The 144179-nt window shown below is 34.7% G+C and overlaps 15 protein-coding genes and 1 long non-coding RNA gene across 20 annotated transcripts; 4 read left to right on the top strand and 12 right to left on the bottom strand.

The window, feature by feature from the left end:
- Positions 1-15636: 15636 nt before the first annotated feature.
- On the bottom strand, positions 15637-17367 carry LOC123322219 (protein TRACHEARY ELEMENT DIFFERENTIATION-RELATED 7A-like). Of its 2 annotated transcripts, none has more exons than XM_044910116.1 (2): positions 17311-17367; positions 15637-16350 (listed from the first exon to the last, which is right to left on the bottom strand). In XM_044910116.1, the coding sequence occupies exon 2, from the start codon at positions 16345-16347 to the stop codon at positions 15745-15747; it is 603 nt and encodes a 200-aa protein (XP_044766051.1). In that variant the 5' UTR covers positions 16348-16350; positions 17311-17367; the 3' UTR covers positions 15637-15744. The 2 variants fall into 2 exon arrangements, with proteins under 2 accessions (XP_044766051.1, XP_044766043.1); XM_044910108.1 differs by lacking the exon at positions 17311-17367 and adding an exon at positions 16875-17148.
- A 10-nt stretch (positions 17368-17377) lies between these two features.
- Positions 17378-18926, top strand: LOC123322326. Its single transcript, XR_006539112.1, has 2 exons — positions 17378-17779; positions 18573-18926. It is a non-coding gene; the product is annotated as an uncharacterized LOC123322326 (long non-coding RNA).
- Positions 18927-22123: 3197 nt separating this feature from the next.
- LOC123307281 (cuticle protein 63-like) lies at positions 22124-24457 on the bottom strand. Its single transcript, XM_044889526.1, has 2 exons — positions 24446-24457; positions 22124-22449 (listed from the first exon to the last, which is right to left on the bottom strand). Exons 1-2 carry the CDS (start codon positions 24455-24457, stop codon positions 22189-22191), a joined length of 273 nt encoding a protein of 90 aa, XP_044745461.1. The 3' UTR covers positions 22124-22188.
- Positions 24458-39631: 15174 nt separating this feature from the next.
- LOC123307272 lies at positions 39632-41971 on the bottom strand. Its single transcript, XM_044889514.1, has one exon. The coding sequence runs from the start codon at positions 41969-41971 to the stop codon at positions 39632-39634; it is 2340 nt and encodes a 779-aa protein (XP_044745449.1).
- A 3097-nt stretch (positions 41972-45068) lies between these two features.
- LOC123322260 (glycine-rich protein-like) lies at positions 45069-45767 on the top strand. Its single transcript, XM_044910198.1, has one exon. It carries the CDS (start codon positions 45297-45299, stop codon positions 45672-45674), a length of 378 nt encoding a protein of 125 aa, XP_044766133.1. The 5' UTR covers positions 45069-45296; the 3' UTR covers positions 45675-45767.
- A 16058-nt stretch (positions 45768-61825) lies between these two features.
- On the bottom strand, positions 61826-73806 carry LOC123322102. Its single transcript, XM_044909952.1, has 6 exons — positions 73668-73806; positions 66273-66631; positions 64696-66102; positions 63478-64431; positions 62901-63196; positions 61826-62629 (listed from the first exon to the last, which is right to left on the bottom strand). The coding sequence occupies exons 2-6, from the start codon at positions 66627-66629 to the stop codon at positions 62029-62031; spliced, it is 3615 nt and encodes a 1204-aa protein (XP_044765887.1). The 5' UTR covers positions 66630-66631; positions 73668-73806; the 3' UTR covers positions 61826-62028.
- A 2864-nt stretch (positions 73807-76670) lies between these two features.
- LOC123307262 lies at positions 76671-79063 on the bottom strand. Its single transcript, XM_044889502.1, has 3 exons — positions 78512-79063; positions 78164-78452; positions 76671-78085 (listed from the first exon to the last, which is right to left on the bottom strand). Exons 1-3 carry the CDS (start codon positions 79061-79063, stop codon positions 76671-76673), a joined length of 2256 nt encoding a protein of 751 aa, XP_044745437.1.
- Positions 79064-88725: 9662 nt separating this feature from the next.
- Positions 88726-97081, bottom strand: LOC123322113 (WASH complex subunit 5). The gene is made up of 13 exons (XM_044909958.1): positions 96905-97081; positions 96678-96780; positions 96331-96522; positions 96049-96257; positions 94756-95851; positions 92927-93248; positions 92499-92716; positions 92220-92449; positions 89892-90064; positions 89550-89823; positions 89267-89475; positions 89058-89211; positions 88726-88984 (listed from the first exon to the last, which is right to left on the bottom strand). Exons 1-13 carry the CDS (start codon positions 97024-97026, stop codon positions 88828-88830), a joined length of 3459 nt encoding a protein of 1152 aa, XP_044765893.1. The 5' UTR covers positions 97027-97081; the 3' UTR covers positions 88726-88827.
- Positions 97082-97835: 754 nt separating this feature from the next.
- On the bottom strand, positions 97836-100705 carry LOC123322131 (probable leucine--tRNA ligase, mitochondrial). Its single transcript, XM_044909979.1, has one exon. The coding sequence runs from the start codon at positions 100524-100526 to the stop codon at positions 97905-97907; it is 2622 nt and encodes an 873-aa protein (XP_044765914.1). The 5' UTR covers positions 100527-100705; the 3' UTR covers positions 97836-97904.
- Positions 100706-103900: 3195 nt separating this feature from the next.
- Positions 103901-104598, top strand: LOC123322242. The gene is made up of 2 exons (XM_044910157.1): positions 103901-104442; positions 104515-104598. The coding sequence occupies exons 1-2, from the start codon at positions 103965-103967 to the stop codon at positions 104523-104525; spliced, it is 489 nt and encodes a 162-aa protein (XP_044766092.1). The 5' UTR covers positions 103901-103964; the 3' UTR covers positions 104526-104598.
- Positions 104599-107201: 2603 nt separating this feature from the next.
- On the bottom strand, positions 107202-109622 carry LOC123322139 (WD repeat-containing protein 75). Its single transcript, XM_044909990.1, has one exon. It carries the CDS (start codon positions 109514-109516, stop codon positions 107285-107287), a length of 2232 nt encoding a protein of 743 aa, XP_044765925.1. The 5' UTR covers positions 109517-109622; the 3' UTR covers positions 107202-107284.
- A 285-nt stretch (positions 109623-109907) lies between these two features.
- On the top strand, positions 109908-126700 carry LOC123322082 (pre-mRNA-splicing factor ATP-dependent RNA helicase PRP16). Of its 3 annotated transcripts, XM_044909926.1 has the most exons (13): positions 109908-110581; positions 110751-111133; positions 111369-111675; positions 111770-111894; positions 111950-112189; positions 112401-112747; positions 118567-118830; positions 119026-119274; positions 120130-120357; positions 122276-122447; positions 123519-123660; positions 123718-123878; positions 126211-126700. In XM_044909926.1, the coding sequence occupies exons 1-13, from the start codon at positions 110028-110030 to the stop codon at positions 126642-126644; spliced, it is 3606 nt and encodes a 1201-aa protein (XP_044765861.1). In that variant the 5' UTR covers positions 109908-110027; the 3' UTR covers positions 126645-126700. The 3 variants fall into 3 exon arrangements, with proteins under 3 accessions (XP_044765861.1, XP_044765869.1, XP_044765877.1); XM_044909934.1 differs by lacking the exons at positions 109908-110581; positions 110751-111133; positions 111369-111675; ... (1 more) ...; positions 111950-112189; positions 112401-112747 and adding an exon at positions 116211-116327; XM_044909942.1 differs by lacking the exons at positions 109908-110581; positions 110751-111133; positions 111369-111675; ... (1 more) ...; positions 111950-112189; positions 112401-112747 and adding an exon at positions 116394-116527.
- LOC123322313 (DNA-directed RNA polymerases I, II, and III subunit RPABC5) lies at positions 112773-113313 on the bottom strand. Its single transcript, XM_044910259.1, has 2 exons — positions 113153-113313; positions 112773-113090 (listed from the first exon to the last, which is right to left on the bottom strand). The coding sequence occupies exon 2, from the start codon at positions 113085-113087 to the stop codon at positions 112884-112886; it is 204 nt and encodes a 67-aa protein (XP_044766194.1). The 5' UTR covers positions 113088-113090; positions 113153-113313; the 3' UTR covers positions 112773-112883.
- LOC123322226 lies at positions 114203-116075 on the bottom strand. Of its 2 annotated transcripts, none has more exons than XM_044910136.1 (4): positions 115928-116075; positions 115574-115879; positions 114949-115190; positions 114203-114494 (listed from the first exon to the last, which is right to left on the bottom strand). In XM_044910136.1, the coding sequence occupies exons 2-4, from the start codon at positions 115857-115859 to the stop codon at positions 114426-114428; spliced, it is 597 nt and encodes a 198-aa protein (XP_044766071.1). In that variant the 5' UTR covers positions 115860-115879; positions 115928-116075; the 3' UTR covers positions 114203-114425. The 2 variants fall into 2 exon arrangements, with proteins under 2 accessions (XP_044766071.1, XP_044766065.1); XM_044910130.1 differs by having other exon boundaries at positions 115574-115859.
- Positions 126701-129575: 2875 nt separating the features above from the next.
- LOC123322122 (importin-4-like) lies at positions 129576-142116 on the bottom strand. The gene is made up of 15 exons (XM_044909969.1): positions 142012-142116; positions 141777-141949; positions 141549-141723; positions 141147-141332; positions 140602-140859; positions 140012-140425; positions 139573-139954; positions 136512-136744; positions 136251-136453; positions 133130-133475; positions 132516-132707; positions 132245-132453; positions 130182-130314; positions 129952-130129; positions 129576-129893 (listed from the first exon to the last, which is right to left on the bottom strand). Exons 1-15 carry the CDS (start codon positions 142063-142065, stop codon positions 129769-129771), a joined length of 3261 nt encoding a protein of 1086 aa, XP_044765904.1. The 5' UTR covers positions 142066-142116; the 3' UTR covers positions 129576-129768.
- A 576-nt stretch (positions 142117-142692) lies between these two features.
- On the bottom strand, positions 142693-143694 carry LOC123322266 (glycine-rich selenoprotein-like). Its single transcript, XM_044910210.1, has 4 exons — positions 143537-143694; positions 143397-143481; positions 143084-143206; positions 142693-142945 (listed from the first exon to the last, which is right to left on the bottom strand). The coding sequence occupies exons 1-4, from the start codon at positions 143553-143555 to the stop codon at positions 142846-142848; spliced, it is 327 nt and encodes a 108-aa protein (XP_044766145.1). The 5' UTR covers positions 143556-143694; the 3' UTR covers positions 142693-142845.
- Between the last annotated feature and the right edge of the window lie 485 nt (positions 143695-144179).

Here is a 144179-nt window from a genome sequence, read left to right as displayed (position 1 = left end):
GCTTTTGGTCAACATTCAAACATCCATTTTGCAGCAATGTTTCTCATGTCCAAATTGACGTGAACTATAATGATGAACGCGTTCCTATGAAATATTCAGTGCTTCAGATATCCGTTTCAGCCCAATTCGACGGTCTGATAAAATCATGTTATGAACTGCATCGATATTTTCGGGGACTGACACAGAAACTGGCCTTCCCGATCGGTCATCATCTTCAATGGAAAATTCACCTCTTTTGAAACTTGCAGTCCAATTTTTTACAGTCGCATACGAAGGACATTGATCACCAAGGGTATTTAGCATATCTTCGTAAATCTGCTTACCCCTTAACCCTTTTAAATACAGGTACTTGATGATGGCTCGATACTCCAATTTTTCGATTTTCAAAATTTCGGTGGACATCTTCTTTCTTTTAATTTATTGCGTAACTCTGGTTTACTTTTTTGACCTCAAACTTCACACTGACACTTCTAATAAGTTATTGTTCGTTGCTATGGTAACGCAATATCTTTTTTATGCATGGAACTGGTCTAGGCTAACTAGATATCAATCATAGAACTAATAACTTCCAATGGAAGCGGTAAAGGAAAGAGAAACGTGTTGCCTAGAGAAAGATAGAGCTAGTAGTGGCAAAAAGCTCGCTAAAAGCGTTGTTTACAAGTGTTTATGTTTTTGTTGTTGTGATTTTTGTGCAATTTTCGGAGTATTTTCAAATAAAAGTGTTTAAATAGGACCAATACATAATGGTGAAATCTTGTGCAGCCATTAACTGTACTAAAAGATTCAAGAAGGGCGAGAATATTGAATTCCACAAGTAAGTTTCCCTATATATCTTTCTTATCTGAGTTTTTATTTATTTCAATTAACTTAAGTTTCTGGTCTAGAATCAGGAATTGGTAATTTCAAAGAACAACCATTTAATGCAAAACTAACATTTATTTTATAATTCATGAGTGCATAAGATTTAAATAAATATCATTTAAATAACTTTCTGACCAGGCCGGTTTGTCATTCTATTCTTTTCTATATGTACTAATAAATATGTTTTTTAATACTTGTTGAATCTAAGAAATTGTTTTCATTTTCAATTTTGATTGTGTAGTAAATATTATTTCAGGATGATAATTTTTAAATAGAAATAAAAGTATATCTTCATTTACTTGAAGATGCTGCTGTGTTGGTGAATGTCATGTAATTCAGTTTCTAATGCAAATATTATAAAAGTTATTTATATTCAAAATGTTGCATTTTCATTATTATACAATGCGTTTGAAAATTCAATTCCGGGGTTATATTTCCTGTACAAACTTTCTGTTTTTTGTCTTGATAATAGCAGCAGAAGTAAAGTGGAGGGTTCAAAAAGTTTGCAAATGAAACGGTGAATTCATTTTTAATTCGTAGTATATCATTAGCTAAAGTCAAAAAAACTGGAAAAGATAAATGGTGAACGACCTCTGAAAAAATATCACCCTGTAGATTTTCATTAATTTTTGACAAGTCCGATTATGTAAAACCTTCAGCTTGAGGCATATTCCAAATTTCAGCCAAGCATTTAAAAAATGGCAGGGATTATACAAAACAAACAGAAAAATAACTTTCAAAACCGAACAGCTCGCGTTTGAGGTCCTATGTGTATGACCATTTTTCCTAAAAATTCCCAAGAGAATAAACCCCTAAACTTATTGTATTAAATTTTGAAACACTCTGTATTCAGTCAAATTCATTAAATAAACCATTAGTGCGATCGCAATAGGATTTATATTTTTCTTCCTGCTAAGTTCCTTGAATTTTCATATGAAAAGTGCGCTTTCAATCATGAATTTTTACAGCTATAAAAACAAATAATCATTTAGGCAATGCATACGCTCAGAAATGTTCATGTTTGCTCTTAGAATTCTCATGAAAAACGCAGAAATAACAGATTTCCATACGAATTGAATGCATTTTGAATGGAATTTGCGTGCTTTTTGCCACTACTAGCTCTATCTCTCTCTTAGTTGCGCTGGCAACACATTCTTCCATAGCTCCAATATGGGAGGGCTCATCCATGTTAGGTTAGTATATCTATGATATCAATACATCCTCGTAAATGGTACCTTTAATTGAGTTGAAATGCGCCTCCCAATGAATTAGATTTTATGATGATTTATAATAGGGCACAATGCTCTAACTCATATACCTCCTATCAGAAGGATGCTGCGGTTATGTCACCAAAATAGTTGGACTGCTGACATTTCTTAGCAGATTCGATAAGACTTTCTCAAATTTTATGATAACATCTATCAGATAAATGTATCTACACTAACAGATATTGATGCCTAAACAAATTTTACCAAGAGGAGAAAGAAAACAAAAATAAAAATACAAAATACGGAATATTGTGCCAAAGGCCATTCTTTGTCGACAAACAATATTTCGTAGACGTTGTTATTCCAGAAAAAGAATTATTCATATTTTGAGAAGATATGTAAAAAATTTTAGTCTCGGAAAAATGCCTCGTATTTTGAGGCAATCCAAGTTGAGAGCCAATTCTCGATTTCTGCAAAAGAAATGAGGCACTTTTCAATGATTTCCATGAATTTCATTTGTATTGTAACTGGTTATTGAGTCAGGCCATATGACTATGCAAGGGCGCCTTGTGTTTGACTCAGATCTTCTTCCAGTAGAGCCTCCTTTGAGTTTTTTTGGCTATCCAGAGACAAGCTGAAATCACCATTCTTGAAATGTCGAAAGCATTCCTTATGAGTGGGAGTGTTGTCTCCTTAAACTTCCACTAGCATTCGATGGATTTCAGCTACACTTTTCTTCCAACTGAAGCAGACAACTAAAACCTCCTGCAAATGCTCTTTAGTTCACCCAAAATCAGACATATTCAACACAGTAAAAAACTGAGTTTTTGCATAACATTCAAAGTGATATGAATTTATTTAATATTATGGTCTGATTTCAAACCTCTCTGAAACCACCAAAATAGATAACGCAAAAAGACTAAAAGAAATTTCCATCGAACTCACATTAATAAATGAGAAGGTAAGGTGGAAAACACATAATAAAATATCTCGCTAAAAATTTTTTTTCATTCTGGTGAAGAAAATATAATAATACTTAAATAGAGCTAAATAACAAGTACAGGTTCAGAATAGGCCACATAAGGAGAATATGCAGTGTAGGCAGCAGCATAAGGAACGACATACTCATATGCCGTGCTGTAAGTCAAAGGCGTAGCATAAGCAGCGGTATAACCAACAGATGGAACAACCACAGGTACTGAAATGCTTGGTTTTGCTTCAGCTTCAGGTTTAGCATCTGGCTTAGGCTCCGGAATAGGAGTTGCTAGAGCACATCCAAGGATTGCAAGAAGAACAATCTGCAAAAAAATTATTCGAATAATGTTCATGTCAAGAAAGAATATTGTCTTCCAGTACTCACATATTTGAACATGATTAGTGGATGTGTGTTATCAGTCGAAGATAGGTACCAAATTTATGTTTAGAGACTATCAAATTATGTTTATATACCTACTGATATCAATAACACAGATCAGAAGAGAAATGGTAGGTACAGTATATCTAAGTTCAATTATTTTTTAATTTAGTTATTCAAAGCACAGAAAGGATGTTGGTGTACAAAAAGGGAATATGATACAATTGCATGACCTGTTTATTATGCATTATCCTTGGTATTCGTGTAATCATTCATGATGGTGATTGACCCTTGTTGCTGTCATTGAGCTCTCTTCATAATTATGAAACCAAATATTGAGGAGTCAAATTGTTTCCAAAATTCGATTCCACTTTTAGAATTTTATTGGAAATTCTGAAATTTCTATATTTTCAAATTGAAATAATAAACATAGAAACTACGACTTCCATTAAATTAATGAATTTTTTGGCTTATATGTTGGTTGTGGTTTCATAATTATAACAATTATCAACTAAAATAAGAGTTTGACAACATGTATCGCTGTATTTCAAGTACCTATCAACATTTTTATTAGGCTGGTACACCTAAATTTTCATATAATGTACCATATCTAGTTTATGGATTTTCCCTCCATTTTGAATCATCCTGTATACGATGTCTTAACTGAGACAGAGAATACAATTGAGTTTTCCGAAATATTTTGCACCCCTCTATATTGATATGGATATTAAAATAGTATGATGAGAATATCGCTATTTTGATAGCGAAACAGGTGTCGTTATATACAAATTAATTTTGTGAAAATTGTATAATTTGTTTTAAGTTTAATAATTATGAATTTTCATAAAATATCACACATTAATTCAATAGTTAGTATCAGACATGTGATCCAATAATTAAGCTAAGAACAAGCCTGCAAAAAGTGTACTGAAATATACCATTTTCTATATATTTTTTCTTACTCAGTTATTGTATGCGCTCTCCTTGAAATAATCCCTGCAAACACTTGATATTTGATGAACAAAAAATGTAATGTTCATATCAATAAATGCGTTGGCGTTATTTCAGAGTGTCTACCTACCTACCTTTGAGTGCTTTTCCTAGATAAAAACTGAAAGCCCTAAGTATGGAGTAGATATTTAATCGAATTTAATCGGAATCAATTTGCAATCAACTGGGTCCAGCTAATATACTTTTATGCAATTCGTCGTATTAGGGATTCTTGATATTGGATGAGCAAATGTAGTTTTCATATCTAGAACTGCGTTGGCGTTATGTTAATGTCTACCCACCTATACTGTATCTTTGAAAGCTTTTCCTGGTAGGTCAAAACTGAAAGCCCTAAGTATGGAGTAGATATTTAATCGAATTCAATCGAAATCAATTTGGAATCAACTGAGCCTAGCTAATATACTTCGTAAACTTCCTGTCTCGGAACTTGTTTAAACTTCCTCGCCTACCCACATAATACACAATGGTTTGTCTGGATTTTCTAGCAAGCAGAATGGAAATGATTTACCAAAAGAAACAACGACCTCATGAAATATTTTCTGGGGAAAAATTCGAAGTAGGTGATTATTGAAAACCGGTGTAAATGGATAGTTGCGAAAAAATTTTGAAATGGTTTTGGTCTATATAAAACTTTTCTTGAGCAGCCCCTGTTTATATAGATGCAGCCCCCCAAATATGTCACATTAGAAGCACTTTTACGTCCAGTTTCATAATCAAATTTCTCTTCTTCTTCTTCTTCCACATATCATAGGCCTTAGGCCTGTGTTTTCCAACTCTCAGTTCTCTTGAGACATTGATGACCACGAATCCATCCATCTCTTTGGGGGTCTTCCTAAGGGGCGTCGTGTCCGTGGTGTACCATCCCTAGCGATTTTTGCTAGTCTTCCCGTAGTCATCCTGTCCACGTGATCATTCCAAGCTCTTCTACGCTTACGTCCCCACCTGACAATGTCTTCTACTTGACATTCGTGTCTTATGTCAGTGTTTCTTTTCCTATCTCTTAGTGTGTAGCCTGAGATGTTTCTTAGTATTTTCATTTCAGTTGTTCGAATGATATTTTTAGTTTTTTTGTTGTCAGCTCTTGTTTCTATAGCGTATGTTAATACCGGTCTAACACAAGTTTTGTATATCCTTACTTTAGCCTTTTTATTCATAAACGTATTATTCCAGATGATGTCCCGTAGTGCACCTGATATTCGGCTGGCTTTAGTCGCTTGTCCATTCACTTCATTTGTTCTATTTTGGCTTGAAGTAATTTGTATGCCTAGGTAGTCGAATGACATAACTTGTTCAATGATTTTATTTTCCAGAGAAAGTTTGCATCTCACTGGTTCTTTGGAAACGACGAGGGTTTTGGTTTTTGTGATGGATATTTGCATGTTGAGATTTTTAGCTTTTACATAGAATGCGTTCAGGAGCCGTTGCAAATCGTCTTCGTTCTCTGCTATAATCAGGGCGTCATCGGCAAAACAGATAATCTTGATTATGCCCGTTGTAAGCGCATATCCTCCTTTTGTACTTTTAACTTGATTTATTATTTCGTCCATTATTTGATTAAAAAGCTGGGGGCTCAAAGAATCTCCTTGTCGAATTCCTGTTGGCGTTTTTATTTCCTTTGTTAGGTTTTGATTAACTAATATGTGGGTAGATGTATTGTGATTAAGTTGTCTTATGGTATCTATTATTGTTTTCGGTACCTGTTTCTTTCCAAGGATATCCACTACGTCACTTAATCTTACCCTATCGAACGCTTTGGTGAGATCTATAAAGCACATGTATGCGGGCTTTCCGTATTCTATAGCCTTTTCCACTACTTGCCTAACTATGAAAATAGCATCTATAGTCGACCGATTTTTCCTGAACCCTTGCTGTTCCTCTGATATGTTCACATGCTCGCTTATTATTGCTTCTATGATCTTTGTGAAAAGTTTCATTACTGAGCTTAGTAGGGTTATGCCTCTATAGTTTTCTGGTGATTTCTTGTCCCCTTTTTTGAATATAGGAATGGTTATGCTCTTTTTCCATTCTTTAGGGACTTTTTTGGATGTTAATATCTTGTTGAAGAGTTTTGTAAGTTCCACGATCAATTTTTGACCTCCGTATTTCAACAGCTCATTCGGTATATTATCTAGCCCTGGCGATTTTCTGTTCTTAATCTTTTTTGCCATTTCTGTAGTAATTTCTTCGGTTATTACGGGACATTCTTCGTTTTCTCCACTTCCTTCTTCACTGTGTTTCTTATCTTTCTCCTCGGGGTTATCTGTGTACAGTTGTTCAAAATAGGTTTTCCAGCGGGACTCATCAATTTGTTGTGTCTGTGCATATTCCACGATGTCCAGTTTCCTTCTCTTCAACATTCCCCACACCTTCCTTTGAGCTCCATACAAGTCATGCTCCATGTCGCAGGTAAATTTTTCCCAGTAGTTACGTTTTATGTTTCTGATTTCTGCGTTAACCCAGTTTCTTGTTTGAATGTATTGGTATTTTTCTTCTGGTATTTGGTTGTTTCTATATCTCAAGTATGCTTCGCGTTTTTCTCTAGCCAGAGCTTTTACTTCTGGTGTATACCATTGCTTGTTTTTATAATTTTTATTAGCTCCAACCTTTCTCACACCCAGAGCCTCAAAAGCTGCGTCGGTAATGTTTGTTTTTATCTTTTCCCAGCACCTCTCTGTGTCGTCCTGTTCCGTGATGGTGTTTGATTCTATTTTTTGAGATAGTCGGGCTTGGTATAGTGCCTTAGTTGTTGGGTCTCTGATGGACTCTATGTTTATTCTCTCCTTTTTTGTTGAATCTGGTACCTTCTTCTTCTGAATGGTAATCCTCAGCTTACAAATGACCAAAAAGTGGTCGGATCCTATATTAGCTGATGTCAGGCTTTTTGTGTCCAATATTTGGGTTGGATGTATGGCTCTGTTCGATATTATATAGTCTATGGTTGAGTTTTGGCCTCTGGTGTTCTGCCATGTAATTTTGTGTTGGGGCTTGTGTTTAAAAAAGGTGTTGTTAATTCTCATATTATAACGTGCACACAGATCTATTAACGCTTCCCCGTTCTCGTTGATGTAGTCCTCGTTAAATTTGTATTTTACTCCAGGTAGTACACTATTCCCGATTCTGGCATTTAGATCACCCATAATCAGTAGTTTTTCATTTGTTGGTATGTTTCTTAGCTCGGTTTCTAGATTTTCGTAAAATGTCTCTGTTTCTTCTTTGCTCTTACCAATGTCTGGGGCATACACACTGATAAGGTTGAGATTTTCTGTTCCTATCATCGGTGATACTCTAAGGATTCTTTCATTTACGTAGTGTATGTCTTGTATTAGGTGTTCGTATTTTTCGGCTATAAGTAGCCCCACTCCGCCTGTGGCTCTTTTGTGTTTATCGACACCGCTATATATCAACACGTAGTTTGGTGTTCTAATGGTTCCCTTACCTTTGCGCTTGGTTTCTGACAACGCACATATATCTATTTTGTGCTGTTCCATCTCTAAAAGTATTTCGCTCCCTTTGGTATTCCACGACATTATGTTCCAGCAAGCTGTTCGAATTATGTTTTTCCTCCATTTCTGCTTCTTGTTCAGTTTGTTTTCAGTTTTCGTATTCCAGTTTCTAGCAGGGTTCGTCATCGTTGCATCCGTCCTGTTCCGAGGCTCATTGTTGGATCTGTGAGCATGTATTAGTTTTTTACGTCCGGCAGGTTGCTAGCCTCACCTGACAACCCTCCTCCTTTATCCGGGCTTGGGACCGGCAACAGTATTTATAATCAAATTTAAAGTCACTTTAAGCTTAAAGCTTCCTTTACTGTCATTTTTAGTAGGGTTAAAGGAGGCTTTAAAATTAAAGAGACTTTAGGTTTGATTATGAAACCGTCCGTTAATTTTTTTTCTTAGTATAGCCAGAAAACTGACAGAAACGAAATCGAGAGGACATTCTATGCAAGCTTAAGCTTTCAAAAACTAACAATAGCTAATAGAAGCAGAGGTTTATTTACAGATTCGAACAATACATTCTAAACATAAACTAAAGGTGCAGAATAAGCACTGTAGGGTGAGTATGCGGTGGGGAAGCAGCGTATGGAGAATAGTATGAGCTGTAAATTGGTAGAGCAGTGTAGCCGGCAGTATAAAGCCACTGCAGGAGCTATATAACTGGAGCAAAGTAGTTATAGGCTAAGCAACAGCTTTAGCCTCTGGAACTGGCTTGACATCTGGTACTGTTGTGGCAAGACCACATCCCATTGATATTGAGAACTGCAGGGATAACGACCTAAAAAAAAATTAATATTGAAAAAGAATTACTTCAGTATTATCATTATCATTTGACTATTCGATAAAATTTGGTAATTTCATAATATTTTTTTCAATGTTTTGTTAATCGGTAACTAGTTAATAAATTTGGCGAAAATTTCCTCTGGGGAGGAAGGCTAAAGTTAGAATAAGATTCAATTTTACTAACATTGTTTATTAATTTTGACACAACAGACAAAATCATAAATTGATGATGATCATAGAATAATTACATCTAGAGATTTTTGCCATCTATCTAGGTAATGAACTAGACCAATACTGTTCATAATTTTAGTTGTTTCTAATTTGTAAACGTCAGTTTCCAAAAACACAATATTAATCAAGAAAGTTTATGTTATCAAGTCACTAACTTGTAAAACTGACAGTTAACTTGCAAAATTTCTACAAGTTATAGTAGTATTATTTACATTAGAAAATTTTGTTTTATCGTCATATATGTTGAAAATCATGGTACAATTGTCATTTCCAGTAACACAGATTTTTGATGATGAAAGAGTTGATACTGATGATGATGAACCATCTGTTGACTGAGAAACTGCTGAACTCGAGGACTGCAGAACATTTGTACTCTCCTTACTACCAAATAATTTGCTAGACATTTCGATTTTTTTGTTGACCGAATCATCGACATAACTCATCGCAATTTCGGTGCTCTTCCACCCTCCTGCACGCTTTAGTGCTAAAATATCTCCACCCGAATCCGCAACCATAGTGGCTCCAGTTCTGCGAAAAGAGTGGCCGGTGTATAACTCTGGGTCTTTTAAACCTAAATATTTCGCTATTTGCTTTGGGACACCACCAATAGTGTGCTGGCCAGCATTAAGGGAAATGCACTTTCCATGTCGGTATGTCAAAAAAATCTTAGGCTTTCTGTTCCAGGAGGCCGAAGATTTACATATTTTCTGTATAACATGCAGGACTTGAAGCTGCAGCCATCATCGGTTATGGTGAATCTTCTTGTTGTTGAATTTTTTGTTTGCCGCAATGTCACAATATCGTATTTTTCCATATCTTCTACATCATTCATGTTTAAGGAGAGAATTTCGTCACATCGACAACATCCAAAAATCCCAAATATTGTTACAATTTTCGCCAGCAACCACTGGTCATCAGGAGCATGTAAAAGAAATTGTTCAGCCTCTTCTTTACTTAATACCTTGGCCTTTTTTGGCGTATAACGCTCATTTTTTCGTTTCAGAAACGCTATTACCTTTTCAAATCTGCAAATGCCAACTAAACGTCATATTTTTCAATAAATTTTTTAAGGAAAACAAACCTGCGAACGGGGGCATTTTCTTTCATTTCCAAGTAGCTTTTCAGCATAGACCATTTTGCCCATAAAGTATTAGGGCTGAATCTAGCTGATAGTTGATTCAAGTAGACCAAGAAAACATCTTCAGTTACCCCAATCACACTATTTTTGTTTTGCCACTTTTTGAAGTCGTCGTATTCTCGCTCGTACCTTGAAGCTGATTTTGTAGGTAATAAACTTGAAGCTACACTACTGGCTGCCTCAATAATTTTTTTTTTGTACATTCATTTTCGCTTTCGAACGTTTCTGCGAAATATGTCGAAAAATTTCTCGAATGCAGATTTTGTTAACTTTGAGTATAATACTGCACACAAGAAATTTCGTACAAATCTTCTGAAAGTATCGAGCACGTCAACCTTAACCTACCCTAAAAATTACAAGTGCTAGCTTTTTCTTCGGATATTACAGTGTTCATAGGTGGCCAGACGAACACGAATTTTCCTGCAATAAGTCCAGCCCAATCATCTGAGGCCACTTTCGACCTACAATAAAATAAATTCAGACATGTGGCAGAAAAATATGCTCCCTTTGCTAAGACCAAGCACGCAAAAAGTATACTGTACGATTTCCTATATAATATTTCTTACTCGGTTATTGGATGCGCTCTCCTTGAAAGAATCCCTACAAACACTTGATATTGGATGAGCATTGAGCAAATGTAATTTTCATATCTAGAACTGCGTTGGCGTTATGTTAGTGTCTACCCACCTATACTGTATCTTTGAGAGCATTTCCTGGTAGGTCAAAACTGAAAGCCCTAAGTATGGAGTAGACATTTAATCGAATTCAATAGAAATCAATTTGGAATCAACTGAGCCCAGCTAATATACTTCGTAAACTTCGTGTCTTGGAACTTGTTGAAACTTCCTCTTCTACCCACATACCTAATACATAATGGTTTGTCTGGATTTTCTAGCAAACAGATTGAAAGGATTTGCCAGAAGAAACAACGTCCTCATAAAATGTTTTCTGGGGAAAAATTCGAAGTAGGTGATTATTGAAAATCGGTGTTACTGGATAGCGTAAAAATTTTGAAATAGTTTCGTTCTATATAAATCTTTTCTTTTCAGACCCTGTCTATATAGATACAGCCCCCTAAATATGGCACCTTAAAAGCACTTTTTATTTTTTTCTTAGAAGCCAGTACACTGAAACGAAATTAAGAGGACATTCTATGGAAATTTAAATTTTCAAAAACTAACAGCAGTTGATAGAAGCAGAGGTTTATTTACAGATCCGAAAAATACATTCTAAACATAAACTACAGGTGCAGAATAAGCACTATACGGTGAGTATGCGGTGTAGGAAGCAGCGTATGGAGAATAGTATGAGCTGTAAGTTAGTGGAGCTGTGTAGCCGGCAGTATAAGCCACTGCAGGAGCTACTGCTGGTGCTACAACTGGAGCAAAGTAGTTAGGCTTAGCAACAGCTTTAGCCTCTGGAACTGGCTTGGCTTCTGGTACTGGCGTGGCAAGACCACATCCCATGATAACTGCAAGGATCACAACCTATAAAAAAATCAATATTGAAAAAGAATTACTTCGATATTATTATCATTTGACTATTCGATCAAAATTGGTAATTTGATAATATTTTCTTCGATGTTTGGTGAACAGGTAACTAGTAAATAAATTTGGCGAAATATCGGATTGTGTCGGTAATTTCGAAGGTAATTCAATATAAAGAAGCTTTCAAAAAATATTTTTGCAAAGTGGAGATGAACAGATAATGTAATTTTGGCACATATGGATTAAAATGAAACATATACTACAGAATGATATGGGAGGGGATACGAAGCTATTGACATAAAGGGTGAAAATAAATAATTGCAAAAAAAAATATTTGGCAGCCCCCTAAAGATTGCACCTGAAAATAAAATGTGAAGTTTTATCTTGAAAACAAAATTAAATTGAAAAGACGTTCTATGAAAGCGAGAGGGCAATAAAAAAAATTGTGTTGTTCCCCTTTAATGTTAACATGATAACCGCCTACTAGGTAAATTCCAGTTCGAAGATTCTAGAGAGAAGGAGTCTACAAGAAAATCCTCAAAAGTTATAAAGTATCAGAATGCATTAAGGTTACGAATAAAATCTATAGGAGTTTCTCCTTATAAACATTGAAATTCTATACAGAATGTCTCTTTTATGAAATCTGCATTTTGACTGAGATTTTCTTATAACATGCGGTTAAAAAAAAATTTGGGAACTTTTCAATAGGTACATTTATAAGCAAATGAAACGTTCGCTAATCCTAAGGAATATATTGATGTAAATCAATATATTATACGAACAAAAATACCCAAAGTAACGTTTAATTTGATGGATATCAAGAAATGCTAGACTTACGTGTTTGAACATGGTGTAGATTTGTTTTGGTTGACGGGTAATGTCTATCTACATCCATCTGAAAAAATTCGGACTTATATAACTCCGAGCCGTCTGAATAAAATAATGGAGAGCCTAAAGTAAGGCCATCTCTATATTTTAGTATTCACAGGCTGTCTGAGTATGCAATGGCCCGAATTTTACGTGAAGATCGATGATGAAGATTGTACTTTGGTGATCATTTGCAATCAAGTCTGAATTGGGGAATATCGAATTGGTAGTTTTCCTAAGAGAACCTGATTGAAATATTCATCTGCGAATATCTGCTATTTGAATACCTGGACAAAGAGATAATTTGAGAATTGAGTCATCTGTTCAAAATTTACGAATGCCCTTACATCAGCAATGCTGATGAACTTCGGCATGAATACATGGAGGGAAAAATATTCGGTATTGGAAGATTCATGGTACAAAAATGTACGTATTTCCACTTGATTATCTTGAATCTTATAATAATAAATATTTATTAATAATTATATACAATACTTACTAATTTTTTTGATTCCAATAGATATAGCAAGGTTATAGGATAATGTGAAAAAAATCATATTTAAACCAGCAGATAAATTGAAAACAACAGTGAGATTATCTTCTAGATAGTCTCGAACAAAATAATATGGCTACTTTTGAAGAAAGGACTTAGTTCATGGTACATAGCAATGTGCTTATCTTGCTGTTCACTATCAACATTTAGATATTTTTACATAAATATTTGAAAATGTTTTTTATTAGACCTTGAATGGTAGTGACATCATTTTTTCCGAATTGGCTAGTTGAAAAACCATAAAAAAATGTCACACACTTTTTTTTCGAATCTCACAAACTGTCGAATAAAATGAATTTCGGAATATAGTTTTTTCTTTATTCGGTGAATCTTCGTCGAACACACGTTTTCTCATTATGACCATAAAAATGCCAAAAATTCAAAGAACCCAACTCTTGAAATTATCTAATAAATATTTGAACGTTTTGTAAAATAAAAGTATTCTTCATATTTTTTCATATCATGCGCCGTTTGTAATTTGTAATTCGATTTTCAGAAAATTTAAAAGTTTGATGTTCAAAAATAAAAAATATGTGTGAAATTTGAAAGATTGGGTACTTTGGCTGAATACAACTCTGTTTAAAGATCCACAGATGTGTAGTGTCACAGATTTATCTAGTTATTCTGAAGGGGTGGCACCATTGAACTCTAAAAGAACTGAAAGTTCTTTTAGAGTTGAACTTTAAAAGAACTAAAAATTTTTTTAGAGTTCAATGGGTGACACAGCTCATTATGAAAATTTAAAATAGCTACCTATATATTTTTATCAGGGCCGAATCGGAAAAAATGGTATAGGAAAAAAGTGTTTCTTTCGACCTCAAGAATCTACTATTAAAATATTAGTACGAGTCAAAGATTCATCCTATTCAACAAATATTAATTCATCCAAAAATGAATGTGTTGAACTAAATGGAATTCAGGCATTTTAAGAATGGAATTTCAACAGTTAGGTACCTATACATATATCATTGATCTCAAAAAGGAATCCATTGACATTTATATGTGTTTATAATTTTTGTCAAACAAAAAAGGTTAAATGAAAATGAATAGAGAGAGTAGTATCGTATCGAACAAAGATTATCGAGGATATTTATTATGTTTGTAAGAAACAACGTTTGTTGAAAATGGGACAAACTGAAATCCACGCAAAATGGAAATCAAAATGTTTATTATAGTTTATTTTATTATATAAAAATTTTAATATTTCTAAAAATTCCACAATATATTTAGAGAAGAAACCACTCCTTTAGATGTGCGAAATTGATAGATTACGTTATTCTGCAACAACCTCTCGTTATTATACAATTGTTAGTGATATGGTAATGAGAGGTAGATAAATGAAGGCAAAAAAATCACTATACGCGCTGCTATTAGATTATAGTACCTAATAACTGTCACATAAAATAAGATGGGAGATTTTCAAAAATTTGTTTTGGCACTCTGGATTAGCAATTTGTTTATGGAAAGTGACTCACGTTATGTCATATTTTTTATCGATAAAAATATGAGGCTGGTTTGAATTTATAAATTTCTGTATTGCAGGCGACATCTATGTATTAATATTCAAAATTCAAGCGAGGTAAAACAAAATGATATAGAGAACATTTGTTCAGTGTCATGTGAGATTGGACTATTACTATAGATGACTTTCTATTTCTATATATCGAATAAAAGAACCGCGTTTAAAACAAGAAAATATAGCTATATCATTTGAAGACTTTGTCTTTACACAATGTCTACATCTTCTTAGTTTAGAATATGGAGGTAAACCCCCACCAATATCACAAAAAATCAGTGGCAGCAATAATACCAGATACCATGGAACACCTTGAGGGAATTCCATTTGTTGGTAAACCCAGTATGTTTTGATTAAATAAGCCTCACGACATTCACCAGAATTTACAACACTAGAGAGAGGTCCTACTCCCAATCGACTTTGAGCATTGCCAAATTGAAAGCGTTACTTTTCTGCAAAAATCTTTTTTGAATTTCAACAACCAATGAGATGTTACATGTTTCATTTCTCATATAATTTTTATACTTCTTTGGTGATTTGAAAATTTCTGCAATACTTTAAGAATGAAGATAATATGAAGAATATACAGTCCCTGGCCAGTTTATTAGACGCACTGAGGATTTTTTTTATATTTACGGGTTTTGCCCGAGGAAAAAGCAGAATATTTGAATTTCATTTCCACAGAATGTCAGTTTTATCTACGACTCTCATTAAATTGTTCTATTTGGCATTTATTTTTGATGCTGTAGTGTTAGTACTTAAGTATGATTCAGTACTATGTCTTCCAGTGGACTTCTTGCATTCTGCAGGTTCGGACGTTATTTCGATAATCCACATATGAAATCATTATCTTCGAATGCAGCAAACCGAAAAATTCTGCATTGATAGTATGAAACTCTCATAGCTACACAGGGTGGCTCAGCAAAATATTAGAATTTCATGTTCAATCATCAATAAATCAATATTTTTTATTGAATATGATATATTATATGTGAAAACCATTTACAGATGAAGTATATGTAACATATACATTCAATTTAATAATTCAATATTGAAATTTTGCATCGAATCAATGCGTCTAATAATATGGCCAGGGACTGTATATAGGTAGGTATATCTTAATTGAAAGCACCGAGTACATATTAACAATTTATCGAAAGTCAATCCAAATACATCTGGTTAAATAATTCCTACACTAAAATTCAAAATCGAAAAATAAAATCTACAAGACATAAAATTATCAATTAATAAATATATCTCTCATCAATATGCTCGTGGATGTTGATCTTGTGGTGATCTTTTCCAAATGGAACCAGTGGTTTTGTAACTACCGCTAATGGTGCCACTGGTACATGGTGATTCACAGCAGGAACCGCTAGAGCCTTCAAAATTGGAGGAGGAATCAGCTTTGGCACTTCATGATGATGCTTGTGGATACCTTTAGCTGCTTGGATTACAGGAAGAAGAGGGGGTGGGAGAGGCTTATTTAAGGTGACATGATGAACAGGAGATGGGACAAGTGATACATGGTGTTTCACAGCAGGAACTGGTACCGGTAGAGCTTTAACAAACGGAGGTGGAAGCAAGTTGGGGATTTTATGATGATGCTTGTGGATGGTTTTGGCTTTGAGGGGAGGAATTACTGGAGGAAAAGGGAATGGGAGAGTCTTATCTAGAGTTACATGGGAATGATGAACTGGGGGTGGTATGATGGGCAGAATCGGTTTGGGCAGAGATATGACTTCTCTAACGTGTGTTTCATGGTGTGGTGCATAATGGTGTTCCTCCTTTATGGTCTTGTGATGATGGTGTGTAGAAGAAGCGTAGGATAACAACGCAAAAAACATCACCTGCGAAAACAAAGATTAAAATTCAAGATTATCGTAAAAAAATTCCATTTCTACTTCATGGTGTATTTTAATGCTTCATGTGTTCAGATTCCTAGGAGATGGTTGTCATGCATCTTCAGGACTATGTGGTCAACAGTCAAACTAGGTGTTCGACTATTTGTTTAGCGTGAATGAAATGAACAACAACTTGTAAGATAACTGTACTGAATAAAACTTCAAAACGTACTGGAATGGAAACATACACACAAAAATAGGGGAATTTTAATTATTTTAAAAATCTTTGGGGGTTGAAGTGCATTCTTCGACATAATCGAATTCTGATATTTGACTACTGAAGATTAGGTTAGGGAGCCTACTGAAGTTGTTGATTATGTCCAATTGAGTTGAAAATTCATCAACTGCATATTTGAAAAGGAAAATTGTTCACAAGAAATCTGTCTCGATATAGATTTGAAAAATTTGATGTTGTATTGGAAGACTCAACTGAATAACCCAATGAAAACAATGTTAACAAATATACTTACAAGGTGGGACTTCATTGTGGATTGCTGATATATATTAACTGTATGAAATACGATCAGGAACTATGTTTGAGAATTTCGACTAGTCATTTTTATATCAAGTTTCCATTCTCTCTTTGTTAGTGAAAAACCACTAGTCATCGATTATAAATTCCACCAGAGGTGTATAAATGTTCGTGAAAGGGTTTCAATTTTAAATTATCGACTTTTTAAACCACAAACTACAGGGAAAACCATACAGTAGCAACATATCTGAAAATACAATTTGGAATAAAAGGGAATTTTGGTGATTCCTCGAAATGTCTAATGATATTCTGAAGAATGAATATAGATCTTATTTTCTCACTAAAACTCTCATCTAATGAAGTGAAATGGTGAAATTCTAGTCTATATTTCCATCAAATGATTTTGAGATCCCCAATATCGAAACAATCCTTACCTTTGTTGTTTACACGTTCGAAATTCATTGATGATCAACATAACTATAAGTACCTACATGTATTCGATGTTTGATATGAATACATACAATATATCAATACACAATATGAAAGACATATGTGTCATCTGAAGAATAGTCAAACAAAGAACGGTTTCGTTTGGTTTCGAAAGAAAAAATTTTTGAATTGATTTTGATATACACAGTTACATGTCATAGTTGAATTCATTGAGATTTGGTTTCATGACCCCCACATACATGTTGTTTTCCACAAAAATCACCTATTTTGAATTATAACTCTCTTTAAATCCAAAGGCATTTCAATCGATCAAAAATCTACAGATCAATACAATTCTTCTCGTGAAAAATATAACAAATCCATCAATAATATAAAACTTTCCATTTTGTTCCGAGAGAATTGATGCAGAGCACCTTGAGTTTATGGCAGTAAAGGAAAACCCCATAGCAAAACGTAATATAATTTTGTTTTCACTAGTGATATTGATAATTAGAAACCTTTCATTATAATGTACCATAATTGAGTTTTTTTGATTTCGACGCATTGAATTCATGTTTATTTATACCATTTCTTCATTGCACTTGTTCACAACGAGATCAAAATGTTGATAAAGACAATGTGCCTCCTGGTGAGTATTTCATTTGAACAGTGGTTATAGGTCACTTCCCTCATTAGATTAGAAGCTTTGTTCTATTCAACAATAGTTGATTCCTTAAAGTGTCGTATACAATACCGACATAACCTTCATCTCACATTCACCCTGCCAAAATTTGAATAAAAAAGACAATTCAAAACTTGACGATGAGCCAAGTTCTTGGGAAATATTCAAAATAAATCCGGTGTTATCATAGCCGAATCATATGTTTTTACCAACATAAGTTCTCGTCCCTTCCTCCCATTTGAAATTTTTTGACTATAATAGGGACCACCAAAAACATTCACATGTAAAATTTTGACAATACGAGACAGGCTTGAAGGTACTCTAGAAAAGTTATCAGATATTATGTAGGGTCAAGCTTCTAGACGCCCTGATGCTTCACCTGAGACATGTTTTCCAAATAAATTACCTCGATATTTTCGAAATGTCTGAAAAAACTGGGATTTCAAATATTTCAGAGATGAGCTTGACAATTATTTCAACTAACGATGTGTTAATCATCAAACTAGCACACAGTCGGTGAAACGTCTGTTATTTAGTTTACTTGGATTTTCATCGGTCAAATTCCAAATTCCTTATTTCTTCCAGGCCACCATAGTCATCGCTATGGTAATTCTTCCGACGATTTCATCACCTCTTCCTTTCTACTTTGGACTTGATGGTGTTTACGGTCCAATTGTCAGAGTTGGTACTTATCCGTATCTGTATGAGACACCAGGTGTACATGTTCGTGTTCACTATCCTTATAGATATTATTATTGGTGAAATTAAGAGATTGAACCCTTCTGTACTTTAAGCCCTTGTTAACATTGTACCTGTATTCGTTTAATGCCTAGTTTAGAAAGTTTAAATTGTTAATTTCAGTTTCAGTGCATAACTATACTGTTGGCTTGAAAAGAAACAATCTGTTTTTTGTCTTGGAAATAAGAATAGACGAAATGACTTTATATGTGTAAAATTTTCATCTTTTCCACCTTTTATCTTCATATTTTGTTTGATTAAATCTATCAATAGTTCTCGAAGTCTAGTCTATACAAGTCACTGTAATAATCAATAACGAAGATACCTAACAAAAATAAAAAATCCAAAATCTATTTAGTAAGCACGTTAAATTGAGGCTTCCAATAGCTTCACAATTGAATAAAAGGAGATTTAGGAAAATACTTTTTCCAAGCAACTCTGATAATGAATTTTTCAGATACCATACATGACTGATAAATTTATTTTGAAAGAGAATGAAAATCTAAAAACGAAATAAGTACAAAATCAAGTACCTGTATTTAAAAGGGTTAAGAGAGGTAAGCATATTCACGAAAAATTGGACTGCAAGCTTCAAAAGAGGTAAATTTTCCATTGAAGATGATGACCGATCGGGAAGGCCAGTTTCTGTGTCAGTCCCCGAAAATATCGATGCAGTTCATGACATGATTTCATCAGACCGTCGAATTGGGCTGAAACGGATATCTGAAGCACTGAATATTTCATACGAACGCGTTCATCATATAGTTCACGTCAATTTGGACATGAGAAAAATTGCTGCAAAATGGATCCCCAAATGTTTGAATGTTGACCAAAAGCGTGCAAGGGTAGAAGCATCGCGTTCGATCTGTGCTCGATTTGAAAACGATGTAGGCTTCTTAAACCGAATTGTTAGTATGGATGAGACTTGGGTACATTTCTACGATCCAGAAACAAAGCAACAATCGAAGGAATGAAGACACTCTGGTTCTCCAAGACCTAAGAACTTTTGGTGTCCAAAAATCTGCAGGAAAAGTTCTTGCTTCAGTTTTCTGAGATTGCCATGGAGTAATCATGATTGGATCTTGGATAAGGGTAGAACAATAACTGCAGATTACTATTCTACATTACTGACCACTCTACGGAAAAAAATTAAAGAGAAAAGACGCGGAAAGCTATCAAAAGGTGTTTTGTTTTTGCAGGACAACGCCCCTGCACACAAATCTCATGTTGCCATGCAAAAAATTTGCGATTTAGGGTTTGAATTACTAGAACACCCCCCTTATTTTTTAATAATTTTTTTAAAGGTTCAGAGACGTTCCAGGTTCGCTGAGAAAAAGTATCCAATTAAGAGGGGAATATGTTGAGTAGTAAAATATTTTAATAATAATAATAATAATAACTTTATTGTTCGTATCACCCAAAATTTATACAATTATATCTGTAGCATAAAAAGCATATCCCATACAGAGTGTACAACAAAAGGCCCAATATCAGAATTCCATATAGGATTCTGTTCCGGCCTCAATTTCTTCTCTTTCTTCTTTATTATCATCACAATACAAAACTCCTGAATTGTACACAATATCATGATATATTTATGCTATATAAACTAAAAATCACATTTCGAATATAAGGCAAAACAAAATGAAACAAATGAGAGACAGAAGGCAGCGAAAATTGGACCACATACGCATACATACATACACACATACCCACACACATACATACACGCATACATTACATACATCCATACATACATTCCCCTTTTTGTCAACTAGACGTGTTGACACTGACTGAGATATATCATTGACCTTATTCTCGCTTTGAAAGAAGAAACGGACCAATCCAATTCCAGTCTATCCAGAGCATTGATGCACTCAACAATATTGTACGAAAATGATCTCTTGAATATTTCCTTGTTGTGTCTAGGAATAGTCAATCGGGTCCTTCTTCTTAAATTCAACGTGTGAACATCAGTCCGAAACCTGATCCTGTTGTACAAGTAGGGAGGTGTCTTAAACTTCAAGATTTTGAAATAAAAACAGTTGATATACAATTTTGCTCTATTCAGCATGCTAAGCCAGCCTGACCTATTTAAATAAGGGGATATATGATCTCTCCTCCTCACGCCATAAAGAAGTCGAAGGCAAGAATTCTGGACCTTTTGTATTCGGTGAAGACTGTTGAGATCCAAACAAGGTGCATACACTGAACAACAGAAATTGAAATGAGAGAGCACCAGGGCGTCAAGAAGAACTTTTTTAGTTTTTACAGGTAGATAATGCCTATGTGCATAAATACTCTTTAACCCACCATATGCCAATCTGATCTTTGATGTAACATGCTCTCTGAATCGCAATTTCGAATCCAATATGAGACCCAAACTTTTACCAGTGTCAGAAAATGAGAGTGAGACTCCACCTAGGCTTATTGATGCCGTATTCTTCACTTTATCTATTTGTGAATCATTTCCAAAAATCAAGACAGTTGACTTGTCCGGGTTCAACATAAGAGAATGATCACAAACCCACCTACAAAATGACTCCAACTCACGATTGAGAATCTCCATAGCAGACCCTATTTCGTTCTCAGGGAAAGAATAATAAATCTGCGTATCGTCAGCGTAGCAGTGGTACCGACATCGACTCAATGAATTAGGAGATCTCGATGTATATATCGTGTACAATATTGGCCCCAAAATACTCCCCTGAACAACCCCAGCATGCAAATCCAACCAATCAGATGTCTCTTCCCCATAAACCACTCGCTGAACACGATTACTCAAAAAAGACTTAATCATTGTACATGCCTCAGCACTGAATCCACTGTAATGCAAAACGGACAATAGAATTTGGTGGTTTATTAGGTCGAAGGCCTTACTGAAGTCAAGTAGCACTAATACTGAAATTTCATTACGATCCCGAGCAGCAAGAAGATCATCCACAACATTTGCTAAAGCAGTTTCACAACTATACCCCTTTCTAAAACCTGACTGGTTCTGCGGTAATATATTATTCGCCCTAAGATACTCTTTTATTTGTGTTGCCATTATTCGTTCCAAGATCTTTGAAAAAGTGGGAAGTATATTGATCGATCGCAGCTGGTTCATGTTCGTCAGATTGGAAACTTTAGGAAGAGGCGTAACGTGAGCCCTCTTCCAAAGATCCGGAAAGCAAGATGTGAGCAGGCATTCATTTATTATATGAGTAATGTGAGGAATAATCTGAGGGCAGCATAACTGAATCATGGTTGAATTGATCTGATCTACATGACATTGATGACATTGAAATTTTGTTTGGTCCTATAGTAGGCTAAGAATTTTTCAATAATCCTCGTATATGAATAATTCACTCGAGAATAAACACCGAAAAACTTTTTTCAGCTTTATTTAAGGAAATTTAAATATGTATATACAACATTCAAGATGAATTCGCACCAGCTAACTCATTCCATTGTATAAAACTCAATGGAGTCCAAGCCCATGACCACCGTAGCTGAGACCATGAGAAGCATAAAGAACTGGGGCAGCAGCAACTTTGGTGATCACTGGTGCAGCGTGAGATACGATGATTGGAGTTGGATGAAGGGAAATTTGGTTACTGTTTTGGTAGGACTCTGCAACGTGGACAGCTGGGGCAGCTGCTATGACAGCACCATGGCCGATTCCATAACCTCCGATGATGCCTGCGTTAACAGCGCAAATGGCGACGGCAATGAGTACGAACTGAAAAAAAAATAACCTCAATCATTTTGATTACCTATACTGGGTGAGTCTTTGACTCGTACAAATATTTCAACAGTAGTTTCTTGAGGTCGAAAGAAACACTTTCTTCCTATACCCTTTCTTCCGAGTCGGCTCGGTTTGAAAGATACAGGCTGTTGAAAAACCTTAAAAAAAATTATTTTCAGTTCTATCCCACAAACGGTTTTATCGAATGAAAGTTATTTCGAAATATATTATTCTGAGTCCAAGAATAGAGTAGTTAATATGTCAACTTATACAACCTTCATAAGCCATTTCTTCAGTGTCAACTGGACACTGCGTTCCGGTCATAGACATAGAGACATGTACTGAGCAATGTCAGCATGGAATTGGCTCTTTCATAGAAAGAGAGAAATGATCGTCGGGCATTTACCTGTCTCTTTTTTCTTCACATAGGGGTGAGTGTCGACCAATCAAAATTCTAGAAAAAGACAACTGCATGGCCGATGTTCAGTTTCTCTCTGTCACTATTTTTGACCGTATTTCATGCATAGATAGAAAAGGAAGGCACAGACCATGTCTATATATGTCTATGTTACCGGCAAAGGATTCAGAAGAATGTCGATCGGGATAAAGCATAGAATATATAAGGTGATGTAATCTCTGATCTTCGTTTCAATTAGACGATAGTGAAGATGCGCTTAAAAATGAGAGAGAATTGAAATTAAACCTGAAATCTAACAAGTGATAATAACGAAAATTGATAGGATATCGGCAAATTTAAGAAAGGAAGAACAAGAAATATCGAGAATGAAAAACTCTAAGCTACTGGAAATACAAATAAGTTCGGTCCGTTTTTTATAGTCAAAATGCGGTTATTTTAGGAACAAAATGAACGAACAGATGAGTCATACTACCTATTCTCCATTGATAGCTACTACTTTTTCCACCTCTCAGCTCATTTCCGAATTTTTCACTTAGATAAATTTATTTATTGTTTTCACATAGTTCGTTGTTTTCTCTTTATTCGGGCAAATAGTAGAAAGATAAAGTAAGAAAAAAAGAAGATAAAGAAAAAAGAAGAAATATAAGAAATGAACCGATATGTGAAATTTTCGATTTTCATTCTTCTCTCTGAATTATTCAACATAATCTGTTAAGTTCAAGCTGTCTAGAGTTAAGAATACATATAAAGAAATAAATGTCTCAAATAATTTCAAGATTTCTCAAGAGAGCGTGGATTATAACAAATATATTCGGATATAGTTATAGCCGTTTCTTCAAACATATTACTAACTCACAGTTTTTTGTTGGTTTGTTTGTTATCGGGTGATATGAGGACTTGTGAACGAATTTTGACGTTCGTAGAAGATTAACACTCTGGATTCAGTCAAAGTAGTTTTCTGTCCCGAAATTGGTTTGGGATTAAGTTCTACTCGAGCACATTCATGATTTTTTCCCAATCTTTGAATATTAACAATCTTCCAAACCATTTCCAGGACAAAGAGTTAAAAACTAAGCTCATGAAATTCTGAAAAAAGTGTGAGCGAAAAATTTATTTGAATAGTAATTTCATTGAATTATCCTTACTTCTAATGAGTTGGTCAATTGAAAATTGTCCAAAATTCACAACTTCAGTTTCAGCTAGAAATAAAGCCTTTAGGGAACGGTTTACATTCGAAAATTTCAATTTTTTTTTTTTCATTTAGTATTGTATTGACAAATCATGAATCACATAGAAATCACAAAATTTGGAAAAGAAGTTTCGGAAGAAAAGCTTCAAGAAAAATAAATCTAGATCTGGAATCATGTGTCATCTAGAATTTTACATTTTTCTGCGAACCAATGAGAATGCTTTGGGTATGACAAAACTCTTTAGTCTAAGCGTGGACCATGTTGAACTGATTCTAATTTTTTCTAACCGCTACTTCAAAGAAGACTAACGACTATATTTCGTTTAGCGATTTAGCTCTTGAATTTCAAAAATTAAAATCACTTTTTTTCATACGTCACTTACCAACTTGAGCATGTTGAAGAAGTGAAGTGATCGAACTATCGGACTGTATTCGATGATATGAAGAACAAATCACACTGCAGCCGTATATATACGAAACTGCATGTGGAGCAAGGGCTCCTTTCAAACGATCGTAGCCAATTGTTCGAAAAAAATCTAGATCCTATCAATAGTACCCCCATCACATCTGAATCTCGTTCATATTGTTCGCTCGCAATATTTTCGCTGTTTCTGCTCGAAGGAAATGTGCCATAAATTTAATTTATGCGTATTGATCATTACTCATTATGTATTGAGATTATATTAATGAACTTGACGAGATATGTCTTGAGAAGCTGGGGTTACTGGACCGAAATGGTTTTAGTTTATATTGAGCTATGTTGACGCACAGCTGATTATTTGATATCGCTCTAAAATTCCCATTAAATTCAAAATTTTTGAAATGTTCCTGAAAATATAGAATAATTCATACAGGAGCTACATGAAACATGGAAAATAATGATGAAATATCCATCCCTTGAAGATTCTATCGTGGACTCGTGGAGCCAATTAAGAATAGAAAGTTATAAATTTATCTTTGAACTTAGAAAAATTACCTCAAACGACTGAGAATTACATGGAATTTGAATGTTTGTATTCCACACAGTGACAGTTTCAAACAAATCACTGGATTTTGTGACTTAGGTTCTTCATTGAAGAAAGAAAACCATAAATATACATAATAGCATTTTTGATGGCCTATCCAAGTATGCTATCAAAAAACCTATAGAACCTAAGCATGAAAAACTATTCGACGGGTTTTCAAAATTAGATGAAATGAATATAATTTCTAATAATTGTTTTCGTTATTTCAACATAATTCGCATTCGCATAAATAAATTCAATATAAGGGTGGTTTTATATTATACGAAGCAATTTCATTTAAAATTACTCTAGGAAAAATTGAAATCGAAATTCAGAAAATTCATCTATTTTGTGTATGGCTCAATAAATATTTTATTATTTGAAATTTTAATGGTTTGTCCATGTTTGCGAAAATTCTGCCGTTTTTAGGATTACCGGAATGTTGAAATCAAAACATTCTCAGACATTTTCCCTATCTTACAAGAAACAGAATTACATATACTTAGATATATGATTTTCACTAACATGCGTTGTTAAACCATCACACTTGATGAAAGCTTTTTGACCACCTGGTATTTTATCACCTTCACCCACCTGAAGATGCTACTATGATAGCGAAAGAAGTGTCGTGGTTAAACACTCATCTTATGCAAATCCAATAATTTTTTTCTTGTTCTATTATGAATTTTTATCAAATATCGGTCCCATCGAATCAATTTTCTCTATACCTACCAATTGTTTTCGCAAATCCTTCGAATTTTTCCATTTCTTATTCGAAATGCCTATTTTTATAAAATACCCAACAATTCTTTTCGAAGTAAACCGATTTTATACTATTTTAGTTCAGGGTGGATGAAACTCAATGCTTATCAATGGTATTTTGAATATTCTGATGAAGATCTGTTGAATTATGAAAACATTCATTCAGATTTTAATTTCCAAAGAAAAATAACCGATAGATTCATAAATTCCTGGAATCCTGCTCATAAACTTCAGCCCTAATGAGTGTTGAGAAAATAATTCAAAACCTAATGTAGTCACGCTATGAAAATCCTTGATACCTACAGAAGATTCGATACCTTGTAGAAAAATAATTTTATAAAACATTCAACCTTACAAAATAACAAATTTTCGATCAAGGAAAAAGCTTGTTACGAATAAAATTATATCTCTCTAGTTATATACAGATAAGCATTCAATCAGATCTGATCGTTCTACTTGTTGAACTAGCGTAAAAAGTACTCTGGTTTGCAATTGGAGAATGGTACATGTGCACAGTGATGAAATCATCGCAAATTGCAACAACCATTGTTCAACGCATAAAATTATAACGCACCACGCACCAATATGATAGTGTCAAATTTTGAAAACATTTTCGTTCTCTGGAAATAAATTTCCTTCCATTTCCAAGACTAGTCAGGAACTGGGATTTTTTGAAATTTTTTAGGGTTTTCACTCCCAATCTGTGGAATAAAATCAATTAAAAAATTGAAGTAACCGATTTGCTCCTGCGTAAATTCTTGCACTAATTTGTCAGGAGCAAATCAACTAGAAAAAATTGTTGTTCATTGTAAAGCACCAATTTTTTCTACTTCATTTAATTCTGACAAATTACGCAGTAGCAAATCTGTTATTTCAATTGATTTTGTTATAGAGATTGGGAGTGAAAACCCTAAACAGTTTCAGAAAATGCAGAATCCTCCTAAATTGAATTTCAATCGATATCAGAAATTGGAATTGTTCATCCTTTGAGATGAGGCAGTTGTCATAAATCCCATAACATACCTAGTACCTAGTTAGATTTAATTCAGAAATTCACATGCACGGACGGATCTTAATGGCATTGTCATGAATATCGTGATAGGTGAAGTTTTTCAAACAATGCTTGAAACAGATCATACAAGATTGAAAATGTAAAACAAGATCAGCTCTGGATGAATGAAATCGCAGATTCACTAATCATAAGTCTTTATGAACTATAAAAATGAGTTGTGAGTTGATGAGTTGATTTTTAGTCTAAAATACACAGGGTGTTTCTGAGCTCTTGCCAAACATGTTTGATTTTCAACGAAAATTAAAGAAGGTTTCTTTTTCATTTTTGCCTTGGCCCCTTTTCTTCTGATCATTATAATGATCATCATGAAGTTGTTATGGTTAGACTTGGGCAAAATGATTGATGTTGCCAACTTGTGTGAATACTATACAGAGTGAGTCTTTGACTCGTACAAATATTTTAACAGTAGATTCTTGAGGTCAAAAGAAATACTCTTTCTCCTACCTTTTTTTTTCGAACCGAGTCGGTTAAAAAGGAACAGGCTGTTGAAAAACCATAAAAAATGTTATTTTTTTTAGTTCTATCTCAAAAACGGTTTTATCGAATTAAATGAATTTCGGAATAAAGTTTTCCATTTATCTATTTTATGAATTTTTTTTGAACACAAGATATTACTCACGCGTCTTCCAGTTTTCTCATTATAACCATTACGTACCATAAAAATACCAAAAATTCAAAGAACCTAACTCTTGAAACTAAGTTTCAAGAATCTTTCAAGTATCTAATGAATATTTGAACGTTTTGTAGAATAAAAGTATTCATCATATTTTTTCGTGTAATGCGTCGTTTTCGAGAAATTTGATGGTTAAAAATTAAAAAGTATCTGTGAAATTTGAAAAAGTGGGTACTTTGGCTGAATACAACTCTGTTTAAAAGATCCAGAGATGTGTAGTGTCACAGATTTAGTTACTTATTCTGAAGGTAATTTTGTTTTTCCAGGGGTGGCACAGCTCATTATGAAAACTTGAAATGGCTCTAAAATGTTAAAGAAAAAAAGTGGTTTTTTTTTGACCTCATGAATTTATTGTCTACTCTGTGTTATTGTCCAAGTGTTTCGTTTCTTCTGCACAACTATCACTTCGTTATTTTAAATGGAACACTCTACGAAAACGTAGATCCATTATGAAAACAGAAATTCATCAAAATCTTCATTTTTTTAAATGGCAACCCATATTTCTTTTCGGTTCATTATTTAAAACAACTAAAAGCGAACAAAAAAATGTTTTAATAATGAACAGAAAAAATATGGGTGTCCATTTAAAAAAATGAAGATTTTTATGAATTTCTGTTTTGATAATGGAAAATTTTCAGTGTATCATTTCTTAACTAGACACAGTCCAACTTTGAACCAATTACATAGAATAGGTACGGAGCTATAGTCCTTTGTCTAAGTACCTCGAAATGTCAAAATATTAATAAAAAGTCAAATTTCTCGAAAACCGTTGAGAAATCAGACATAGTTGTGTCATCAAACTTATATTCAAATTTATCAAGGAATTCAAAAATGTAAAAATATATAGGGTGTTCCATTCAAAATAACGAAGTTGATAGCTGTGCAGAAGAAACGAAACACGTTGTATAGTTCTATATAATTTTAGGAGACGCTCTAGTTAAAAAGAGGAAAGTTTTATTAGAAACTCTTCTCTGTAAAGTTAATAGAATTAGAGTAATCGACCGCTGCCCCGTGGCAGAAACAGTATAGGGTTGCTCTCATATGGAATGTTCATTTCCCACTCCTATGATATCAAACTCGCGGCAAATGAATATAATTTCCTTACTTCTTGGACGAAATATTTCCGTCAAAGAAAAAAACTTCCATGTAGAACCTTGAACTGCTTACTAATAAGCGACCGGACTTTCTTTGTGGAAATGACAAACAGGTAAATTTTCCTCGATCACGAAACGCCTGTATTACCACACACGAGACATCGTGAGTTCTCATGTTAACGTAATACTAATACGAACAAATGTTCCGCTAGAACACTTTTGAATATTCCAGTCTAGGCATTACACCGAGCACGGTCGGTAAAAATTCGGTATGAAAAAACGCACGCTTTCCAATGCGAATACGAAAACCTCGGAGTTTTGTCGGTAGCATTGGCGTTGACCGGAGTCTGATTGTCACGGTTCGCTCGTTCTGATCCGGGCATTTGCTAATCGAATTTGCAGTTGGGGAAATCGGTCGCGTGGGCATATATTCTAATAAATAATTACAATAGGGAATTATTATCCGTGGCGAAATATAGGTCGATAGCTTCCTTTTGGGATTATATAAATTATTTTTCCTCGGCCGTATGATTTTCATTGTTATTTCCAGCACAGCTACAAAAGGAAGGTATTACGAGGATATATTGAAAAATTCTTAGCCTACTATAGAACCGAACAAAATTTCAATGTCAAAATATTTTATTACTCAACATATTCTCCTCTTAATTGTTTACATTTATTACAGCGAACCTGCAACGTCTCTAGACCGTTCAAAAAAAATGTTTCTTCTTGCTCTGCAAACCAAACCTCCACAGCTTTTATCACTTCCTAGTTGGAAGAAAATTTACGACCTTTTAAACTTTTTTTCTGTTGAGGAAAGAGGTTATAGTCGGATGGAGCCAAATCTGGTGGATATGGGGGGTGTTTTAGTAATTCATACCCTAAGTCACGAATTTTTTACATGGCAACATGAGATTTGTGTGCAGAGGCGTTGTCCTGCAAAAACAAAACACTTTTGGGTAGCTTTCCGCTTCTTTTCTCTTCAATTTTTTTCCCGTAGAGTGGTCAGTAATGTCGAATAGTAATCTCCGGTTATTGTTCTACCTTTATTCAAAAAATCAATCATCATTACTCCATGGCAATCCCAAAAAACTGAAGCGAGAACTTTTCCAGCAGATTTTTGGACAAGAAACTTCTTAGGTCTTGAAGAACCAAAGTGTCGCCATTTCATCGATTGTTGCTTCGTTTCTGGGATCGTAGAAATGTACCCAAGTCTCATACATACACTGCGCAAAAAAATTAAAGCACATTCTGAAAATCTCAATTTTAATGAAAGTTAACTCTACATTGACTTTAAAACTTGATGAGTGATCTTGAAATGTTCTGATCTAATCCTTCCCAGATTTCTCCGAGTTGGATTCCTAAGTCATTAAGAGTAGCTGGATGATTTTCTGAACTTGCCAGCCTTCTATTGAGGTTGTCCCAAACCTGCTCAATCGGATTGAGATCTGGACTTCTTGCTGGCCATTCCATTCGAGAGACTTCAACTTCTTCAAGGTACTCCTGAACGATGCGCGCACGATGGGGTCTGGCATTATCGTCCATAAAAATGAAATTTTCACCAATGTATGGGGCAAATGGCACTACATGCTCTTCAAGAATGTTCCTTATATACTTATCAGCATTCATAGCTCCATTATCAACGACTACTAGGTCTGTGCGAGCAGTCAAAGATATTCCACCCCATACCATAATCGATCCTCCCCAGAAACCAGTAGTATTCAGGAAATTGCACTGAGCATATCTCTATGTGGACGTCTGTATACAAGGGAACGTCGATCACAATGGTAGAGGCAGAATCTAGACTCATCTGTGAAGAGAACTCTTTCCCAATCGGCCTCTTCCCAATGGATATGCTCTCTCGCAAAATCCAAACGCGCCCTTCGATGGGCTGGGGTAAGAGCTGGGCCTCTTGCTCAAACGAAAGAAAAACTATTGATCACTAGAATTGATCGAGAACAACTGATTTTAAAATGGAGCCAATACATTCAAAATCTGATAATATCATCTTTTTTTATTCCTGCTGAGAAAAAACAACTGTATTGAAAAACTACCGTTGAAAGTGGATAACATATGCATGCATAATTCTGATAACAATAATTATCATTGAGAACACCTTCAGTTGTAGAATAAATTTGAGATTTCCATTATGTGCGTTAATTTTTTTGGTCGTTGATAATGGAGCTATGAATGCTGATAAGTATATAAGGAACATTCTTGAAGAGCATGTAGTGCCATTTGCCCCATACATTGGTTCAGGAGTACCTTGAAGAGGTTGAAGTCTCTCGAATGGAATGGCCAGCAAGAAGTCCAGATCTCAATCCGATTGAGTAGGTTTGGGACAACCTCAATAGAAGGCTGAGAAGTTCAGAAAATCATCCAGCTACTCTTAATGACTTAGGAATCCAACTCTGAGAAATCTGGGAAGGATTAGATCAGAACATTTTGATCACTCATTTTGAGTATGAACCGTCGTTGCCGAGCTGTAATTAACGCAAGGGGTGGAAATACCAAGTATTAAATCACTTATCAGCATTTCAGTATTTTGAAAATTATTCATTTCTCTTCTTTCACATAAGATTCGGTGAAATCCTGAATTTTTCTTCCATTTGATGTGTCTTGTTTCGTTCAAAACCTTCCCGAGAGAACATAAAAAATAAGTTATATAGTCAATGTAGAGTTAACTTTCATTAAAATTGAGATTTTCAGAATGTGCGTTAATTTTTGTGCGCAGTGTATAAGCAGGGGCTGCCCAAAAAAAAAAATATGAAAGACTCATACTATTTTATAATATCGTTTATGAATTTCAATTCAGGAAAAAATCTAGCGATGCCCTTGAAAACAACAGGACTATTCTGACAAGAAACGTAGTTGAAATTCGAAAGAAATCCATCACTATAGGAAGTGTTCCTGACCTTTGCTCCGCTTTTTACGATCGTAACTTCGAGATACGATGCAATAATCAAACGGTAAAGGAAATATATTTCCCACTGCAACTCATCTTCAAGATGATTATTCCATCAATCAGGAAGTTAATTTTTCGCACCTGGTAGCGTTGTAATGCATCATTCCAATTAATATTCACTATAATTATTCAACGTTAAAATGGAAATTTCATCACCACTGCACTCGTTTTAATAGCAGTAATTGCTCTGAATAGGTGCATAGTGGAATTCCACCTCAGACATTAGGAACACTTACCCACTATATTATACGTTGTCTATATTGGTACTCGAATATTTCGATATGGCATTGCGTTGATTAATCAAGTGTATGAAATAAAGCTCAAGGATAAAAAAAAGCCATTTCGAATCACCTGACAGCGAAAAACATATTTTGAATGATTTATCGTTGGATTCGAAGTAATTCAGAGGGAAACTTTAACGCACGATCAAGCAAGTAACTAGTAGGTAGGTACCTGATATATTATTTAATCGGACAAACCTGAATAACAGCCCGTTTCATAATGACTCCTTAATTTTTAAGCCTTTTTCGAATTCTTTTTTTGGTAGGGTTAAAGGAAACTTCAAAATTAGAGGGATTTTGAAATTAATAATAAGATCTGAGATGGTTCACTCTCCAAACATATGATTTACCTACAAGAAATGAAAATAAAAAATTGTTTTTTGTTGAATTGCTTATGGTATTTAAACACTTTTGCTACCAGAAGAAATATTGCCTGACAGTAAATACACTGCGCAAAAAAATTAACGCACATTATGGAAATCTCAAATTTATTCTACAACTGAAGGTATTCTCAATGATAATTATTTTTATCAGAATTATGCATGCATATGTTATCCACTTTCAACGGTTTTCTTCAATACAGATGTTTTTTCCCAGCAGGAATAAAAAAAGATGATATTATCAGATTTTGAATGTATTGGCTCCATTCTAAAATCAGTTGTTCTCGATCAATTCTAGTGATCAATAGTTTTTCTTTCGTTTGATTTTCTACACTCGATCGCTATGCAACGCGAAACACGCAATTTGACCCAAGAGGAATGTGCCCAAGCGGTAGTTTTGCGAGAAGAAGGGTGGACATACACAAGAATTGCAGAAAGGTTTGGAGTTTCCCATACAAGTGTGTCCAGAATGTTGCAGCGATTCAGGGAGACAGGTATGAATGTCCGAAGACCAGGACAGGGTAGACCACGGGTAACAACTGCCATTCAAGAACGTTACTTGAGAGTTTCTTCGTTGAGACTTCAAAATCAGCTTGAGCAAACTCACGAGGTGCAAATTAGCACTCAGACAATAAGAAATCGCCTCAGAGAATATGATTTAAGGCGTCGTGTCGCGGCAAGAGGCCCAGCTCTTACCCCAGCTCATCGAAGGGCGCGTTTGGATTTTGCGAGAGAGCATATCCATTGGGAAGAGGCCGATTGGGAAAGAGTTCTCTTCATAGATGAGTCTAGATTCTGCCTCTACCATTGTGATCGGATATGCTCAGTGCAATTTCCTGAATACTACTGGTATCGGGGGAGGATCGATTATGGTATGGGGTGGAATATCTTTGACTGTTCGCACAGACCTAGTGGTCGTTGATAATGGAGCTATGAATGCTGATAAGTATATAAAGAACATTCTTGAAGAGCATGTAGTGCCATTTGCCCCATACATTGGTGAAAATTTCATTTTTATGGACGATAATGCCAGACCCCATCGTGCGCGCATCGTTCAGGAGTACCTTGAAGAGGTTGAAGTCTCTCGAATGGAATGGGCAGCAAGAAGTCCAGATCTCAATCCGATTGAGCAGGTTTGGGACAACCTCAATAGAAGGCTGAGAAGTTCAGAAAATCATCCAGCTACTCTTAATGACTTAGGAATCCAACTCGGAGAAATCTGGGAAGGATTAGATCAGAACATTTTAAGATCACTCATTTTGAGTATGAACCGTCGTTGCCGAGCTGTAATTAACGCAAGGGTGGAAATACCACGTATTAAATCACTTATCAGCATTTCAGTATTTTGAAAATTGTTCATTTCTCTTCTTTCACATAAGATTCGGTGAAATCTTGAATTTTACTTCCATTTAATGTGTCTTGTTTCGTTCATAACCTTCCCGAGAGAACATAAAAAATAAGTTATAAAGTGAATGTAGAGTTAACTTTCATTGAAATTGTAATATTTCAATGAATTAATTTATTTATCACAAAAATTTTTCGTATAGGCACTTACGAGTATACCTATATGGATTAGGTAAGTGAAATCGATCAGAGTTCGAGAAAAATCTAACAGTAGGAACAACTTATAAACGATGTCTTATATGCACTCAGAAAGACGTTAGGAGTGTCAGGACACACTCTTAATAAGATGGTCGTCTTCCTCTTGATATTTCTCATTCCAAGCAAATTTTAACTCATGTCGAAGAGCCACTTAGTGTCTGTGGAGTAGAAATTAGATACAGACGAAGTCAATATGTTTTCTATTAAATGAAGAAAATAGTTTGACTAACTGCTTAAAATCCGTTAATTTACCCAACTAACGTCTTTCTTTATCATTGTTTATAGTTAATTACTTTTAATGGCCTCCTTTCTTTATGCTCCTGGGAACCTCAATGTGTAGCAAATTTTATGAACTTCTGAATATTTATCATGAATTTGGTAATATAACCTTCTACTTATTCTAATTGGTAAACTCATCAAATCTTACGGCAATTCTGGATTCTTCGGTCAATTGTGAAACTGTAGATGAGTTAATAAATTCAATTTTTGGGCAATTTGAATACAATAAATTAAATACACCATGGAGCAGCGGTCGATTACTCTAATTCTATTAATTTTGCAAAAAAGAGTTTCAAATAAAACTTTCCTCTTTTTAAGTAGAGCGTCTCTTAAAATTATTTAGAACTATATACAATTGTTTCGTTTCTTCTGCACAGCTATCAACTTCGTTATTTTAAATGGAACACCCTATATATTTTTACATTTTTGAATTCCTTGTTAAATTTGAATATAAGATTGATGACACAACTATGTCTGAATTCTCAACAGTTTTCGAGAAATTTGACTTTTTATTAATATTTTGACAGTTTGGGGTACTTACATAAAGGACTATAGCTCCGTCCCTATTTTATGTAATTGATTCAAATTTGGACTGTGTCTAGTCAATAAATGATACAATCGAAATTTTCTTTGTAAATAACCATATTATATACAGTCCAAGAAAACGTAAATCAATAATCAAAACAGAAATTCATCAAAATCTTCATTTTTTCAAATGGCAACCCATATTTTTTTCCTGTTCACTGTTTCTTGTTCGCTTTCAGTTGTTTTAAATAATGAACAGAAAAAAAATATGGGTTGCCATTTGAAAAAATGAAGATTTTGATGACATTCTGTTTTGATAATGGATTTACGATTTCGTGGACCCTGTATATAATATGGTTATTTACAAAGAAAATTTTTAGTGTATCATTTATTGACTAGACACAGTCCAAATTTGAATCAATCACATAGAATAGGGACGGAGCTATGGTCCTTTATGTATACTTCATTCACATTTATTTTAGCAGTCGGTTGGCCATGAAATAATTTTCTCAAGTTTTTGTAACTAGAACGGAGTAAGGTTGGCACTCATGAAATGTCGTTAATAACATAACGCCGTTGCCACAACTAATATAAATTTTTATTGCGAAAATGCCGAAAGTGATTGAAAAAAAGAGACAGGGTTTCATGAAGTGCTATTTAGAATTCAAGTCCGCTCATTCAAATAGTTATATCCTGATATTCTAAAATCCACAATACGTCAGAAGATAGCGAACATATTCAATGTAAGAGTCTTTATATATATACCTAATGCTTCATCTGAATCTAAACTACTTATATTTCAGCTGAATATTTCCACGATCAGAAAGATTGTGAATGAAGGGGATGACAAAGAATTTCCTTCTATTGGGAGACCCGAAAAAGTGGTGACATTTGAGAATTTTATGTTTGAGTGAATTAATGCGAAAAGTTTACTACAGGATTTTCGATGAATGTCATCGTAGAATAAGTTCCCGAAAATTGATTTTTCTATTATTTATTTCACTTGTCCTATAAATTGTAAATGTCTTAAGGTACCAATAAATATCTAATTATTATTATTATATCAATGTATTAAGATGAATAGCCACAAATACGCGCCAGTTGTCCTGTTAATTGTTTATTCATGTGAAATTTTTGTTCAAAGGTGAAGTTCATCTTGACTTGAAACTTCCTTTTACTTATATCGATGCAAGATGATTTTTGTTGAAGAATTTTACATTCTTGTAATTATCTGTTTATTCCTTCGGGATATACCCATTCCCAACCACCGCATTATATGCATTTCATTTTCGGGTTAATATTTTTGAAATCTACAACTGGTGTAACGTATTCAAACTTTAGCCAAAGAAGATAACGAACAATAACTCTCCTCAATCTAGTGCATAATATGATATTAAACTGATCTCTTGTATTTTCCATGCAAATAACTGGAGTTGGTATGCCTTCAAACAGTTTGTATAAACTTCAATTATGTTCGTCACATATTTTCGAAGAGATTCGACATTGTGATAAAATACGTATTAACAGAAACTTTTACGTAGAACGGGCAACATAGCGTTGATTGAGAACCCAAAATGTTTTGACATTTTCGTACCATACAAAGTGAAATGTGTCAAATTTCCATGGCCAACCGAGAGCTAAAATAAAAGTGAATGGAGTATTAGTACATCAAACTTGCAAAATATTAATAAAAAAAAGTCAAATTTCTCGAAAACCGTTGAGAATTCGGACATAGCTGTATTATCAAACATATATTCAAATTTAACAAGGAATTCAAAAATATGAAAATATATAGGGTGTTACATTTAAAATAACGAAGTTGATAGCTGTGCAGAAAAAAGGAAACATTTTGTATAGTTCTAAATAATTTTCGGAGATGCTCTACTTAAAAAGAGGAAAGTTTTATTTCAAACTTTTTTTTGTAATGTTGATAGAATTAGAGTACCTAATCGACCGCTGCCTTATGATGCGGACAGCGTGTAATTAAACGTTCATAACGATAAGACTACCTACTCTGTATAAAACGAAGTAAATTGTCAACAAAACAGTAGGTTTGCTGGTCTGCATCTATTCGTTCCATCCTCAACGAAGAGATTAGAGAACGACCTTGTTCATAATTTTCGTCCCAAGATAGTGTGGAACTAGAACACTTGCAGAATAGGAAATTGCATCACTGGATGGATACAAACACAAGAAAAATGAAATGCTATCCATTCAAATAATTACTTATTATTATCACATAATTAAATCCATTGTTTTTCCAGTTAACATACTTGAAATTCGAGGGCCATAAGCGGCGCATAACATTCACTTCTTTTGCATTTACACAATTCCACCTTAATCCCGACATGCAACATAAAACCGTATATAAGCATATCTTCTTCAGTTCATCCATCAGTACACTGTAGTTCTTCGCTCAGTAAACAAATCGAGATGTTCAAGTTTGTGTTGATCTGTGTTTCCCTCGCTGTGGTGAATGCTGCACCTGGATTTTTACACGGACATGGACTTCCTGCTGCTACCAGCTACTCATCGAGGGTTGACATCCATTCACCCTCAGTGCCGGTGGTGACAAAAACCTACGTGAGCACCCCTGTGGAATATCACGCCCACGCCCCTGTGATCAGCAGCATTGACCACGGTTATGGATTGGAGTACGACGGTGTTCACGGTTTGGGATACAGCGGTTTGGGTTATGGTGGAATCAGCCATGGTTACACTTCTGGAATCTCTCATGGTCACTATTGAAATGGTGGAAACCGATTAAGTGATTTGAGCAAAAGTGAAAATCTTCTCTTTATTGACTGACTAGCCTTTACAAAATGCGAATGTAAATATAACTAGTTGATTCTGAATGTATATATGTCATATTGTGAAAAATCTTTTTTGTATTGTATGGATTCTTGATCACTTCAATATATTTATTGCTCGAACTGCACCCGTTTTCGAAGATCTTAATTCCTTCTAAACTTCATCCTAACAGTAAAATTAAAAGGAAATTGACTTTCAAGTCAAAAAAAAACATAATAATACATTTAAAACTACTTTTGATTTGATGATGGTCTATCAACCGAAAGGCAATTTTGAACAAGCAATGTTCGTACACATTATTAATACAAATGTATGGGATATACAGACTAAGGCAGTAAAACCAGAAAGAAAAAAGCTACACACCAAGGAATTGAAGGTTAATATTATTAATCATTTCACATATTATACCTAGTGAATCATAAATATATTAATTATGCTTTTTGATGAGTGTTTGAATATGTTTTTTTTTTCTTAGTCGTCTTATAAAAAATCATAAGATCATTGTTGACTTCAATCCGACAAATGGAAGAAAAATTACATTTTGAGAGAGTTAGGGAAAATATTATTGGTAAAATGAAGTCTCCCTATTAGTCCAAGGCTTGACTAGATGAATATGAACCATAATATGAATAATAACTGATGTAGATATCCTGAACTTATCGAAGGAATCAAAATCGTGAATTTTCTTGTAATGGTGATGAAATTTCATTAAAGGTCTCACGAAAACACAACCTTCCTCAGAATAACTCAAACCATTGAGTTAAATACGTACTCAAAGCAAATACTGAATGAAAATGCACAATAAATATCTACAAACGATACCTTGGTTTTCGAAAAGGTATATCGAAAAAAAGGATCTTGCATTATGAAAAAGTTATAAAATAGATTCTGTGTTTAGGATTTCGGACAAAAAAGGTGAAGAGGAAATCAGAATTAGACAAACTGTGAGCGAAGTTTTTCGAATATAAAACTCTTTCAATTTATCAAATAGGTGGAATTGTTGGAAGTACAGATTAGTTTGATCTTTTTAAAAATAATTGCTATGACTATTTTTGATGTCTCGTAGTGGTAGCTATACTTCATTCAAATTTATTTTAGCAGTCGGTTGGCCATGAAATAATTTTCTCAAGTTTTCGTAACTAGAACGAAGTTAGGTTGGCACTCATGAAATGTCGTTAATGTCATAACGCCGTTGCCACAACTTATATCAATTTTTATTACGAAAATGCCGAAAGTGATTGAAAAAAGAGATAAGACAGGGTTTCAGAAAGTGCTAATTAGAATTCAGGTCCGCTCATTCAAATAGTTATACCCTGATATTCTAAAATCCACAATACGTCAGACGGTAGCGAACATATTCAATGTAAGAATTTATATAATGTTTCATCTCAATCTAAACGACTTACATTTCAGCTGAATATTTCCACAATCATAAAGATTGTGAATGAAGAGGATGACAAAGAATTTCCTTCTATTGGGAGACCCAAAAAAGTGGTGGCATTTGAGAATTTTATGTTAAAGTGAATTTTCGTTTTCTACAGGATTTTCGATAAATGTCATCGTAGAATAAGTTCCCCAAAATGGATTTTTCATTTGACTTGTCCTATACAATGTAAAACAATGTAAATGTCTTGAGGTACCAATAAATACCTAATTATCATTATTACATCAACGTATTAAGATGAATAGCCAGGAATTTATTTATTTATTTATTCAAGAAAAGGTACAAACAGATAATGAATCCACAATAGCACCAACTGAATTGAAATTTAAAAAAAATATATTCATATATATATATATATATATATATATATATTTGAATTCATTTTTACCTAGTTATTTATATATCAACGTGTTTGACTTTATTTGTTGGGTGTCTAGGTTATAGTTGAAAAACGTGAAATAATTTATTCGTACAAACGTTTCGGCGCATCCGCCTTCTTCAGTGTAAAAAACATCATAATGGACTTAAAACATCTAAAAATTATGTATATTAATTAAATAAAATAAAGGTTTTATGCAAACATCTCACTTATTGTCATCTTGGTTGATTGGTGTTGTTGAGCCCGTATTGTCAATTTCATGTCACTGTGTGTTCTTTATGATTGTTATTATTCTTCTTTAATTTTGTGGTCGCTTCAGTAGGGGCATATAAATACGACTGAGATTTTTTGTGTCTAACTTGTCGTTTACTGTATTTTCGTTTCTCATTTGGATGTGTATCATCTCCAATATTTCTCTACTTTTCTGTTGATGTTCAACTGCTAAGATTTTTGTGTCCTCATAATTAAAGTCGTGTTTTTTCGTTTTCTTATGTTTGTTCAGTGCTGTGGTTGCATTTTTGGTGTATTTATGTGCATTTAATCGTTCTTGGAGTCTCTGTGAAGTCTGACCTATATATTCTTTGTCACAATCTTTGCATGGGACACTGTACACCACATGTGACTTTTTCATTTTTGGTGTTGGAGCCTTTATTTTGCTGAAAATTTTTCCTATCTGATTTTGAGGCTTGTGAACAACTTCTCGGTTGTATGGTTTTACTATATTATTAATTTTTTGTGACAGACCTTGAATGAAGGGTAGTGGTATACGTTTGCTGTTGTCCGTGTTTGCCTTCGTAACCCGTTGTGTGTTGTAAAGTCTGTGTGTCCTTTGTTTTATGAGTCGGTAAACCATGTTTTCAGGGTAATTATTACTGAACAAAAGCTCCTTCACATCTGTTAATATCTGCTCACGTAGTATCGGTGACGTTAGTTCTAATGCTCTGTCGATAAATCCGATGGCAGTGCTCTTCTTTTGGGACTGGTGGTGATTAGAGTGGAAGTCTAAAATGTGAATGGAATTTTGTTCTTTTCTGTACCACTGCGTTAATAGTTTTTCATTTTCTCTCACGAATGTCATATCTAGGAAGTTTAATCTGTTGTTAATTTCCTCTTCTAGTGTGAACTCTAATGAGTCATGGATGTTGTTAAAATGGTGGAGGATCTCATTCATTTCGGATGGTGTTGTTATTAAAAAGGAGTCATCTACATATCTTTTGTAGAATGATGTTTGATACTGTCTCATGATTTTTTCTTCGATGAATTCCATGACTAACTGGGCTATAGGGCTTGATAGTGGGTTACCCATGGCCACTCCTTTAGTCTGTTTATAGAAGTTGTTTTTATATTGGAAATAGCTGTTGTTCATGATGAATTGGATTGTTTCGATAAATTTCTCTTTGGGTATTTTTGTGTGTTGTGATATTATCTCCCACTTATTTTCAATTGCCTGTATTGCCAAGTCAATGGGGATGTTCGTGTAGAGTGACTTTACATCTAATGAGTACAAGCGCTGGTTATTTTGTATTTTGATATCTTTTAGTGATTTTTTTAAATGGAAGGAGTTTTTAATGTAATATTTGTTGGTGTTTGTTGCTTTTGAAAGGGTGTTAGCGATAAATTTCGATATTTTGTACAATGGTGACTGTATGAATGAAACTATCGGCCTCAGTGGTATATTTTTCTTGTGAACTTTTGGCAATCCATAAATTTTTGGAATTTTACTATTGTGGGTAATCATGGTTTTTCCCTCTTGTGCTGTGATAAAGTTCTCCTGTAGCCATTCTTTGATTATTCTGTTGTTTTCTTTTTCCATTGTAACTGTCATATCTTTTTTAGTATTTTTGTAAGTTGTTGTATCATCTAAAAGTTGCAGCATTTTTTCATCATACTCATGTTTGGATATAATCACTATTTTATTGCCCTTGTCTGCTTTGATGACTTGTAGATCATTGTTGTCTTTCAGGAATGTTTTTGTTTTTATAAAATTTGATTTAATGCAATTTGTTTTCTGTTTTCTACTTTTTAATTGTTTTTTGTGTGTATTGAGGGCATGTGTGATGTTTGTTCGGATATTGTCTTGATCTTCTTTTGGCAATTCTTCAATTGAACATTCTATTTGGGTGACTATATCGAACGTTGGAATTTCATGTTCTCTATCTATTTCCATGGCATATTTTGGGCCCAAGTTGAGTGTTTTTGTCACGAATTCAGGTAATGTGATCTGCGTTAAGTTAACTATTCTTGTTGAGTCTTTATTAACTTCCTTATTTTCTTTCTGAGATTTTGTTAGTTTCTCGATTTTTTTGTCATGAATGGATTTGTGATGGTTAGTTTTATACTTTATTGCTTGGTTCACATTGTGTTCTAGGGTCTCTCTTAGATTCCTTCCTTTGAGATTTTCGAATTCGTTGAGTATTTTCATGATTTCTTCTTCTAATCTGTTTATAGTTTTGGTTGTGTCAGTAATTAAAAGGTTTATTGTCCGGTAAATAAAATTGTTCTTCAGTCTCTCATACTTCTCAGTGAGATATCTGCAGCTGTAGTCAATGTGGTCTGTTTTTAGTTTCAAAAATGTTGGGCATAATTTATTATGTTTGCATTTAAGTAAGAATATTCGTCTGGCCTTTGCTTTGGCCATCTTGTCCATTAACTTTTGTGTGTTCCTGTCTTCTAGTTTCGTTGTGACGTAAAGATCTTGAAGAATATATATATATATATATATATATATATATATATATATATATATATGCGCTCAAGTTGCCCTGTTACTTGTTTATTCATGTCAAATTTTTGTTCAAAGGTGAAGTTCATCTTAACTTGAAACTTCCTTCAATTCCTTTTACTTATATTGATGCAAACAAGATGATTTTTGTTGAAGAATTTAACATTCTTGTAATTATCTGTTAATTCCTTCGAGAGATACCCATTCCCAACCACTGCATCATATGCATTTCATCTTCGGGTTAATATTTTTGAAATCTACAAATGATGTAAGCCAAAGTGCATAATATTATGATATTATACTGATCTCTTGTATTTTCCATGCAAATAACTGGATTTGGTATGCCTTCAATCAGTTTGTATAAACTTCAATTATGTTCGTCACATATTTTCCGAAGAGATTCGACATTGTCGATAAAATACGTAATAACAGAAACTTTTACGTAAAACAGGCAACATAGCGTTGATTTAAAACCCAAAAATGTTTTGACAAGCTTCATAACCCCACATTTTCGTACTATACAGAGTGAAATGTGTCAAATTTCCATGGCCAACCGACTGCTAAAATAAAAGTGAATGCAGTATATGTAAAATTACATTGTTCCTCAAAAAATCCAAAATTTTGAACGTCGGTATTTCGTGTCTAAACGTAATCAGCTTTTGCTGTACTATTTTCCAGGTAAACTGTCAAGTTAGAAGTTGGCATTTTGGATTGTTGTTGAATTAAAATTACCAGGAAATTATAAAGATGGTTACTGACGTTTAAAGAACATTTATTATTGAATCGGACTTCTAAATTGGGGAGAAAATAGAAGGAGAGGGGAAATATTCCTTAATTTTCCCAGTGACATTGCCAATGTATATCCCAATGTTGCTGAAAGAATCAATCTTTCGAAAGTACTCTTTTGGGATGTGTTGACGAAACAGGTATATTTAAGCAAAAAAAGTAGTGGTCGACCAAAGAAGAAAACCTCAGAGTTATTCAGCAATAATGAAACTATGATGACAGAAGACAGAAGCTCCACGAACCTCTGTTCGGGTTTTATCTCAAGTGGCTGGAGTATCTGTTAGCATATTTTATGCCACACGATTTTGAATGAAAGACATCAGTTTGTTTTCATAAAGATTGACATGTTATCAAAAAATTTAAAAGATTGATTACCTATCCTTGTAGCATACAAAAAAAATTTGAGTTCGGTATCCATCAGTCAATGGCAAAATGAGGAACCTATTTTCTTTTATGGAACTTTAACACGGTATGAGTTACGCAATGAATTAAAAGAAAGAAGATGTCCACCGAAATTGTGAATATCGAAAAATTGGAGTATCGAGCCATCATCAAGTACCTGTATTTAAAAGGGTTAAGAGGTAAGCAGATTTACGAAGATATGCTTAATACCCTTGGTGATCAATGTCCTTCGTATGCGACCGTGAAAATTGGACTGCAAGCTTCAAAGAGGTGATTTTTTCATTGAAGATGATGACCGATCAGGAAGGCCAATTTCTGTGTCAGTCCCCGAAAATATCGATGCATTTCATGATATGATTTTATCAGACCTTCGAATTGGGCTAAAACGGATATCTGAAGCACTGAATATTTCATACGAACGCGTTCATCATATATAGTTCACGCCAATTTGGACACGAGAAAAATTGCTGCAAAATGGATCCCCAAATGTTTTAATGTTAAACGAAAGCGTGCAAGGGTAGAAGTATCGCGTTCGATCTGTGCTCGATTTGAAAACGATGTAGACTTCTTAAAACGAATTGTTACTATGGATGAGACTTGGGTACATTTCTGCGATCCAGAAACAAAGCAACAATCTATTGAATAGCGACACTCTGGTTCTCCAAGACCTAAGAAGTTTCGTGTCCAAGAATCTGCTGGAAAAGTTCTTGCTTTTTTGGAATTGCCATGGATTAATCATGATGATTTTTTGGATAAGGGTAGAACAATAACCGGAGATAACTATTCAACATTACTGACCACTCTAAGGGAAAAAAATAAAGAGAAAAGACGCGGAAAACTATCCAAATGTGTTTTGCTTTTGCAGGACAAGGCCCCTGCACACGAATCTCATTGTGCCATGCAAAAAATTCGAGATTTAGGTTTAGAATTACTAGAACACCCTGCTTTTCCAGCAGATTAGGCTCCATCCGACTATCATCTCTTTTCTCAACTGAAAAAAGTTTAAAAAGTCGTAAATTTTCTTCCAACGAGAAGGTAATAAAAGCTGTGAAGGTCTGGTTTGCACAGCAAGAAAAAACATTTTTTTTTAAAGGTCTAGGGAGGTTGCAGGTTCGCTGTAATAAATGTTTTCAATTAAGAGGAGGATATGTTGAGTCATATTTTAACATTGAAATTTTGTTTGGTTCTATAGTGGGCTAAGAATTTTTCAATATATCCTCGTACAATTCAGAGAAATTCAAGAAATCAGTTTCATTTTGTAGTTCTTTAATTAAATCGGATTAAAAAAAACTTATAAATATATTTCAATTGAAGATAGGAATTTAGCGTTTCTTTGGTTGCATCTTGTAGACAATTGAGTGTTGGGTTTGGGTTCACTGATTCGAATTTGATACCCAATAGCATTCTACAATACAAAATGTCTTAATGATCCGTCAGGCAATAGAGAAAAAATTATATTTTCTCTAGAATTATCCTTCAGTTCCACACCCACAATGGTATATTGGTTCTACCAGACTGCCCATATCAGAGAAAACGAAAGCTGTCATACTGAAAAGGAGAACTCGCAAACAATATGCCGAAAGTTGTTTTTTTTTTCAACTTTGTTATGATTTTGACATAATATCAGGAAAAATTGGAATTCCTGGAATATTACTGTTCATATAAAACATTATTTCATTATGTATATCAGTTGGCTGAATGAACATAATGTTTACGAAATTTCACATTTTATGTTAATATTACAGGCGTATGGACCTCCACTGTTCTCAGTATGGAAATATTTCATGAAGAAACACTTTTACAACTATGAATTGAATCACACGAAATTTACCACGTATTGTACGCAATAATCAAGGAGCCTTAAAAAATTTGATGAATGTAACAAAAAATGTTACAGTTCCATTCCTCAAGATTATTCATAATTGAGTTGAATATTTCGACATAGGACTCAACCGAGGCCGCCATCCATGCGTAACAACCTTTGTTTTTCGTCAACTAATTTAAGTTCAAGTACATATTACGGGAGAATTGCTTTATTGTTCGATTCCTCAAAATGGGGTATAAATACTTTGACTGGATCCTTAAAAATCATAGTTCACTGCGACATCGCAAAACCAACAACAAATATCTCAAAATGTTCAAGTTTGTTCTACTTCTCGCCCTCGTAGCTTATGTGGCTGCAGCTCCAGGATATCTTGTTGGCGGCTACGGTATTCCCGCAGCTACGAGCTACAGCTCCAGGATCGATTATCCTTCACCTGTGATTGCAAAGACTGTGGTTGCAGCGCCTGTGGTTTCATCCTATGGCTTAGGATATGGAGGACATTATGGCAGTGTAGGCTACCCCTATGGAAGTGGGTTGTATTACAGTAACGACTTAGGATATGGACATGGCTTGGCTCATGGATATGGCTACGGTAGTCTATATTGATCTGGAAGCTACGACTCGAAGTCCAAGAATCCTTTTGTGAAAAATGTAAATAAGTTCAGCCAATTAAATATGTTTTAAATGAAAAATCCAATGTGTTCATGTATATCCATAAATAAATTATTCCGAACAATTTTTCTCGTTTTCTTCCCTATTGAATATCCTACGTATCTAATATTCATCATACAAATTGTAATGTCTCACAAATATGGCTCCAATAACTAACATCTGGCGTAAAATATAGACACATATAGTTTAGGCAAAATACGAGGATATATTGAAAAATTCTTAGCCCACTAAAAAACCAAACAAAATTTCAATGTCAAAATATTTTATTACTCAACATATTCTCCTCTTAATTAGATACATTTATTACAACGAACCTGTAACGTCTTTAGATCCTTGAAAAAAAATGTTCCTTCTTACTCTGCAAACAAGACCTCCAAAGCTTTTATTACCTCCTCGTTGGAAGAAAATTTACGACCTTTCAAACTTTAATTCAGTTGAGGAAAGAGATGATAGTCGGATGGAGCCAAATCTGGTGAATAAGGAGGGGGTTTTAGTAATTCAAACCCTAAATCACGAATTTTTTGCATGGCAACATGAGATTTGTGTGCAGGGGCGTTGTCCTGCAAAAACAAAACACCTTTGGATAGCTTTCCGTATCTTTTTTCTTGAATTTTTCCCGTAGAATGGTCAGTAATGTCGAATAGTAATCTAATAGGTATTTGGTCGAATAGTAATCTCCGGATATTGTTCTACCCTTATTCAAAAAATCAACCATGATTACTCCATGACAATCCCAAAAAACTGAAGCTAGAACTTTTTCAGAAAATTTTTGGACACGAAACTTTTTAGGTCTTGGAGAAGCAGAGTGCCGCCATTCCATCGATTGTTGCTTTGTTTCTGGATCGTAGAAATGTACCCAAGTCTCATCCATAGTAACAATTCGGTTTGAGAAGTCGACATCGTTTTCAAATCGAGCACAGATCGAAGGCGATGCTTCTACCCTTGCACGCCTTTGGTCAACATTCAAACATTTGGGGAACCATTTTGCATCAATTTTTCTCATGTCCAAATTGACGTGAACTTTCTGATGAACGCGTTCATATGAAATATTCAGTGCTTCAGATATCTCTTTTAGCCCAATTCGACAATCTGATAAAATCATGTCATGAACTGCATGAGTTTTTTCATCAACCCTAGTTGTCTCATTACCGCTTTATAAACTTCAGAATCCTTTGTTTATAAGTTTTAGGACGGCACTCAATTTTCGTACCATTCTTCCTCTATTTATCTCAAGTTGTTCTTCAAAAAAGTATAAATGGCTTATGAATCAATTAAAGTTTTTCAAAAATTCTTCCAGAAAATAATGTGTGTTTTAGATTTGCTCATTTTCTTATAGGGATAACAAAACAAAAAAGCCTAATTTGTAGGTTCAAATGGTGTAAAAGTGAGACAGTAAAAAAGGGGAGGAATAATAAGAAGCCATTGTCGTAGCCAGAATTTTTTTTGGGAGGAGCCTAGGAAGCTCAATGTAGTTTTATGCTTGGGCCCTATACATGTCTACGCCCATGTGAGAATCCCTCCAAATTGTTAGAAAATCTTGTGTATTTAAGTATATTCAATATACAAAAACTTTATTCAATATATTGAATAAAGTTCAATCAATTCCAAACGTTCTCCATCGGAGGAAAATGCTATGTTGCTCTGATGAGGTCAAATGAGACCGAAACCATGGTCAGCATCTGCATTTCTTCGATGGAGCGTACTCCATTTGGAGACTTGACGATGGCAAATTGGCTAGTTCAATTCAGATCGTAACACTTGTTGATATTCATATCGGCGGGTGGTATGCATCTGAATTTATCCTTCTTATTGTATTCATTGCCTCCTGTTTAGGCGTGATCATTCTATTATTATACAAAAAAATATTTATACATCCTGAGTGCTCAAATGAAAATGTACCATTATTCAAATATTTAATTATACATTTTACCGTGCGTAGAACATCAATAAATATTATTTTTGGAGATAACTTTTCAATGGTTGAATATGAGATTAGAGACACATATTTTTGAGTATACTTTTTGAAAATTTTCATTTAGTGTGATCCAATATTGGTCCTTTGTTCCGTACCGTACGTCCATTGTTTTATTCTTTATTGATGAAAAACCTCTTCAAAATAATTTTCAGCTCCCTCAAAAACAAAAGATTCTGTAAAATATTTGTGGAAATATTGAGAAATCTCGAAAAATACTTCGCCTCTTGAATTTTCATATTTCAATATTTACGATTCGAAAAAACGTTCAAAATAAGCCATATATCAGCACACACGTCGATGAAATTTTACACAAAAACCAAGAACCATCTGACAACTATCCTTAATACTCTTGATTTCAATCTACTTACGTTGAAGGTTGAAATGAAAAAAAAAACACTTCTCGAATCCCATGAACTGAATTCGCAATTATAATTTTATGAAATATTACTGTTCAATGCAAGAGATAATGCACTATTAGTTATCTTTGAGAACCAAACTTAATAAAATTTAAAAATCGAAAAGCAACTTGAAAATTTAATAATCAGAGATGTAATTCAAATTTCAAATCATTGTTTGTTGTTTCTATCAGGATTCAGTAGTGCAATTTGATAATGAATATTGTTCCTAACCCGCTTGTTTCATGAATTATTTTTTTCAAATTCAAATGGAATATGAGAGAAGTCAAAATATTTTGAAAATACTCAAAACAAAAAAGTTTTCGTATAAATTTTGCAGTGTTTTCTATTCTTCGACACCTTTTTTTTCGGATGAATCAACATAGGCAGAGTTTTCTGCTCATGAGGAAAGAAAATATTTTATTATCTGGAAAATTTTATTCTAACCGCTTCCTAAATGAATCGCAATCACTTGATATGAAAGAAATGTATCCACAATTGCTGCTCTCTGACTTTCATTCAAAAAACCCAATTTTATGAATCTGATCGAAAATCATCAATAGACACAAAAATTTTAAAGTCTTCAAGATTGAATAATAGCCTGTCATGAAATGAATAGTTTCAAATTGGCTATAACATTGGGAAACCCATTCCAGGGAATAAACAACGAATTCCATTGTTTCCTCATACAATCACACATATTTGACTGTTTATTGGAATAATATCAGTTTCCCGAAGAAGTAACACTGAAATTGTGACATTCCCTCATCCATTCAGAATTAGAATTATGCATCATTTGTGTGAATATTTCAACAAAAAATTTGGGGGGTCAATGCGTAACTACCTCTGTTTTTCATAAGTTTTAATTTAGGTTCAAGTTTGGATTACCAAACTACTTTTACATCGAAAGAAATCGAATATTTTCAGATAATAAGGATATATAAAGCATTATGTTATCTCAACTAATCAGTATCAATTCAGACGCAGAACAGTCACATTCAAAACTAATTCAGAATGTTCAAATTTTTGGTAATCCTTGCTATTGTGTCATATTCAGCTGCTGCTCCCAGCTACATTCTTGGAGGATATGGACATGGCGTTCCAGCAGCTACGAGCTATAGCTCAAGAGTCGATTACCATACTCCTGTGGTTGCATCCTACGGTCATGGTTTAGGATATGGGAGTGCCTATGGTGATCTAGGATACCTACATGGAAATGGATTGTACTATGGCAATGGTTTGAACTATGGTTATCCTCTCAGTCATGTGCATGGACATGGATACGGTTCTATATACTAAAAAAATTGATCTGATGAGCTGCCATAATTAAGATTTCAGATAAGAGTCCAATAGGTTGAAAAAATTTATTCCTACAACTTCAGAAGCGTCTGCAATTCTTCCAGATATTTCATGTTCCAAATGTTCGTTATTACCGATTGTTAATTATGCATGTCAATAAAAATTAGTCCAACTTACAAATATAGTATTTGGTTGAAACTTTTTATGGTAATATTTTACCATATCTGATAATCCAGTATCTGGTATCTAGCAATCTGGATCTATAATATTTTATAGAATCAGATTGTTCACAGTTTTGGATATTTTTTCCAATAATATTGCATTGGACCTCTCTGTAAAATGGTTGTTAAATTTCGTTTGTTGTATTTAAAGACTACCTGCGTGACTATTTTGGGTATATTCATAACCATTAATCGTTTTGCTAGTTACTGAAGAGATACTGAGAAGTTTGTGTTAGGATAGGCATGGTTCATTGGCCTATCGTTAAACTGCCCAATTGCCTTAACGATATGTGAATAAACCGGCCCTTTCACAGCAATCTAGGGACATGCTTATAGATATCCAAAAATCATAAAAAAATTCCTGTATCTGTCGTCCATACTCTTTTGGAAACGCCTGCAGATCGATTATCGCTAGAAAAATGAGGAAATCCTTGACGTATCTCAGGAGCTTTGTAAATTTGCTCAAACTTACATCCAGGGCGGTCACCAATCCATGTACTGAGCTCGCTCAACGCTGCGTGTCTCCCAGAAAAAAATATATGCCCAATATTTCTAAAACTGGTGATTATTGGATTTTTGAGATACAGGAATCACTCGACTGATTTTCATTGAATTGGGAAATAAGACATTAAACAATTAGCGAATACTGTTCCTACGTAATTGAAAAAAGTGCGGATCTCCACATAGATACGTAAAACTCTCAGTAATTTGAAACTCATCCGAAAAATATCTCTGTTAATCTGGAGTACAGTGAAATTAAGATAAAAATTAATAGTTTGAAAAAAAGACTTCACGAATAACAAAGAAAATTGCCAAATTTACGTGAAGAGCAGCTCATGATACAGTAAAAAAATATTTTTATATACCATTCATCCATTCAGAGATGAGGTTCCAAAAATATTCAGTAAGCTGCTCATTCTTTGCTTTCAATTCACAACCTCCTCCTACTAATTATATGGAATATGAAGAAGAGTAAAAAATAACACACAGAATGAATATCTTTGATATTCACTATTCTGTAAAAAAAATTAAAAAAAATCAATTTTTATTTAGAAAATAATCTACGCAACTTTCATACCATGATTGAGGAGTTTGTCATGGACCCCCAACGAGGAGTGTTGGATAGTTTGAATTTTTTTTTAAATTCTTTCTAATTTTCCTGTCAGAAATAGGTAGACCTATGTGTTTTTGGATGAACCTTTTCTAATAAGCGATGTAAATTACACATATTAAATTCGAATTTTTATTTCCATGTATTTTGAGCACAATGAGATGCATTTTAGCAATTGGTGATAGTTTAAAGAACGTATCAGTTATATGTTCATTAATTTTTGTAATTGTGATTTTCATCAATTATACATGAAAAATTGACCTGTTCCAGCATTTTTGAACAGAAAAATAAATATCGAACAAGTTTGTTCGTTACCTACTTTTTACCTATCTTCTGAAATTCTTTAGGGTTTTCACTCCCAGTCTCTGAAACAAAATCAATTAAAAAATTGAAATATTTGTAGTTTGTCAATTGACAAACTACATCTGATTTAAGTACTCCTGACAAATAAGTGCAAGAATCTACGCAGGAGCAAAACGATTATTTAAATTTTTTAATTGAATTTGTTTCAGAGACTGGGTGTGAAAACCCTAAAGAATTTCAGAAGAAGCAGAATCCCCCCAGATTGAATTTCAATTGATAACTTTTTACCCACTCTGTGTAGTACGAAACTTCTTCTGAAAATGACTTGAAAATGGGCGAAACTGCACAGAGTTCAAATCGAATGAGGATAAACATTATTTTTTCAAATAGAATCTGGTGAAGGAAGCAGCCCCATGTTAAAAGATATAGTAAACAAAAGGTCAGTATTTTCCGCTTCATAAAAGAGATATTCAAGTTCAGTAAATAGTAAACTAATCCACAAAATTCACGTTTCAAGTTCTGCAATCTCCAAATTAAATATGTCTTACGACCATACAACTTCCTCTGATGGCCACCATTCATGCTTGACAGTTTTTTCTCGAATTGTGAAATGGTTCTGTCAAGTCCAGGGTCACAATTAACTTTCCTAACAATACCTTCAATATATAAAGAATGAATTCAGAACATCTCTTCAGTAATTCATCGAAATTTGCCTAGATACAATCATAAAATGTTGAGATTCTTCGTAGTGCTCGCAATATTATCGTATGTAGCTGCTGCCCCTGGTTATCCTCTGGCAAGCTATGCCGTACCAGCAACAAGTTACACGTCTAGAGTAGATTATCCAACATCTGTTGTTTCAAAAGCTGTCATTGGGGCACCTGTTCTTTCAACATTTGGACATGGTTTAGGCTATGGTAATGGATTGTACTATGGACAAGGATTAGGCTATGGACATGGACTTAGTTATGCAAATGGACTTGGCTATGGGCATGGACTTGGCTATGGTCATGAACTTGGCTATGGGCATGGACTTGGCTATGGACATGGACTTGGCTATGGTCACGGACTTGGTTATGGTAGTGGTTATGGAGGATATGGACACTTGTATTAAACTATTTGACGATATGAATGCTGCCATAAACCATTGTGACATAATGAAAGATATTTGAATGGGTAAACTTTATAAAACTGTAACGGAAGATAGTATAGCTTTCAGTTCAAATCCTATTGATTCGAATAAAATACGAAGATAATCATTCTAAAATTTCATCATTGTTTTCTTCCAAAGCCTTCCTACATAATTGACAAAAAATGGGTTAAAAAACTGCTCCACAAGATTAAAGGATATCGTATTCAATCGTTTTTAAAAGTATGTAATCTTCGAGAAAATCGCTGTAAAATCATTTAAACTCAATAACAACTTGAATCGATCCAATAAAAATCAGTATGAGACATTTCGTCAATCTGGTCCCCTTTTTTCTGAAGTTTGGTTCTTTGCATATGCTTCATGAATGTTCTTATTTTGAAATAAAGTCAGTTTATCAACGGCTTCGATTTGAAACGAGTTTTCTGAAAATGCCAAGACGTAAATTAACAAACGCTGAGGCTAATAGGGCTATCGGAATGCGACAGGGTGGCCTAACTCAGGTTGTTGTAGCGGAAAGGCTCCAAGTCAGCCAAAGTGTGATATCTCGACTTTGGAATAGGTTCAGGGAGACAGGTTCCGTGTTGGAATGACCAAGGCTTAGTGGGCGACGAAAAACAACACCTGCTCAGGATCGTTTCATCACCGTTTCGGCGAGAAGAAACCCTACATCTACGTGTAGAATGCTACGGAATACTCTTCAAAATGCAGATGGGGTCCAAGTTTCCATCGAAACCTTCAAAAGACGTTTGAGAGGTTCTAGACGTCCATTAAGAGGAGTTCCATTAACACGTGGCCATAAGCGTCAAAGATTGGAATGGGCAAGGCAACATATCAATTGGAACGATCAATGGCGTAGAGTGTCCTTTTCACTGATGAATCCAGATATGGACGATTTTCAGATTCTCGAAGAATAAGGGTATGGACAATCCCACGCATACCCCGTAATCGTCGCTATGTCCAAGAAGTCCATCCATTCCGAGGAGGTAGTGTTATGGTATGGGCCGGAATATATTTCAACGGGCGCACAGATCTACACATTTGTCCTGGGAATATGATCGCCTTACACTATAGGGAGCATGTCATTGACAATGTTGTTCCAAATTTTCACGCTGCTATTGGTGAAACTTTTCAATTTCTGGACGATAACGCTAGACCGCACCATGCAGCCATAATTGAGAATGCGCGCGAGGAGCTTGGTATTCCACATTTACCAATACCTCCGCACTCACCAGATTTGATTTGCATAGAACATGCATGGGATATGCTCCAAAGAAGATTAGATAATCATCAACCTACCCCAGAATCCTTAAATGATCTGAGAGAGCTTCTGCCTCGTTTATGGAACCAAATTTCTCAAGAAATGTTCAACAACCTCGTGTGTAGTATGCAAAGAAGATGTTTTTGATGCCCGTGGAGGCCATACATTGTATTGATAGCCTTAAAATACTTGAATTCTCTGGGAATAAAATTTCGTTATTTTACTCGATTTTTCGCTACAGACCTACAGACTAAAATTAATTTGCAACTTGAAATCATATGAATATGAATTTTCATCACAAAAATCTTATTTTAACTATATTTTTTTGCAATTTAAGTCAATATCCCTAACTCATGTGGAGCAGTTTATTTAGTTTAGTAGTATTTCTTCTAGCCCAGTAAAAAATGTCTTAAGCAGTCCATCGTCAGAGAATAGGTCACACTATGAGATTTCGCATATCATAATACTTCTTTCCAAAACTTAGGGTACTGTAACTCCGAAAGAGTGGACCTGCTGGCAAAAATCAAAAATAGGGGTGTCCTAATTTTTGTCTTGAAAATCTCTGGCCGAATTTGTTCCACTTTAGAGACATCCTATAGGATGTGGATATGATATATATATCATGGAAATGCTCTAAGCTTAAAGATATCAAATCGATGCTCACTTCTCTGTGATTTTATTCGATACAAATCCATATAGTCTTTCAAATCAACATAACATCTGAGGCACAAGCAAAAGAATTGAATGGGACTATAATATTCATTCGACTTACATGCACGGTGATTGGAAAACGTATACGGCTCACGTACAAACATAAAATTTAATTCGTTCGAAACCACTCCACCCAACATATTCTATGACCTCGAAGTCTTAAAGCTTTTTTTCGCCAACCTTCCTTTCTTTTCGGTGTAATAATAATTCGGATGGAATGTTTTCAATCTGAAACGAGTGGCGAATAAAACATGAAAAAATGATGTAGTAGCGTATATCCCGAGAAAGGATTCCATTATTTCCACTATGTCCCAAATTTTGAAATATTATGAGCTTAATGAAATTAAAAATGGAAAAAAACTATTCACATATGAGCCTAGGATGCTAGCAAGTCAAAAGACAACTACGAAACTACTTGTATAATATACTAGGGGGTTTCAGAACAAAATATTTATCCTTGAGAGTGTGGCCCCACAGGAGATTCTAAGAAAAATTAAACCTCTTAACTTAACTCACTTGAAGCGTGAGTCTAAGGGACAATTTCACCAAACGGTGATAAATTCGCTTAACAGTTTTTTAATATATGTTAAACTTTGAAAGTTATAGGGTCATTTTGAAATTATTCCTTTTTCGGGGATACTATGGAAACTTTGATAGATATTTTTACGTAGAATTCATTGGCGTGCACAAAAAAAATTTCTAAGCTATCATTTTCGAGATATAACTCAAACTTATAATGTTTTTATGGACCTTCATTTTATTTCACCATTAAATAGCATTTTTTTTCTGATTGAAATATTATATATCACGTATCTGAAAATGATTTCTATAATAAAAATTTGAATTGCGGTGTTCGGAAGCTGTAATTATATTAAAATCAAGATTATCCAGAATCATGAAAAAAGGGACGAAATTCCTACCTTGATTCTTCGCCTCTGACGATCTACAATGGCGTTAACAGCTATTTTCTTATTTTTATCTAATAATAATTGAAATGTTTCACAAGTGAAAATACTTTTAAATATTCTGGAACAAAGGATATTACTGACTTCCGTCAATGTCAATGTCGTAATTTTAATAATTGTCGAAGCATCTTTGATTGATACCTAGATAAATCGACTGTAAAGTATAAAATTCAAATTTTAATCATCAAAACTATTTTAAGATACCGAGTGTTATATTTTATTTTAATCAGAAAAATATAAAATATAGGGTGTCCCATTAAGTTTGAGTTATAACTCGGAAACGATAGCCCAGAAATTTTTTCAGTGTATGGCAATGAATTCTACGTGAAAATATCTATCAAACACAGTTTTTACCTTGAAAATATCATAGGGGGTTTTCGAGATACACAATTTCCCTAAAAATGCAATAATTCAAGATGCCCAACTGTTACTTTCAAAGTTCAACATATATCAGAAAACTGAAAGAACCTTTGAACCTTAGGGGACAGCGAATTTGGGATGCACTGTACAGGGTGGGCAAATTTCGTGGTCCACTGAGAGGTTCTCGAAAATTATAAGAGCTAGAAGAAAACAGATGACATATTTCCATGGTCTTCTTCAGAGAAACAAAGATAGATGAAAACAGTAGCCTTCTACGATTCTTCGTTTTTGAGTTACAAGCAAAAATTGACGATTTCTAAAAGTTCTCATATCTTTTTTGTCTTTGAAGTTACAGATCTGAAACTTAAACCTTCCACAGGCTCTTTTTCACGTAGAATCTACTGATGAGCTCAAAATATTTTTTCATTTCGAATCATTTATAAGGCGAATTTTCCTTTTTTTAAATGCAAACTTTTATTGAATTTGTTATTTTTGAATTGGAAAAAATCTTTTGTCACTAGATTCCACGTACTTATAAAAGTACAGGGTGTCCGAGTTAAAGAGTCCCCATATCTTATTGTGGAAACTAAAGGAGCTAGAAGAAAAAGTTAAATACGCCCACCCTGTACAGGATGGGCAAATTTCGATGTTTTAGCACTACAGCTTTTAAACCAGTGGAGATAGACAAAATTTGATACCCCATTCTCGTTCCCTTTTTCTGAGAAACTAACAAGAGTTGTATTCATTTTTGGCCACCTTCTTTTGTTTTCCAGTTATAAGCGAAAATTGGAAAAATGGCGATTTCGAAATAAATTTATATCTCCGCTAATACTGATGATAGAGCTCTGAAATTAAAACATTATACAGGCACTTTTTTAAGTAGAATCCAGTGGCGTGCTTGCCTTTTTAGCAGGATTCTTAATTACGAAGCTATGACCCAAAGTTATGTTTTTATAAATGGGAACACTAGATTTCTGTACAATTTTTCGAAAGCTCAATTTTTACTGATTTCAAAATATATAACATCATATGGTTTGTATCAATATAAATAATAGAACATGGTTAAAAACCCTTTTTCCCAATATTTCGATGGTTTCAACTTTTGACGAGCACAGACAAATAGAACAAGAGCAGTCTCCTTCCGGCAATGTCATTCTTTCTATGCTTTTTACCAATTTTCGCAAAATTTGAATAGAAATTGAGTAAGAAGCATAGAAATGAAAGGACTAATAGAAGGAGACTGTGGTAATCATAAGATGCTACATTTTTCTATTCTCATCAAAAGTAGAAACCATGGAAATATTGAGAAAAAGGTTTTTGACCATTTTCTATTATTTATATTGATAAGAACCATATGATGTTTTATATTTTTGAAATCAGTAAAAATTGAGCATTCCAAAAATTGCACAGAAATCTAGTTTTCTCATTTAAAAAAAAAAACATAAGTTTAGGTCATAGCTTCGTAATTAAGAATGCTGCTTAAAAAGCAAGCACGCCACTTGATTCTACTTAAAAAAGTGCCTGTATAATGTTTTAATTTCAGAGCTCTATCATCAGTATTAGCGGGAGATATAAATTTATTTCGAAATCGCCATTTTTTCAATTTTCGCTTGTAACTCGAAAACAAAAGAAGGTGGTCAAAAATCACTACTACTATTGTAAGTTTCTCAGGAAAAGAGAACGAGAATGGGGTATCAGATTTTGTCTATCTCCTCTGGTTTAAAACCTGTAGTGCTAAAACATCGAAATTTGTCCACCCTGTACATGAAAATTTTCCCGATATAAACCGAATGCCAAATTTTGGCTAAACCTACGGATATTTTATTCCTGTGAAAAGGTGCTTATCCGAACAGAGAACCACATCGACGATACCTCTAACAAAAGAAATCGCCCAACAAGACGTTAAACCACAAAAAACGCAATCGTTTCTGAATTCCGTAAAACCGCGTACGAACTGGTTCACGCCTCATCGTCAAGAGACGAGTTCCCGCGCTTAACCGAAAAAATCTTAAGGACATCAGGAAACGATGGTCCATATATAAACCCACGGGCACAAACGATATCAATCAGTAACGATAACTACTTCGAGATGTTCAAACTGGTGGTATTTTGCGCCCTTGCCTCCCTCGCGGCCTCTAAACCGAGCACCCTGATCAGTTCGGGCAGTTCCTCGTCCATAACCACGGAGGAGAAGACGGAAATCCGCCATCATGTTCCTCTGACTCAGGTCCGTCTGGAATCGACCCCCATTTTGAAAACGGCCGAAATTCTGACTCCCACCGCTGAGATCGTTCGTCCTGCGGCCGTCAGCCACGAGTTCAGGAGCGAAATCCACAAACCCATCTTTAGAACGGCGGAATTCATCGGACCATCCGCAGAGTTCGTAAGGCCCTACGTGAACCTAGTCCCGGGGGCGGTAAGTCATCAGTTCAGGAGTGATGTCCACAGCGCTCCCCTTCTTAAAACCACGGAAATCCTGTCTCCGATCAAACACCAGGAGATCGTCGAGGCTAGACCGTTGTTGGAGCTCAAATCCGCCCCTTCCGTCTCCCATTCCACCAAGACTGAAATCATCGGCGAGCCTTTGATCAAGAGCATCGTAAGTCAGCCGGTGATACAAAAAACTGAGATTGTGGAACAGGCGCCGATTTTGAAGAAATCCGAAATTTCCCATTCCTACGTGGAATCTACCCAGAGGGACTACATTGGTGCTCCACACGCCGTTATTGGGTATTCCCCACTGTCCAATGTAGCGATCACCCCGTATGCTAGGGTGGGTGCCGAGCCTTTGGTGATTCCTTCGATTGGTGCCACGCAGTACTTGGTGCATCAGCCTTTGAGGTACTTGTGATTTGACTGATATAGAGGAATGGGTATTGTGAATACAATTTCCGAACTTTGAATTGCTTTTTAATTGAAATAATTTCCTTTCACCTCTGTTTTATCCCTACACATCTCTGAACCTTAGAACATAGATGCATGGAATGGATATTCAGTGCTACAAATAAATGTTTTGTAGTGCACACATTCGATGTTTCTCTGTCTAGCGCGACACTGAGGCAGTGGCGTTATATTGAAAAATTTATATACTTCTTACCTTTTCGTACTGAAAATTGATGTTACACTGATCTCCGAAACAAATGTTTCAATTGTGATTGGCGACAATAAGCAACTATCTCGTTCCAGTCTTTGGAAATATACAAATGATTGTAATCAAGAGTGTTGCATTCAGGGGGGTGCCTAGAGTGGTAATGTACCATGTACCCCCCGGAGCATGACCAATACCTCCACTGAGCGAAAGACTTTCTCCTGAATATGCAGGGTGTTCTACAAGCTCTATGACAAACTTTGACAGATGGTAGCTGTGCTTATTCTAAACATTTTTTTTCCTATGAACATATATATCCGATTCGTTTTTTTCAGAATATATACGTCCAGTTGCAGGAAAGTCCATTAAAATTTAATACTTCATTAAAATCTTAATCCTCCATTTTCCCCTTCAAAAATGACAGTTTTAAATTTTGATAGGTCATCAAATCTTAATGGACTTTCCTGCAACTGGTCCATAAGCATTTGAAAAATCATATTTTTAGGTTCAAATCATAATAATAAATTTAAATTTTGAGACTATAAAAATTGTTCAAATTGTCCACCTTTGGCTTGAATGCAAGCTTCACATCGACGAACTAAAGATGTCGTTACTCGGCGGATCAGATTTAGGTCGTTTCGTATTTGGTTTGCTGTTTCTTGAATTCTATCAAGTAATTGTTGATGATATTGGATTCCAACATGATGAACAAGCTGCTTCATAGGTCCCCATGAATAAAAATCTAAGGGATTTAGATCAGGCGAACGATATGACCATTGTATTGGTTCATGGTATTGTTCATTCAGCCAACTGACTACTTGTCTCCCTCTATGTGGAGGTGCACCATCGTGCTGATACCACATATTTCCAACAATGTTGAGCTCTGAGTCATCGGTGCAGTCAAAGAGGTTGTGTTTTCATAGAAATCTGCATTTAAACGATCATTTATAACATGTACTGGCATCAAATCATTGTTGAAAATCCCAACGCAAACGTTTACATTGAAACGGTGCTGACATTGTCTTTGTCTAATGGCATATGAATTCTACTGTGTCCATAAATGTTCATTATGGTTATTGTTGATATCATCCTCAGTGAAACAAGTGTCAAATGAATAATTAAAATAACGTCAGTTACCATATCAACCGATATTTTCTGTCGGCCTACTCAATCAAAACATGAAAAAAAAATTTCAAAAGCTTGTAACTCCTTAACGAAAACGGATCCGACCTATGTTCATGGGAAAAAAAATGTTCAAAAGAAGCACCAGCTACCTTCTGTCAAAGTTAGTCATAGTGAATGTAGAACACCATGTATGTAGATATGTACAGAGTAGGCAAAAATGGTGAAACCTGAACTACAACTGTTTCAACCCAACGAGATAGAGGAAAATGCATGGCACATTACGATCGTCATTTTTCGAGAAACTAATGCCATCAACTGCATTCCTCTATCTTCTTTCGTTTTGCCAAAATTAAAATTTCAACTTTGGTCATTATCTAGTTTTCTGTTTGTACTAGGATGTTGAAATAAAAACATTATGGAGACACTTTTTTTATTTTTACTATGATTTTTTCCAACAGGTTTATTTGCTGAGCTATAACATAAAGACGTGTTTTCTCTTATGAAAACAGTAGTTTAAAATAACTTAGAAACACCGAGGGCGTCCGAGGACGATGAATGATATATTTCTGAAATGGAAAAAAAAGGAAATTCTTTCTAAGTATTTTTATAAACTACTGTTTTCATACGAAAAAACACAACTTTATGTTATAGCTCAGCAAATAAACCTGTTGGAAAAAATCAATTTTGGCCTATAACCTATAACTCAAAAACAAAAGAAGATAGTAGAATGCAGTTCATGGCATTACTAGTTTCTCGAAAAAAAAAACGAACGTAATGTGCCATTCATTTTTCTCTATCTCGTTGGGTTGAAAAAGTTGTAGTTTAGGTATCACCAATTTTGCCCACCAACTTCTAAATTAAGCAGAGTTACGGGTTGTCTAGGGATGCTATGGGATGACTGCCAAATTTTCCAACTCGACGACCAACTCTTGGAGGACCCAAAAATTTGTCTGATTTTTTCGCTCATAACTTCTAAAATAAGCAGTTTCCCTACATCTAGTTTCCCTAAATCTAATATCCACCGAGATACAACCGAACCAAGTTAGAAGAATTTTCCCAAGAACTCATAACTCAAAAACGATGGGCTTTATAGCAAAACTTATTATAAACAAAACAATCTATTTTTTCATGAACTTTCTGAGTGAAAATTGAACCGAGTTAGGAAACATCAATGTTGTGTATGAATTCACCAAATACTGAAATGTATACGTTCAACATCAAAATTCAAGAAATCGAGGAAGAATTCGGAAAATTTTATTGGATCTTTTTTGGAGTAGGTACTGGAAAAGAGCTTCAAAATGAGCAGTGCTAAAAATATGTGGTGCAGAAATTGTAAGAGTAAGATATCAAAAACTTTATAATCGTTATTTCTCAGCACAAAAATTATCAACAAAAATACCCCTCTATTACCACCAAAATCAAAATTGGACGTAATCTTTCCACTTGAATACTATCAAAGTTATCCAGTATTTTGGATCGTCTTAGATTCCTGATGGTTTGGAAAAAAGTGAAATCTAACGAGGAGTGACTTATCTACAGATCTTCAAAAAAAAATTGATTATTTTTTGAATTATTTATACACAAAAACTATAGACATAAAGACTGAGTATTTCATTTCCATCTGTGCATGAAATACGGTCACAGGGAGAAACTGAACATCAGGACCAGGTCAGCTATTTATCTTTTTCCTGACAATCATTCCTCTCTTTCTATAAAATAGCCAATTTCATACTGGTATTTCTCAGTCCATTTCTCTATAATGTCTATTACAAAAACCAAAGCATATACCTACATGACATATGAGTTTTATCAAAAACTATGTCGAACCTGTATATGAGTGTAATGATATTTGTTTGTTCATATTCTTAAAAACCAACCTTTCTGTTGAATGAAAATTTTTTTTTTAATAGCGATGGTAAAAGTATCCTTATAAAAAAAGATGAGGTTAGTTAAATGTTTCTAAATTTTGTAACGCCTAATATATTTGTCGAAATGTTATTTCTTCAGTTCTGCATTCGTGCTTTTCTGTCGATAGTGGGGATGTAAAACTTGATTTTTCATTAGCAGTTCAGCAGCTGAATGGATATGTTTGGGCTCGATGTCAGTAATAAAAATTGTACTCGCTCAAATATTTCACATTTATTTTCAATAACTTTATAAAAAATATGCACAACGGCATTACTGTATATTCAGTTGTCAAATCAAAATCGATTTTGAAACTGATAATAAAAAGCATGAATAAATAGTTTAAATAAACCTACAAAAGCATAAATAATCAGCTATGAACAATTGTCTTCTTAAAACCTAACCACTCATTTATCACAAACTCAATAGATCTGAGTTACTTGTCGGATCCAGTCGAGATAATGGCTGACCCTGACATAAACGCCGGGTACTCCATACTGCCCACATCCGATACCCCAACTGACAACACCGACCAACTGCATGGTTCCGCCCCTCTCGCAAACCAATGGACCACCCCCGTCTCCCTTGCAGGCATCTTTACCCTCTTCACCACCGGCGCAGATGAAACCAGGGTGCAGTTTGAACTCGTATCCTAATCTAGTCTGTTGTAGCTGTCTGTGGCACTGGGCTTGACCAACTATTGGTACATCCACCTCTTTAAGAATGTTCTGGTACTTTCCGAAATCTCCGAAAGCGTCTTTACCCCAACCAGTGGTCCAACATCTGGTACCAGTGTAGTCGTCCCTGGGACTTGGAAGACAAGCCGGGCTGATGTGGGGATATTTATTGTAGTCCACAGGTTTGTCCATACGAAGTATGGCGACATCGTTGTAGAGTGTACCGGCGTAAAATTCTGGATGAACGGTGACAGCTGAAATGTCTCTCTCGATGTATGGATAGAATTCAACGTCGTGGTTCACATCCCATTCTCCTAGTCTGACCCTCAAATCATAATTTGTATAGCTGTAAAGGAAGAAAAACAAAATCAGATGGAGAGTAATCTTTGGATTAAGAAAAGAATTAAGAAGACTCTTCAACCAAGCAGAGGGGACCATCTGGTGAAGATACAAATAGATCCAAGAGAGTCAAATCAACCAGTAAACTAAGATTTTCACTCTGACAGCCTGGCAACTTTAAAAGCACTTGCTATACTTTAAAAATCATCTGGAGCTCAAGTTCTATGTAAAGGGAGAGCTGAAACTCTTGACAAACATCTATTCAAAACAAGACTCACGTTTTGACGCAATGAGCTGCTGTGATGATATGAAGTGCATCAATAAGAGTTCCACCGCAGACGTAAACACTCTCCTTGGGGTCTCTCTTCAAGATAGCAACCTGCCATGGATACTCTCCGAATTCACTATCGCCATCAACGTAAACAGGGGTCTTTATCCTTCCATTTATCCCTGTTGAATGCCTCACACCGCACTGCTTGGATCCGAAGCTGTTGATGTGATTTTGCTGGCGTGGTCTCCTGCAGCAAACGTGTCTTGGGCCGCAGATCTGTTGACCACCAAAGTAACCTTGACGCTGAAAATAATAAGAAGGTGCTAGGTTTTATCAGGTATTGCTTGCGAGATCTGATATCTGGATTTAAAATTCAGTTTTCAAAGAGCAGTCTGAAGCTGCATCACCATCCCATAAATGTGAAGATCAATAATCAATCAGAGACGGTATCAAGCTTTTTTGTATCAAAATAATTGACGTTTTTTTCCCAACGGACAACAAATCCATATTTTTTAGGTAGTTAGTGGTTTGGAAAGCTAGTTATCAGTGAAAAATAAACAATCGTTGATTCCGTTTAAGCCTACCTTTTGTATTTTCTGTTCTGTCTCAAAAGTTGCGTCTCGTCGTCTTCTGTTTGTCGGAAATGTAATTGTATTCGTGGAATGCAAAGATTTACCACGCCTCGAAGTATCCGATAATCTATCTGGACTGTTCTCAGTCTCATAGCCATTAGATAAATATTGGTGTTGTTCGTCATAAACCCCGTAATTTTTCTGTCCCCCATTATAGTTTTTGAAATATTGATCCTTGATTCCATTCCCATTCACTATATTCAAGTGATTATTTGAGTAATTCGTGGCAGTTCTGCCATAAAAGTTATCGTATCCAGAATATGCCCCTCCGTAATTGGATGGATCATCGTAATAAGACCCTGGATTATGACCTTCATATTCGACAGGACCAGGATACTCATCAGCAATAGGGGGACCCCCAAATCCAGGATGCTTATGTACTGGTCCAGCAAAATGTGGGCCCTCATATTCCGGTTCCACATCAAAATTTGGTGGATAAGGTCGGTATATCTCAGGGTGGGGTCTGACAGCAAAATTCGGGGGATATGGCCTGTATACCTCAGGATGAGGATGATAAGGGTACCCATGAGGGTTGTAGAGAGGCTTGTGTAAATGTATATGCTTGTGCTTGTTGTAAATATAACCTTTCTTGTAATGTATCAGATCCTCGAATTTATGGAGAAGGTAGTTATTAGGAGTGACGTGAAGGTTTATGAAAGGTTTGACTTCTTTCTGCCCATAGTCATCCTTTGTGACTTGTACTGATATCAAAGGGTTCACGGAGACCAAACCTAGATTGATACCACCGCCTCCAATAACCCCTCCATAGGGGTTCACTAATGGGTTAGGACCATAAGGACTTATGGGATACCCACCAACACCTTGATGTGGTAAACCAAAGGATACTCCGAATGTTGGCTTGATTTTGTTCATGAAATTGCTCATGACATTTTGACCATACTGTCGCTGAAATATTAACCATGGCAATTAAGTGGGCTCTCAAGTCCGCCACCGTTATAGTTACTCCTTAAAGCCACTCATACTGAGAGTATTTCTGGTTGAATATATCTCAGTACGTGCGTGAAATGAAGCATGTCTGTATTAAATAATTCTCGATTGATTACATGGATTTAGAGTCTGAATTAAGTCGCTAATTAGTCGATTTTCTTTAGTGCTTGATTGATAGTTAAAATGTTGAAGGGCATTAATATTCGGTTAATGTATACTTACTGCTTCTGCTTTGGCTGAGGTTTTGTTCGAATTGGTGTTGTAAACTGGAGCTTCCCTCTTACTTATCTTCTTGACTTCCTCGGTGTGGTTTTTATCAGATTTAAGCTCGGTAGCATTCAGGCTAGATCCAACTGGAACTGTTACCACCGTCATGGTACCATTGCCGTCGGTAATAACACGCTCTTCTTCAGCTTCGATATCGCTCTTAATATTCCTTGGATCAATAGCAAGGTACAAATCGTCTTTACGTCCAATTACGTCTTGGTTTTGACACTGATTTACCGGAACACAAACGCAATCGTCGGAATTTCCGAACTGATTGTTGTACTTATCGGAATACGCTCCTTGGAGGTAATTGGTAGTTAAGGTATTTCCGTTCAAGTTCAATTCTTTCTTGTAGAAATCGTTGGTGCTGTATTGTCCAAAGGAAGATCCGTAATTACTGGATCCATATTGGTTAGAACCAGAGCTTTGGCCTCCAAAGTTTTCTGTAACAGGCTTATAATTTCCACTACTTCCACCATAACTAGCCAGAGACTGACCTCCGTATGAGCCAGAGTTGAAACCTGAACCACCAATTGTTAATCCTCCTGAAGAATGACCACCATAGGAACCCGAATTCAGTCCAGATCCACCGATTGTAAGGCCTCCAGAAGATTGACTTCCATACAAGCTAGATCCTCCAGAGGATTGACTACCATACAGACCTGAATTCAAGCTAGATCCTCCGGAAGAGTGACTTCCATATAGACCAGAACCGCCAATCTGAACAGAGGGCTTGAACGCAAGATGAGTTCCAGAGTTTGAGCTGAAGCTTTCGTATGAGTTCGAGGAAGAGGAAACTGGCACAGGTACAGGTACGGGTTTCACAATGACCGTTTTGTCTCCAGTTTCGGAGTTGTGGTGGTAATGATGGTGGACGTGTTGGACTGGAGCTCCGAAAGAGTCGCTCTTGGATCCTGCCTTATCGCCAGGGAATATTTTGTCCTTATGGAAGGATGACTGGAAATGGGATTCAGAATGACTGGTTTGGGCGCCAATCTCGAAAGGATATGGAGTGTCGGGTTCTATCGGCTGAACGAACTCCTCGTCGGGCTTGTAAACTGGACCTGGGGGTTTGTTTCCATAGAAGGGTTTGCTTGGTGTACCGTAACCACGACGAGGTGGTTTGTTGGGGTTGGTATTTAGGTTAGGACCGAATCTGTTTGGTGGGGCGAAGTTTGGAGGGAATTTCCCACCATGGGGAGGTAGGTTGACGGGTCTTGGGGGTCCATAGGTGCCTCTTTTTGGTCCTCTGATGGGGATTGTGGGGATTGGTCTTCCTATAGGGTTGATTGCCACGGGTTGGGCGTATTGTAGGTCTTCTGGTGCTATGAAAGGGCGCTTGCCTTCGATGTCTTCCTCGCACTAGAAGTAAAAATAAAAAAATTAGTGTTTAACACAGACCTAGCAGCCAAAGTTTTGGGTGCAATTCAGAAGTGAAAGAGTATTTGAATAGTTAGTGGGGCAACATTAACGATAAGCAATGTTTAATTAAAACCCATATTACTGGCTGAATTGATGGTTGAAATAGTTACCTGCATTAGTCCAAGATAGCACAGCCTATCCTTGATAATATTTCTTGCTTCACCGTCATCCCCTTTCTGCAGAGCATCCTGTACATTCGGATCGGCGTACACCTCATCAAAACCATCTAAACTCCTTCCTTGCCGACCAGAATCGAGTATGTCGTCTATTATTTGACCAATCTGAGTGTCGTTCAAATTCACCACTTTTTCACTGGTTTCGCTCCCTGCCTTATCTTGATCGAATTGTTCGTTTATATTCATGGCTCCTTGATTCTTGTCGTCTGACCAAGACCAAGAAGCTTCTTCAGCTGTACTTCTGCATATCATGAACACCGCCCAGAGGGCTATGTTGAGAATGAAGCGCATTTCTGTAAAACGAAGGTATGTTCAGAATTTCATGTTCAAAAGAATAACACAAATGTATTTTTCTTGTCCTTTTCTTATGATTTATAGGATATAATTTGTCTTCAATAAAAATCATTATTTATATTGAAATTGAGAATGTATTGAAAAATACACTGCGCAAAAAAATTAACGCACATTATGGAAATCTCAAATTTATTCTACAATCGAAGGTGTTCTCAATGATAATTATTTTTATCAGAATTATGCATGCATAACATATGCCACTTTCAACGGTTTTCTTCAATACAGATGTTTTTTCCCAGCAGGAATAAAAAAAGATGATATTATCAGATTTTGAATGTATTGGCTCCATTCTAAAATCAGTTGTTCTCGATCATTTCTAGCGATCAATAGTTTTTCTTTCGTTTGATTTTCTACACTCGATCGCTATGCAACGCGAAACACGCAATTTGACCCAAGAGGAATGTGCCCAAGCGGTAGTTTTGCGAGAAGAAGGGTGGACATACACAAGAATTGCAGAAAGGTTTGGAGTTTCTCATACAAGTGTGTCCAGAATGTTGCAGCGATTCAGGGAGACAGGTATGAATGTCCGAAGACCAGGACAGGGTAGACCACGGGTAACAACTGCCATTCAAGAACGTGTTACTTGAGAGTTTTTTTCGTTGAGACAACGGTTTGCAACCGCTCGCCTCCTTCAAATTCAGCTTGAGCAAACTCATGAGGTGCAAATTAGCACTCAGACAATAAGAAATCGCCTCAGAGAATACGATTTAAGGTCTCGTGTCGCGGCAAGAGGCCCAGCTCTTACCCCAGCCCATCGAAGGGCGCGTTTGCATTTTGCGAGAGACCATATCCATTGGGAAGAGGCCGATTGTGAAAGAGTTCTCTTCACAGATGAGTCTAGATTCTGTCTCTACCATTGTGATCGACGTTCCCTTGTATACAGAAGTCCACATGAAAGATATGCTCAGTGCAATTTCCTGAATACTACTGGTTTCGGGGGAGGATCGATTATGGTATGGGGTGGAATATCTTTGACTGCTCGCACAGACCTAGAGGTCGTTGATAATGGAGCTATGAATGCTGATAAGTATATAAGGAACATTCTTGAAGAGCATGTAGTGCCATTTGCCCCATACATTGGTGAAAATTCCATTTTTATGGACGATAATGCCAGACCCCATCGTGCGCGCATCGTTCAGGAGTACCTTGAAGTCTCTCGAATGGAATGGCCAGCAAGAAGTCCAGATCTCAATCCGATTAGCAGGTTTGGGACAACCTCAATAGAAGGCTGAGAAGTTCAGAAAATCATCCAGCTACTCTTAATGACTTAGGAATCCAACTCGGAGAAATCTGGGAAGGATTGGATCAGAATTTTAAGATCACTCATTTTAAGTATGAACCGTCGTTGCCGAGCTGTAATTAACGCAAGGAGTGGAAATACCAGGTATTAAATCACTTATCAGCATTTCGGTATTTTGAAAATTGTTCATTTCTCTTCTTTCACATAAGATTCGGTGAAATCCGGAATTTTTCTTCCATTTAATGTGTCTTGTTTCGTTCAAAACCTTCCCGAGAGAACATAAAAATAAGTTATAAAGTCAATGTAGAGTTAACTTTCATTAAAATTGAGATTTTCAGAATGTGCGTTAATTTGTTTGCGCAGTGTATTAAGAGACAACCTAATAAAAAAGGCCTATTTGAAAGAAATTGTTAATCCACGTATAATTTAGCACTATTGAAGCTCATTTAAAGAAACGTCCAGGAATTATTTTGACACCTTATCTGACTACCTGATGTTTCGATGATTAATTACTTTCTTACAAAACGCCCAAGTACCGTTATTCGGTTTATTAAGTAACCGGTTCATATGACATCATCGAAGGTACTCCTAAGAAAGTTTCTGTTTACGTTATCAGTGTTGTAGAGGAGGAAGAAGAAAGTAAAAGCGGCTATAACCGCACATAATGTTAACGGCCCACTAGATGTCCTTTTATTTTCAATAACGGGCGTTGTTATGCGAATTTCACTTTCTTAGAATCAAAGGAAACAGTCACCTAAAGTGAATTCGCAGACTGTTGTTTCGAAACCATGTGAAAATTGTATGTGAATATTCATAATGGCGGATTTGCATATTTCATTTCTATCGAGGAGTGTTCGACTAAAAAATATTCGAATCAAATAGTGATTTGGAAATGCGTTTCAGTAGATTAGTTGTCTGTTTACGCAGACATAAAGATCAAACCCTTGAATTATCAATTGGTTGAATATCTACGGATAATATTCATGCAGTAACAATACTTTCCAAGAAGTATGTTCCTTTAGAACGTGAAAATGCTCGATCGCCATCTGATGACTGACATCAGATCAAATATCCTCAATGCAGCTAACTGGCGATACCAGGGACTCATACTCAAGGCAGAGATGTCTAGACTAGACAACTGCCCTCCAAGAAAAACCGATTAACAATCTGGAGCATCTTTCTGACGCTTTGATGGTTATTTGGACCAATTTGACCCAAAATTGTCCCATCATAAGTATGCCTCGAAAAGTAGAATGTTTGAAACGTGTTGGGGACTAACCAAGTAATAACTTCACCGAGACTTTAAATGTTCTCTTCATAATTTTTCTCTATTATTCAAATCTAGAATTTCTCACAGTTTCAATAAGAAAAAATATCTAGGAAATTTCATTCTTTCCTGGAAAAAAACAGGACTATCAACATACAGGCTGGGCAAAATTCGTTGTCTACTGAAGGGATCTCGAGAACTATAGCAGCTAGAAGAAAACTGATAGCACATTCCCGAGCTCTTTTTTCCTTACTATTCCAAACCTGAAAACAGATCCAGCCTAACAGTTATAGATTTTGAGTTATGAACGAAAATTTAGAAATTGTCATTTTCAATTAAGCTGAATAACTCGCTTATTTGGAATTGTATTACAAATCCGTTGTTACATTCTACAGGCACTTTTTATGAGGAATTCGAATATGATATTAATAAATTTTTTGATCCAGTCATTTTCGAGATACGATAAGAATTTCTGATTTTTCAAATGTAAACTATAGTTGAAAGTTCCTTCATCTTGCTGCAATTTTATTGCTGATTTCAAAAATGTATCATATGTCGCTATTCACATGAATATAACCTAAGAAAAAAAATTCAATAACTTTTTTCTGCTTTTCGATTAACTGTTGAATTTTCAGTAGGTTGGCGTAACCATAGCGACCGTTGAAAATGCATTATGGTTCGTGAACTCCATATAATCCTATGTGAACTCAACCTTCTGCTATAGGAATCAAGAACTGTCGAATAATTATTTCTTTTATACAGGGTGTGGCGTAATGAATGGATAATATGGAGCCTGCAGGTAGAGGACTCTATGGCGGTTCAGAAAAATATATTTTACGTTTAGTAAAAGTGCCTTGGTTTTCGAGATATTCGAGATTTTCGAAAATTCAAGAAAATCACACCCTTCGTCACTATTTTTGCAGGCAAGACTCCAAATGAAGGAATTTTTTCAAACTGTTTTTTGCATAGTATTCTTGGATAGATGCGCTATCGAATGTAAATTATTATTTTTGAGGCGCATGAATAGTTTTTCTTAAATAAAAGAATTAACTCAAATTTTCCGTTTTGCTTATTTTTTTTCCTTAGTTCAACCCAGCGTGGTGTGAAAAATAATATGGTTACCTGAGTGCCAAAGCAAGGGAAAACATGCCTGTTTCACTGAGATTCTGAAATGGTATAACTCACTCTATTTTCAGCATTAAATACAAAATAAATTTCTATTACAATGAGTCAAGGCAGAGTTTGACGTAAGCCTTTTTCTTTAATTTTTAGCAACTGAAATGAGACTTGCAAGCAGAATGAAGCAATTATTCATAAGAAGTTGTAGAGCATCTAGTGCAGCTCCTGATGCACTTTTTGAACATTTTTTGTAAAACTCGATTCAATTAAACAATATTTTAAAATTGGTTTTTTTCTCTCGTATTCTTTCATTATTAAGCCCTATAGTTATAAAGTTAATAGTTGTTAAGCGAATTTCAAGTAACGAAGTGAATTTTAGCACTTTTGTAATTAAGAAGAAAAAGCTGAAAATTTGGTAATTTTTATTATTATACATTGAGTCAAGACCCTTGTTACAAAAGGGCTGAAATTTAATGCATAACTTGAAATTAACTTGATAATATTGATTCCACAACGTTGGGGTTCAATAATAAAAGAAAACGAGACGAAATAACAATTGTAAAATATCGTTTCATTGAATAAAGTTTCACAAATCACAAATGATGCTTAAATTGGCCACCATGAGTTTTGATACATGCTCTATAGTCTACACTTTTTAATGAATCATAGCTTTATTGCATAGATATCAACAATTTTAAAATGAGTATCGTTTCATTGAATTAAATATCACAAAAGATTCTCTAAGAGGCCACCATGAGCTTCAATAAATGCTCAAATAAAAATTTTAGAAACACTGTTTACATTAAACTAGGCCTCAACTGATTGCAATAGGAATTTATTTTGTATTAAATGCTGAGAATACAGAGAGTTATACCATTTCGGAATCTCAATGAAACTGGCATGTTTTTTCTTGCATTGGCTCTCAGGTAACCAAATTATTTTTCATACCGCTCTAGGTTGAACTTATGGAAAAAAAATAAGCAAAACGGAAAAGTTGAGTTTGATCTTTTTTTTATGAAGAACTATTCATGCGCCTCAAAAATAATGAATTACATTCGATAGATCATCTATCCAGGAATACTATCCAAAAAACAATATGAAAAAATTCCTTCATTTGGAGTCTTGCCTGCAAAACGAGTGGCAAAGGGTGTAATTCTCTTGGATTTTCGAAAATCTCCAATATCTCGAAAACCAAGGCACTTTTACTAAACGTAAAATACATTTTTCTGAACCGCCATAGAGTCCTCTACCCCCAGGCTCAATATTATCCATTCATTACGCCACACCCTGTATATCGATATAAAGATCGATATCCTTCAAGAGAGATTAAAAGACTTTCGTCTGATTATTAAAGAAGAAAATTTATTCATTTATCGTTTTTCTATTCATGAAAGAAACTTAAAGAGTCAGTAATATAAATAAAATACGATAGCTACCTATAATTATAATTTTTACAAAAATATGATGATGAAAAATAGGTACTTCTGTCAGCGATAGTGTTCGAATTGTGAACCATCGTAAGAAAAGCATGCCAAACATCGCGAGAAGAAACGATGGCAAATTAATCATCGAAATATGTATTCAGCAATCCGTGATTCCAATCATAGAGGCTCAGGTTCACAAAATATAATGCATATTCAACGGTTGCTATGGTAAACCAGCCTACTTATAATTCAACAGAGAATCGAAAAGTAGGAAAAAGTATTGAATTTTTTCTCGAGTAACATTCATGTGAATAGCAACATATGATACATTTTGGAAATCAGCAAAATAATTGCAGCAAGATTAAAGAACTTCCAATTATAATTTACATTTGAAAAATCACAAATCCCTGTCGTATCTCGAAAATGACTGGATCAAAAAATTTATTCATATTATATTCGAAGTCCTCATAAAAAAATGCCTGGTGAATGTAACAACGGATTTCGAATACGAGTTCAAATAAGCAAGTTATTCAGCTTCATTGAAAATGACGATTTCTAAATTTTCGGTCATAACTCAAAATCTATGACTGTTACGCTGGATATGTTTTCAGATTTGGAAAAGTAAGGAAAAAAGAGCTCGAGAATGTGTCATCCGTTTTCTTCTAGCTGCTATAGTTCTCGAGATCCCTTCAGTAGACAACAAATTTTGCCTACCCTGTACTCTGGTATCTGATCAAAATAAACATGTTGAGCAGTGTACCTATATTACTGAAATTCGCTTATTTCTATAGTGAATCTCGTCAGATGTATGTGAGTGTAATTCTTACATTTCATGAATGGGAAACACGAAATTCCGAAAAGAAAAAACTTTGCCATGATAGTGTTATGTTTGGATGAAAAGTATAAAATAACGAGGAATTTTATTGTCCTATTGTTCGAAAGAAATTTCGCTCTTCTGAATAAATGATACCAGTTTCCTCCCAGTGAGAGTTTTCGAATGAATAAATACAATTGTGAGCTAATCCATTGGAAATCCTTTCTTTCCTTTAACGAGTGAAAGCAAAAGATAGATGTTACAATTTTTATGGATCTTCCACATAATGATCGGCACTTTTTAGAGCTTGAGTGAATAAACTTTCGCTGGGGTCACGGTCTTGGGCAACGTAAGAACAACCTCTGGAGGTTCTGTTGAAGGTACTAACAGTATTCAGATTATGGAAATTCTGAGACGCGTAATTGTTCAGAAACATACAGAGCTAGTTAGAATGAGGAAGATAAACTTCATATTCGGTGTCTGTTCTTCGTGTTGGGGGTGAAAAGTTCTGCACAAACTACAACAGATAATTTCTCTAGACAATGGGAAAAAAATAAAAATTAAATTTTGGAGGAGGTTGAAGAATATTTAGATTTATTGTGCAAATTATCGTAATGTGATTTTCTCAGAAATAGGATATCAAAATCCTGATCCCTATGACATGCTAAGAATCCTTTTAACTTTTAGTAGACTGCAATCTTCTAGTTTTTATCCTCAAAATCAACTGGATATTTATGTAAAATGTTGATGTATATTGATGGGAATTGAAAGAGCTATTATCGATCAGATCTTTCAAATGCTCATAGCTCTTGTTCAAGAGCTGATTTGAAATAATTCATTACTCTTTCAAAAAATATGTGAAAATAATTGTTGATTTCGAAAAAACTACAACCGAATAGGAAAAATTTGTATTAAAAAAGATTGTATTCAAAACGAACGAATGGTCAAAATATTTTCCAACTAATATAAGTAAAATTTTTGCTAATCCCTTGTTTCTAAATTGAATGAACAATGAATTCTCAAAATCATCCTGCATTTGGTCCTGACGATGACGGTCTCAATATAAATAACGTGCTTCATTGCAATTTCTTTAACGATTCAAAAAACTGACCTGTACGTCCGATGAAACTTGACCCAATAGATGAACTGCACTGTCGTACAAGAACTAAAACTTTATCTCTCTGGAGAGAGTTATATAAATGTCTTCGAGGAGTGGGTTGATACCTAATCACTTTCTACGCTTGCTGTTGCACACTCACTGACTGCAGAAGACCCATTTCTTCTGGTTTATATATTGAAGTAATGGTAAACTTGCTAGCAGGGATGAATGTCTTGGGTTTTTCAGGATTCGGAGGTTACAAAATGCGGATTTTCGAACGAATTATGCGGATCCAAGCCGTTGATCTTGTATAGAAACCATAACGTTTCATTATTAATAACAGAACAAAAGTAGATGGTACTTCTGATGACCTATTAGGCCATTTTTTTTAAATGAAACTCAATACAGTAAACACTTCTTCGAATTCATTTTCAGAAAATTACATCGAAAGTGTTGCTGCTATTAGAAATTGTGGAAATTAAATTAATTTTGTGCTTTTGTTCATTTCTATTGCACAGGGAGAATTAGTAAGACACTACTGAGTGCAGTGATCTGTTTCCCTGCAGGTTTTTTTTTCAAAGGTAGTATATCTAATTGATTTCACTGGATGTTATTCTTTTCCTGCATGGAAAATGTGTTGAAAGCTGATAAAGTGGGTATGTAAAGGCCTGAGTTAATTTGACAATTTCTTTCGGTTCATAAAATATACTTCTTCAATCAATAAAAATTTTTGAATCAGCATGAAAGTACACTAGAGATTATTTGAAAAAAGAAAGATCCATTTAAACCACATTACCTATGTATTTTTAGTCTGATATCTGCTATTCAGGTATTCAGGTCCATTCTTTCATATATAGCCTCTATAAAAGCCTTCTCAACGATATATTTCATCTAATATTGAATAAATGTGACCGACACTTGAGAAAATCCATATTCGAAACTAAATTTTCATTAGAATTAGTTCTCAGCACTGTACAACGGAAAACATGTTGTTTTTCTCCTTGGACTATACATGTTGTTACAGTTTTTATCGGGAACTGTTTTATTTCGATTATTTCATTGCTTATCCTCTTAACATCTAAAAGAATTATATTGCAAGGCATAATATTCAATTAGAACTTGATCCATTTTCGATCATCAGATTTTTTCTGAATTCTGAAACATTTTTCAATGGGGGCTAGAACTAAGTCATCCTTAAATTTGAAGCTAATCAAGAAACTCCAGCCGAATATATTTCGTATCTGATGTCTCCTTCAATATGTGGTAATACAGGGTACAAAATGGCGTATGCGCTGTAGTCTTAAATTTCCTAGCTAAAAAACCCCAGAAGGCAGTAGTGAACATTTTTGAAATACAAAACTATTCAAAGGTTTCTAGCACACGTTCCTAGTGCAATAAAATATTCAGAGTGCCTGTTTCTTGTCACCAGCAAGATGAACTAACACAAATTAATCCATTTCACATTTTTTTCAAAAGTCGACACTTTTTATCAAAAAAAATTATAATGTATAGATATAATGTAGAAATTAGGAGTAGAGAACATCTTATTGAAAGAATTTTCGAGGTTTGTAATATTTTGGAGCAAAATCCAAATCTCATCAGAAATTCTATGGGAAATTTCATAAAAAGAGCACAAACATGTATTCAAAAAAGAAGAAATCATTTCGGAAATTCAATGTGAATATTCTGTTAATCCTTAATTTCGCCTTGCATGCCTCGTATAGTTTCATTTATGTAGATTTTTATGGTTTATGTGCATATGAAGAGATATTCTCCATTGAATGATTTTATTTAGAATATGAGCAATTTAATATGGTTTTTTGAATTGTAATACTGTTTCAGAACTTAGGAACAGCTTTTCATCTTGCATCCATTGACGATAAAGCTAGTCCAGAATATTTCCACTGCATTTGAGCGAAATTTCGATATTATTCTTTTTCAAAAATCTTTTCTTGGAAAACCGAAAGTGTGCCAAAAATTGAAATCACCGAAATAATGACTCATCATGTCAGAATCTGAAACGCATAACGAAGTTTTGACCTCGCAATGTACAGGGTGTTTTTTCAACCTCTGCACACTAAAACTGAAATTATCACAATAACAACCGGGTATTTCGAAAAATGTAGTATTATTGATTTTACTCATTCACATTGCACTACACTGAAAATTTCATCAAAATTGAATGAACAATATACCAAAGTTATTGATAGAAGTAAAATTGGTCGAATAGGACAAGCTTTCATGACCTATCAGAAAATTTCTCTGTTCGGTATACCAAAATACATGAGTTACAAAAAAATTTGTTGCTACTCTACCAAATCGGTGTTGTACCCAAAACAAATTCAAACTGAATAAGTATTTTTCTAAAATGCAGGAATCTTAGTTCAAAGCTGAAGAATCTCTATTATTTCTTTTTTATTGTTATAGCGAAACCAGTGTAGTTTTATCTCCGTAAAAATGATGTATGTAATTCAGTTCCTTTAGTTCATTCATGGATTTTCATCAAGTGTCAGCCACCTCAGCTCAAAATCCTAATTTTTGCAGAGCCTTCAGGAAAAAAAAAATTGCGGATCAAAGTTTAGTGGTCTGGATCTGAATTATTGATGAATGCATCAATCAATCAAATTTTTCCTCTTCTCTCTGACTCTCTGGATTCCTATGGGTCTCATCAGTAACAAAATAGCGAAGAAATTATATCACTCAATACTCTCTTCGAGGAACTGAGATGTAGGTCAAAGACATACGACATTGAGTCATGCTTCAACACGGCGAATTAACAATAAGTAAGTGGATCTGGGCTTTTTCGATTATGCAATAATATAGTCAACAAACATGCATTATAATTATTATTGGATAGTCATAAGCGCGACAGATAGATAGATAGATAGATAATTTAATTAATTAGAAAAGCCTAATATAAACACGAAGATACATAATAAATAAAATTTTTAAAACTGCTAACACGCTACAACAATAAATAAATAGATTAAAAATACAAATACTCTGCTGAAAGCTTCATTTCTTAATCCTAGCATATTTCTTAATTTCACACTTAAAATCTCTCAAATTGGAACATTCCTTAATATTGGTTGGTAAAGCATTGTACTCCTGAAAACCCTTATATATTAAAGATCTCATGCTTCTACTATAATTCACTCTACTCAAATAAAAATTGCCAGCAGTCCTAGTCCGGTACCCGTGCATGCTTTCGGGAAAATCAACAAACGTCCAGAAATAATCAGGAGCAGAACCTATCAAAATTTTATGTATAAAAATCATTGTGAAATAATATAATCTCTGCCTCACTGAAAGCCACTGCAGAGCATCCAACATTGACAAAATGGGTGTACGTCTGTTTACTCCCAGAATGACACGCATTCCCCTATTCTGTAGTTTTTGTAGTTTCTCTAATTTGCCATCATTAAACAAAAACATAATGGTCGAACAATAATCAAAATGTGGCTGTATTATGGTATTGTATACCAATATTTCAGAAGTAGGGGTCAGATCAGCCGCCAATCTTGTAAAGAAACCAAGTTTCTTTGAAATCTTTCCGTGAACAAAATCGAAGTGCCTTTCAAAGGACAGGGTATTATCAAGATGGAAACCCAAATATTTCACATGCTCAACCACATCCAGTCTCTGCCCGTCTATTCCCAAATTCACACCATCAACATCAACAAGATTATACTTGGATCTACTAGTGAATATCATTACTTTAGTTTTACTGGTGTTCAGCCTGAGCCTGTTCAACATAAGATACCTTCCAATCTGTTCCAACGCAATATTCATCCTCCTAACTGCTTCATCCAAACTACAATCTGAACAAGCAATGACTTTATCATCCGCAAACAGGTTTATCAAATCACACTGCACAAACAGATCAACATCATTCACATACAACAAGAACAAAAGAGGTCCCAGCACACTCCCCTGTGGAACACCAGAGTCTACATCCAATTCTTCTGAAACCCCATCGTTGAACCTGACTTTTTGCTTTCGATTTCTTAAATAGCTATCAAACCAGTCATAAACCACACCACTAACTCCATATTGTCGTAATTTTCGCATTAATATTCGTCTATCAATTGTCTCGAAAGCCCGTTTTAAATCCAAAAATACACACACAACATATTTATCAGAATCCATTTCAACTTTAATTTTAGTGATCATAAATTGTAGAGCCGCTTCACAAGAATACCCTTTTCTGAAACCCGACTGATTACTCATCAATATCTCATTCGACTCAACATGTCTCAACAATTGTTCATATACTGTGCGTTCGAGGACTTTTTCAATAGTTGGCAATGTATTAACTGGCCTGAACTCACATGCGTTAAGCGTTCCAACAACTTTAGGAATAGGTATAACAGTACTAATCTTCAACAAGTCCGGTACTTGTCCCCTCTCCAATGAGGTGTTTACCAAAGCTAAAATAGCATCACCCACAACTTCAAACAATTCTTTTAACATTCTCCCATTCAGTGTTTCATGAATAGAAAATTTACCTTTTATAGTTCCCATGATCTTTTTTAATTGTTCAAAACCAATCATCTCAAAATTGCTAAAGGGTTTATATAAATTGTTGTCACTGTTATACCAAATAGTATGAGGATCAAAAGCATCAACAATGTCAGCAACACTCTGAACAAAGAACACATTGAAACGCTCAGCTATCATCTGTGGTTCTCTAAAAACAATATCATCGTTACCATCCTTGAACTTAGAATTTGCACTCCCGACTTCATTCACGCTTATTAGTTTTTTAAGGTTCTCCACATTTCTTTGGAATTGCCCCTACAATTATCAATTTTTCTAACAAAATAATCACGCTTTTTCCTCTTCAAAATATTCACCACATCATTTCTTTTTCTCTTGAATGCATTCCATGCATCATTCCTTTGCCCTCCTGTACAGTACTTGAAGGACCTATACAATTCATCTCTACACTTCATCTCTCTATCGATCTCCCTATCCATCCAAGGCACACGAGAATTATATTTACGTGACTTAATTGGTGCAATCTCATCCACCACACACTGACAGGTCTCATTCAATCTACTATAAATTTCATCCACCTCCACTGTCCCGAGACCCCAGTCTACACCCATCAGAACAGACTTGATCCTGGCGATATTGTCAACGCCAAGATCACGGAACAATCTCTTAACACCAGTACCAGACCAAGACGCACAATTCAAATTGACAGATATAACAGAGTGATCACTCAATTTGGGTTTATCGTGCACATGTGCAATAATATTATCTTCATTGCTTATTACAAAATCAACAAGTGTTTCACTGTCGCCTGTTATTCTAGTAGGTTCCTTGACAAATTGTGTAATACCATAATTTTCAAACAAAATCTTTATTTTCTTAGCATAATAACTGTCTATCAGAAGGTTCATATTAAAGTCACCTACCAGCACAAAACGACAGTTTTTAGAAGTTACATAGTCGCAAACATCTTCAAACTCATCCAAAAAAACCGCCTCAGAACCCGATGGTGAGCGATAGACACATCCTACAATCCATACAAATGGTTTAATATTTACTTTCAAGAGCATACACCAATAATTTCTATCAAGTACAAAAGTTTTAACACAAGAACACTCATAACAATCTTTGACATAAATTAAAACGCCGCCCGTTTGTCTACTTTTTGAATCGCACCTATATACTCTATAATTTTCTATTTTGATTTCAGATGTTTCAATATCTCTAGTAGTCCTAGTTTCGCTTAACAAAATTACTTTAGGATTGAAACTCGTTAGACTATGGTTAAGTTGATCAATTTTGTTCATAACACTTTGGGCATTCACATACAGTACATCCTCATTTAACAGTATATTAGGCTTCTTTATTAGTTTTTTTGAACATTCTTATTGATACCGGATACTATTGTAGGTTTATCATTGATATACTTGATGACTTTATCAACTTCCCCTCTAGCTTGCATCTCCTGCAATTGATTTTTTACACCTTTAAAATATAAACGCTGGCTTACTGTTTGGTCCCGAAATATTTTAACACTCGGTGTTGAAACAAGCTGTTTATTCTTCAGGACCAATTTTGCGATTTCTGGAGACGGCAACACAACCTTGATCGGCCTTACTTTTCCTGCAACGAATTTTCCGAGCCTTATGGGTATAAGTTTCTCTTTCTCAATATCGAAGTTTTCTAAAATTTTTTGCAATGTTCTTTTATCCTCATCTATTCTTTCTTTTTGAGTTTTCATGTTGGGTTCGTTGACATTCAGAATAATTATATTTGATGATCTGCTCTGTCTGTCTATTAATTCGCTTATAATTTCTTCCTTTTCATCTGCAGACGTTTGAATTTCACGCGAATTCCCAACCATAGAATCTCCGATCTTCTTGATTTCAATTTCCAGTTTATCAACTTTCTGCAGTAAACTTGGAAGCACTCTTAACCCATTTTGGCATTCTTCACAATAATATTTGAGCAATCTCCTTCCACGCAGATCCATCACCTTCAATTCAGTAGCACTGAGACCACTACACTCCCTATGGGTTGACCTTTGACAGCTGTCACACAATACTGTAGTTAGCCCATTGACTGTTTTACATACTATACACTCCATCATTCTACTCCCCAACTTCTCGAAGAAAATTACAATCGGGCAACACTGTAACTGCAATTAACATGCAATTAGTGTAAAATATGTTTATCTTATCGGTACCCGATAACGATCTTGCCAGAATCCGAAATTATCCACCGAACCAAATTAATTTTCAGTTTCTCTCATCTGCACCTGAAGATTTGTAATCTCAACTACACAAAACAACTGTCGAGTCTCTTATATGTGAATAGATCAATGATGCGAAGACTATTCTTTCAGTTGATGGCAGAACAAATCATGCAGCCAGCATCACAACCCTTGGTGATTATTATCTCATAATCTGCAGCCAAAGATTGATTGAGCGACAAAATCCATCATCAATTTCATCAAGATTACAATGAAAAACATAGGGTAGAAACGTATAAGGAAAAGAAAAAGGCTTCTGAAGGAAATAAAAAGAAAGCTGTCGACAGCGAGGAAGAGAATGACATTTTTTGTCTAGCCTGCTTGTCCCCATACTCTGCTAGCAAGTCTAGAGAAGTTTGGATCTAGTGCCAAGATTGTAAGTTATGAGCATGCACACCTGGGCTTCCAAGCTACATTTGCCATAATTGTGATTCAGACTGATGTACCTATATCTATTATAATTTCGTATCGAAAGGTTTAAGACTTATTAAGTAACTATAGCGTACAAATAAATTACATATATTATGATTATATTTTTGTTGCCAGAATTATCTGAGTTCGTTAAAAGTTATTTTTCGTTTGAAGCATATTTTTTCATTTCTATTATTTATAAGGTGACACTTTTGTTGTTCGTGCAGTACCAATAGAATAAAGAAACGTTATATGTTCAATAAAAATAATAATTTGATAAATAAGTGTTCCTTTTGATCTGCCACATTTGATTTAATATGTGACTATCTACCCCAGACACTGTGACAACCATCCCTGGGACGGGGTTGAAAGTCACATTTCTCTTATCTTATTCACAAAAACGATAAATATCTGTTCAGCAGATAATGTAAGGTAAACTTCTCTGTGTATTTTTCCAACAAGTTTAATTGAGCTATCCAATAGGTCCTTTCGTTCGCTCGCACAAAAAGTGTAGCACTTTTCTACACTCGATTTTAGTATTCGTTTGCTGATTGGATTTACACCAGTGTAGAGGATGTGTAGTTTATCTACACCTCCTTTTGACTAGGTGTAGATAAACTACACCAGTTTATCTACACCTCCTTTTGACTAGGTGTAGATAAACTGCACCAGTTTATCTACACCTCCTTTTGACTAGGTGTAGATAAACTACACCTCCTCTACACTGGTGTAAATCAAATCGAGTGTAGAAAAGTGCTACACTTTTTATGCAAACGAAAGGACCTATTGATATACAGGGTGTCTGTGAACAAATGCGAAGGGCTTAGGGAGATACTTTCTCGATGAAAATAAGCAGGGGTAGTTCCTATTCATTTTTTTCGGAATCGACCGCCCTTTCAAGGGAGGCGATGACGAGTTGACAGTTTTTAATTTTTTTACGGGTTCTAAAAAACACTGAGTCATAAAACTATACATAATATGAAGTATTAATAAGTAGATGTTACGTACAGAATTTTGTTAGATCTCATAACTTCATTATTAGGGGTTGAAAATAACAACCTCTAATGATTTTCCTCCAAAAATTATTTTCGTGGGATAGATTTTCGAAAAATAAAATTCTTTTATGGTTTTACATTCAATTCTGGAGAAAAAATTCTTTTGCAAAATTTCGATACAGTCGATACTTTTCTCGGAATAAATAAAAACTTATAAGCAGTTCTGATCACTGTTCATTCCGTTTCATCGTATAAGTGTTCTATAGAATGACTACCTCCCTCTAAAATACATGCATCAACTCTCTGCTTCGTATACTGCTTGTAAGTTTTTATTTATTCCGAAAAAAGTATCGACTGTATCGAAATTTTGCAAGAGACTTTTTTTCCAGAATTGAATGGGAAACCATAAAAGAATTTTATTTTTCGAAAATCTATCCCACGAAAACAATTTTTGAAGGAGTTTTTATTTTCAACCCCTAATAAGTAATAAAGTTATGAAATCTAAAAAAATTATGTCAGTAACATCTACTTAGTGCTTCATATAATGCATAGTTATATGACTCAATGTTTCCAAGAACCCGTAAAAAAAATTAAAAACTGTCAACTAGTCATCGCCTTCCAAAGGCTGTATCTTGGAAGGGAGGTCGATTTCGAAAAAAATTTATAAGAACTACCCTTGCTTATTTTCATCGCGAAATCATCTCCCTAAGTGCTTCGCATTTGTTCACAGACACCCTGTATAAATGTAATTTCTAGACAAACAACTTGGGCAGTAAAATGAAAAACATAATAACTGTGACTTTCAACCCCGGTCTCCCCTACAACATGGCATCAACAATAATTCCTGAAAATTTCATCCTAACGTTCATCCATACTAACGTTCAAGGACAAAAGTAGCTATGAGCACCTCAAATATCCTTGGAAAATAGTTGGGGAGCCGACGATGCTAAATCGGGATTTACTCGAGCGTCGTGGAGACCTAGTGGATTTTGAAGATTAGATGGTAGAAAGAAAAAAAGGTTCTATGATGTATGCACTTTCAGCGGTGGAGAAAGCGTCTGCAGGGTCTCAAAGATGTAAAAAAAAAATCGTCAGGTGTACATACTCGAGCGTGTCAGATTAAGATACTGTATATGCCCTACGTGTCTCTGATAATGAATTCATGCTTATCTGACGGTTTGCGCGGTGGGACTGACCGTACGGAAGAGTTGAAAATGGTGAAAAAAAAATTTTTTTTTCCAGCGTGTCAGATTTTTTGAGGATATATTAATTAGACCCAAAGGAAGCTACTTTTCAAGGGACTGACAATTTGGACGTGACGCAAAGTCACAGCGGTCCTTTGAAAATGTAAAAAAAAAATGTTACTTGTACATACTCGAGCGTTTCAGATTTTCATACAGATGGTTAATCTGGGTGTTGTAGACGTGTTGACCCATTAATCTGTCACTAATCAGGGGGGTTTTCTTAATCTGACACTTTATAGATGATAAAAATTCCTTTTTTTCGAATATTTCCCTCCTTTACCTCTAATCGTTTTTGTATTCATTATGAAAGTTGTAGATAATAAAATTCTACACAACTTTTGTCTGAAGCAATTTTACATACTCTTAATCGAGTTCTCGAGTTAGAGGGCGATAAGGGCGAGGAGCTTAGCCACACATGCGAAAGGGCAAGGTCAATGTAGAATCCCAGTCTAATCTACAATTGTCAAAATGACAAGTTATATCTATGATGACAATTTCGAAATTAGTCTGTGACTGAACCTTAGAATGTACTATTTTCTAACGAGTGAATTTTCGCTTCAGCATGTATCGCTAAACACCTCTCATTATTCGCCATACATCTCAAAAACGTTTGAACGTAGAAAAAATTGCTTGGGACAAAATTTGTAGAAAATGTTATGCTCTACAACCTTTATAATGAATGCGAAAAAAATTTGAAGCCCAGAGAAGGAGTTAATTCGAAAAAACTGATTTTTGTGACTTTTATGGCCAATTTTTATTGTTTCAGCTCGCTAAAACTGTCAGATTATATTTTTCCGTTATTCTTGAATCATTAGCTTCAAAATAAGAAAAAACGCCACCGCGCTCGAGAATGTACACGTGACGTTTTTTTTTTGCAACATTGGCGCCCTCCCACACATTTTCGACACTCTTAAATTGCCAGATTAAGAGAATATATACTTTTCAACATGTAATCAACCACATATATCTTAATCTGACAGGCTCGAGTATGTACAATGATCGGTTTTTTTTTCTACTATTCTGACAGGCTGTCCTAGACTATTCCCCCTATATACACAGGTCTAATTTTTGGTAGAGGTACTCTACAAGGTCCAAGGTATGTCCTCTTATATTAACCTGACACGCTCGAGTAAATCCTGAATTTCCCTCTTCGGCTCCCCAACTAAAACGTGACTAAGTAATATCACTAAGGTAATGATCGAAATTCCACGTGGAATCCAAAAATGTGATGATGCCATTCGAAAAATTCGAAATTGATTAATTGATAGGTACGTCAGGTATAATCGAAATGATGAAAATGAATTTTATGAAAATATCTTTTGTAGTTCTCCATATAATTTTGGGTGAGGTTCAGAAGCAATCACCCTGTATATTATAGATTTGGCTCTTCTCCGAATCAAAATTCTGCAACATTTCGCGCAGAAATATGTCCATTAGATATATTCGTAATAGTGAGATATGGCGTTATGAGTTCAAGGAACTAGCAAATGAAATCGAAACCATACCATGACCGCTTCAGAAATTGTTTTCGGGAATCCCTAGGAGTTGAGTGTTGCGTGATGCCAATACAAGACAAGGTTATTTAACATGCAGCCGCTGAAGGAACAAGTCATTGAGTGAAAACGAAAGTGGATGTCTTCGTTCCTTCGTTGTTGTGGCTAACGGTTCATTATTTCGATCCGCTGTTATCGTTTGATAATGACTAGAATAATGAATAGATCCCGTTTAAATCACTCAGTTGCACGTGAGAAGATCTAGTAGAATAATTTTTAAATTGAAAGATCACTTGACCCTCTACATGAATACTATAGTTTGCAAATTTTTATTGAGTCCTTGAAGTAGTTACAGGGCTGACAATTTGAAAACTTGCCAGGTCATCTCTCATCAAGGATGTTTTCAGAGAAAATGCCGGAACAGGTCAATTTTAATTCGGAGGGGGACATGTTTCTAGCAGAATTGTAAGCCAAAATCTCCTAAATCTTAGGTGTAGGGGTTGTCACCGCTAAATTCTTAATATTGAAAAAGGGTGAGCTATACCTCAATTGGAGGACAATAGTATTATAGAGGGACATATTGTCTTCCAATTGAGGTTTAGCTCACCCTCTATTCCCTATTAAGAATTTAGGGGTGATAGCCACTACACCTAGGCAGTAGCGAATGCAGGTGGGGGGCACAGGGGGGTACGCACCCCCAAGACCAAAAATTCTTTCCTCGCTTGCACTAAATTTTCATATGATTTTCAAACCTATTTGCGAAAATTTATCTCAGTGGATTCGAATAGTCCACCAAAACTCGAATCTGGTAGATCTGAACCCGTCTCTGAATGAGACTACATATTTCGTTTTATATTTTCGTGTTATGACTTCTCTTATGATTGACCGATAACCGTTTTTTTTTTCACTTTATCTTGAGAACAGAAGAAGCCTAAAGATTTTTGTGCATTACCATAAAAATCGAATCCTGGATCCGCTTCTACGCACTAGGTTTGAGGAGATTTCGGCTTACAATTTTGCTCAAAATATGTGTCCTCCTCCCTTTAAAAATTGACCTGTTCCGGCTTTTTCTTCGAAAACATACTTGTCGAGACATAATTGGCCTGGCAAGCTTTCAAATTGTCACCTCCTGTAAATACTTCAAGGAATCAATAAAAATTTGCAAACCATAGTATTCATCCAGAAGGACAAGTGATCTTTCAATTGAGGTAAATCTCACCCCCTATACCCTATTAAAAATTTAGGGTTGATAGCCCCTACACCTAGGGTTGAGGAGATTTCGGCTTACAATTCTGCTCAGAATATGCACCCTATTGATGGCGGTGGAAAAATCATTCGTCCATAACGGCCTCAAAGTGATCTTGAGGGTCTGGGCTGTTTGTGAGGCGCAATAATGTTGTAACTCAGAGTGCATCAGAGTTCAAGTCGAATCCGGATCCGGGAGAAAGTGAAGGAAATGGATCTCGAAAATAAGCAGATAGGTAATTCTTATTACTCCCATTCGGTGTAACCGACAGAGGTTACAACATAGGAGAATGACTAATCGTGGGTGCCTATATAACGGTACCTTTATTTTGGCCGAAGACAATAATTATGGATTTCTTCTAATTTAATTGAATCTAGATTATGTAGACGATTTGCGAGTTTCTCTCTTTGTTATCAGGAACAGATCATCTTGAATGTTTATAGACTCGAAAAATGGAAATAAACCATGACATTTTAACCTTTCCAAATCAAAATTGAAATAAAATTCTTCGTAACATTTCAACTTCACCATCTGAAATCAACATTAAAATAGAAAAATTTGATCTTATATAGCTCGCACAAGCATCGAATCTACAATAATTATAACGACACCGCCACAACGTATATGAACGAATGTTGTCCTTTGTCCTTATTCAAGGTAAAAGGTAAGTCTTTGACTACTTAGTACAAATATTTAACAGTAGATTCATGAGGTCAGAAGAAACACTTTTTTCCCTTACCATTTCTTCCGAATCGGCTCGGTTTAAAAGATACAGGCTGTTGAAAAACCATAAAAGAATTTCATTTTTAGCCCTATCTCACAAACGGTTTCATCGAATGAATTTCGTAATATAGTTGTTCATTCATTTGATTAAGAGATATCACCCACGTCTTAGATTTTCCTCATTATGACCGCCATTACGTACCATAAAAATACCAAAAATTCAAAGAACCCAACTATAGAAACTAAGTTGGACGCTATCTAATGAATATTTGAACGTTTTGTAAAATAAAAGTATTCCTCATATTTTCCCGTATAATGCTCCGTTTTCGAGTAATTTGGATGTTCAAAAATTAAAAATAAGTATCTGTGAAATTTGATAAATTGGCTATATTTATTAGCTCAATACAACTCTGTTTAAAAGATCCACAGATGGTATAGGAAAATAGTGTTTCTTTGGACCTCAAGTATCTACTCTTCGAATATCAGTATGTATGAGTAAAAACTCACCCTGTATATAAGTAGTCTCACGCTGAGTCCTAAGACCAGTGGAAAAAGTGATATATAATTCGAAATTTCATTCATTCACATTTGAAAATCAGTGGAGCAAGGTTTTATGCGTCAAAAAAAAGTTTTGGCCAAGGGAAACGCAAATTTAATCATAAATAAACAACGTTGAGAAATTACATTCATTAATAAACTCTATCACGTGTAATCCATCCAAACAGAGCTTGTAAGAAGCTGGGATCTTTTTTCATAACTAGCAAATAATGTTCACCCTCCACTGCATTCATATAAATTTGATTTTATTTCCAAAACCATGAGGTTTTCATATGGGAACATCAGATGCCTATTTCGATTTTCTCGGAAAATATCAGATGAAAAGTAGGATGTTTCATTTGAAAAACTCAACTTTTTGCTGTTTCTGTATTCAGTGAAAAAACGAAGAATTTTTGGAACACCCTTATATAACAAACCAAGTTTTATCGACACGAAAGTTAAAATATGTCTAAAATACATTTTTTAGACATCTTAACGAGAGTCATCCTCGCGATCTCAGTGACCTTTTTTGAGAATTTCAGCTTTTATGTTTCCCAAAATATGAAATGTCTTTTCTATGCCTATTTCATTGGATTCATTTTTTGCAGAAAACCGTTAATAATATATCCGAAAGTATCAGGAATAAAGATAGAAAAATACTAGACAAAAATACTCAGATGGGGATAGAGAAGCGAATATAAAGTTATAATAAATAGAGCGTCCCATTTGGAATAACAAAGTTTGTAGTAATCATTCGTATATGCGGCAACGTCGCAACATTGAAAATATTTTGGTCAGATAGATAAGAAGCGTAAACCCTAGTTCCCAAATTTTCAGAACAATCCTATGATCCGTTCTCCGTAAACGTCTTATAGGACCACCCTATATATAGCCTGTATACAGGTGATTCATAACTATTGGGACATAGGCTAAGGGCAGAATGTTTGGACCAACATATGGCGATAGGGATAGGACCAAATATACCTCAATAAAATCAGAAAAAAAATGTGGAAAAAGATAGAGGGCGTTAAAGTTGATTTTTTTATAAGGGGACAGAATAATATTTTCTTCGAAGTTCGAAAGTCCTTTATTAAAAGAATTACAAAAGGCATAGAAGTCGGAGGAGACCACGTAGAACATTTAATTTAAGTTTATTCTTTTTATGTTACATAGTTTTATATTATGCTTCATCGTCCAAATAAATCAATAAAATAAATAAATCGTTACTTCAAATCCCCTTCCGATGCTCTGAACTGTTCATTGTGTTTTTCTTTGAAACGGATGAAAAAATATACAGTGAAATTATTAGCAAAAAACGAAAAAAAAATTCAACTTTAACGCCCTCTATCTTTTTCCACAGCAATATTTTATTGAGGTATATTTGGTCCTATCGCCATATTTTGGTCCAAACAATCTGCCCTTAGCCTATGTCCCAATAGTTATGAATCACCCTGTATATTGATACTCTATGGCTTCGCAGATTTTTTAACAGCAGGGCGTTAGTGCCCTATTGATAAACTTCCTTTCGGCGCTCCATTGATCCACGGTACACCCAATATTAGGTCTTACCTGCGTGGATCGTGATGCATAAGTAAAAAAGAAAAAAATTACATATCACAGGGCGAGTTTCTGAAAAAAAAACAGATAACTTTGGGGAATGGATAAATTTTAATACTTATTAAATATACCTGTACAATATAAAATATATAAATTCATATATAACATTATTCATAAAGTTACAATTTTCGAATAAACTAAATATTCAACAAGGCAGGAGTGAGTTCCAAATGCATAATCTCTTCAGGAAGATGAGTCCTAAACGATTTAGCAGATGCTTCACTGAATTTCGAATAAGTTTGAAGGAAATTCATAGCACTGATAGCTTCCAGACATAAATCAGGATTTTTTGATCTGAAACAAATCGAAAAATATTACATGAATAAGTTATTAGTTGAGAGAGAACAAAAAAACTTCTAACACGCACCTTTTATGATGCGACAGCATATCCATGGTGTACTTGGATATTAATTTGATGAAATTATCATTCAAGGAATTGTGAGCCTGTTTCAAGACTGTGTGGATGCCGAGACAAAAACAATAACCATCCAACTGATCAGATGCTCTCTTACCAAGATTACCTGGAAGTGCATAAAAATAAATAATAACAAGAATTCAGTTGATCAATCTACCTACCTATCACACCAGGATGGAATAATTTCATATTATGCGCCATGAAGAACACAAATATTGTAATGGTATAATCCAGATGAGAAGAAGAAGTAACATATATTTTATTAAAGGGATTGTTGATTCCAGCGTAATCAAAATAATGAGATAAATTCTGAAGAAGTTTTTCATCTGGAGTCCAATCTTTACTATATTTGATGTCCCATAAAAGTGCTCTGAAATAAAAAAATACTCATCATCCAAAAACAATAGCAAAGGACATAACAAGATTGTTTTTTCAAGTACTAACTTGCTGAGAGATTGAAGTGCTGCTTCCAAATTCCTAGCATTGAATTTAGCTAAGAGATTGAGATGAAATGCTATCAGTTGCCTCAATAACTGCAACTGACCTATAATTAGGATGCAATCCAGAAATTCAGGCCACAGCCTTGCCGTTCGATTGACACAGTTTTGATAGAATTTTGGAGGATTCGAAACTTCCCCAGCAGATTTGATATCTTTTTGCACAGTAGAAATTATAGAGTACCAAGTAGGTTGCTTTTCGTGCTTGTTCTGCAAGTAGCCTGTAATAGAGATATCAAATGAACAAATAATTGTTCACCTATGATTGAACAAAATATATTTTCATTACCTATTGTCTTCTGTAGATTTGTAATAATCATAAAAGAAAAGAGTCTATCTAATCCTACCACTCCAGAGATCTCGATTGCTTTTGTGAGTAAACCAAAGATTTGTCTGTTCAATATTGGTTTATGGCTCTTCGTCTCATACCAAGCAGTAGATTGATCAAGATACACACTATTTCTGAAATAGGACAGAAATTACCATCGATAATATTAATTTTTTATATTCGTCATAATATATTAGTAATATCAGAGTAATGGTAATATGTATAAAATCAAGACTGCTCCTGTTTTAACCAGCTCAAGAAAGGCATCCATATGCAAAAACAATTCGCAGTGCAATACTTCAGCAACCTTACAGGAAGAATCTGTAGTTCTCTCGCCTCCAGGGAGACCTTGAAAGCTGCCTCAGAGACATATAAAGCGCCTTTAATGCTGCCCTGAGTCAATCTCTGGTGAGGGCCAGTCGAGTCTAGAGGCCCCTCATACCATAACGGACTGGATCATGAAATATTACAATAATGCTCTGCGGTGAGATATAGGATTCTCAACACCATAGATCCGCATAATCCTGTCGAAATTTAGCTTGATAGCATCTAAATTGCTTTGCTCCCCAAAGGAAAAATTGTTTTCTGAATACTTGCAAGCAATTGGATAGGAATTTTTGTGAACATTAAGAAACAGAAATTGAAGATACTCATAACTCCGAAACCTACCGGATTGTGCTCATTTTCGAACGTTATAGTTGGGGAGCCGACGATGCTATATCGGGATTTACTCGAGCGTCGTGGAGACCTAGTGGATTTTGAAGATTAGATGGTAGAAAGAAAAAAAGGTTCTATGATGTATGCACTTTTAGCGGTGGGGAAAGCGTCTGCAGGGTCTCAAAGATGTAAAAAAAAATCGTCAGGTGTACATACTCGAGCGTGTCAGATTAAGATACTGTATATGCCCTACGGTTCTCTGATAATGAATTCATGCCTATCTGACAGTTTGCGCGGTGGGACTGACCGTACGGAAGAGTTGAAAATGGTGAAAAAAATTTTTTTTTCCAGCGTGTCAGATTTTTTGAGGATATGTTAATTGGACCCAAAGGAAGCTACTTTTCAAGGACGTGACGCAAGGTCACAGCGGTCCTTTGAAAATGTAAAAAAAAATCGTTACTTGTACATTCTCGAGCGTGTCGGATTTTCATACAGATGGTTAATCTGGGTGTTGTGAACCTGTTGACCCATCAATCTGACACTAATCAGGGGGGTTTTCTTAATCTGACACTTTGAAGATGATAAAAATCCCTTTTTTTCGAATATTTCCCTCCCTGTACCTCTAATCGTTTTTGTATTCATTACGAAAGTTGTAGATAATAAAGTTCTACACAACTTTTGTCTGAAGCAATTTTACATACTCTTAACCGTTCTCGAGTTAGAGGGTGATAAGGGCGAGGAGCTTAGCCACACATGCGAAAGGGCAAGGTCAATGTAGAATCCCAGTCTAATCTACAATTGTCAAAATGACAAGGTATTTCTATGACGACAATTTCGAAATTAGTCACGAAAATTTTAGTGTTGTCTGTGACTGAACCTTAAAATGTACTATTTTCCAACGAGTGAATTTTCGCTTCAGCATGTATCGCTAAACACCTCGCATTAATCGCCATATATCTCAAAAACGTTTGAACGTAGAAAAAATTGCTTGGGACAAAATTTGTAGAAAATGTTATGCTCTACAACTTTTATAATAAATGCGAAAAAGATTTGAAGCCCAGGCAAGGAGATAATTCAAAAAAACTGATTTTTGTGATCTTTATGGCCAATTTTTATTGTTTCGGCTTGCTAAAACTGTCAGATTATATTTTTTCCGTTATTCTTGAATCATTAGCTTCAAAATAAGAAAAAACGCCACCGCGCTCGAGAATGTACACGTGAGGTTTTTTTTTTGCAACTTTGGCGGCCTCCCACACATTTTCGACACACTTAAATTGTCAGATTAAGAGAATATATACTTTTAACATGTAATTAACCACATATATCTTAATCTGACACGCTCGAGTATGTACAATGATCTTTTTTTTTTACTATTCTGACAGGCTGTCCTAGACAATTCCCCTTATCTACAGGTCTAATTTTAGGTAGAGGTACTCTACAGGGTCCAAGGTATGTCCCTTTATATTAATCTGACACGCTCGAGTAAATCCCGAATTTCCCTCTTCGGCTCCCCAACTATTACCGGCGAAACTGAGACAGAAGTCGAATTCAGTTTTGGCAGAAAAATCTAGTTTTGGTCAGACTCAACACAACACCACACAACCCCAACCAATGAAAGATTCTAATTGATACCTTGGGTCCGTTAGTCTAATCATTTCTCTCGCCAATCTCCCAATGAAATTCTCACTGATCGAATCAGTTTGAAGATAGAAGGGTATAGGAATTATTCTACTCTGATATTGGCTATCCCAAGCATGAACTTTCGATCGTAAAAATCTGTTACATTCTTGTTCCACATTATAATTTATGATTCTAGTTATTTCTTCCTGCCATATCTTCAAACCATTAATGTTTATATAGTCCTGAAAACACAAATATTAATCCTTGAATCATTTTTGTTTATCAATCTACCTGAATATACTCGAATGACTTTTTGTACCCTTCCATTATATTCCCTAAAGTGTTCAATTTTTGTTCTAATTCTGTTTTAGATTTTGAACTGAAAATCAACACTTCATGTAGTGCTTTGGAGATACGCTGAACTAATTCATTTCTTATGCCATCCTCTAATATTTTTTTCGGATCTAGGAAAACTACACCAACCAACGTTTTTTTCATCATTCTCATACCTACAAATTTTAAACAAGAAATTTTATTGTCAATACAATTACCCCATTAAGGATTTTCTTCTTTACTATCAGGTGACATAAGCATAAAGGATACTTGACGACGATTACCTACTATGTAAAATTGATTTTTCAAAAATTTTTTTATCATCTGAAAGATGATTTATGCCTTCAAAAAATCTTATAAATCAACAACTCAATGCATAAAATTACCTTGGCTAAATACTGAAATTGAATGTGTTAGCTCAGCATATTCAAATCTCTCATCCAATTGGGCATATTCCTTCAATTTATCTTTTTCTAATCTTGTGGGTAATTCCTTTAAAACTTTTGTCTGCATTTCAATTATCCTAGACATCTTCCCAAACATCATCATAGGAATTATTTGTAAGACTTTCCTCACATATATTTCAAGTTCTCCACTATAATATTCAGAAACAGAGATTAAGTCTTTGCTATGGGCCTGATTTATCCTCAATAATGGTATTTCCATAGCAGAAGCTAACTTTAAGAAAATCGCTCTCAATTTGTTAACCTGAATGAGAAAAAATAATTATACACGCAAAGTTTCCAAAGAACCAAATGAGATTTTTTTTTGAAAATTTTTGGATAATAATGAATTAACGGAATTCTATTCAACTAAAATATTCTCTTTGTACTTCTGGTTGTACCGTAAGTTGGGCATAACAATATTATCTTTAAAAAAATCGCTCTAAATTTGCTAACCTGAATGAGAAAAAATAATTATACTGAGTGTTACAGGCAAAGTACCTATCCAGAGAACCAAAAGAGATTTTTTTTTTGAAAATTTGTGGATCACAATGAATGGCTGTAATTCTATTCAACTAAAATATTCTATTGGTACTTCCTGTTGTACAGGAAGTTGGGATTTATCACATTTTTGGAGTCTTGAATTAAGTGTTACAACTTCCCGAAGTTCTCAGATTTAGGTATAGGGTGTGCAACATCGTTAGATAGAGAGTTTTGAGATCCATCTATCAAAGTACGGGGTGTTGTATTTGAAGAAATTAATATTTTCGATGTTAACTATTAGTCTTAAAGCTTTGAGAATTGAGTTGAATACTCAAAGGTTAGAGTCAATTTTGACCTTCTCAGAGAAACATTCTGATTAACTTGGACAACAAGTAGAATCTAGAATATATTCTCAATTTCAACTCTGTAATTTTTGTCAGGGGGACCTTTCGTTCAAGACTATCTGGAATTGACTTCAACTAAAAGTGATAGTTAAACACGAAAAACTTAATTTTTTCAAATACACTGCGCAAAAAAATTAACGCACATTATGGATGGGCTGGGGTACGAGCTGGGCCTCTTGCCGCGACACGAGGCCTTAAATCATATTCTCTGAGGCGATTTCTTATTGTCTGAGTGCTAATTTGCACCTCATGAGTTTGCTCAAACTGAATTTGAAGGAGGCGAGCGGTTGCAAACCGTTGTCTCAACGAAGAAACTATCAAGTAACGTTCTTGAATGGCAGTTGTTACCCGTAGTCTACCCTGTCCTGGTCTTCGGACATTCATACCTGTCTCCCTGAATCGCTGCAACATTCTGGACACACTTGTATGAGAAACTCCAAACCTTTCTGCAATTCTTGTGTATGTCCACCCTTCTTCTCGCAAAACTACCGCTTGGGCACATTCCTCTTGGTTCAAATTGCGTGTTTCGCGGTGCATAGCGATCGAGTGTAGAAAATCAAACGAAAGAAAAACTATTGATCACTAGAATTGATCGAGAACAACTGATTTTAGAATGGAGCCAATACATTCAAAATCTGATAATATCATCTTTTTTTATTCCTGCTGGGAAAAAACATCTGTATTGAAGAAAACCGTTGAAAGTGGATAACATATGCATGCATAATTCTGATAATAATAATTATCATTGAGAACACCTTCAGTTGTAGAATAAATTTGAGATTTCCATAATGTGCGTTAATTTTTTTGCGCAGTGAACTTCTAGTGGACACTTTGCATGAAACACCCTCTATTTCCTTTTTTTTTTTGATAATCATGTCCCCTTACCACTGTTGGTTCCTTTTTGATTCCAAGCTGCATTATAGGAGTGTAAGAATCAATTAATTCCCACGCGAAACTTATGTCTCCCAAAACTTGAATGGTTATCAGATTATCCTCTTTGATGCTCATTGTTTGGATCATTTGATTTAGGCTCAGCTTGATCTCGCCTAAAATTTGAATAACTTGCATGTTTGACTCCAGCTGGTGAAACGTTTGAACTTCTTCTAAGGCCTGAATCAACTGAACAATTTTTCTCGAAGAATTTGTATCGTCGAGTACCAGAGAATCGATCTGTTTGGAAATTTCCAAAAACCATTTTTCCAAATTTTTATTTTTGGTTATTCGACTCAAGGGTTTACTTCCACTGAAAGCTTCAGATAACTCTACAACATCTTTGAAACTGTCATTCTTCAATTTGTTCCACTGCTTTTCTTTCTCACTCAAGATATTCTTGAATAATTCTTTCACAGTTAATTCTAACTGAGCAGTATTCAACAACAATCTGAAGGTTTGAACCTGATCATACTTTGTTTCAGATGTGATCATCTCCCTAATTTGTTTAGAACGCTTATTTTTCTCAATTTTTCCAGGTTTAGTATAAGTATGTAGCATAAGCCATCTCAGTATTACATTGCATTCACGTAACAAAGTTATTATATGATTCATGTCTTTTAGAATAACCTCCTTTGTTATATTACCCTCTGTTAACATTTTCATGCATTTTCTTAAAACCACTGAAGTATTTGTGGCATAATCCTTACAGACATTCTTCACATTTACTGTTTCCAAGGTGTTGTTTAAGGCCATTTTAGCAGCTTTGAAAGCATCCCAAGATTCTATTAAATCAACAACATAGCCCATATAAATAGAAATATTCCAATTATCTGGAAAATATTTGTCGACTATTTCTCTCATAACTGCAGTATGAGAATGTAGAATATCGGGTGAAAAATATAAGCACACATAAAGCATAGCCGCTTGACTGCTCAAAGCAGTACTACGATGTTTAGGAAGCGGATATAATTGTAATTGTCCATAAACATCATCTGTCCTTAAATGGCCAAGAACCATATCTACATATGTTGAATTTATTTTGATTCTCCTGCAATTTGACAAAATATTTGTTTGGAATTCTAATTTAGTGACTCGGAAAAGAACAAGACAACAATATATCTCATTTTTATAAAGAATAAAAAATTTAATTTTCATGTACATGTACTGTAAGCATTTTTTTCAATGTGAAAATTTTTTTTTATGAAAGCCTACAAATCAAAATATTCAATACAAAATTTCATTTACCTGAAATAATCTTCTGGATAGTTAGTCACTTTTCTGGTATGGATACCTGTATCACGAAAAAGCTTACACACATCATCTATATTACTACGAGCATTGCTGCTCTGTGGCGTGTAGCGATAATATGATACTAACAATTTTTCCCTTACAATCCCTTTAATGTGTGTATCAACAAATAGTAACATCAACCCATATAAAAACAAAGATTCACACTGAAAAATAATGATCATTATCGTTATAAAAGTTTACTGTTAATTATTTCAGAGTGTCATTTCTAGTACTTACCAATAACTGTTTACCTTCGATATCAGCAAAAATTGTTTCTAAAGTTTGGTGAATATAAATACCTTCCTCCAAATCTTCCAGAAACTGATTCAAGTCATTAACAAAGGAATGAATGCTTTCAAAGAGCTCATAAAAACGGGTAATGATATCAATGTGATTATCCCTAAATTCTTCGTCCAAATCACGCAAGATCTAAAATATGGTATTCATAAAAATTCTTCAGCATCAAAATTGCACTGTACAACTGAATGAATATTTAGTGGCGTTTCAGTTTGTATTTATTGAAAGTGGGTATTTTTCTCGGAACCTACTCAAAATAATTTCCTAATAGCTGAGAGATTTTTTACCTCGTTGTTTCGTATTTTAGCTTCCTGTGCTTCAGTAACGTCAAAGTAAGAAAAATCTGAGATAATATCCTGATATTTTAGTATTTCTGCCTTGGATTCAGTTCTGCATAAAAGAAAAACCTTGGAAAATGATTATGTCCACACAAAAAAAGGGTAAACAAAGCGGCTGGATAATAAAAATTAATAAAGAATATTATTGGAAGGTTGAAATATTAATTTTAACTTACATGTAAAGTTTTGGGATAAAATCCTTGAGACGAAGTAGTTCTGCTATTATTGCATTTCCTCCGGAAACTAAATTAAGAATAGTTTGTCCGCAGAGATTATTCTCTGCTAAGAATTCTGGCATTGTGGGAAAATTGAATAATTTTCACAGTCCGAATACCTAGTACACTACAACTGCTACAAGAAAAACAAAAATTTTCAAAATTAATTTTAGGTTATGTTGATTGTTGTGACAGATGATTTTCAACTGAGCTGCCATCTAGTGAAAGGCATCAGTACCTGACGGCTTAAGATAGGTCAGGTGAAAAACCCTACCCTCCAGCCTCCATCCATACCAAAGATTATAGATTATAATCTTTGCTCCATACATTGAATTGAACTCAAAACTCAATAAAAAAAATTGATTGAGTTCATGAGTTCAATTCCTTAATATGAAGCAAGATAAGAGCTCATAAAAACAGGTTATGACCTATCTTATGATAGGGATTCTGAGTTATGATATCTATGTGATTATACAAATCACGCACCATTTAAAATATGAAATTCATAATGCTCTATATATGAGAGTATATTATCTTCTTGATATGAAAAACCCACTTTACACTAATCTGTGGAAGAACCCAGCATACTGTTTCTTAGGTACACCATGGGGAAACACTTTATATTCTACATGAAAACCTGAAAGCATAGTGGAAAAAACAGAGTCAAGATCTGCCTCTAGCGGAAATAAACCGATATAGCTGCATATTTGCACCGTATAGTCTTATATCCACTGTTATTCTTGAAAAGCACGATTTTCAATCTGAATGTATCTCTAACCGGAGATGACAATGCTATTACTTTGGGCAAAAAAGAGAAAACACTCATGCGTTATATTTTCTGTACTGTAAGATGAAAATTTTATGTTACGGTAGAACCAATGAAAGATATGAATAAAAATTAACAATTATCTTTATTCTTGTAGTCTTTTCAACAAATATAAAAAACACCCGATAAATAATATTAATCAGTTATCTCTGTTACAACAGGTTTGTCGATAGTTATATTCAATATACCTTTGATACCTTTATGGAGTATAAATGATTTATCTAAAATTGTTTTTTCGGAAAACACATACTCCATAGATGATTCTCCTTTTGCTAAGTCCACAGCTTTTTCAAATGTTAAATTATCTAATAGTGATCGTTTCAATTTGATCTCGCATTTATCATAACCATTCACCTGACAAAGTAATTCTAAGTTATAATCTGAATCGATTTCGGGCCAATCTTGTTCAAGAACCGATTTGTTCCAACGAATTTCACTTGAGTGATTCAATCGGTTTGGTGCTTGTAAAAATCCACTCCACAATTCAGATGCAAAGTGGGGTGCCATGGGAGAGAGCAAAATAATCTGCGCGGCTAAAGCGCGCTCAAATTGTAAACTTCTTGCGAAAACGTATGGGGGCATTTTTCTCAGACTATTTGTTAAACCTTGCTGTTTAGACACAGCAACACTGAGTTGCTGGGAAATATAATAATTGAAAGTAGTTCCCTTGATGTAGAAATTTCTAGAATCAAACATGTAATCTTCGCATTCCTTTTCTTTGTCCTTATTTATAACAGCTGGAAGACTTTTCCTATATTTGAGAAATTCTTTTACAGTTAACCACAATCTATTTTGCCAATTTATGATTCCAGGAAATGTGTTACTATTCCAATTTCTATGGGATGTCGGAGAAACATCTGCTAAAATAAGTAATCTTGTTGTATCTACTCCGTACACTTCAAACATATCTGAAGGTTCCACACCATTTAATTTTGATTTACTCATTTTTTCCCAAGCCATCACTACTGGTGCTCCAGTTTTCTTTTCTATTGCTTTATTTTTCTTGCTATCTATAATTTCTACTTCTTGAGGTGGTAAATACTTGCCACTACCTTTGAGTCTGAAACTTCTTCCCATAACCATTCCTTGCACTAAAAGTCTAGTAAATGGTTCTTTTTCTGGTATAAGTCCTATGTCATGTAGAAAATAACTCATAAACCTGGCATAATATAAATGTAAAACGCCATGCTCCTTGCCACCAATGTATAAATCCACAGGAGTAGTTTTCCTTGCTTTTTCTTTATTAAATATCTCTTTCCTATTATGGGGATCAATGTAACGTAGATAATACCATGAGCTATCAACAAAAGTATCCAATGTATCAGTTTCACGTTTAGCTTCCGCCTTACACCTGGGACATGGAGTATTGACCCAATCCTCACACTCTGCCAAATGTAGTCCACCTCTTTCAACTTTGGAGGATATCAAAGGCAACTTGACCGGTAATTCTTGCTCAGGAACTGGTTGTGCTCCACATTTATGGCAGTGTATTATTGGAATAGGGGTTCCCCAATACCTTTGACGTGAAACAAGCCAATCCTTCAACTTTGCGCTACTCCAGTACCCCCCAATATTTCTTGATTTAGCTTCATCACACACAGAATTTCTTTTCAAATCTATATCATTGGAATCTTGTAATATTTGAATTTCATCAAAATGTATATTATTTTTTTCTGCAAAAATTCTAGCTTTTTCACATGTAGCTGGAATACCAATGAAAGAATCAGTTCCCTGAGAATATTCTATTTCATCAGTAACAAATACTGGAATTTTTTCTTGTGTGAATGGATTAACCAATGTGATATCTAATTTGAATGTTCTATCATTACCATTAATTTTATTACCTAGATTTAAGATATAATGTTCATGAGAGACAGTGACAAACTTTACATGATGAATATATTCAGGATTTGAAGTCCACAAAGTAATGAAGTCATCACAATCTACAATGTTGAAATCAAAAACTACACCATTACATTCTCCTATCCAATGCTTCTGTAATTTGATAATGTCTCTCCAATCATACAGGGAAGAACTGTTGAGTCCTTCTAAAAGATCTTTCGCATACTTAGTAGTCCTAACAAACCATTGTTTGAAAATTTTTTTCTCCACTTTAGCACCAGACCTCCAAGAGCATCCATTCTCATCAACTTGTTCATCTGCTAACACTGTACAATCTATGGGGTCCCAATTGACTGAAGCTTTCTTCTGATAAACTAAACCTTCCTTAAATAGTTTCAAGAAGATTGTCTGGGTCCATTTGTAGTATTCAGGATCAGATGTATTTATTTCCCTATCCCAATCGAAACAACAACCTAGATTTTTAAGCTGTGATTTCATTTGTGATATATTGAATTTCGTCCAATCTTGTGGGCTAATTTTGTTATTTATAGCTGCATTCTCAGCAGGTAGACCAAATGCATCCCAACCCATGGGATGCAAAACATTTTTGTTGTTCATTCTCTGGAATTGGGCAACAGTATCACTTATTGTATAAACTCTTACATGACCCATATGTAAATTTCCAGAAGGATATGGAAACATAGATAACACATAAAACTTGTCTTTCGAACTAGACTCGTTGAAATTTCCTCGATGAAGCTTATGCTGCCAAAATTTCTCTATATTGTGTTTAATTTCATTAGTTAATTCGTGATTCCACATATTTATTCCAGAAGTATGACGAAGTAATATTTTGTAGGGCGTTTTGTGATGGAAACTCACCATCTTAGGCGATATTACCCTTATTAAATCCATTATAACTGCGTTTATAGGCACCCCAATAATTAAGTATAGTTTCAGACGAGATAAAAATCTATAAATCTTCACTACATTTTACGAAAAGAGAGGGCTTATTGTAAATTTTCCGTAGAGAAATTTAATTTTCAAATTTAGATTTTCCTAACCTCATTCATTCGGTAATCCAAAATAAACATACTACCACAGATCACAGAACAGACCCAGACTTACTTTATGCCACAGATTACGAGTAGTACGGATGGTTGTCTCTGGCGCCCCCTATATAATTCATTCAAATCGCGCATATCAGTTTTCAAATTGAGGTGAATTCTCAGATCAATAAAATAATGTTTTTTATTGATCTGAGGGTGAATTTTATTTTTCAGTTAGACAATTTCAGTAGAAGCTGAGATTTCAAAGGTCGATTCAACAAAGTATTTTTATATAAGATTAGTTTGTTCAGAATGTTAAACCAATTCGAATCAAATCCTCCGATTACGCAAAGTTTTCAAATTCAGATGCATATTATTGTGAATGTCATTTAAGATGTCTAAAATCAAGTGTTTAGACATCTAAAAACAAGTCATCCTTCTTTCATTGATTGACTAACTAACTGCAACTTTTATGTGCAAAACTGCAAAGTTGGCCTTCAAAAATCAGCCCTAGCCATTCATCTCAAAATTAGGCTGTATGGACTTGGTTCACTTCAGCTCTGAACACCTCATATTTTAATGGAATTTGGGACATATGTTTCAAGCAAAAAGGAGCACTTTTTGCATGAAATTTTTTTGTTTATTCTACCAGCGTCCGTACTGCATCGAGATTGAATATTTTTAGAAAAAAAACGATACGCTACTGGTTTTTCCAAAAATAAATATTACTCTTGAAATCCTCTCATTATTATTCAGTTTGAAGTGAATTCGGCCTCTTGACTTTTTTACGTATATACGTGGCACCCTTCCTAGTGAAAAAATAAAACACATTAGGTCCTTTATTCGTTTGCATAAAAAGTGTAGCACTTTTCTACACTCGATTTGATTTACACCAGTGTAGAGGAAGTGTAGCACAGAACACTAATATACAGTGTAGTTTATCTACAAAAAGGAGATGTAGATAAACTACACCTCCTCTACACTGGTGTAAATTCAATCAGCAAACGAATACTGAAATCGAGCAAACGAAAGGACCTATTATCATGCGATGCATGAAGAAATCGCTAAAATTTGATATAGCAAATTAGCACGGTTTTGTAGCAATTTTTTAAGTTTAGACAAATTCAACACACACACACAACTCCTATTTTTAAGGGTAAAATAATTTAACTGAAAGCTTAAATGACTCTTTTGGCACAGTCTCTGCTTTTGGTTTCCATGTTTCCAATTTCACTCTGTATCTAGGAAGAGGAAGCATTTCTTGACTTATGACAAACTGGGGCTCATTTTTGACGTAGAATACGTGGTTAAAATTCCTGGGTTAACATCTGGACCAACTGTATATAGCATTATCGGCAGAGACAAGTTTTCAACTTTCCCTTTCTCTAGAAAGATTATCGGTAACCGGTTAACGCTTAGATTAGGGAAGGTCTAAGGGTTAACATGACGTTAGACCTTGAGCATATAAGTAGCGGAGCGTGTAACCTCCACCTCTTGTCGTTGTCGCAGTTTTCCGAAGGAAAAAGAGAAAATTTCAAAGATAAGAGAGATCTTTGACGCAGTAAAAGGTATAAGTATGCATTAAAAGATAGAACGTAGTCAGTTTGAATGATTTAGAGCTACCCCAGGTGACCATATCTCATAACAGTTATGAAGCAGAAATGTATCCCACGCTCCTTGTTTTATAACAGATATATCACACAAAGAGTACAAATACAGAGCGCTTATGTAGCAGCTATGCTCCTATGTCCGCCTCAAACAAGGAACACATCTCCTTTCTGAAAGGAGCATAAATAGTTCAAACATGGATCATGCAAATATTTGTTTCATGGGAGATCTATATATATTACGTTCATGTGCTATGTTTATTATGTTTCATTTGTTATTGAAAATGCTTTAAAAAAAAGCATGAAAAATTATGGAAATTAATATAAACTATTGCAATATTGAACTCGTATTTTGATTCTCCAAATAGTGTGTATTTATTGATCATTTTTGAAAACAAAAATTGATTATTGTTCTCCAAGAAAAATTAGGGCATGTCTTTCTGGTCTTTACAATTTCCTGCATTCCATAAAAAAAATAATCAACAGTTGTTCATTAATGCAGGAAAGTGCAAAGACCAGAAAGACATGCCCTAATTTTTCTTGGAGAACAATAATCAATTTTATTTTCAAAAATGATCGATAAATACACACTATTTGAAAAATCAAAATACGAGTTCAATATTGCAATAGTTTATATTAATTTCCATAATTTTTCATGCTCGAAAAGAATACTATATGCATATTTCATATCTTTCTGAAGAAAATTTTCAATATAAGTATATGATTTATTCATTTATTTCTACATATGAGGTACATGCAACACGTGAGGAAATAACTTATATCGAAATTTACACCAAACAGGACATTATTTATTCAAATATAATTTTTATATGCTAAATATAATAAAAACATAGCCTATTATGTGTTATAAGACTGCTATGAAAATACGAGAAATGATTTATTGACCTACAGTTCGATATCCATAGCACTTTAATTCTTTTCAGTAATACACCATTTCACTGGAAAATCACTATGACACACAAATAACTTATCAAACGTTCAATATCTGCACTTATTAACTTTGAGTAATCCACTATTCAACTGACAAAACGTCTAAATGCTAATAAATACATATCGAAACGACAGCAGTATCAATAGCATTTCTCACAATCCTCCATATTTGTTTACGTTTTACAGCGCCCTCGACGGTAGTTAAAACGCTTATGGTGTCATGCTATGTTCATGATCTCAAAATGATACATGGCAAATAAAGAACAATGTTACAAATATGTTACATGGATATCAGGGAGCGGGAACATGAAATTCACAAAATGTGGATATAATTTCGATACAGCACAGGTACATCTCAAATATCGCATCAGACACGTAATGGTTACAGAAAAATAACACATAACAAAGTTCCCCATTCGATCTCCCAAGAAAACATAACAGATATGTTACTGGTCACTTGGGACACTACTTTAAATCGTGAATTTAGTCAAAAAACTAATAAGGCAACGTTTGAGTTAGCATAGCAAGTGTCGTGAACGTTTTGATTCAAGATTCAGGGGTAGATACACATACCTCCACCACATCATAGGGGATATAATAAATTACCAACACATAGGAACCTGCAGAGACTGCAATTCAAATTGAAGAACCTCCTGCATGCATGTACTAGTGAGACTATTATATAGAGTTATTGATATTCTTGAGTCAGAGACCCCGAAGTTACTAATTTACTGTAACTGTACTGTATGTCTTCTGCCATGGAGCAAAATAATTTAGCTTTAGTTAGAAGAGGAAAAAAATTTTCGACACCAGATCGTGCAGGTGCCACGTCAAAAATTTCCCGGAAGCGAATAAGCAGAATCGAAGACCTATTCGAAAGCCTCGAGCCGTGGAAAATTTTCACAGACGTTGGGAAACTGTCGCAAAATATTTCTATTCGGCGGGACGGAAAATTACGTTCGATACATTCCTTGAGCCCTGCCAAGAAATACTTAATAAAATTACAGATATTTCCAACCATGAGCTATCTAGCGAAGATGCGGGAGGATCCAAAAACCGCTTGGAAGACTGCAACAGTGTGGTCCCAATTCACAACCAGCGAGACCTCAGAATTGTTCCAAAAGACATTAGAGATTATGGACGCAGCAAAGGAAGATATAGAGTCACAATTGGAGGAGAACAATGAATTGGAGGAGAACAATGAATTGGAGGAGAACAATGAATTGGAGGACAACAATGAATTGGAAGAGAACGATGAATTGGAGGAGAACAATGAATTGGAGGAGAACAATGAATCGGAGGAGTAACTGGTACTATATTATAGATCATCTTCTTTCTAAATGTGAAATTTATCCCATTAATAAAATAGTGTTCACAAAAAAATATTTGAGCAATCCTTATTATCCAACGAGAGTGTTCAATCTATACAGACACATCCATCGTTATCGCAATCATAGGTATTCGAATATTGATAATACAACAGTAAACTATCAGTCATGTATCTCTCAGCTGGATGCCCATAGTGACCCCAACAAAATACCCGACCTACTAGACTTCTTCATTACAACTAACGAGATATCAATGATGTGGATTATCATCCACATATCCTCCGCCAAGACTACTAAATAAAAAACAAATTATGACGAGTACTGCAGATTGGTGGATGAACAAATAAAGCTATCAGCTATCATTAAGATAAACAGAACCAGATAAAGTAGACGAGGCACTGGAAGTTTTTAACAATATTTTGATATTGGCAGTCACACAAAGTATTCCACAGGTCAGCCTGAACAGAAGCGATATTTAAATATTTTTCTGAGCGAAACAGGGGACAGTAGGTTTCCAGAAAAAATATCACCCTATAGATTTTCTATCGAAATTGGCATGTAACATGGTGTGAACTATAAATTATAATATGTATGCCAAATATCAGTTGGGTATTTTGTGAAGTGTATATACAGGGTGGTCCAGATCGTATTACCAAGAAATTTTAACCACGTATTCTAGATCAAAAATAAGCCCTAGTTTGTCATATAAACGTATGTCGAGAAATGTTTCCTCTCCGAAATACGGGGTGTTAAATTTATAGAAAAAAAAAATGTTTTTTATTAATAACTTTCACACTGCTTGAAATATTTTCATGAAATTTGAAACATAGGTTTTGAGCGTCAAGGAGCACTTTTTGCATAACATCATTTCTTTTCTATTCTACCAGTGGCATCCGTACTGCAGCGAGACTGAATATTTTCAAATAAAAAAATGATACGCCACTGTTTTTTCCGACAATAAAAATTACTATTTAAATCCTTATTTAATTTGGAGCAAATTCGGTCTCTTGACTTTTTGCTGTACGAGGCACCGTTTCCGGTTAAAAAAATTAAACACATTCTTAAGCATGAAGAAATCGCCAAAATTTGCTGCAGTACGGACGCCACTGGTAGAAGACAAAACCTATGTCTCAAATTTCATAAAAATATTTTTTTTTTCTATAAATTCAACACCCCGTATCTCGGAGAAGAAATATTTCTCGAAATATGTTTATATGACAAACTAGGGCTTATTTTTGATGTAGAATACGGTTAAAATTTCTTGGTTACGTTCTGGACCACCCTGTAGATATATAAGAGAAAAACTTGAAAAAAATTCTAACTTCAACACACCCTGTATCTCGAAAACGAATCGTTTGCGTTTTGCGTTTATGAGGCTTTTTTTTTAATTACTCAAGGAATCTCATCCTCTTTTCGTTTGTACCTCCAATTTATGAACATATGTCCTGTATTGTTATCAAATTAGCTCATATAGAATATGATATTCTGATCGCTTATATATATATATTGAATTCAATAAAAAAAGTACTACTGTAGCTTTGGGAAGTGAAAGATGCTTCAGATACTAGGACAGCTATAATTACTTTTGTTAGGGAAAACAAGATTTCATTTTTTAGAGAAGATTTTTAATTAAAATTTGACTAGCTAGATCTATATTGAACTATTTGATTCTTATTATTATAATTATGAAGAATCACAAAATGTTATTTCTTTAGTATTAGACTATCAAATGTGAAATGGGTATCAATAAAAATTATTTTGTTCACATTTAATTTAAGTGCTAGAAAGTGATCTAACCTCCACTGATGTGAGAAAGTATGAGATCCTCATTTTTGAAAATTGGAAATGTAGAATGAACGAAGCAAAAAATAAACAGACATATACAGGGTGTCTTTGGCGAATATTTGAACAGTATACACTTGAGGTAGAAAGATACATATTTTTTCCGATTCGGCCCTGATAAAAAGATGTAGCCATCACAGTGGTAGTGAACTCTAAAAGCAAAGAGCGTTGGTTACTCTTTGCTAAAAGAAAAGAGAGAAAAGGTCTTTTAGAGTTCACGAATGCCACCAAGGAGAAAGAAAATTTTCTTCAGAATAACAAGCTAAACTCTACACATCTGTGGATCTTTTGAACTGAGTTGCATTCAGCCAAAGTACCCAATTTTCCAAATATCACAGATATTTTCTATTTTTGAACATCAAATCTCTCGAAAACAGCGCATTATACGAGAAAATATGAAGAATACTTTTATTTTACAAAACTTTCAAATATTCATTAAATAACGTCCAACTTAGTTTCAAAGGTTGGTTCTTTAAATTTTTCTTATTTTAATGGGACGTAATGGTCATAACGAGAAAACTGGAAGACGGTTGATATTTTGTGTTCGAAAAAGAATCATCAGATAAATGCCAAAATTCATTTTATTCGATAAAACCGTTTGTTTTTTTATGGTTTTTCAACAACCTGTATCTTGTTCGTAAAAATGGTATGAAAAAGTGTTTCTCTTGATCTCAAGAATCTAGTTACAATATTTGTACGAGTCAAAGACGCACCCTGTTTACCTTTTTCGTATATTTTAGTGTATAAATTTGGAAAATGGACAATAACTACCTTTTCCCTATTACTTCTAATGATAGGTGAATAAAAGAAAAATTTATCACAAAATGACAATTTTGTATTATTTCTAATCGATATCTTAACAAGTATATTAAATACATATATTCAATATTTACATTTCATAGCTTTCTACATTCTAATGATTTCATCAGAGATAAACAAGAAAATCTTGGAGGAACTGCAATATGCGTAGGAGTGTCCAAATATTCCTTTATATTTTTCTGTGATTTCTGCACAACTTGTAACACTGTACCATTTGACACATGTGAAGTCTTTTTGAATGGCATCATCTTGTTGAGTAGAGAAGCAATGTGTTCATCGGGTATATCATCAACATATTGGTCAACTGAATATTCTTCTGTTGATTCTGCTCCAATTGAAAACAACTCTTTATTGGAGTCTACAAAAAATAGTTCCACTCTTTTATACCAGTCAGTCTGTGTGTCCAAACATGATTCAGTAGGAATAAAAGCTGCAGCCATTATCTGTTTTGATGACAGTATTTCATTACTGATGTAAACTGGTTTTGAGCAATTCGGTGAAAAAATCGCAACTTCTTTGTTTCTTGTGATAACTCCCATATAAATAGATAACTTGTCTGCAAAAAGAAACTCCACATCCAGCGGCACAGTCCATATCATTCTTAATGTCAAAATATTCCAAACTGAGAGTCTGTCTTTAGTGGCTACAACAATTAAGTGACATAGATTATTGGTGCCAAACTGTACTTTCTCAATATCCGTCTTGTATTTTGGATAGACTAGGGAGCATTTTAGCTGACAAGAATCAGGTGACCAAGTTGTTAATGCTGGACCAAAACCTATAGCCATCAGTGAACCATCTACTGAAAATGATAAACCTTTACAGGGCATATCCAAGTAAGTACCGTTCCCCATTGCATTCCAAATTGTACGTTCAATGTTCACCTTAAGCATAATTATTTTATGCCAGATTTTAAACTTCTTATCTGCGCCAACTGTTACACACTTTAACTCTTGATCTCCATTGGTAGGTTGAAATGCAATTGATGTTATAGAATCTTCATGTGGTTTCTCAATCGATGTGTTTAACTCATAAGTTTGACGAGATGCATCAAATGCCCAAAATTTCAATCTCAATTCATGATAACCATATTCAGATTTTTCAAGCTCTTCAACAGTTGCTAACCACAAACTATTCTTACTGAAGGCAAACTTAGTAACTACAATGTTGGGTATTTCAATATTTCGTTCATTTGACCTTTTATTTTGACCCACAACGTCTATACTGTATAATAAACTGTCAGTTTTAGGATGATAAAACTGTAATTGTCCAATATTTCCATTCATAACCAGTGCTTTCGTTCTAGAATCTAAAACAATGCCAGACTCATAGTTATCTCCAACAACAAAGTGTTGAATAGAACTAATATTATTTAGATTGGAATCAACAATTTTCACTTCATTATTAGATGTGAAAATAGCTAAAAGCTGACTTCTTGAAGATACACCTATTTCCTTAATATATCCAGATAATCGGGGCAAAAATTTTTTATCTTGGCTATTTTCCCAGTCCCATCTAACCAGCACAGATTCATTTCCTCCGCTATAAAAATAACTGCCAGATGAAGAAAATGCTAAGCAATTGACAGGTAATGTGTGCCAATGATAAACTGATTTTGCTGGATTTGTGCTGAAGATATTTCGCCATAATATCACTTTTCCTTCAGAATCTCCTGTTAATACAATTTCTTCCTGCTTATGACACTCTAAGCATGTTATACACAAATCTTTAAATTGTTTCTCAGCTACAAAAACTTGTCTGGACTTTTCAGGATTATCGATCATAATGAACTGCACACTCTTCTTGTCAGCAACAGCAAAAAATCTTCTGTTACTTACACCAATAAATATATCATCTCCTCTCAAATTCACTTTGAAATTTTTGAATGATTCCTTTTGAATATTTACTAAAGCAACCATCGCTTTGCCTGAACTTGTGTAAGTAACAATACCTTCCAAACAATCCAAATTTTCATTTGGTACGAAATGGAATGAGTTAATTTTCTCATTGAATTGTACCTTTTTCGAGATAGTTTTGAATCTAGTTGCAGTCTTCCAAGCTCGAAACTCTCCATCTTCAGAAAATGCAATAAGGTTCTCACAGTCACTTAAATGAGTAATATCAATTCCTACGATAGACTTATCTAAGCCTTGATATTCGGTTATTAACTGTCCAGTTTTGGTACTATATTGGAGAACAGTCTGTTTCTTCACAATGAATATACACTCCTCAGTAGAAGAAAATTTAGGTTTTAAGTTGATATAACACCCTCCTCCACGCGCTTTAAGTTTTACTTTTTCTACATTCATATTCACATGAAATACTTATTCGCACTCACTTTGAAATTCACGTTTATCTCTAGTCTTCCGATTCAACGAAAAGTAAGGTTAACTTAACAGTTTGAGAGGTTATGACCACAGAACACAAATAATTTGACAAAGATCAACCTTCCTCTCTGGTTTTTGGTTATGAGTGGGACACTGATTGGGTGGGTTGTTAATCATATAAACTGGAAAAAATCAAATCTTGTTTTATTTTTTATTGAACTTTTATTGTTAGTTTTATCAGTATCAATGTATGTGGATGTGGACACTCCTCACCAAATGAAGGCGAAGTTACTGCTCCAGAACTATATTAAAAAAAATATTGGCATTGAATGAATATTTTCTTTTTCTTTATGTTTCAACCATAGATCCTCATTGGATTCGTCGTTTTTGAGGTTGGAATGATTTGTTTATTATAATTTTTAAAGAATATATTTTGTTAATTAGTAACAAAAATATTTATTTACTATCCTAAAACTTAATATGCTATATTGAAATGTCTCAAGAGGATGATAATATTCATGTCTTGGAAGGAAGCAGTAATCAGAAAGGTGGTCTCATCGTCAAAAAAAGCACTACGACCCCAACTTTCAAAGTTCCTCAACGATCGTTATTGGGCTTAGATAAACTTGCAGCAGCTAAAAGAAAAGAGAGAGAGGAAAATGCTGATAAAAAAATCTCACTGAACCCAGAAGACGGATCGAAGAAAGTTTCAGGAGATTCTCGAAATTTCAGAATACCACAATCAGAGACACCAACATACACAGGAGGTGTAACAGAAGAAGCTCGGAAAAGGTTGTTGGATAGGTTGGATACAACTAAATGGAAGGAAAGGGGAGTTTATGCATCTTCTAAGGAATCAAAGAGAAGGTCTAGCAATTATGATGAGAAGAGTGAAAGTCGTAATGAAAAGAGATATGAACATAGAGATAGCAGGAAACATAGGGATAGTGAGAGGAGAAATAATCATGATGATAGCGAACGGTCAGATCGTAGAAGCTCTAGAAGAGAATTTAGATTTAGAGATGAACCTGGTACTCCTGATCTGAGGTTAGAAAACTTTTCTGTAAATTTTTATCTATCAGTTGATTTTTGTCATTCTAGATTAGATAAAATTATAGTATTTGCAGTAAGATCTTAATTAAGTAGTATGTTTTTTATAATGAATTATTTTGAAAAATTTTGTTCATATCAAATAACTAACTCGGCATTTCCAAAGGGTCAAAAGTGATGTTTCAAAAACAGCATGGGAAGAAGAAGATACAGGATACCAACCAAGAAAATCATCCTGGGATTACCCCACTCCATCTCTTTACAAAAGACAGGAGGGTAGTTGGTCAGAAAGAAGTCATCAATCCAGAAGGCATGATTATTATAGCGAAAGAGATAACAGAAAGACTAAGAAATCAAAATATGACGATGATACACCAAAACCTACTCCAGCACATCGTTACAATTCATGGATGAATGATAGAAAAAGAACAGGAGCAACACCTGGCGTATCGCAAGAAGCTAAGGTGAAATGGGATGCTACTGTCGATAGAGAAGCTTGGGAAGAGGAACAAAGAAGAATAGATAGGGAATGGTACAACATAGATGAAGGTAGTTCATTTTGGGTTTATTACTTTAATCCTAGGGTCTGGGTCTCCCAGAACTTTAATATTCAGGAAATTAATTGAGTGAACTGAACTATATCTATGAATTTTTCCATGGGGTAAGCGTCTCGACCCCACCTGAAAATATTGGCTATATAAGCTACTGCTTTTATCTAAGAATAATATTAAAGCTGTGATTGTTAATTGTGAAAATTTATTCCTAATATTTCATAATGTTTCAGGGTATGATGATGAAAATAATCCATTTTCAAGTATCAGTGAAGAATATACAAAGAAAAAGGAAGAACAGTTGGAACAAAGAAGGAAAAAAAGGTTATCTGCACAACAGAGGCAAATAAATAAAGATAATGAATTATGGGAAAGAAATAGGATGCTTACTTCTGGTGTTGTACATTCTGTTGTGTTTAATGAAGATTATGACGAGGATACTCTAGATAGAGTCCATTTACTCGTACATAACATAGTACCACCTTTTCTTGATGGAAGGATTGTATTTACAAAGCAGCCAGAACCTGTTATTCCAGTCAGGTAAAAGAAGCAGTGAACATTCTATTAAATCAAAAAATTAGATGTTTTTTGCTCTGATCTAATTCTTTAATTTTAACACTCCATTATTTTATAGAGATCCAACTTCAGATATGGCTTTGTTGGCTAGAAAAGGAAGCCATTTGGTGAGAGTCTTCAGGGAACAAAAAGAAAAGAGAAAAGCTCAGAAGAAACATTGGGAGCTTGGTGGTACTAAAATAGGTAATGGAAAAAGAACCATATGGAAATGGAAGTATTAATTCATTTTATCATGTAGGTAACATAATGGGTATAAAGAAAAAAGAAGATGAGGAAGACAAAAGATACAACAAAGACGATGATACAGCAGATTATAAAACAGATCAAAAGTTTGCTGAACATATGAAAACCCAAGAGGGAACAAGTGATTTTTCTAGGAAAAAAACTATCACGGAACAGAGGAGATTCCTGCCGGTTTTTGCAGTTAGGCAGGAACTTCTCAACGTTATCAGGGAAAATTCTGTAGTGATTATTGTAGGTGAGTTGCGAATTTTCATTCGTTTCATTATAATGAATGTTATGTGCAATGGAAATTTGTTGAAAGTACCTAACCAAACTGTATCATATGCTTAATCGCTTTCTAATGTTTTCATTAATCTTGATTTAAATAAGGCCGAAGTAATAACCTAACCAGAATTTTGACCTTAAAATTGGAGGAAATTTGAGTTCTTAGTAACATTTCTCTACAGGTGAAACTGGTAGTGGTAAAACAACACAGTTAACACAATACCTGCACGAAGACGGTTACAGTAAGTTTGGAATGATCGGCTGTACGCAGCCAAGAAGAGTTGCCGCCATGTCTGTTGCAAAACGTGTGAGTGATGAAATGGGCACGCAATTGGGAGATGAAGTTGGTTATGCCATACGTTTCGAGGATTGCACTTCCGAAAATACTGTAATAAAGTACATGACCGATGGAATATTACTGAGGGAAAGTCTGAGAGAAGCTGAACTGGATCACTACAGTGTCATCATCATGGATGAAGCTCACGAGAGATCTCTAAGTACAGATGTACTGTTTGGACTCCTAAGAGAGGTAAGTTTGAAATTGAAAGGTTCCATTACTGCTGTCTAACAATTTATTTCCACATATGTTCAGTATTAAATAAGTATTACATAATATATAATCTTAAAAGTAATTTATAAATATTAAACTCTGGATATGTAACTTCCTACTTCTCAAGTGGAGCATAATTCAAGAGTTTTTCTATAAGATCGACGTGCCCCAACAACATTCTTCTACAGCAATATCTCTTCAATCCCAATGCATCCAAAGCATCACCTTCTGTATATTCAGCTTGAAGTAAACCTAGATATGTTTCCCATTTGTTTCCAATAACTTTTCCACAAGTGAAACACCTCACAGGAATAATCATTTTCTGTAATAAAAAACTACTTTAAGAAATAACATTCACGCAAAATAGTTATGTTATTAGCTTACCTTTTACTGTATTTGGGCCGGGTATAAATTCCTATTCGCAATAACTAGCAAAGCAACGAATTTGGAACTTGCAGCTTTCAGGGAATGAAAATTCTAGAATAACAACAAAAAGGTTATGTTAACATTGACATATAACTTCAACCATAGAATTCGAAGTCTTTTTCTTTTTTTTCTTCGACACGAATGTTTGAAATCGGTTCAATCGGCGCCGCCTGGTGGAGAAATTTACAAATGCGATAGGTAGGTTAGCTATGTTGCTATTTGCCAAAATTGAATGCTTGGAATTTTGTTCCTAGTTTGCAGTTACATATTTCAATTTTAAGATTGATGATAAATTACATCAAATATAGAAATCATTTTGTTGTGTTTATGGATGCAATAGTTGTGCCAACATCGTCTCATTTAATTTTTTTTCCTAAATACAGTAGCTACACAGTTTAAATGATCAACAGAAAGGATATTGTTGAAAAAGTGAAAGAAAAATAATATCATTTTTGTTGATTATTGATATTATTCAAATTCAAACGAAAAACACTACTTCTAAGCATTTTATTCTCACAAATAACTGTTAATGAAGTTAACGATTTCAAAGCAAAAAACCTCCAGTCCGCCACTTCAATGATATAATCGTAACTTATATTTTTTTGAACATAAGCCCCATGTTTTCACATATTCCAGTCCCATATTTTTTCTGGTTCAGAATATATAATATACGTCGGGTCTCGAATTGTTTCTCCAATAAAAAGACCAGTTTGGTCAAGTTTGCAGGTTATTTTCATTGATAATAGGATAATGCATATAGAGCTTTATGCTTCTGTCTCGGGTTATGAGAGACATTCGCCCATGTGCGGGAAAATCCGTTAAAATTTAATGCCCCATTAAAATTTTAATCCCCCATCAAAAATGGCAGTTTTAAATTGTAATGGGGCATTGAATCTTAATGGACGTTCCTGCAACTGGGTCTTTGAAGATCATTTTCATGCCTCGATGTTAGAATGAAAGTTTCGTTCCTATCAGCTCTTCACTGACAATTAAATGTGTAAAATTTGTTGAAATCATCTTTGTTTTATTATTTTGGATAATAAAGGAAATGAAAATAATGAACACATATGGAGGTCATTCTGAGTACAGAAATTTTCTTCAATAATTATAATATAATTATAACATATAATACAATTATTTCATAAGACATAACAAAGTATCGATTTTTAACGAAAGTAAAAAAGAATTTTTCGAAACATTCTCACAATATTTTAATTACATAATATACTGCTCACCATCTAGCAGAGAAGGCTCTGAACCTGGCTACGATATTGCTCAAACTCCAACTCGTATCGGAAGGCTGAAAAAATAATAATAATTACTGGTCATTGCTCTCTACGCAGAAGATTTTTAAGGAGCATAAAATGAAGTATGTTTCGGGGAACAATAGTTTTTAGTTGTACCTGGTATACCTAATTGTTTTATGTTATTCGCAATATCATAAATGCTCTTTGAATGAGGTTCGTGGAGAAACAAAATTTTCTAAAAATCTGTTTTGGACTTTGAAACATATTCGGTGCTCCAATTATAGAATGCTTCCAGAAAACCCTTTTTGAAAATTTCAATTTGGTTGAGGGATTTTCTGGGCTATTTCCATCATTCAATTACTAGAATTACCGATTTGAATTTATTATAATTTTTGAATTGATGTTACCGTTGCTAATAATCGATGAAAATCCTTAATAAAACTAGAAAATAAATGTTGTATATTATTCAGTTTTCAGTTACGATTAATTCGGTTGCTATAAACTTACCTTTCTAGGTTTTCCGTATCTACAAAAGCAAACAAACTGTTCATCGCTATTGAATTTCATTTTCTGAGCACGTTTCAGTTGCGATATGATTGCTTCTTCATCGTTATATGGATAAAATCTGTCGCCACTGTTTGATATTTTTATTTGGGTCCTCATTGTCCAAAATTCCAGTAATTTGAAAATATATACTCTATCATCGATAAGGCCGCAAATGTTCAAATGATTCGGATTCTTGCTTTTTTCTGAAATGGTGTACAAAAGGCATTTCGATAAATATTTTTCAGTTCAGTATAATTTTGAAACACTAACATGTATTGGAACATTGGATTATTTTGATTATTATGGCTGTCCTTCTATATCGAAATATTGTGTTCTCTATGTTTTTGAGAAATGTTTTTTGATATAAAGATGGTATCTAGGAAAAAATATTAAAATTTCCTTTCAGTTGCCATTTGAGGGGGTCGTACCTAAGTTCCTAAGTAGGGGCTGCTTATAAAGAATTATATGAAAGACCCACACTTCTTTTTGATAAGAAACGCCCCTTTAATGTTTCTACAAATATGCATTCACACCCTTAATATTATTTCCTACTCATTTCTTTTGGATATGAAATATAGTTATTTACCATATCCAAGGTCCCATAAGGCTATGCCGTAAGTGGTGTATGAATCATCTTGCATCTTATGCTTCTTCTCCACGATGAATCCAGTCTCGAGAACTGAACACACGATGGAAATCTCTTCATGATCGAACCACTTCGAAGTACGTAACTTGTATGAGTCGTGATCGCTGGTCATAACAGGATGACTCCTCAAAAGCTCGGCCAGAAACATCCTCCTGTTTTTCCTTTCTTTCTCCTCCTTATTCGCCCTTTGAGTGGCTTGGATTTGAACCAAAACATCAACCATCATCTTGGAACACGATTGAATTCCTGATTGAAATCGATCTGAGATGAAAACTCAGTTTTTTATACACTTACTTGGTTCTTTTTGAAAGAGTTATGTAAAATAAACCGTTATTTTCACTATATTTTATGTATTTTGGGACGCTAGTACCGAGTACTTTGGGTTTTTCCTCACATTAAAAAATTTAATTGCCACTTCAGACCAATTTGGTTCTTTCTAAATACCTACTTATCTTCGAATTAGTAATCAACGAACGGAAAATTTAAAAAACTTATCGATTTGGGAGATAATATACATTCATACATTGACTACTAACGCTTCACTTGAGAAATTTGATGTATAAGAATTCTAACAAGAAATCCAGATGGTTTGGTCAATATGTTTGTATTTTCATTATGCGATAAATATTTTCACTGTGGAGCGGCTATGAAGAAGAAAACATTAAACATCTTTTTGGGAGTTACCTATTTCAAGGTAACGCTCAAATCAACAAATTGTAACAAGAGTCTATGTATCATAAACTATGATGGGTGTATTTCCCAAGAAAACTGTATATTGGTACTTGATAGGATTGCGGTGTTAACTTATCTCCTATTATTCCAAATACTAGAGTCATTAAAAACGCATCTGATGATGTCTTTGTAATGGCATAATTAACAACTTAATAATTGAAGGTGAACATTTTTCACAGTGAGTTTTTTAAGGTATTTCAATCTTGTAGGTGCGGAGGTAATCCACCTCTTTGACTTAAAAAGTTTTCTCACAAGAGGATAGCGCCGTATCTGAGATATCGACACTTTTGTTATTTCTCATTATCAACCGTTGGAATTGAAGATGAAAAAGTAATCTTTTCGAAATATAAAGGGGGGAACAATTAAAAGTACTGAATTAATTTCCTCACCTTATTATTTTTTGAAACTGTTGTTTTTTATTTCTTCTATTCACTTCAGAGAACTAGTTTCAACTAGTTAGGTCTAGAAATAAACCATGGAGAAATTTCGGTTTTTAGACCAATGAGCTATTCTGCCCTTATAGGTCTTTCAATCTTTTCATTGTTACTTATTATCCGTCATTTGTTTTCATTATCGTTTTGTCATTACAACGTTATCTCTTATTCATGAACGGCGATGGTTTGGAAATTTTGGGTATCAGTGGATCCTAAAAAAATAGGTACTTTATTTGTTTTTAACTACCGCAAATATTAGAAGAATTTTTCATTTTTTGGAGAATATACCTATTGGTCAATGTTTTCAACACTGTATAGTATTCTTCTCTTTGTTCAATACTCTCTCCTATATTGCATACGGCGGTTGCATAAATTAAGATAAATTGATGTGGTTTCAGTAAGCTAAAATATTAAAATTAATCTTTTCCGAATTAACTTTGGAATGTTCTAAAAATGAACGAATTTGGTTTTCTATATACGATATTCTTTTGGGCGTTTGTACAATGTATGTAGGGTATAAGAATGCGTCATAATTTGATTAACTGATAAACTTTTTCCAAAGTCCCATTACAGTGATCAGCGATAATAAATAATCGAAAATTAAATATTCGGAAATCTGTGTATTGCTATTCCAAATTTATCCTTCACTTGAATATTTATTTTGATGTTGTGTGTCATATGACTGAAATAATAAATTCCAGAAAAAAAATGTACAAGGTCAATCGGTAATTTAGAGCAAAATTTCTAAGGATGATAGAACACCAGAAAATAAATGGTCTTCATTTTTGTTCGATGAAGTTCTTGGGTGATTTCTTTCTAAAAGTAACGGTTTCCGAGAAAAGAAATAATTCATCAACAGGTACGAGCGTGTTTACCTATGCGATATCGTGCCAACATTATAGGGGAACCCAAACAAAAAGATTTTTATTACTCACCCTCTCGCTCCAATAGAATGTCTGTTCAATATAATTTCTGTCAGTTTTCTGGTTTCTAAGAAGAAAATTAAAAATTGCTTGTCAGGTGCCATCCTTAAGGGACTGTATCTAAGCAGGGACTGCTACAAAAAAAATATATGAAGGACACACACTGTTTTTTGACAAGAAATCATTCCTTAAATTTTTTCGCAAATATTCATTTACACCCTGCTTGTATCTTCATAATGTGGTACCATAATGCTTTCAAATGATGTGTATTAATTCATTTACATAGATTAATTTACTGGGTTTTCTTATATTTTGTATTATTTTGGTTTTGGTAACGTGTCCTATACAAATGTATTTTGTTAGGATGAATAAAATTATTATTATTATTTGGGGATACCAAGAAACGTTATTTGTTCATACTTCTTTTGTTCTCCGGATTCATTGAGGGTGGGTGAACTGCCTTCCTTCCAAAAAGAAGGCCTGTGAAAAGTCAGCGAGTTTATACATATACATAAGTCTCATCATCATCACTTATCTTGATATCCTCAGATAAAACCAAACATTTGAATGCATTTTGTTACCCCATTCTGATGTTTTGTAGGAAAAACAATTATCGTTAGGTTTGTAACACCCTTAATAGGCGGTTTCGCTCATGAGTTCATTAGACATAAATACCAATCATTTTCTGGCAAATTGGTAATGGTAAAATACTGAGTTGTTGGGATCTCCAGGTATTCTGAATTGAATAAAGAAAGGTATTCCATCGTGTATGCAATTGACCCATACATAAATAACATCTATTTCTTTTTTTAACAGAATAACATATCTTTATTTTTTTTTCTAGATCGTTGCTAAGCGTCATGATCTCAAACTTATAGTCACATCAGCCACCATGGATTCCAGTAAATTTTCAACATTCTTCGGCAATGTTCCAACATTCACCATACCTGGACGAACATTTCCAGTTGAAACATTGTTCAGTAAAAATCCGGTTGAAGATTATGTAGATGCTGCAGTGAAACAAGCCCTGCAAATACATCTACAGCCCCCATCAGGCGACATTCTCATATTCATGCCAGGTCAAGAGGATATTGAAGTTACATGTGAGGTGAGATATTGAAAATAATTCCATTTGAGATATCGATCCAGAGATTATTGTGCCACCTTTCTTTTGTTGGAATTTTTAATTTTGAGGGCTCCAACCCAACGGGCTGTCGATTGAAGAGTCATGAGATATTGTCCCGGCTAAGGACTTACACTGTCTTGATCTCAAGTTAACTTACTAGTCTCTTTTAATCCGCAGGTTCTAGCTGAGAGGTTAGCAGAGATCGACAACGCACCTGAATTGTCTATATTACCAATATATTCGCAACTACCCTCAGATCTACAAGCGAAAATCTTCCAGAGATCCCCTGATGGTATCAGAAAATGTGTGGTGGCCACAAATATTGCTGAAACATCGCTGACCGTAGACGGTATTATATTCGTAATTGATTCAGGATATTGCAAATTGAAAGTGTATAATCCGAGGATTGGTATGGATGCCTTACAGGTTAGAACATATAGTTTATATATGTGCATGATAGTTGCAGAGGAAGAACTTTTCCATCTTGAAAAGTAGGGTTTTTCATAAGTGAGTCTTTTTTAAAAGAAAGTAAAAAATGGCCTATATACAATATTCAAGATGGCAGAGTTATCATCCCCTCAAGTCAAATACCATTTGAAAAACTTGGTGGAACGTGGAAGATGAAGGATTGAGACAGTGTTTGTGAAATTGTCCGTACTTTTACACCATTTTTACATAGGCAACTTTTAGGAATTTTGTGAATCATTTAAACCAATTTTATTGTAGAGTTCTTAAACTTCTTTCCATTTTTTTTTACACTGATGTCCTATGTTTTTTCATGATGGTGTATACAGTATCAAAATGAACTATTTCCTAACCCAAGTTACAAGGTAATGAATGATTACCTTGTGATTTTGTGGAAGGGTCTGATTTGAGCAGTTCTCCTGTTCCAAAAAAAATTCACCTTTGAAAACACCCTATATAGTTTCACTAGTACTGGATGAAACATTTTCGTCAATCTGAAATTAATTTTTGTTACTCATTACCAGTGGAAAATAAGTGGCCCATATTTGTTCAGAAAATCACAACTGAGATGTTAGTTTGACTACACAATACTCAAATAGATTAGAAAAAGCCTTTTTAAATGATTGTTACATTGCAGTTGACTTTGAATTATTCTTTATTGATCCTTACTAAAGAGTTTCGAACTAAACACTATAGAATTTCAAAATTCACGCCCACAACAATGTTACAATCATTTATAATCATCCTGTACTTCTTGTAATGCCGTTCATTCGTTATCGTTTTTTCCATCCATTACAATGTGATTACTTTTTACAGATATACCCTATAAGTCAGGCCAATGCTAACCAAAGGTCTGGTAGAGCAGGTCGTACAGGTCCAGGTCAGGCATTTCGTTTATACACTGAGAGACAATATAAGGAAGAACTTCTTATCACAACTGTTCCTGAGATTCAAAGAACCAATCTTGCCAACACGGTTCTATTGCTCAAGTCGTTGGGTGTGCAGGATTTGCTGCAGTTTCATTTCATGGACCCGCCCCCACAGGTAAGACCATTGCAAATGATTGTGATACCCGGGTTTAAGGTCGGGAAAAAGGTTATTTTATTAATTTCAATTAATGGGAAAGGGGAAGTTATACCTTTTGAATCTCCATTCAAAAAGTTTATTCACTACTTCATTATTTAATGTTGTGATTTTTCACCTAAAGATTTTTTTGATTAATGTTAAGGGAAGACTTGATGTCACTGCGTCTCGTTTTTTCCAATTCAGTTGTTTGTTTCCATTTAGGAGAATATATATTAAACTTTCGTTTATACATATAAAACTTGAAGATTTTCTATCATACACAGTGCAAAAAAATTAATGCACATTATGGAAATCTCAAATTTATTCTACAACTGAAGGTGTTTTCAATGATAATTATTTTTATCAGAATTATGCATGCATGTGTTATCCACTTTCAACGGTTTTCTTCAATATAGATGTTTTTCCCAGCAGGAATAAAAAAAGATGATATTATCAGATTTTGAATGTATTGGCTCCGTTCTAAAATCAGTTGTTCTCGATCAATTCTAGTGATCAATAGTTTTTCTTTCGTTTGATTTTCCACACTCGATCGCTATGCAACGCGAAACACGCAATTTGACCCAAGAGGAATGTGCCCAAGCGGTAGTTTTGCGAGAAGAAGGGTGGACATACACAAGAATTGCATAAAGGTTTGGAGTTTCCCATACAAGTGTGTCCAGAATGTTGCAGCGATTCAGGGAGACAGGTATGAATGTCCGAAGACCAAGAGGTAACAACTGCCATTCAAGAACGTTACTTGAGAGTTTCTTCGTTGAGACAACGGTTTGCAACCGCTCGCCTCCTTCAAATTCAGCTTGAGCAAACTCAACAATTAGCACTCAAACAATAAGAAATCGCCTCAGAGAACACGATTTAAGGCATCGTGTCGCGGCAAGAGGCCCAGCTCTAACCCCAGCCCATCGAAGGGCGCGTTTGGATTTTGCGAGAAAGCATATTCATTGGGCAGAGGCCGATTGGGAAAGAGTTCTCTTCACAGATGAGTCTAGATTCTGCCTCTACCATTGCGATCGACGTTCCCTTGTATACAAACGTCCACATGAAAGATATGCTCAGTGCAATTTCCTGAATACTACTGGTTTCAGGGGAGGATCGATTATGGTATGGGGTGGAATATCTTTGACTGCTCGCACAGACCTAGTGGTCGTTGATAATGGAGCTAGGAATGCTGATAAGTATATAAGGAACATTCTTGAAGAGCATGTAGTGCCATATTTGCCCCATACATTGGTGAAAATTTCATTTTTATGGACGATAATGCCAGACCCCATCGTGCGCGCATCGTTCAGGAGTACCTTGAAGAGGTTGAAGTCTCTCGAATGGAATGGCCAGCAAGAAGTCCAGATCTCAATCCGATTGAGCAGGTTTGGGACAACCTCAATAGAAGGCTGAGAAGTTCAGAAAATCATCCAGCTACTCTTAATGACTTAGGAATCCAACTCGAAGAAATCTGGGAAGGATTAGATCAGAACATTTTAAGATCACTCATTTTGAGTATGAACCGTCGTTGCCGAGCTGTAATTAACGCAAGGGGTGGAAATACCAAGTATTAAATCACTTATCAGCATTTCAGTATTTTGAAAATTGTTCATTTCTCTTCTTTTACATAAGATTCAGTGAAATCCTGAATTTTTCTTCCATTTAATGTGTCTTGTTTCGTTCAAAACCTTCCCGAGAGAACATAAAAATAAGTTATAAAGTCAATGTAGAGTTAACTTTCATTAAAATTGAGATTTTCAGAATGTGTGTTAATTTTTTTGCGCAGTGTATTTCGCTGAATTCTTGGCGCAGTGACTTCGGTAAGTGGTTTTTCTATATACTGCAGACATGATATGGACAAAAATAGTGATGAAAATCATTAACTACTTTTTAATTCCAGGATAACATCCTGAATTCTTTGTACCAACTCTGGATATTGCGAGCATTAGATCATACAGGAATGCTAACAAAATTAGGAAGGCAAATGGCCGAATTCCCTCTAGATCCGCCACAATGTCAAATGTTGATCGTTTCTAGTCAGATGGGATGCACAGCTGAAATTCTGATCATAGGTAAGTTAATTTGAAGAGTTATACAGGGTGTCCCAGAACTCAACGTCAAGCCTAAACGGGGTGACAGGATTGATTGTAACCATCATAAGAAAAATCAGAAAAAAAATCTATCCCATGCAGTTTGAAAATTATGGTCATTTAAAAAAAAACTAAAAATTTGGTCGAAGTGTAACCATTTTTCGGTTATTGTGGTTAATTTTTATTATTTTTGTTCATGTAAGCTTTATAACCGTAACCCTAAATAACATTTCTTGAATCACAGTCAAAAATAATGACACAATTGCCCCAAGTTTCTCAGAATTAATACTATATTTGTTAAACTATGAATTCAAAATTTTCAAAATTTGTCGACTTTGATAGGCCCTCCTTTAAAAAAAATGTACTAGAGTGCCTTGGCAAATGCCATTAAAAGTTGTCGCATTTAATCCATCTCTCTCATCATTTTGCCGTAAAATTAAGAACCTACCAAGAACTTGTGCGAATAAAAAACATTTTGACTGAGTAGAATGGGTTAGCAAAAATCGGGTTACTTGAGGTTTTTATTTTTTTCTTCTTTTTTTTAGTATGAAACTAACAAGTATTGTACCATTTTTCAATCCTAATTAAATGCGCCAACTTTTAATGGCATTTGCCAAGGCACTCTAGTACATTTTTTTTAAAGGAGGGCCTATCAAAATTGACAAATTTTGAAAATTTTAAATTCGTAGTTTAACAAATAGTATTAATTCTGAGAAACTTGAGGCAATTGTGTCATTATTTCTGACTGTGATTCTAGAAATGTTATTTAGGGTTACGGTTCCAAAGCTTAAATGAACAAAAATAATAAAAATTAACCACAATAACCGAAAAATGGTTACACTTCGACCAAATTTTTAGTTTTTTTTCAAATGCCCATAATTTTCAAACTGCATGGGATAGATTTTTTTTCTGATTTTTCTTATGATGGTTACAATCAATCCTGTCACCCCGTTTCGGCTTGACGTTGAGTTCTGGGACACCCTGTAGATGAGAGGAGGATCAAATGATTCTTCCTGAAACGTTGCTAATAATCTGAAATAAAATTATATTCAGTATCCATGTTGTCGGTACCTTCCATATTTTTCCGACCGAAGGGAAGAGAGGAAGAAGCAGACGGTGTTAGGGAGAAGTTTCAAGTGCCCGAAAGTGATCATTTGACCTTCTTGAATGTTTATAATCAATGGAAACAAAATGGGTAAGGTTTTAGATTTTTTTGTGTGTTAAATCAATCTGATATCATCATCCCTTTCAGCTACTCATCACATTGGTGTAATGAACATTTCATCCATATAAAAGCGATGAGGAAAGTGAGAGAGGTCAGGCAGCAACTTAAGGATATTCTGATCCAACAAAAATTGGACATACAGTCCTGTGGGACTGATTGGGATATTATAAGAAAGTGCATTTGTTCAGGTAAGGATTGAGTTTTTTTTAAACTTTTCATGGGTGGCATCCGTTATATAAATTATGTCAGTTTTTTCTGATAAGGTATGACTGCGCCACCAATAAAAATAATGCTGATGGTTGTGGATCTTCATTTTCTTGGGATTTCTTTGATAAATGGATACCTATAGGGTTTTTCAACAAGAACTTTGTTTTGTAAATCAAAATAAAACAATAAATTCAGATGACAATGATTCAAATTTTTATTTCATTCAGAAAAGGATGGTTTGGCAATTATGAATGGAAAATGATATCTTATAAATGTCCACCACGACCACGGTTACAGCGGTGTTAAATCGCATCATCTAGCTAGCCCTTTAACGGCTGAATTTCGTGAAATTTTGCGATCAGGAAATTTGGTTTGCAATAAATCCATTGTTTCGGTAGATGTGCTACTTGTGGCACCGTCTTGTTGAAACCACATATTTGTGATATCCATATCTTCAACAATAGGCCAAAATTTAGTTGTTAACATCTCTCGATTATGTTGACCGATCTACAGATCCACCATTTTCATAGTGAATTTTTATTATTGCGAAACGATTTTTGAGTGAAATGGAATTCATTGTAACAATAAATTTCATAACCGAGATACAGGGTGCTTAATGTATTCACCTAAAATTTGAATTTCTCATAGCTTTTGAACCAACCAGTATAGTTGGTTGATATTTGGAATATATGACTTACACAGGTCTTAGAACGATTTGTAACCAAAATAAGCAAAGAAAACATTTCTCAATTCGCTTTCCCTGGAGTTTCCTTTGAGCAAAATGACGTGCGGCACAATGAAATCTACTGAATCTCATCGAAAATTTTCTGCTCTTTTCAAATATCTCCATCAAATCCAAAAATTTTGATATACATTGAATCCCAGCTTGGAAGATGTCCCATATTTTTCAATTACGGCCTGGAATTTCTTGGGAATTTAAATGTGAATCTATCCACCTGTGCAAGTGAATCATATATTCCAAATATCCACCGACTATACTGGTTGGTTCAAAAGTTATGTGAAACTCAAATTTTGGGTGAATACATGAAGCACCGTGTATCTCGGTTATGGAATTGATTAGACCTATCATATATGGGTTTTTTGGACTCACCTAGGGTAGCTCTAGTTCAGGTTACTGTATGTTCATTTACCTATGAAACACCCTGTAGATATGTCAAAAACCAAATGTCAAAACTTTCATGTAGTTCCAGTGGGGCCATAGTGAAAAACAAAGTTCTTGTTGAAAAACCCTATATTTCTACGCACTGCTCAAAAATTGAAGTATACCGGGTGGCCCACCCCAGATGCGGCGCTGTAAATAAAGATATTTTGAAAATCTTTTCTTGTGGTGTGTGTAGCGTGTTCAAAAGCACAATTTAAAATTATTGTCATATACAGGACTATATACAGGTCTTCGAAAACAAAGATGTAGACCAAAGTTACACTTTTTTAAATGTAACACTCTGTAGTTGACCTCAAAAATGGAATGGCAAGCTCAAATTATGATGATTTTCTTCAGATCACTTTATACCTTAGAATGACCATTTACGAGATAATGGCCAAAATGGTTTACTAGTTTTGAATTAAAAATCGAAAATTGCTCAGAAACTATCAGGTTTAGATGTGGGAAAATTTTATGAAGATAGTTTCGAAAATGATTTTTACGTTCAACGAGATATAGAAATACCGGGTGTGCCATTTGAAATAAGAAAATTTTCGACGATCATTTGTAGTTGATGTTTGAGAATTAATTATGATCACTCTGTATATTCCACAGTTGAAATTTTCTTTTATATGTAGGAGTAGCCAACTTCTCTACTCGAAAAAATTCTGTCTGTATCGCTGGCGTAACTAGTTTCTTCATTAATTGCTATTTAAAAAACCTCCATATTTTCGATTTTTCGCCATTATCTCGTAAAGGGTGCTTCTGAGCTATAAGGTAATCTGAAGAAACTCATCATAACTTGAGCTTGCCATTCTATTTTTGAGGTCAAATATAGGGTGTTACATTCAAAAAAGTGTAACTTTGGTCTATATCTTTGTTTTCGAACACCCTGTATATACGACAATAATTTTAAATTGTGCTTTGGGACATCCTACACACACCACAAGAAAATATTTTCAAAATATCTTCATTTACTTCGTCAAAATGAGCGCCACGTCTGGGGTGGGCCACCCGGTATATTATTACATGTAAGTACGCAAATTATTAGCTTCAATTTTTGAGTAGTGCATAAAGATTATTGAGAATTCCTGAATGGGCAAAAAGCAGTTAGAGAGAGCACTTTGATAGTTATTAATTTTTTTTTTCAGCGTACTTCCACCAAGCAGCCCGTCTCAAAGGAATCGGAGAGTATGTGAACTGCAGAACAGGCATGCCCTGCCACTTGCATCCAACATCAGCTCTATTTGGCCTGGGTAACACTCCAGATTATGTCGTTTACCACGAATTGGTGATGACGGCGAAGGAGTACATGCAGTGCGTCACCTCTGTCGATGGCCACTGGCTCGCAGAATTGGGACCCATGTTTTTCTCGGTCAAAGAAAGCGGTAAATCGGGAAGGGCGAAGAAGAAACAAGCAGCCGAACATTTGCAAGAAATGGAGAATCAGATGCAGGTCGCGCAAGAAGAAATGAGAGCGAGGAAGGAGGCAGCAGATAAAAAGGAGGCTGCTATGAAGAAGGGGCAGGAAATCATCTCTGCTGGTACAACACCAAGGAGGACGCCATCTCGGCTAGGATTGTAATTTAGTGTGTAAAAGTTGATTTTTTTAATCAAAAATAAAAAGTTTTTTAAAGTTTTCATTTCACACATTTGTTGTAATTTCTGTACTTCTAACCCAGAAAGAAAAACCAAGTGCTCATGAAAGGTAAGGATATTGTTAGCTGAGAATGTTGGCAGGGCAAGGTCCTTTCGTCAATTTCCAATTAAACAAACCTTAAACAGATATAGGAACGTCTTCTAGTTCATCGTGAAGCGAGTTTTTATAAAGTTTAATTATTTTTTCTCGGTGTTTTTATCAGAAATTCGCATTTTTATGGTTTTCTCTTCGATCTTTATTCGGTTTTGAATATACATATATATATATATATATATATAAACTGCTCCACAAGAGTTAGGGATATCGTATTCAATCGTTTTTAAAAGTATGTAATCTTCGAGAAAATCGCTGTAAAATCATTTAAAACTCAATAAAAACTTGTATCGATCCAATAAAAATCAGTATGAGACATTTCGTCAATCTGGTCGCCTTTTTTCTGAAGTTTGGTTCTTTGCATACGCTTCATTAATGTTCTTATTTTGAAATGAAGTCAGTTTATCAACGGCTTCGATTTGGAACGAGTTTTCTGAAAATGCCAAGACGAAATTAACAAACGCTGAGGCTAATAGGGCTATCGGAATGCTACAGGGTGGCCTAACTCAGGTTGTTGTAGCGGAAAGGCTCCAAGTCAGCCAAAGTGTGAAATCTCGACTCTGGAATAGGTTCAGGGAGACAGGTTCCGTGTAGGAAAGACCAAGGCTTGGTGGGCGACGAAAAACACCTGCTCAGGATCGTTTCATCACCGTTTCGGCGACAAGAAACCCTACATCTACGTGTAGAATGCTACGGAATACTCTTCAAAATGCAGATGGGGTCCAAGTTTCCATCGAAATCATCACACGACGTTTGAGAGAGGTGAATCTAGGTTCTAGACGTCCATTAAGAGGAGTTCTATTAACACGTGACACGTGACCATAAACGTCAAAGACTGGAATGGGCAGGGCAACATATCAATTGGAACGATCAATGGCGTAGTGTCCTTTTCACTGATAAATCCAGATATGGACGATTTTCAGATTCTCGAAGAATAGGAGTATGGACAATCCCATGCATACCCCGTAATCGTCGGTATGTCCAAGAAGTCCAACCATTCCGAGGGGGTAGTTTTATGGTATGGGCCGGGATATGTTTCAACGGGCGCACAGATCTACACTTTTGTCCTGGGAATATGACCGCCTTACACTATAGGGAGCATGTCATTGACAATGTTGTGCCAAATTTTCACGCTGCTATTGGTGAAACTTTTCAATTTCTAGACGATAACGCTAGACCCAAAGATATTATTATTATTGTAATATCTTTGGTATTCCACATTTACCAATACCTCCGCACTCACCAGATTTGAATTGCATAGAACATGCATGGGATATTCTCCAAAGAAGATTAGATAATCATCAACCTACCCCAGAATCCTTAAATGATCTGAGAGAGCTTCTGCCCCGTTTATGGAACCAAATTCCTCAAGAAATGTTCAACAACCTCGTATGTAGTATGCAAAGATGTCAAGCTGTTATTGATGCCCGTGGAGGCCATACATTTTATTGATAGTCTTAAAATGCTTGAATTCTCTGGGAATAAAATTTCGTTTTTTACTCGATCTTACCATCCTGTATACGCTGCAGACCCACAGGCTAAAATTAATTTGCAACTTGCAATCATATTAATATGAATTTTCATCACAAAAATCTTATTTTAACTATATTTTTTTGCAATTTAAGTCAATATCCCTAACTCATGTGGAGCAGTTTATATTCTCTTGATACAGAGCATTACAATCTTTAACAGCAAACAATAATTATAGCATGTGTATGAGATAAAGTTTTAGCAGAGGTCAGCGTAAACGGGGTACCATACAATTTGGTGTATGATACAAGAGCTTAGGGGAAAACCTCAGTAAAAAAACCCTTTCTCCCGGTGAGTGTAGTAGATTGTGATTGTTCACGAAATAAGCTGAAATATTCCATATTGAAGGGCATCACGCACTGAAAAAATTTATTTTTTCTCCAACAAAAAGGAAAATCCAGAAAGTCTTCTCCAAGATACCAGAAACTTTTATCTGAAATAGAGAGAAAACAAAAGCAGAAAAAGGTAAAATAATAAAATTAGATTCAATATGTCAGATTGACCTAAAATTGACAACCCAATTCAAAAAAGATTCGGAAACTGCATGTATAGCTCTAAAACCATCCTGAAATTTATAAATCGGACAATGATTAACCAGATGATTTATGGTTTCTTCTGGTTTCCCGCATTCACAACTAGGGCTTTCAACTGAATTCCACCTGAAAAGCATAGAACTAAAGCAACGTCCGTGACCTGTTCTTATACGATTCAGAAAACACCATATTTTCCTGGGAAGATCAAAACCGGGAATTCTATTCGAGGGATCAGTAATTAATTCTTTGCTGAAAATAGTGCACCTATTCCATTCAGACTGCCAAAGCTCTTTGTTCCTTATATTCGAATTAAGAAAAGAGTTGGACCATAAAGGTTCTACGCAATTGAAAATCGACTATTTCATAACCCCAAGACAATTTTTATCCGATGATAACGCCATCAGAGGCCTTTGGGATGCTTCAGACTGGTGGAGCAAGTGCAAGTGGCCAGTACTTAAAATGTTACGTGAAGTGTGGTATCATGTTTATTCTCAGAGTACTTTGTCACTGGAAATTTTCCTCGAAGACCCAAAAGTGATAGACCAAGTGCTACAACATCAATAGAAGGCATGGATTGTCCTACGAGGGGGAGACAAGCCAGCATCTGATGAATTGTTTTTAACCATCAAAATTGTAGATGGCAATAACATTTTATCCATTTCAGGAATGGTGTAAATGATTAAAAAAAACTACTGAACAGTTCCTATTTGAAGCATTATACTGCTAATAAATTCTTTAATAAAAATACTAACATGTGTTACAAACAACAAAATTCATTTGATAGACAACACAACATAAAGTTATCAAAAAATAATTTCAGTGAAATATTAAATACAGAATAACGAATAAATATCATTAAAGTGTTCTGAGGAGCAGCAATAGATTCGAATGATTCACTCAAAAACCTGATGCAACACCCCAATTTTTTCCTGGTCAAGTTCTGAAACAACAGCATTGAAGTCTGTGGTGAATGTGCTTTGTATCGATCTGAGAAGTTTTATCAATATGATTTTAGTCTCTGGAAATCAAAATAACAATTAAATATTTCTTAAACAAAAATTAAAATTTTTTCTTACCATCATTGGGAGTTTCTTGTTGTATATAAATATGAATGAGGACACGAGATACTTTTGCTATATTTATTTTCAAGATATCTGAACCACTTTGGTAAAGCACAAAGAAGGATTTTATAACTGCCTCATTCTCTTCAAAGTCAGCTCTCAAAGGCAAGCGATCCAAGTAAACGGGAAACACCTATAGAAGTTTTTTAATAATATGCATCAAGTAGAAAATTAACTATACTCACTTGATCCAATGGGAGTCCGCTAGGATTGACCATAATCATTTTTGCTATGGCACCGCAAATATTATCCAAGGTTCCTTCATGAGGTTCTTTACTGACAAGTGAAGAAAGGGTTTGCAGAATATCTGGATAATAACTAAAAATAAAACGTGATTAAAAGTAAGTCTACCTTCAGAGTGGATCAGAAGATTCAATACAGTGGTTTCGACTCAGAGGATTTACAAACGTCAGAAGTACAGCGCTGCAAGAGTTCAAGAAAACTCTTGATAAAGCGCCAAAAATATTCTCCTTTTCTCCATGTAAACAAACAAGCAAGCAAAGATTATAGAGTAGAAAGATAGGAAACGAAGCGACTAAAGTGATGTAAGCGCCATCTGTGTTTCAAATGTGTTTTTAAGACTGGTTAAAATATTAATTTGAGGAACATATGAAATTTTGTGAGATGTAAGATGGCCATTTTGATCAGGGAGGTTTTGAATGTTTTCATTTTCGTATCGCCTTTTGTTTATCGAGCTCGTTCTAGTTGCGGATTATTGAAATTTTTGTCAAATTTCTTGGCGAAAACCTCAAGATATCGTTCGAAAATTATTGTATGGTGAAGAACTGTGGATCGAATAAAACGAATTTTATTAAGGTCATTCATTCATTTTAATTTTCAGTGCTACGAAGTGGATAAAATTTTCCAAGGCATAAAGGCCTGCAAACACTACTGACTACACCATGTGCAATGAACATTTTACTGCAAGTCGATTGAGAACTGTTCATCCACGTAAATTGTTGTATGCAGGAAGCATAACTTGCACAAAGGGCTAATTTAGGAGAAATTATGACTTTTATACGTCCATTCAGAGATTCTCAATTGCTACTCCTTCAATATATTCAGAAATGCAAAGGTTTTATTGATTTCGTTTTGGGTATCGAGTGACTGCCAAATTGTTGTTTGGAATGTCAAAGTTTTATGAAACCTGCTGCGAGTGTTTTCTTCATTCATTAATCGATTCGTATATTGTGTCATAAAGAGACCATATCATAAAAAAATTATAAAGAAACTCTACTGACGGGCTAATATACAGGTCTTGTATACCTCAGTGAAGTTTTTTTTAAGTTGGGGTTTTGAAAATTCTATAAATAATATGTAAGTAACTGAAATGTGTATGCTATGTTGGTATACTGAATATTTGTTTATATTAATTTCTGATATGAATTGTACAAATTCAACTAAGTTTATTAATTCAAAACAACGTATTGCACAGAAATAACACCTTTGACGTATAGCAGATCACCATATGCTTTTGTGTCCTAGTCAAAGCTCTATCCGTTGTCCATAATTTCAAATTTTTGTGAATTTTTTTTAAATTGCAAATAAAATATTGCATATCCGACAGCATGTTTCATTGATATCAATTGATTCCGAACAATGTTCAGATGAAAACTAACATTCTGATCACAAAACTTAACCATACTTTTGTTTTGTTGCTCAAGATGTTCGTTTTACAGTCTCAACAAAGTCGATATTAAAATTCAAAACAAGGAATGGAATTCGAGTTTCGCGCCCCAAAATTATAAAACAGAAAAATGTTGCTGAACATGTTTTCTGTATTGACAGTACGTTTTCAGCGCCATCTCATTGTCAAATGTGTTTGCACTGACCAAAATGTAGTCGGTTTTTAGTACTAGAGATATGAGGGCGTTTCCTATCTTTCTCTGCAGACATCTACTTAAGAAATGTAGAGTTTTTCTTCGACAATAAAATCCCTAAATCAACGTTTTTAAATAGGATATGCCCGCATCGCGCGTTGTCGAGGAAAGAAAATTTCCCCTTCCACAACCTGAAATGAAATTAGTTCGAAAAATCCCTATACCTGACGAGCAAAGAATTTCACATCGATAGATTCAAAATGGCGAACTGTGCGTGCCCGCATCCATTTTTTTTTCAGAAAATTTTTTACGACATGTTAAGGGGCGCACAACAACTGCCTATAAGCTGCGCAGTAGCTTCAAATTGAAATTTGATTTTTGTTTGGAAAAAGGCTGTGAAAAAATAGTTCTCCATTAATAAAACTTACTTGAATATCTTATCTTTTCCGTGCAATATCATCTCACCCAGCCCGAAAACAGCGTTATTCCTCACTTCGTCCGCACGATCTCTTATTCCAGCTTTCCAGAGCTGCAGCAATTGTGGCACAAATTTCTCGACATATATGCCCAAGCACGACATACACTCTGCCAAAGTACCAAATGCGAAGGACCTTTGCGCTATACTGTTTTGCTTCAACTGAAAAAGATTCAAAGTCACAATCAAGAGAAAAAGCAAGCAAGTCGCAAAATAATACTCACTGTTCTTATGGTGAGCAACTGGAGCATATTGGGAAAATATAGGGCAAAATCATCGGGATTTATAGCTTTTCCATATTTGGGGATAATATCACAAGCGGATTCCAACAATAATTCATCTTGCTCGGCATCTGTACTCTCTTCAATTCCCTCGAAACTGTTGATCACACTTAAATCATCGTCTTGACAAACTGTCTAAAAAAAGAAAAAATTGTTTTGCATTCGATATATCAAAACGAAAATCATAAAATTAATTGGTATTTTTAGCAATAGATATAAAAGTATAATAACTTTTATAAAAGCAGTGGGTTGGCCATGGAATAATTTTCTATGTTTATGTCAAAACATTTGTCATTGGACCTTTTGTCAACTTCTATTTATTCATGCTAAAATAAATATATTTGAACATTGATCTCTTCTCATTCAGATAAATTGGTAGAAATACATTACTAAGACGTTTATGCAGAACATACCACATAGCGCTAATTTAAATCCAAAAATGCTTTGACAAGCATCATAACCTCCACTTTTCATTCTATACAATGTGGATTGTGTCAAATTTCCAAGGCCAACCGACTGCTTTCATAAAATTGAATAGACTATAGTCTAAGACATACCTTATGTGTCAGAACGTCTATGATGCAATTCATTATGGCTTCACGATGTCCTTCACCGACAAATGCATCGCATTTAATCTCTTTCAGTAAAGCAGAGTAGGCATCGAGCCCAGCCATAACCACTCCTTTTTCCTCATCAGTTCTTATTATTTCCGCGCATTTGGGAATGAAATATTGCAATACTTTATACAATGCCTGTGTGGTTTCACTTATATCGATTTTGTACAGAGTAATACAAAATTGTAGTATTGTGTCTATTGCAGCTTTTCTAATGTGATCCCTGGGATAGTCTGTAAGTTTGAAGACCTCTTCGAAACATTTTTCTATATATGGCAAAAATGCTCTACTGCAAATAAATAAAAGATTAATTGTCAAAACCTGTTCAATAATGTGATTCATATTATACTTTCCAAAAATATAAATTGTATGTCAGAAGATGCAGATATTGAATTCATTTCCTTCAGAAATACACTGCGCAAAAAAATTAACGCACATTATGGAAATCTCAAATTTATTCTATAACTGAAGGTGTTCTCAATGACAATTATTTTTATCAGAATTATGCATGCATATGTTATCCACTTTCAACGGTTTTCTTCAATACAGATGTTTTTTTCCAGCAGGAATAAAAAAAGTTGATATTATCAGATTTTGAATGTATTGGCTCCATTCTAAAATCAGTTGTTCTCGATCAATTCTAGTGATCAATAGTTTTTCTTTCGTTTGATTTTCTACACTCGATCGCTATGCAACGCGAAACACGCAATTTGACCCAAGAGGAATGTGCCCAAGTGGTAGTTTTGCGAGAAGAAGGGTGGACATACACAAGAATTGCAGAAAGGTTTGGAGTTTCCCATACAAGTGTGTCCAGAATGTTGCAGCGATTCAGGGAGACAGCTATGAATGTCCGAAGACCAGGACAGGGTAGACCACGGGTAACAACTGCCATTCAAGAACGTTACTTGAGAGTTTCTTCGTTGAGACAACGGTTTGCAACCGCTCGCCTCCTTCAAATTCAGCTTGAACAAACTCATGAGGTGAAAATTAGCACTCAGACAATGAGAAATCGCCTCAGAGAATATGATTTAAGGCCTCGTGTCGCGGGAAGAGGCTCAGCTCTTACCCCAGCCCATCGAAGGGCGCGTTTGGATTTTGCAAGAGAGCATATCCATTGGGAAGAGGCCGATTGGGAAAGAGTTCTCTTCACAGATGAGTCTAGATTCTGCCTCTACCATTTTGATCGACGTTCCTTGTATACAGACGTCCACATGAAAGATATGCTCAGTGCAATTTCCTGAATACTACTGGTTTCGAGGGATGATCGATTATGGTATGGGGTGGAATATCTTTGACTGCTCGCACAGACCTAGTGGTCGTTGATAATGGAGCTATGAATGCTGATAAGTATATAAGGAACATTCTTGAAGAGCGTGTATGCCATTTGACCCATACATTGGTGAAAATTTCATTTTTATGGACGATAATGCCAGACCCCATCGTGCGCGCATCGTTCAGGAGTACCTTGAAGACGTTGAAGTCTCTCGAATGGAATGGCCAGCAAGTAGTCCAGATCTCAATCCGATTGAGCAGGTTTGGGACAACCTCAATAGAAGGCTGAGAAGTTCAGAAAATCATCCAGCTACTCTTAATGACTTAGGAATCCAACTCGGAGAAATCTGGGAACGATTAGATCAGAACATTTTAAGATCACTCATTTTGAGTATGAACCGTCGTTGCCGAGCTGTAATTAACGCAAGGGGTGGAAATACCAAGTATTAAATAATTTATCAGCATTTCAGTATTTTGAAAATTGTTCATTTCTCTTCTTTCACATAAGATTCGGTGAAATCCTGATTTTTTCTTCCATTTAATGTGTCTTGTTTCGTTGAAAACCTTCCCACAGACAGAACTTTTTTCACAAATTCTGAATTTATGTCCTCTGAAACTGATAATTTTTTTCATAATGTGTGCCTATAAGCTCCACACTTGTCAACGAACTACAGACAGAAAAGCAAATCATTAAAATGTGCATTTCTGACGTACAGGGTGGGCAAAATTGGTGATATCTGTATTCCAACTTTTTCAACCCAACGAGATAGAGGAAAATGCATGGCACGTTACGGTTGTCTTTTTTCCAGAAACTAATAATGCCATCAACTGCATTACTCTATCTTCTTTTGTTTTCGAGTTATAGGTCAAAATTCAAATTTCAACTTTGGTCATTATCTTCGTTTCTGTTGATAGGATGTTGAAATGAATACTTAATACAGACACTTTTTGGATAGTAATCCAGTGGCGTACTATGATTTTTTCCAACAGGTATATTTGCTGAGCTATAAGATGAAGATGTATTTTTTCTTTTGAATACAGTAGTTTAAAATAACTTGGAAAGACTGAGGGCGGGGTATGATATATTTTTAAAACGGTTAAAAAATGGCGATTCTTTCTTGGTCATTTTAAACTACTGTTTTAAAAGAAAAAACACAACTTTATGTTATAGCTAAGCAAATAAACCTGTTGGAAAAAATCATAGTACGCCACTGGATTGCTATCAAAAAAGTGTCTGTATAATGTCTTCATTTCAACATCCTAGCACAAACAGAAACGGAGATAATGACCAAAGTTGAAATCGCCCAAATTTAAATTTTGGCCTATAACTCAAAAACAAAAGAAGATAGAGGAATGCAGTTGATGGCATCATTAGTTTCCCGAAAAAAGAAGAAATAAATGGTACATTTATTTTTCTCTATCTGGTTGGGTTAAAAAGTTGTAATTCAGGTATCACCAATTTTGCTCACCCTGTACATAGAGAAAAAATTATAAAACTTGCTTCACTATTAACAAGAAGTTATCTTAAAAATCATTATAAGTTTATGTAATTGAAAGAATAATACGGAAGATTAACATTTTTGAAAAACATCAACACTTGGAAAATGTTATAATGAGCAATTCAACATTTATATCAACATTTATACAAAAATTGAATGAGAAATCATCATGAATTCCTTCCAGAACAAAAAAATGCGAAATTTGTTTCGAATGTATTATAAAACCATAATCAGTAAAGTAACAAAATCAATCAGCAAGGCTCATTTTTTTGACCAATGAGGTTTCCACTTACTTTGTTTGTTCACAGATTTCCTTCAACGTCAGACAAGCCTGTTCTTTTTCTTCAGTAAATGGATTTTCCACCGAGTAATGTCGTGGTCCCATTTCCTCGCTAGTATTAGAACTGATGTCCTCTTCATCGGAATTTTCCTCTGACTCACTGGTTTGTCCAAAAATATCACATTCGTATTTTTTCTCTTCATCATCATAATAGGTCTGAAAATATCGTTCATATCAGTTATTATATAAACGGAAAATGAAAATTTGAACTCACCACTATGCCATCGCTATTTTGCAAAGAAATAACCATTTCCTCGATAATTTTGGGCAATGCCCCGACAATCTCTTCTTTCATTATGCAAGACAAGGATCCGAAAAGAGCGAATACAGCTCTCCTCACATCTGGATCATGTGTGTCTATCAATTTCAATCCCATCTGAAGAGAGTCTTGGGCCAAAGGTCTGAAGTGCTCTTCTCCAACACCTTCGGCAACAACAGCCAGGCAATCTATAAAAAAATGTCAACCAACGTCACAACAAATTTGAAATGATACACAATGCTCAAACTTTGACTGCATCAGCAGTTAGATAAGGTTACAAGGGTATCATTATATTCTCAATATGCAGGGTGTCCCCTACCGGGACAAAATTCCAAACAGATTTAAAATGCAGAGGGACAACAGTGTTGGATTGGTCGACAACTCTTAGAAATTTTGGGCTAGAAGAATCGACTTTAATTAGAGCATTACCTAAAATTATTTTGACTGCATGAAGAGGTCCAAAAGTGATGAAACACGACTCCACCCTGCTTTTTAAAATGAGAATACCCAACTTTTATCTATGTGCCTTTTTGAAGTAGGCCACTTTTTCTGACACATTTCATGGTTATTCCATTGAATCGTAAATAATTTTAAGGCCCGGTTGTTCAGTTCAGGACTAAGCCAAGATTTAAGTTGATCTTATACTTATATTACTTATACTATATTTATTTTAGCAGTCGGTTGGCCATGAAATAATTTTCTCAAGTTTTTGTAACTAGAACGGAGTATGGTTGGCACTCCTGAAATGTCGTTAATGTCATAACACTGTAGCCACAACTTATATCAATTAATTTTACGAAAATGCCGAAAGTGATTGAAAAAAGAGACAGGGTTTCAGGAAGTGCTATTTAGAATTCAGGTCCGCTCATTCAAATAGTTATACCCTGATATTCTAAAATCCACAATACGTCAGACGGTAGCTAACATATTCAATGTAAGAGAATTTATATAATGTTTCATGTGAATCTAAACGACTTTTATTTCAGCTGAATATTTCCACAATCAGAAAGATTGTGAATGAAGAGGATGACAAAGAATTTCCTTCTATTGGGAGACCCAAAACAGTGGTGGCATTTGAGAATTTTATGTTTGAGTGAATTAATGAGAAAAGTTTACTTAAGATGTCTAAAACACTGGTGTGTGCACTTGTCACTTTTTGCAAGCATCAACATTTCAGAAAATCGGGGATATGGGATCAGTTTCGTGGCGGCGCCACCATGTCATTCGCTTCGTTTTATCCTTGTTCTGCCAAAGCTTGTCCAATGATACTCTCTCGTTTTATTTTGTTTTGCGTTGATATCGAACATAGATCAACGAATATAAAATATGAACTGGCCCGTTTTGTCAGCTGTTGCGAAAACAAATCTGTCAATATTTCAATACTATCGAATAAGGGTTCGAAGGAGTATTTATTATTCTTCTTCAAGATAATTTCCGTTTCACAAATTGAATTCATGAAGGGGGATTTCAATATGATTTTAATAAAACACAGTTGATTGGTCAAATATCCAATATATTCAGTTGACGGAAAGGGAATTTCCACTATATCTACTCATGAAGAATATTTGAAGAACAGACTAGAATAGATTTATGTATTTCTGTTTCTCAATACATGCCCCCAATTCACATTACGTATTTCCAATACAGTTTCTTTGAAATATTGCTGAAGTTGCCATAAAACTTAGCTATATCCGTCCCGTATGTTCTTTCATCTGATTTGGTTCTGCCTCAAATTCCATCAACACCGAATTCTTAGCTGTAGCTCTTGATTGTCATATTGAATAAATGAATGTTCTACACCCCTTTCTCGAAACTAATACATTTTCAGACACCAATAATCGCTTATAAATACAACATATTCGTAAGTCTTAGGAAAGTATTCAAATTATTTTCAAATATCAATTGACAATGCTCTGTCAAATTCTAAACAGCGCTACCTACAGTGGGAAAAACGAAACTGATCTCATATCCCCACGAAATTAAAAACAAAATCGAATCAGTGAATACACCAGAGTTTTAGACATCTTAAGTTTACTACAGGATTTTCGATGAATGTCATCATAGAATAAGTTCCCGAAAATTGATTTTTCTATTTTTCATTTGACTTGTCCTATACATTGTAAATGTCTTAAGGTACCAATAAATACCTAATTATTATTATTATATCAATGTATTAAGATGAACAGCCACAAATACGCGCCAGTTGTCCTGTTAATTGTTTATTCATGTGAAATTTTTGTTCAAAGGTGAAGTTCATCTTGACTTGAAACTTCCTTTAATTCCTTTTATTTATATTGATGCAAGATGATTTTTGTTGAAGAATTTAACATTCTTGTAATTATCTGTTTATTCCTTCGGGAGATACCCATTCCCAACCACAGCATCATATGCATTTCATGTTCGGGTTAATATTTTTGAAATCTACAACTGATGTAACGTATTCAAACTTTAGCCAAAGAAGATAACGAACATTAACTCTCTTCAAGCTAGTGCATATTATGATATTATACTGATCTCTTGTATTTTCAATGCAAATAACTGGATTTGGTATGCCTTCAATCAGTTTGTATAAACTTTAATTATGTTCGTCACATATTTCCCGAAGAGATTCGACATTGTGATAAAATACGTAATAACAGAAACTTTTATGTAGAACAGGCAACATAGCGTTGATTTAAAACCCAAAAATGTTTTGACAAGCGTCATAACCCCACATAACCCCCACAGAGTGAAATGTGTCAAATTTCCATGGCCAACCGAGTTCTAAAATGAAAGTGAATGGAGTATAGATTAACGTGACAGAACTGAACTGAAATGTCAAAATTAATCTAGGATTAACTTTAATCCTGAACTGAACAACCAGGCCTAAGAGTTTTGGACCAATTGAACACTTTCGTCTCACCTGTATATTTCTCTGTAAATTTCTAATGGATGGGTCACTTTCAATAGAATAAATATACTTTTCTGGGAATTTTCTCTTCTTATTATAAAAAAATTCAATAAATTCAAAACTCACCGAGAGCATAACTGCGAAGTTCGTAATTGTCTGTGTCTGGATGTGAATTAATGTAGAGGTTCAAAATTTCGATGATTTTAGGAAAATAAGGCAATATCCCAAGCTTCACAGCAGTAACTGCAGCTTCGAGTGAGTTAAAACATGATTTTTTAAGTTCCACAGACCATCCTTGAGGGTTCAATCCTTGTAGGAGTCTTTCCATCAAAATTGGAAGATATGGTAATAAACCTTCATGTAAATTCTCACAAAATGTTCCAATAGCATAGAACAGTCTATCCAAACAATTCGGTTCAGTCTTATCTTTTTCCATTTCATTATAAACATGGTTCAGAAAATCTAACAATAGAGGCATTAATTTTTCAGAATATTGACTCACTTCAGGCTGAAAAAAATATTTTCAATATAAGCTACAACTAAGATATTCATCATTTTTACGAACCTGCAAATGTTCAGAAAATTGACCCAAGGCAAAAAATGCGGCATTTTTCACCAGACTATTATTATCTTTTATTGCTTCGCAGACGCAATTAATGAAAGCTTCTAGATACTTCTTCCTGATGCACTCGGAACACCCTTCCGCCAAAACAGCCAAACACAAAAACGCAGCTTTTTTACGATTAGCGTCATTTCCTTGAATGTATGGTTCAATTTTCTCCAATATATAATAAACTACTTTATCTGCAGGTATATTGAGCGCTATCAGATCCAAGGTTTGTGTTGCTACCGTTACTGGTGTCAATTGATCAGAATCTCCTGCAAAATATTCCTCATCTTCTTCGGTCTCTGATAATTGAGACATTAATTCCATCAAAACATCAATAATGGGCGTTATCAATTGGTGTTTGACTAAAACCTATAATAGTTATTGCCACATAAATATGTATCTAATGATAATCAACAGGATAGTTTGTTTATAAACAAATGAGTCATTGTTCAATTTTCAATGAACATTCAGGGGGTACACATTAATAACGAAATTTTCTATATGAAAATCCTGCAGTAATGCTTGAATGAGTACATTATTATTACCTTTCCTTTAGATTTCACTAGCCATCCGACAATACTAATAGCCTTAACTTGAACACCATTAGGAAGTGAACTATCGCAAGCAATTCTAAGGCACATTTCCACAACATTTCTTATATGTGGCACAACTATTATAACAGCATAATCAATCAATTCCTCCAGTATCCCAAGTGCTTCAGTACCTTTGTGCTCATCAACATATGCAAGTGCTTTCATCACCTCTAACAAACGTGGAAGTAAATCATGGTAGACGTTGATCATCTGAAATAATACCAATTTTTGCATGAATAAATTTCTTTGAGGAACCTCCAAATGCTCAAGCATTTCCTTTTTTAGTTATTCAACGAAATCTTCAGATTTTAATTCTCACAAAATTTCAAATATTTGAAAATATTTCACATTTGTGTTCGTTAAAATAAGAGATTACAGACAAGAGATTTCTATCAGAAAATCTTTTAGTTAAGCTCTCATTGGAAGAAAATAATACAAATTAATTTTTTAAAGTTATTGTTGCCTTAATAATAAAAAAGGAACAACTAATTACTTACTTGTTGGTGAGCTCCCATTGTAGGTACAAGATGTTTCATCGTCCTTATGGTATTATAGGCTAGATTTGATGAAAAATCATCAAGTCCGTTCAATGTGTTTGCAAATAAGGATGCTAATGAATCGAAATGTGGTATATATGATCCATTAGACATTTCAGTTGTAATAGAAAGTGTGTACATTCCCAGCTGCAAACCCAAATAGTTGATTATTGTGCCATTCACACATTGTCACAAGTTAGAAGGAATGTCCATAGCCCGGAGGTAAAAACACCATATGATGTAAATACAAGGTATGATCAAATATGGTTCCACATAAACAAAGCAACATGGTAAATAATATATCTCAATTCAAAATGAGCCTTCACAATATTCTTAAAAATTCTACCTTTTATGAAGACTCACCTCCCTGTCTGTTATGTTATCACTGCTACACAAAGTGAAGATAAATTGTAGAAATTCGGGCCAAGTACCATCAGAGAGTTCATACTTTCCTAATTGTCCCAAAAGCTGCGCAATTCCAGTTTTCACAGATTTGTCAGCTTCATTTACTAAAGCTGATATCATGCCTTGTTTTATTCTAAAATTAAAAACGATGAAACAACAAGACCAACATAAATAATTTTGCCATACAATGTTCTCGTTTCAGGAGGCAACTTAGTCCACACTCGTCTTTTGGAGAATTTTCTTCTGAGTAACACCACTGTTATGTGACGAATATCGGCTCTTTGGCTAGTAACTAATAATTCGCATAATGCACTTATGCTTGAAGGGTCTAAGAAAGCCTTTTTTAACTCGATGGTACCCTATTTCAAAGATACATGAATTTAAGTATTAAATAATGAATCAATCATTTTAGATTACTCACTTCTTGGACACATTTGCTGTCAGATACTAAAAGCTTTTCCAATATGCTTTCCATTTCGTTGTTAGAAGGGTGAAACTAAAATATAATCCTAAAAACTAAAGAACACGCCACTAATCCTTAAAAAGGCAGAGAGGATCTTTGTTTAAGGTTAGGTGAGTGACACCGAAGAAGAGTTGTCAAAAAATTTAAGTCGTCTTAAGCAAAGATTAATCTTTGGTCTTAAGTCGAACTTGTTCTTCCTGATCTTTTCTCGTAGCCTAAGTAAACTCAAAGAGGAAGAGTTAATATTTGGTAAACTCGGAAACTAAATTTACAAACGCTACGCTAATCTACTCCGTAATTTTCTCTATTTAATTTGACATTACCCATTTCGAAATGCTTATATATTTGCTATACAGATTGAATTTGTAATTTTTATTGTAATAACAAATTATAATTGCGTAAATATGCATAAAACAAATGGCAAATTTAAACAGTCAACGTTAACTTATTCAAAAAACTTTTAATTAGTAGGCATAACAAGTGATATGATCAATGATATAAGATGGCCTTTTATATCTGCAACTAACAATAATTACACCTATTGGAATAAAATATGTACTGACAAAAGCTGAGGCACCATAGGCTTTTTCGCCGGCCATAATTCAACGCTTGAGTTTCGTGTAAATTATTCAAACAAGATAGAATCACAGATTTTTAATAAATAAATTTTGAGTGAATGGAATGATTTTTAATTAATCATCAATAAAATATAGGGTTCACATTTCAAACAATAAATTGCCAACGCCATATGTTATAAAGTTAATAAGACCAATTTAAAAATGCTTTTTAATTTCATCTTCCGCAAGCACCACCAGCACAACCACCAATAGTGGGAGGGTTGACATCTCTTAAAGTCATGAATTTTCTTGGACCACCTCCGCCACCACCAGGCCTGCAAAAATATTCATATTTGAATAATAATCACACCAACAATCTTAATTGTATGGCTTGTGATTAAATGGCTAATTCAACAATCTTAATTAAATTTATATACATACTACGAGTACCTATATAAACAAATTATACAAACCCAAATGGTCTTCCACCACCACCTCCTCCGCCTCCTCCTCCACCTCCACCACTTCTGAATGAACTGCCTCCCGATTTTACAGTAGATTTTGGAGAAGTATCAAGACCAACTAACGTTTGGAAACTGCAATAAAAACAATTCTGATTAGTGTCTGCAGTTCATGAATGTGATATTTGTAGAAAAAAACTATATCCCTTCACATTGGTAATATCAAACAGATATTACACCATATTTAGGTAATCTCATGTTCGATCATGAAATACTTCAATGAATTGAGATTTTTTTTAATGATATAATTTTCCTGAGAACTCACAAGAGCACAACGAAATTAACGAGTCCATAAAACATTTGGCCTATCCTGTTGAAACCCCATGGGGGGTTTTCGCAAACGGTCCCATCTGAAAAATTAGGTGTTCATTAAAATTGTACGGAAAAACGTTTAAGCATTGATACCTCTCGCAATATACACCATTTTTCACCAGTTAAACGAATCAGAGTTTTTTCCTATTATATTCTTCAACAATAGTATTTATGTTGAAATGTTGACGTTTATATTCTTGACAGTGAATTTTTCCAGAATTTGAAATTTGGAACTTTCCCGATGACGGATGTCATCATCAATGATAAACAAATATCGATAGCCATATAAATTTGGCCATCCCTAGAAATTGACGGATGAAAAAGCAAACCTAGTTTTCTGTAGATATAAAGAGGAATCTTTGGTAGATAATTTCAAGGTATTCCGTTAGATGTCCTGAAAAAAATTTCAAATTTGAGCGCTTATTCAAATATTCTTTCCGACTTGAATTTTTTTATTTTCAGTCCAAATTATCAAGCACTAACGATATCCTTTATGTATGTTGTAATCAAATAAACGATAAAATTTAATAATTTCTATAGGAGTTTACCTGCCCTTAATTCTCGATAATTATTGATTATTTATTAATATTATTATAATAATATTATCTTTACTGAAATGATTGTTTTACTAAGACCATTCGATCACAATTATTTTGGTAATTCAATTTCTCTCGATTTCTTTCAAATAATATAGCATTAAATATAACCGAAATATTTTTATATATTTCAAGGTTAC

Source organism: Coccinella septempunctata, chromosome 1, assembly GCF_907165205.1.
Source record: "Coccinella septempunctata chromosome 1, icCocSept1.1, whole genome shotgun sequence".
Lineage (NCBI taxonomy): Eukaryota > Metazoa > Arthropoda > Insecta > Coleoptera > Coccinellidae > Coccinella > Coccinella septempunctata.
Note: the sequence above shows the minus strand (reverse complement) of the source record. Positions and strands in the feature narration are given on the sequence as shown.

Bases quoted from the DNA above. Each gene is read 5' to 3' on its own strand.
- LOC123322139 (XM_044909990.1), bottom strand. From the start codon at position 109,516: ATGAATGTAGAAAAAGTAAAACTTAAAGCGCGTGGAGGAGGGTGTTAT.
- LOC123322242 (XM_044910157.1), top strand. From the start codon at position 103,965: ATGTCTTCTGCCATGGAGCAAAATAATTTAGCTTTAGTTAGAAGAGGA.
- LOC123322131 (XM_044909979.1), bottom strand. From the start codon at position 100,526: ATGGATTTAATAAGGGTAATATCGCCTAAGATGGTGAGTTTCCATCAC.
- LOC123322082 (XM_044909926.1), top strand. From the start codon at position 110,028: ATGTCTCAAGAGGATGATAATATTCATGTCTTGGAAGGAAGCAGTAAT. The intron at 119,275-120,129 runs GTTAGAACATAT...TACTTTTTACAG, and splicing joins TTGGTATGGATGCCTTACAG to ATATACCCTATAAGTCAGGC. The intron at 122,448-123,518 runs GTAAGTTAATTT...AATTATATTCAG, and splicing joins AGCTGAAATTCTGATCATAG to TATCCATGTTGTCGGTACCT.
- LOC123322260 (XM_044910198.1), top strand. From the start codon at position 45,297: ATGGGGTATAAATACTTTGACTGGATCCTTAAAAATCATAGTTCACTG.
- LOC123322313 (XM_044910259.1), bottom strand. From the start codon at position 113,087: ATGATTATTCCTGTGAGGTGTTTCACTTGTGGAAAAGTTATTGGAAAC.
- LOC123322113 (XM_044909958.1), bottom strand. From the start codon at position 97,026: ATGCCAGAATTCTTAGCAGAGAATAATCTCTGCGGACAAACTATTCTT. The intron at 92,450-92,498 runs GTAGATTGATAA...TTGTGTTTTCAG, and splicing joins AGTCATTCGAGTATATTCAG to GACTATATAAACATTAATGG. The intron at 89,476-89,549 runs GTTAGTACTTGA...TTTTTATTTCAG, and splicing joins GCACTTCAATCTCTCAGCAA to AGCACTTTTATGGGACATCA.
- LOC123322266 (XM_044910210.1), bottom strand. The intron at 143,207-143,396 runs GTGAGTTCTCAG...TTTTTATTGCAG, and splicing joins GTTAATTTCGTTGTGCTCTT to TTTCCAAACGTTAGTTGGTC. The intron at 142,946-143,083 runs GTTTGTATAATT...ATATTTTTGCAG, and splicing joins GGTGGTGGAAGACCATTTGG to GCCTGGTGGTGGCGGAGGTG.
- LOC123322226 (XM_044910136.1), bottom strand. From the start codon at position 115,859: ATGATGGTTGATGTTTTGGTTCAAATCCAAGCCACTCAAAGGGCGAAT. The intron at 115,191-115,573 runs GTAAATAACTAT...ACACCATTTCAG, and splicing joins CTTATGGGACCTTGGATATG to AAAAAAGCAAGAATCCGAAT. The intron at 114,495-114,948 runs GTAAGTTTATAG...TTATTTTTTCAG, and splicing joins GATACGGAAAACCTAGAAAG to CCTTCCGATACGAGTTGGAG.
- LOC123322122 (XM_044909969.1), bottom strand. From the start codon at position 142,065: ATGGAAAGCATATTGGAAAAGCTTTTAGTATCTGACAGCAAATGTGTC. The intron at 141,333-141,548 runs GTGAGTCTTCAT...TTGGGTTTGCAG, and splicing joins ATAACATAACAGACAGGGAG to CTGGGAATGTACACACTTTC. The intron at 130,130-130,181 runs GTGAGTATAGTT...AAACTTCTATAG, and splicing joins GCGGACTCCCATTGGATCAA to GTGTTTCCCGTTTACTTGGA.
- LOC123307262 (XM_044889502.1), bottom strand. From the start codon at position 79,063: ATGAACCTTCTGATAGACAGTTATTATGCTAAGAAAATAAAGATTTTG. The intron at 78,453-78,511 runs GTGAATATTTTG...TGATAATTGTAG, and splicing joins AGAGAAAAAGAAATGATGTG to GGGCAATTCCAAAGAAATGT. The intron at 78,086-78,163 runs GTAAATTTTCTA...ATGCTATTTTAG, and splicing joins GATCATGGGAACTATAAAAG to CTTTGGTAAACACCTCATTG.
- LOC123307272 (XM_044889514.1), bottom strand. From the start codon at position 41,971: ATGGCCAAAGCAAAGGCCAGACGAATATTCTTACTTAAATGCAAACAT.
- LOC123322102 (XM_044909952.1), bottom strand. From the start codon at position 66,629: ATGCGCTTCATTCTCAACATAGCCCTCTGGGCGGTGTTCATGATATGC. The intron at 66,103-66,272 runs GTAACTATTTCA...TTTTACTTCTAG, and splicing joins GCTATCTTGGACTAATGCAG to TGCGAGGAAGACATCGAAGG. The intron at 64,432-64,695 runs GTAAGTATACAT...TTAATATTTCAG, and splicing joins CCTCAGCCAAAGCAGAAGCA to CGACAGTATGGTCAAAATGT.